Genomic DNA, 135,745 nt, shown 5'->3' with positions numbered 1-135,745 from the left:
CCCCGTACCGGGCAGGCTGAGCAGGGAGCTCAGCTCCAGGCAGGAGGTGACGCCGGTGGCGTCGGCGGCGCAGTCGCGCCACAGCCCGCGGGTGACGGTGACGGTGGCCACGGCGCTGGCCTGGCCCCCCGCCACCCCCCAGGCGTCGTGGGGCAGCGCCGCCGCCAGCAGCCCCCAGCCCAGCGCCCCCAGCGCCAGCCCCAGCCCCCCAGCGCCGCCCCCCCGCGCCCCATGGCCACCGCCCGCGACGGGGGACACCGGGGGACACCGGGGGACACGAGGGGACACGGAGGAGATGGGAGATGCTATATGGGCCGTGGGACACGTGGGGACACGCGTGGGATGGAGACAGGGGACACGGGGGGACACAGGGGGACACGAGGGGACACGGGGGACACGGAGGAGATGGGGGACACAGGAGATGCTATATAGGATGGGGACACAGGGGGACACGAGGGGACACAGGGGACACGGGAGGTGGGGGACACAGGGACAGGGGACACGGGAGATGCTATGTGGGATGGGGACAGGGGACTAGGGACACGGGGGGGAGCTGGGACCCAGGAGGACACCGGGACACAGGAGATGGGGGACACAGGGACACGGGACACGGGGGAGATGCTATATGGGCCGTGGGACACGTGGGGACATGCTATATGGCATGGGGACACAGGACATGGGACACAGGGGGGACAAGGGAGATGCTATATGGGATGGGGGACACGGGATGGGGGACAAGGGACATGGAGGGACATGGGGGGACACGAGAGATGGGGACACAGGGACAAGGGACACAGGGGACAGAGGGGACACGGGGAGATGCTATATGGGACAAGGGACATGTGGGGACATGCTATATGGGATGGGGACACGGGACATGGGGGGGGACACAGGACACGGGATACAGGACCTGGGGGGACACCGGGACACGGGACACGCAGGGGACACGGGAGATGCTATGTGGGACGTGGGACACGGGACATAGGAGACGGCAACACAGGACACAGGACAGGGGACACAGGACATGGGATGGGGGACGGGGGACACGGGGGGGGTGGCAGGGACACGGGGATGGTTATGGGGACCCGGCGGTGGCCGTGGGGACCCGGGACCGGCGGGGGGGGGGGGACACGCGGGGGGACACGCGGGGGCCGTGGCCGGACTCACGGTCGCTCGGTGGCGGCAGCGGTGGCAGCGGTGGCCCCGGTGTGGCCTTAAGGGGCGGGAGGGGCCGGGGGGGGGCGGGGGGGCGGGGCCGGGGGGGTGAATGGGGGGGGTGAGTGGGGGCGGCAGGGTGTGAATGGGTGTGAGGGGGGGTGAATGGGGGGTGACGGGGGGGTGAATGGGGTGGCAGGGGGTGAATGGGGGTGATGGGGGGTGAATGGGGGTAAATGGGCTGAATGGGGGCGAGGGGGGGTGAACGGGGGGGTTACAGGGGGGTGAGTGGGGCGTGAACGGGGGCAGCAAGGTGTGAATGGGGTGACGGGGGGGGTTATGGGGGTGAATAGGGGCAGCAGTGTGTGAATGGGGGTGAGTGGGGGGTGAATGGGGGCGGCAGGATGTGAAAGGGGTGGTGATGGGGGGTGACGGGGGGTGAATGGGGGTAAATGGGGGGGTTACGGGGGTGAATGGGGGGTGAATGGGAGCGGCAGGATGTGAATGGGGGTGAGGGGGGTGAATGGGGATAATGGGGGGGTGACGGAGGGTGAATGGGGGGTGTGAATGGGGGTGGCACGATGTGAATGGGGGGGTGAATGGGGTGAATGGGGGGTTACAGGGGTGAATGGGGGGGTGAATGGGGAGGTGAATGGGGGCAGCAGTGTGTCAATGGGGGTAAATGGGGGGGTGAATGGGGGGTGAATGGGAGGTGACAGAGGGGTGAATGGGGGGTGAGTGAAGTGACGGGGGGTTGAATGGGGGCAGCAGGGTGTGACGGGGGTGAATTGGGGGTGAATGAGGGGGAATGGGGGTGACGGGGGGTACGGGGGTGAATGGGAGGGTGAATGGGGGCAACAGTGTGTGAATGGGGTGGTGATGGGGGTGACGGGGGGTGAATGGGGGTAAATGGGGGATGAAAGGGGGGTGACAGGAGGTGAATGGGGGCAGCAGTGGGAATGGGGGGGTGAATTGGGGGTGAATGAGGAGGGAATGGGGGCAACGGGGTGAATGGGGGGGTGACGGGGGGCTGAAGGGGGGCAGCAGGATGTGAATGGGGGTGGATGGGGTGTGGGAGTGGGAGGTTACAGGGGGGTGAATGGGCAGTGAATGGGGGGGTGAACGGCGGCAGCAGGATGTGAATGGGGGGTGATGGGGGTGAATGGGGGGTGAAAGGAGGGTTATGGGGGGGAATGGTGCGGGGGCAGCAGGGTGTGAATGGGGGGGTGAATGAGGGGGAATGGGGGGGTGAATGGGGGGGTGACGGTGGTGAATGGGGGTAAATGGGGCTGTGAATGGGGATGTCGGGGGGGGTGAATGGGGGTAAATGGGGGCAGCAGGGGGTGAATGGGGGGGTGATGGGGGTTAATGGGAGGTGAATGGGGGTGATTGGGGGGGTGTGAATGGGGGCGATGGGGGGGGTGAATGTGTGGGGGGGCCTGCAGTGCAATGAGGCACTATAGGGGGTAAAGAGGGGGTGTGAATGGGGGCCGGGGGGGGTGAAACAGGGCGTGATGGGTCACCGGGGGGGGGGGGTGAATGGGGGGGGTGCGATGGTTCACGACAGTCTGACAGGGTGACAAGGGGGGGTGTGAATGGGGTGACGGGGGGGTGAATGGGGGTGAGCCTCGGATGTGATGGGGCACTATGGGGGGGGGGCCTGAGGGGGGGTGTGAAATGGAGCGGGGGGGGTGAACACAGCGAGTGGGGGGGGCAAAATGGGGAGCGATGGGTCACTCTGGGGGGCGATGGGGGGGGTGAATGGAGGGGTCACTGGGGTGTGATGGGTCACTCCGGGGTGTGAATGGGGTGTTGGGGGGGTGAATGGGGGGGTGCAATGAGGGTCCAGTGGGGTGTGAATGGGCCGGGGGGGGGTGCTGCTGGGGGGGGGCGCGATTGCACGCGGCGAACCCAGGCGTCCCGGCCCCTCCCCCACCCAGAAGGGGCCCAGGTGTCCGGGCCCACCCCCGTCTCTTCCGTAGCCTCCCCGCCCCCCCCATCCCGGTCCGGGGGCAGCGGGGGGGGGGGGGCCCAGGCGTCCGGGCGGGGGCCCAGGCGTCCGGGCTTCTTCCCCCCACCCCCCCGGCTGGCACTGGCTCCCACTTTCCTGTTGACGCCAACCCGGGCTGGGCCGGGGCCAGCGGGGGCCGCGCCCGGACGCCTGGGCCCCCCACCCCCACCCGAACTCACCCGGACGCCTGGGCCCCACATGGCCTGGATGCCTGGGCCCCTTCCTGAACCCACCCGGACACCTGGGCCCCCCCTGAACTTACCGGACACCTGGGCCCCCCAACATGACACGGACACCTGGGCCCCCCCAAACCCACCTGGACGCCTGGGGCCCCCCCAACATGACCCGGATGCCTGGGCCCTCCTAACCTGACCCGGACGCCTGGGCCCCCCTGAACCTCACCCAGACGCCTGGGCCCTCCTAACCTGACCGGGACACCTGGGCCCCCTCAAACCCACCCGGACGCCTGGGCCCCCCAAACCCACTCGGACGCCTGGGCCCCCCCCGACTCCACCCGGACCCCTGGGCCCCCCACAACACCCCCTCCCCCAACTGCCCCCCCCCCACGGCCAAAGGAGCCCAGGCGTCCGGGCCGCCTCCCCTCCCCCGCCCAGGGGGGCCCAGGCGTCCGGGCCCGGCCCAAGGCCGGCGGCTAACGGGGCTCGGGGGAGCCGTAACGGGGCCCCTCCCCCCCCTTCCCGGCACCGCTCCTTCCCCTCCCCCCCCCCCGAGAGGGGCCCAGGCGTCCGGGAGCCTCTGTTCTTCCCCCCCCCGGCCCCACCCCCAACGCCCGGACGCCTGGGCCCCCCCTGCCCGTCCCTCCCCACCGGGGCAGGAAAGGGCGGCTCCTGCCCGGCACGCGCCCGGACGCCTGGGCCCCTTGGGGGGGGGGGTGTGAACGGAGGGGGGGGCCAGGACGCCTGGGCCCCTTCAGGGAGGGGGAATTGGGGGGATGGGGGCATGCCCGGACGCCTGGGCCCCTTGGGGGGGGGTGAAGGGGGGGGCCCGGACACCTGGGCCCCTTGGGGCAATGGGGGGGTTGAATGGGGGGGGACACCAGGACGCCTGGGCCCCTTGGGGGGGGGCCAGGATGCCTGGGCCCCTTCAGGGAGGGCGATTTGGGGGCCCCCGGATGCCTGGGCCCCCCGAGCTCAACCCCAATACAAGACACTGGAGAACGCCCCCCCCCCCCCCCCCCCCGCTCCATGGGGCCCAGGTGTCTGGGGGGCCCAGGTGTCCGGGAGGGGCCCAGGCGTCCGGGAGGGGCCCAGGCGTCCGGGGGGGGGCCCAGGCGTCCGGGAGGGCCCAGGCATCTGGGAAGGGCCCAGGCGTCCGGGAGGGCCCAGGCATCTGGGAAGGGCCCAGGCGTCCAGGAGGGGCCCAGGCATCTGGGAGGGCCCAGGTGTCCGAGAGGACCCAGGCGTCCAGGAGGGGCCCAGGCGTCCGGGAGGGGCCCCGGCATCCGGGGGGGCCCAGGCGTCCAGGAGGGCCCAGGCGTCCGGGGGGCCCAGGTGTCCGGGGGGGCCCAGGCGTCCGGGAGGGACCCAGGCGTCCGGGAGGGCCCAGGCGTCCGGAGGGGCCCAGGCGTCCGGGCGCCCCCAGCACTCGGAGGCGGCAGCGAACGCAACCGGTTTTATTTACACGCCGGAGGGGGGGGGACGCGGGGGGGGGGGACACGCGTGTCCCCAAGGCACACGGGGGGGGGGGGGGGACACGGGGGCGTCACCCCCCCGGCGTCCCCGGCTGTGGCTGTGACGTCACCGTGGCGTCGCCGTGATGTCACCGGTGTCACCGCGACGTCACCACCGAGGCGCCGCCGCGTCCTGCTTTGGTGTCGCCCTCTCGGCCCCGGTGTCACCATCATGTCACCGTGGCGTCACCGTGGTGTCACCATCATGTCACCATGATGTCACTGTGGCGTCACCATCATGTCATCACGGCGTCACTGTTGTGTCATCGTGGCGTCACCATCATGTCGCCGTCATGTCACCGTGGCGTCACCATCACGTCACCGCCGTGTCACCGTGGCATCGCCGCCGTGTCATCGTGGCGTCACCGTGGCGTCGCCGTCGTGTCACCGGGTCATCGCCGTAAGGGGACATGGAGGGGACATGGGGACGGGGAAGGACGTGGGGACACGGGGACATGGGGGGATGCGGAGGTGACATGGGGGGACACGGGACGGAGGGGACATGGGGGACATGGAGGTGACACGGGGCGGAGGGGACACGGGGGGACATGGTGGGCCGTGCCGGTCATGGGCGGTGGCACCTCAGGGACATGGTGACACGGGGGGGACACACAGGGGTGACACATGGGCGAGATGAGGGGACACGGGGTGACACGGAGTGATGGGGTGACACAGAGCGTCACAGGGTGACAAGGGGGGGTGACATGGGGGGACACAGCGGTCAGGGGACACAGGGCGTCACGGAGTGATGAGGTGACACAGTGTCACAAGGTGACATGGGCTGACACAGAGGGGTGACACACGGGGTGACACCGGGACGGTGACACAGAGGGGTGACACGGGGGTGAGGGGACACAGGGTGACATGGAGTGTCACAGGGCGTCAGAGTGACACCGGGGGGGTGACGGGGTGACACGGGGGGTGACACACGGGGGAGGTGACACACAGGGAGGTGACACAGGGGGGAGGTGACACACGGGGACGACATGGGGTGACATGGGGGGAGGTGACGTAGGGGGTGACACAGAGGTGACACAGGGCAATGGAGCGACACGGGGTGACACGGGGGGGTGACACGGGGGTGACACCGGGAGGTGACACGCCGGGGGGGGTCAGGACTTGGCCTTGGCGATGGCGAGGCCGAGGAGGCCGGCGACACCGAGGGCCAGGCCACCAACCAGGGCCATGCCCAGGAGCCCGTCTGGGGGACAGGGGACATCGGGGACACGGGGGACATGGGGGGGACATGGGGGGACATCGGGGACACGGGGGACATGGGGGACATGGGGGACATGGAGGGACATGGAGGACATGGGGGGACATGGAGGGACATGGAGGGACATGGGGGGACATGGAGGGACATGGGGGACATGGGGGACATGGGGGGACATGGGGGGACATGGAGGGACATGGGGGGACATGGGGGACATGGAGGGACATGGAGGGACATGGGGGACATGGGGGACATGGAGGGACATGGGGGGACATGGGGGACATGGAGGGACATGGAGGGACATGGGGGGACATGGGGGACATGGAGGGACATGGAGGGACATGGGGGACATGGGGGGACATGGAGGGACATGGGGGGACATGGGGGACATGGAGGGACATGGGGGGACATGAGGGACACGGGGGGACATGGAGGGACATGGAGGGACATGGGGGACATGGAGGGACATGGGGGACATGGGGGACATGGGGGGACATGGGGGGACATGGAGGGACATGGGGGACATGGGGGACATGGGGGGACATAGGGGACATGAGGGACATGGAGGGACATGGGGGGACATTGGGGACATGGGGGACATGGGGGGACATAGGGGACATGGGGGACATGGGGGGACATGGAGGGACATGGAGGGACATGGGGGGACATGGGGGGACATAGGGGACATGAGGGACATGGGGGGACATGGGGGGACATGGAGGGACATGGGGGACATGGGGGGACATGGGGGGACATGGAGGGACATGGGGGACATTGGGGACATGGAGGGACATGGGGGACATGGGGGGACACGGGGGACATGGGGGGACATGGGGGACATGGAGGGACATGGGGGACATGGGGGACATGGGGGACATGGAGGGACATGGGGGACATGGGGGACATGGGGGACATGGGGGGACATGGGGGGACATGAGGGACATGGGGGACATGGAGGGACATGGGGGGACATGGAGGGACATGAGAGACATGGGGGGACATGGAGGGACATGGAGGGACATGGGGGACATGGAGGGACATGGGGGACATGGGGGGACATGGGGGGACATGGAGGGACACGGGGGACATGGGGGACATGGGGGGACATGGAGGGACATGGGGGACATGGGGGGACATGGGGGACATGGGGGGACATGGGGGGACATGGAGGGACACGGGGGGACATGGGGGGACACGGAGGGACATGGAGGGACATGGGGGACATGGGGGACATGGGGGACATGGGGGGACATGGGGGGACATGGAGGGACACGGGGGGACATGGGGGGACACGGAGGGACATGGAGGGACATGGGGGACATGGAGGGACATGGGGGACATGGGGGGACATGGGGGGACATGGAGGGACACGGGGGGACATGGGGGGACACGGAGGGACACGGAGGGACATGGGGGACATGGGGGACATGGGGGGACATGGGAGACATGGGGGACATGGGGGGACATGGGGGACATGGGGGACATGGGGGGACATGGAGGGATGGGGGGACATGGAGGGACATGGGGGGACATGGGGACATGGGGGGACATGGGGGGATGGGGGGACATGGGGGGACATGGGGGGACATGGGGACATGGGGGGACATGGGGGGACATGGGGGGACATGGAGGGACATGGGGGGACATGGGGGACATGGGGGGACATGGAGGGATGGGGGGACATGGAGGGACATGGGGGGGACATGGAGGGATGGGGGGACATGGGGGGACATGGGGGGACATGAAGGGACATGGAGGGACATGGGGGACATGGGGGGACACGGGGGACATGGGGGGACATGGGGGACATGGGGGACATGGGGGGAAAGGGAGGGACATGGGGGGAAAGGGAGGGACATGGGGGGACATGGGGGGACATGGGGGGACACGGGGGGACACAGGAGCACAGGAAGGACATGGAGACACAGGTCAGTGCTACCACCCACACGCCAGGACACGCGAGGGGACACGGGGGACACGTGCCAGCGCGTGGAGCCATGGTGAAGCGTGTTCAGGCACGTGGAGCCATGTCGAGGCGTGTTCAAGCGTATGCAAGCGTGTTGAGGCATGTGGAGGCGTGTTAAGCCATGTCGAGCCACATTAAGACATACTCAGGCATGTCAAAGCGTGCGGAGCTGAGTTTTGGCGTGTTGAGGCATGTTGAACCGTGTCGAAAGGGTGTCGACACATATCGAGCCGTGCTGAGGCGTGTTGACGTATGTTAAGACCTGTTGCCCCATGTTGAGGTGGGTAGAGGCGTGTTGAGGTGTGCTGAGGCGTCTTTAGGCGTGTTGAGGCGTGTTGAAAGGGTGTTGGGGCGTGTTGAGGCGTCTTTAGGCGTGTTGAGGCGTGTTGAAAGGGTGTTGAGGCGTGTTGAGGCGTGTTGAAAGGGTGTTGAGGCGTGTTGAGGCATGTTTGGGTGTGTTGAGGCGTGTTGAAAGGGTGTTGAGGCGTGTTGAGGCGTCTTTAGGCGTGTTGAGGCGTGTTGAAAGGGTGTTGAGGCGTGTTTGGGTGTGTTGAGGCGTGTTGAAAGGGTGTTGAGGTGTGCTGAGGCGTCTTTAGGCGTGTTGAGGCGTGTTGAAAGGGTGTTGAGGCGTGTTTGGGTGTGTTGAGGCGTGTTGAAAGGGTGTTGAGGCATGTTGAGGCGTGTTTGGGTGTGTTGAGGCATGTTGAAAGGGTGTTGGGGCGTGTTTGGGTGTGTTGAGGCGTGTTGAGGTGTGTTTGGGTGTGTTGAGGCGTGTTGCAAGGATGTTGGGGCGTGTTGAAGCATGTTGAGGTGCGTCAAGGCATGTTGAGGTGTGTCGAGGTATGTTAAGCCGTGTTGAGGCATGTTAAGGCGTGTCGAGGCATGTTGAGGCGTGTTGACGTGTGCTAAGGTACGCTGAGGCTTATCGAGGCATGCTGAAGCGTGTTGAGGCGTGTTGAGGTGCGTTGAGACATGTTGAAAGGGTGTTGAGGCGTGTTGAAAGGGTGCTAAATCATGTTGAGGCGTGTTGAGGCGTGTTTAGGCGTGTTGAGGCATGCTGAGATGCACTGAGCCATGTTGAGGCGTGTTGAAGCATGTTGAGGTGTGTTTAGGCATGTGGAGGCGTGTTGAAAGCATGTTGAAGCCTGTTGAGCCGTGTTTGGGTGTCCTGAGCCATGTTGACATGTGTTGAAAGCATGTTGAGGCATGTTGAGACCTGCTGAAGTGTGTTAAGGCATGTTGAAGTGTGTTTAGGCGTGTTGAGGCAGGCTGAGGCTTATCGAGGCGTGTTGAGGCGTGTTGAGGTGTGCTGAGCCGTGTCGAGGCATGTTTAGGTGTGTTGAGGCGTCTTTAGGTGTGTTGAGGCATGTTTAGATGCGTGTAAGCATGTTTAAGCACGTCTAAGCATGTCTAAGCGTGTGTAAGCATGTTTTAAGCGTGTCTAAGCCTGTTTAAGCGTGTGGGACCCACCTTTGCACACGCCATCGCGGACACGCTGCCGCCACAGCCCCCGGGGGGGACACGCGGGGGCACCCGCTGCCCGTAGCCGCCCGTAGGCGTGTCTAAACGTGTCTAAGCGTGTTCTAAGCATGTTTTAAGCGTGTCTAAGCGTGTTCAAGCGTGTGGGACCCACCTTTGCACACGCCATCGCGGACACGCTGCCACCACAGCCACCGGGGGGGACACGCGGGGGCACCCGCTGCCCGTAGCCGCCCGTAGCCGTGTCTAAGCGTGTCTAAGCGTGTTCTAAGCGTGTTTTAAGTGTGTCTAAGCGTGTTTAAGCGTGTGGGACCCACCTTTGCACACGCCATCGCAGACACGCTGCCACCACAGCCCCCGGGGGGGACACGCGGGGACACCCGCTGCCCGTAGCCGCCCATAGCCGCCCGTAGGCGTGTCTAAGCGTGTGTAAGCGTGTTCTAAGCGTGTTTTAATCGTGTCTAAGCGTGTTTAAGCGTGTGGGACCCACCTTTGCACACGCCATCGCAGACACGCTGCCACCACAGCTCCCAGGGGACACGCAGGGACACCCGCTGCCCGTAGCCGCCCGTAGGCATGTCTAAGCGTGTCTAAGCATGTGTTAGCGTGTTTTAAGCGTGTCTAAGCGTGTTCAAGCGTGTGGGACCCACCTTTGCGCATGCTGTCGCGGATGCGGCGCCGCAGCCGCAGCCCCTGGGCGTTGTGGGGTTCGGCCCGCAGCAGCCCCTCCACGTACTGCAGCGCCCGCTCGTACTCCTGCGACACGCCAAGGACACGCCAAGGACACGCCAGGACACGCCGGGACACACCGGGACACGTTGGGACAAACCGGGACACGTGGGACACGTCGGGACACACCAGGACACGTGGGACACGTCGGGACATGCCAGGACACACCGGGACACGCAGGACACACCAGGACACATGGGACATGCCAGGAAACGTCGGGACACGCCGGGACACGCCGGGACACGCCAGGACACGCCAGGACACATCGGGACATGCCAGGACACGTTGGGACACGCCGGGACACGCCAGGACACGCCAGGACACATTGGGACACGGCAGGACACGTTGGGACATGCCGGGACACATTGGGACACGTTGGGACACGTCAGGACGCACCGGGACACGTGGGACACGCCAGGACACGTCAGGACACGCCAGGACACGCCGGGACACACCGGGACACGTTGGGACAAACCGGGACACGTGGGACACGTCGGGACACGCCAGGACACATGGGACACGCCAGGACACGTCAGGACACGCCAGGACACGTTGGGACAAACCGGGACACGTGGGACACGTCGGGACATGCCAGGACACACCGGGACACGCAGGACACACCAGGACACATGGGACATGCCAGGAAACGTCGGGACACGCCGGGACACGCCGGGACACGTCAGGACACATTGGGACACGCCAGGACACGTCGGGACACGCCGGGACACGCCAGGACATGCCAGGACACGCCAGGACACATCAGGACATGCCAGGACACGTTGGGACACGCCGGGACACATTGGGACACGTTGAGACACGGCAGGACACACCGGGACACGTGGGACACGCCAGGACAGGGGACGCAGCAGGACGTGAGACATGTCATGACATGACATGGGACACGCAGTGACACGGGACACGCCGTGACATGGGACACAGAAAAGCAAGAAACGTGGGGACGTGGGGACACAAGACACGGAGGACACAGGGACATGGGGACACAGGAGACGTGGTGACACAGGACATGGGGGGACACAGAAGACACAGACACATGGGGACACGTGGACATGGGGACACAAAACAAAGGGAACATAGGGACACGTAGACATGGGGACACAGGGGACATTGGGACACAGGGACATGGGGACACAGACACACGGGGACACATGGACATGGGGACACGGGGACAGGAACATGGCGGGGACACGGGACGGGGCAGAGGGACGACACTGTCAGGGCAGGCGCCACTTTGTCCCCTGGTGCCACCAACCTCCCCCGTGTCCCCAATGTCCCCTCTGGTGCCACCAACCCTCTCCAGGTCCCCCTGGTGCCACCAACCTCCCCCGTGTCCCCAATGTCCCCCCTGGTGCCACCAACCCCCTCCAGGTCCCCCTGGTGCCACCAACCTCCCCCGTGTCCCCAATGTCCCCCCTGGTGCCACCAACCCCCTCCAGGTCCCCCTGGTGCCACCAACCTCCCCTGTGTCCCCAATGTCCCCTCTGGTGTCACCAACCCTCTCCAGGTCCAACTGGTGCCACCAACCTCCTCCATGTCCCCAATGTCCCCCTGGTGCCACCAACCCTCTCCAGGTCCCCAATGTCCCCCCTGGTGCCACCAACCCTCTCCAAGTCACCCTGGTGCCACTAACCTCCCCCGTGTCCCCAATGTCCCCCACCGACATGCCACTGTCCCCAAGCCCCCCATGGACATGTCCTCATCACCCCGTGTCCCCCAGGGACACGTCCCTGTCCCCATGTCCCCCACCGACATGCCACTGTCCCCAAGCCCCCCATGGACATGTCCTCGTCACCCTGTGTCACCCATGGACACGTCCTCGTCCCCGTGTCCCTGAGATGTCACTGTCCCCTGGTCCCCCAACAACATGTCACTGTCCCCATCATCCTGTGTCCCCCATGGACACGTCCTTGTCCCCATGTCCCCCAGGGACACGTCCCCGTCCCCAAGTCCCCCGAGGACACGGCCCTGCCGCCACCGCTCCCGCGGGGACGCGGCCTTGTCACCAGGCCTGTGATTCCCCCAGAGGCGTCCGCTCCGTGTCCCCCCGTGTCCCTCGTGTCCCCACGTGCCCCCCGTGTCCCCCCGTGTCCCCCCGTGTCCCCTGTCCCCACCTTGAGGCGGTAGTTGGCCACGGCCAGGTAGTAGACGTAGTCACGCTGCTCCTCCTTGGTGCCCGTGGGCATGAGCTCTGCGGGGACACGGGGACACGCAGGGGACACAGGGGACATCGGGGGACATCGGGGGACACGTAACATGGAGAAGGCACGAATGCGACAAAAATGACACGAACAAGGGACAAAAAAAAATACAGATTAGTCATGGTTGTTCCAAGGCCACATGGTCCCTCCATGTCCCCATGTCCCCCCGTGTCCCCCCGTGTCCCTCCGTGTCCCCCCATGTCCCTCCATGTCCCCCTGTGTCTCCCCCCATGTCCCTCCATGTCCCCCCATGTCCCCAATGTCCCCCTGTGTCCCTCATGTCCCCTCATGTCCCCCATGTCCCCCCATGTCCCCCATGTCCCTCCATGTCCCCCATGTCCCTCCATGTCCCCCCATGTCCCCCCATGTCCCTCCATGTCCCTCCGTGTCCTCCATGTCCCTCCATGTCCCCCCATGTCCCCAATGTCCCCCCATGTCCCTCCATGTCCTTCCATGTCCCCCCATGTCCCCCATGTCCCTCCATGTCCCTCCATGTCCCCCCATGTCCCCAATGTCCCCCATGTCCCCCCATGTCCCTCCATGTCCCCCATCTCCCTCCGTGTCCCCTCATGTCCCTCCGTGTCCCTCCATGTCCCTCCGTGTCCCCTCATGTCCCCAATGTCCCCCATGTCCCCCCATGTCTCCCCATGTCCCCCCATGTCCCCCATGTGCTCCATCTCCCCCGTGTCCCCCATGTCCCCGTGTCCCCAGTGTCCCCGCGCGTCACCTTCGAGCAGGGCGGCCCCCCGGGCCACGTCCCCCCCGTAGCGGCTCCGCACCAGGGCCCAGGCGTACTCGAACTGCACCTGGGGGGGCACCGGCCCCCCCCCCCGGCGCGCCGCCGCGTACCGCCGCTCCAGCGCCTGGCACCGCGTCACCGTGTCACCGCGTCACCGCGTCACCGCGTCACCGCGCGCCGGGGAGGCGGGGGATGCGGGGGGACATGGGGACGCGGGGGGACGTGGGGATATAGGGACGAGGGACATGGGGACACGGGGACGCGGGGGACATGGGGACATGGGGATGAGGGACATGGGGACTTGGGGACATGGGGGAAATGGGGAACATGGGGGACATGGGGGGACACGGGTACACAGGGACGAGGCACATGGGGACACAGGGGGACATGGGGACACAGGGACGAGGGACATGGCGACTTGGGGACATGGGGGGACATGGGGACACAGGGACGAGGGACGTGGGGACACGGGGACGCGGGGGGACATGGGGGACATGGGGACACGGGGACGAGGGACATGGGGACACGGGGGACACGGGGACACAGGGATGAGGGAGATGGGGACATGGGGTCACAGGGTCACGGGGGGACATGGGGACAGAGGGACAAGGGACATGGGGACATGGGGACATGGGGACATGGGGGGACATGGGGGACATGGGGACACAGGGACGAGGGACATGGGGATATGGGGACACAGGGGCGAGGGACATGGGGACACGTGGGCACGGGGGACATGGGGACACAGGGACAAGGGACATGGGGGACATGGGGCCACGGGGGGACATGGGGGACATGGGGACACAGGGACGAGGGACATGGGGACATGGGGACACGGGGACATGGGGACACGGGGGCAGGGGGACACGGGGACATGGGGACGCAGGGACAGGGCCACCGGCACACGGACGGGGACACAAACATGGGGTCAAGGGCACAGGGACACGGGGAGGTGGCCATGGGGACACGGACATGGGGACGAGGACACGGGGGGGGGGTGGGATGGCCCCCGGGGGGCGGGGCCAGCGTGGCGGGGGCGTGGCAAAAGGGAGGGGGCGTGGCCGGGCAGGGGGCTCCGAAGGGCGTGGCCAAGGAAGGGGCGTGGCCGCTGAGGAGGGGGCGGGGCCTGGATGGAGGCTGCGCGGGGGCGTGGCCAAATCAGGGGCGTGGCCAAGGGGCAGCGCCGCCGCTTGGGGTCCGAGGGGGCGTGGCCAAGGAGGGGGCGGGGCCAGGCGCCGCGCGGGGGGCGGGGCCAAGGGGCTGCGCCGCCGCTTGGGACCGGGAAGGGGGGTGTTGGCCGAGGGGGCGTGGCCGGGTGCCGAGGGGGGCGTGGCCAAGGCGGCGTGACGCAGCGCCGCGCGGGGGGCGTGGCCAAGGGGCTGCGCCGCCGCCTGGGGCCCCGAGGGGGGGGCGTGGCCAAGGAGGGGGCGTGGCCGGCGGCAGCTGCGCCACGGCGGGAAGGGGGGAGGGGGAGCGAGACCCCCCCTCGGTGGGCGGGGCCGAAGGAGGGGCGGGGCCGCGCCTAGGGGGCGGGGCCGGCGTCCGGGGGGGCGGGGCCTCACCATCAGGTCCTCCACGGCCACCACGTCGTCCAGCTCCGACTCCATCGCACCCGGAAGCGCCCGCGCCCCGCCCCCTGCCGGAAGCGGAAGCGGCGTCACGTTGACACCCCGCCCTCCCCGCTCCTCCCTCCTCCCCTCCCCTCCCGCAACGGAGCCGCGCGCATGCGCGCTGCCATGGGGCCGCCTGGCGCCGCCCCCGACGCCTACGTCACAACGAGGTCGGCCGCCGCCGGCTCCCATTGGCTCGGCCGCGGCCGTGGCAACCGCCCGCCCCCAGCGCCGCGCCCTGGCAACGGCCCCCCCCCCGCGCCCGCCCCTGCCAACGGCCCCGCCCCCTGGCAACCGCCGGCCCCGCCCCTAGCAACGGCCCGGCCCCGCCCCCTGGCAACGGCTGGGGGCCCCCCCCTGCTGCCTGGCTGTGGCCGCCCCCTAGCAACGGCTCGCCCCGCCCCCTAGCAACCACCTGGGCCCGCCTCCTGGCAACGGCCCGGTCCCGCCCCCTAGCAACGGTCTTGCCCCGCCCCCTGGCAACAGCAGGCGGGCGCCGGGGTCCCCGCTGGGGGATGCCAGGACGCCTGGGCCCCTTGGAGGGGGGCAGGGAGCCTCCCCCGGACGCCTGGGCCCCTTGGGGGTGTCATAGGGGGCGGGGCCAGGACGCCTGGGCCCTTTGGGGTGCCGTGGGTGGAGCCCGGATGCCTGGGCCCCTTTGGGGCGCCATGGGCGGGGCCAGGACGCCTGGGCCCCTTTGGGGTGTCATGGGGGGATGGAGGCCGGACGCCTGGGCCCCTCGGACGCCTGGGCCCCTTCTCTGACCTGGGAGCCGGGGTCACCGTAGGGGGCTGGGTTTTGGGGTGAATTCCCGGGATTTTGGTCACAGGCTGCGGGAACACGGGGGGGGGGACGGGAGGCGATTTTGGGGTGAATTCCCGGGATTTCGGTCCCAACCTGCAGCAGCCCGGCCCGGGGGGGGGCGGAGGGACCCCTCAGGGGGCTGATTTTTGGGGTGAATTACCGAGATTTCGGCCCCGGCGCCGCCCTGGCGCATCGCGGCCCTCGCCTTCCACTTCCGGGGCGGTGCCGCGCGGGTGACGTCAGCCACGCCCACTTCCGGTCACGCCTTCCTCCGACAACCCCCCCCCCCCCCGCGCGGGACCGGCCGCGGCTTCGCGCCTAAACGCGGCGCAGCCGCCCTGGCCACGCCCCCAGCCACCGCCCTGGCCACGCCCCCCGTCGCCCTGGCCACGCCCCCGGCGCCTTCCCGCGCCGCCCTGGCCACGCCCCCACCCGCCGCCGAAGCCACGCCCCCCAGGGGCCTGCCGCAGCCGCGGCTTGGCCACGCCCCCCGCCGCCCTGGCCACGCCCCTGATTGTCCCGGCTCGGCTGCACCGCCCTGGCCACGCCCCCTCTCGCCGCTGCCGCCCTGGCCACGCCCCGCCGCCCTGGCCACGCCCCCTCTCGCCGCTGCCGCCCTGGCCACGCCCCCCGTGGCTGCTGCTGCCCTGGCCACGCCCCCCGCGGCTGCCACTGCTCTGGCCCCGCCCCTTCACCCAGCCTCGGCCCCGCCCCCCGGGCCGGGCCACGCCCCCCGGCCACGCCCCCTCGGCGGAGCCCCGCCCCCCGGGAGCCGAGGGCATGGGCGCGTGTGGAGGCGTGTTGGAGCGTGTGGAGGCGTGTGGGAGCGTGTTGGAGCGTGTGCAGGCCTGGGGAGGCCTGCGAAGGCGTGTCGAGGCGTGTGAAGCCATGTTGAGGCATGTGGAGGCGTGTGGAAGCGTGTGGAGGCGTGTGAAGCCATGTTGAGGCATGTGGATGCATGTGGCCCACCCCCCACACACATGTTGAGGCGTGTGGAAGCATGCGGAGCTGTGTGGCCTCCCCCGCACACGCGTGCTGAGGGGTGTGGAGGCGTGCGGGAGCGTGCGGAGGCGTGTGGGCCTGCCCTGCCCACGCATGTGGAGGTGTGTGGGGTCACATGGAGGCGCGCGGAGGCGTGTGGGAGCGTGTCAGAGCATGTGGAGGCCTGTGGAGGTGTGCAGACCCCCCGCACATGCGTGTAGAGCCGTGTTGGAGCGTGTAGGGAAGTGTAGACGCGTGTGGAGGCATGTGGGAGCATGCGGAGCCATGTGGCCACCCACACCCCGCCCCGCACACGTGTGTTGAGGCGTGTGAGAGCGTGTTGGAGCATGTGGGGGCCTGCGAAGGCGTGTGGCTTCATGTTGTGAAGTGTGTGGAGGCGTGTTGAGGCATGTTGACACGTGTTGACACACGTTGAGACGTGTGGCCGCCTGCCCCCCACCCCGCACACGCGTGTCGAGGCGTGTTGACGCGTGTCGACGCTGCCCGCCCACCTCCGGGTCCTGGCAGAGCCTGGAGCAAATGGCCGCCGCCTCCCGCTGCTCCAGCACACGCGTGACCGCTGCGTGTTCACCCCCCCGACACGCGTGTGCACGATGCGGGACCCCCAACACACGCGTGTGCATGACACAGGACCCCCCCAACACGCGTGTGCGTGTGACACGGGACCCCCCGACACGCGTGTGCGTGTGACACGGGACCCCCCCAACACGCGTGTGCGCACGACACGGGGCCAGAACACGCGTGTGCGGCTCACATAGAGCCTGGCCCACACGTGTGCTGGTGTCATGGACCCCCCCACACACGCGTGTGCACGAGGGGCCCAGGCGTCCGGGTGTCCAGCCCACTAAAGGGGCCCAGGCGTCCTGGCGGGGGCGGTTCTCAGGGAGGGGCCCGGGCGTCCGGGTGCCCCTGGCGCGAAGGGGCCCAGGCGTCCGGGGGTGTCAGGGTGATGCCAAGGAGGGGCCCAGGCGTCCGGGCACCGCCCCGCGTGAAGGGGCCCAGGCGTCCGGGGATATCGGGGGGCTCTCAGGGAGGGGCCCAGGCGTCCGGGAGCTGCCCCAACGCCCCATTCCGCCTCCCTGGGGGGCCCAGGAGTCCGGGTGGGCCCAGGCGTCCGGGAGCCCTCCAAACACCCCCTTGCAGCTGCCCAGGGGCCCAGGCGTCCGGGTGGGATCTGGGTGTCCGGGAGGGGGCCCAGGTGTCCGGGAGGGGCCCAGGTGTCCGGGTGGGATCCGGGTGTCCGGGAGGGGGCCCAGGCGTCCGGGAGGGGTCCAGGTGTCTGGGAGGGGCCCAGGCATCCGAGGGGCCCAGGCGTCCGGGCACCCACAGCACCCGCTGGGCCGTTACCCCCGGGGAGCCCTGCCCTGCCCCCGCCTGGACCCCGCCGAGGTCCCGGCCATGGGGACACCGCAGCTGTGGGGACAGGGGACACCCCGGCCATGGGGACAAGGGACACCGCGGCCATGGGGACACCTGGGCTCTGGGGACATCCTGGCCATGGGGACGAGGGACGTCCCGGCCATGGGGACACCTGGGCTCTGGGGACATCCTGGCCATGGGGACGAGGGACATCCCGGCCATGGGGACACCCGGGCTCTAGGGACACCCCAGCCATGGGGACGAGGGACATCCCGGCCATGGGGACACCTGGGCTCTAGGGACACCCCAGCCATGGGGACGAGGGACATCGCAGCCATGGGGACACCTGGGCTCTAGGGACACCCCAGCCATGGGGACAAGGGACATCGCGGCCATGGGGACACCTTGGCCCTAGGGACACCCCAGCCATGGGGACGAGGGACACCGCAGCCATGGGGACACCCGGGCTCTAGGGACACCCCAGCCATGGGGACGAGGGACACCGCAGCCATGGGGACACCTGGGCTCTAGGGACACCCCAGCCATGGGGACAAGGGACATCCCAGCCATGGGGACACCCGGGCTCTAGGGACACCCCAGCCATGGGGACAAGGGACATCCCGGCCATGGGGACACCTGGGCTCTGGGGACACCCCAGCCATGGGGACACCTCAGCTCTGTGGGTCTCCAGCCATGGGGACATGGGACATCCCAGCCATGGGACACCTGGGCCATGGGGACACCTGGGCTCTGGGGACATCCTGGCCATGGGGACGAGGGACGTCCCAGCCATGGGGACACCTGGGCTCTGGGGACATCCTGGCCATGGGGACGAGGGACACCTGGGCCATGGGGACACCCGGGCTCTAGGGACACCCCAGCCATGGGGATAAGGGACATCCCAGCCATGGGGATAAGGGACAACCTGGCCATGGGGACACCTGGGCTCTAAGGACACCCCAGCCATGGGGACAAGGGACACCGCGGCCATGGGGACACCTTGGCCCTAGGGACACCCCAGCCATGGGGACGAGGGACATCCCGGCCATGGGACACCTGGGCCATGGGGACACCTGGGCTCTAGGGACATCCTGGCCATGGGGACGAGGGACGTCCCAGCCATGGGGACACCCCAGCCATGGGGACATGGGACATCCTGGCCATGGGGACACCTGGGCTCTAGGGACACCCCAGCCATGGGGACAAGGGACATCCCAGCCATAGGGACACCCGGGCTCTAGGGACACCCCAGCCATGGGGACACCTCAGCTCTGTGGGTCTCCAGCCATGGGGACGTAGGACACCGCGGCCATGGGGACACCTGGGCCATGGGGACACCTGGGCTCTAGGGACATCCCGGCCATGGGGACACACCTGCTCTAGGGACATCCTGGCCATGGGGACGAGGGACACCGTGGCCATGGGGACACCTGGGCCATGGGGACACCTCGGCCCTAGGGACACCCCAGCCATGGGGATAAGGGACAACCTGGCCATGGGGACACCTGGGCTCTGGGGACATCCCGGCCATGGGGACAAGGGACATCGTGGCCATGGGGACACCTTGGCTCTGTGGATGTCCCACCCATGGGGACGAGGGACATCGCAGCCATGGGGACAACGGACACCGCAGCCATGGGGACACCTGGGCTCTGGGGACATCCCGGCCATGGGGACGAGGGACATCGCGGCCGCGGTGACACCCCCCCACGTGGACCAGGGCCCCCGCGGCCGCGCAGACGTCCCCACCGTGGGGCTGCCCCACCCACGAGGACACGGGGGGACAGACCTGGCCCCCCCCCCATGCCACGGCCCCCCCCACGTCACCCCGCGCCGGGGACAGACCCACACACGGAGACGGGGGGTCTGCGGGGCCACGGGGTTTATTCCGAGTGACAACGGTGGCGGGGGGGGACAACGTCACCCGTGAGAACCGGGGGGGGCCGGGAGGACCGAGGAGGCCATGGAGGACCGGGGGGGGGGGCCGGGAGGACCGAGGAGGCAATGGAGGACCGAGGGGGTGGCCGGGAGGACCGAAGGGGGGGCCGGGAGGACCGAGGGGGGCCCGGGAGGACCGAGGAGACCATGGAGGACCGGGGGGGGGGGCCCGGGAGGACCGGGGGGGGGGGCCGGGAGGACCGAGGCGGCCGGGGAGGACCGGGGGGGGGGCCGGGAGGACCGAGGAGGCAATGGAGGACCGAGGGGGTGGCCGGGAGGACCGGGGGGGGCCCGGGAGACCGAGGGGGGCCCGGGAGGACCGGGGGGGGCCGGGAGGACCGAGGAGGCCATGGAGGACGGGGGGGGCCCGGAGGACCGAGGGGGGGCCGGGAGGACCGGGGCGGCCATGGAGGACCAAGGGGGGGCCGGGAGGACCGAAGGGGGGGCCCGGGAGGACCGAGGGGGGGCCCGGGAGGACCGGGGCGGCCATGGAGGACCGGGGGGGGGCCGGGAGGACCGGGGGGGGGCAGAGCGCGGCGGCGGCATCGCCCAGTTCCTACCGGCTCCTACCGGCTCCTACCGGCTCCTACCGGCTCCTACCGGCTCCTACCGGCTCCTACCGGCTGCCGGGCCGGCGCCGCACCGCGCATGCGCATCCCCCCGCGCGCCGCACTGCGCAGGCGCCGCCGGCGCCTCAGCGCACAGTGCGCAGGCGCACAGCGCGGCGGGAAGCCCCGCGGGAGGGACTGCGCATGCGCCGCCGGCGCCTCACAGGTGGGGGGGGCCGCAGGCGCGCAGAGCGGCGGGCTCAGCGCGGGGCGAACTGCGCATGCGCGGCCGGCGCCTCAGGGGAGGGGGCTGAGGCGGGCTCCCCCCCCCCAGGAGGGAGTGCGCATGCGCGGCCGGCGCCTCAGCGAGGGGGGGCTGAGGCGCAGAGCGCGGCGGGCTCGGCGCGGGAGGGACTGCGCATGCGCGGCCGGCGCCTCAGCGAGGGGGGGCTGAGGCGCAGAGCGCGGCGGGCTCGGCGCGGGAGGGACTGCGCATGCGCGGCCGGCGCCTCAGGGGAGGGGGCGCCGAGCGCCGCCGGCTCTTGGCGGGAGGGGAGTGCGCATGCGCCGCGGCGCCTCAGCGGAGGGGGGGCGCCCTGTGCCGCCTCCCCGCGGGAGGGGACTGCGCATGCGCCGCCCGCGCCTCGTTGGGGGGGGCGGGTGAGCCGGCGCGCCGGTAGGGGCGGCGCGCATGCGCAGAGCGCCTTGGCCGCGCTGGGCAGCGGCCGCGCGGCGGCCAATGAGGAGCCGCGGCGCCGGCCCCGCCCCCTGCAGCGCCGCCCGCGCCCCCCCCCCCTTTGGGCTGCGGCTGTGCGTGGCCACGCCCCCCCGGCCACGCCCCCCCGGCCACGCCCCCTCTCGGAGGGGGGTGAAGTCGAGGGGGAAGCAGCCTCACGGGGGGGGAGGGGGGGGGGGCCCGGACGCCTGGGTCCCTTCGGGGGGGGGTTGAGGGCCCGGACGCCTGGGCCCCCTGGGGTGGAAGGTGACCCGGACGCCTGGGCCCCTGGTGGGGCTGAAAGGTGACCCAGACGCCTGGGCCCCCTGGAGGTGGAGGACGCCCGGACGCCTGGGCCCCTTTGAGCTGCATGGAGCCCGGACGCCTGGGCCCCCTTGGGGGGGTGGATGGGCCCGGACACCTGGGCCCCTTGTGGGGGCGGGAGGTGACCCGGACACCTGGGCCCCTCGGGCTGAACATGGCCCGGACACCTGGGCCCTCTCGTGGGTGAAAGGCCCGGACGCCTGGGCCCCTGGTGGGGGTGAAAGGTGACCCGGACGCCTGGGCCCCCTTGGGGGTGGAGGACGCCCGGACGCCTGGGCCCCTTTGAGCTGCATGTGGCCCGGACGCCTGGGCCCCCTGGAGCAGAAGGTGACCCGGACGCCTGGGCCCCTTGGGCTGCACGTGACCCGGACACCTGGGTCCCCTGGGGTGGAAGGTGACCCGGACGCCTGGGCCCCTAGAAGTGGAGGACGCCCGGACGCCTGGGCCCCCTTGAGCTGCATGGAGCCCGGACGCCTGGGCCCCTTGTGGGGGCAGGAGGTGACCCGGACACCTGGGCCCCTGGTGGGGCTGAAAGGTGACCCGGACGCCTGGGCCCCCTGGAGGTGGAGGACGCCCGGACGCCTGGGCCCCCTTGGGGGGGTGGATGGGCCCGGACACCTGGGCCCCCTGGGGTGGAAGGTGACCCGGACGCCTGGGCCCCTTTGAGCTGCATGGAGCCCGGACGCCTGGGCCCCCTTGGGGGTGGAGGACGCCCGGACGCCTGGGCCCCTTTGAGCTGCATGGAGCCCGGACGCCTGGGCCCCTTCGGGGCAGCAGAGCGGCCCGGACGCCTGGGCCCCCTGGGCTGAATGTGGCCTGGACACCTGGGTCCCCTCGTGGGCGGATGGGCCCGGACGCCTGGGCCCGCTAGGTGTGGAGGACACCCGGACACCTGGGCCCCTTCGGAGTAGCAGAGTGACCCGGACGCCTGGGCCCCCTGGGGCGGAAGGTGACCCGGACGCCTGGGTCCCTTGGGGCCACCCGCCCCAGGAGCCGTCCTGCCCCAAGGCCACCTGCCCGCTGATGTCACCCCTGATGTCACCTGTGATGTCACCCGTGACCTTCCCCACCCCTCCCCCGCCCCCTTGGCCCGCGGCCCCCTGCTGCCCCCTCCCCCCCCCCCGGGGTCACAGGGTCCAGCCTGGCCTTGGGGTGGGGGGGGGAACCGCAAAGGCTTCTGGGTAATGAGCCCTTCCCCCACCTATGAGGCAACGGGGTGGGGGGCAGGAGAGGGACCCAGGCGTCCGGGTGGCTCCCCTCCCCCGCCCTGGGGGGCCCAGGCGTCCGGGCACCCCCCCCACCTGCTGGTGGGGGGGGGAGGGGCAGTGATGGCTGGCCATGGTGGGGGGGGGCGCCCGGACGCCTGGGCCCCTTGGGGGGGGGATGGACACACACCCCCCCCCCGGACACCTGGGCCCCTGGGGGGGGGGGATGGGCACCCCGGATGCCTGGGCCCCTGGTGGGTGGGGGGGGGGATGGGCATCACCCGGACGCCTGGGCCCCTGGTGGGGGGGGCACCCGGATGCCTGGGCCCCTAGTGGCGGGGGGGGGGATGGGCACCCCGGATGCCTGGGCCCCTGGGGGGGTGGAGCGGATCCCCCCCCTTCCCCCCCCCGCCCCCCCAGTCCCCGGACGCCTGGGCCCCGCGCGGGGGGGGGGCGGGGCTTCCCGCCGGGGGTGGCATCATCCCGCCCCTCCCCTTGTCGTCGGGCCCGCGCGGCGGCGGCGGGAGACGGCGGCGGCGACGGCGACGGGTACGGGGGGTCCCGTGGTGACGTAGGGGGGGGTCCTGGTGACGTAGGGGGTCCTGGTGACGTAGGGGGGTCCTTGGTGACGTGGAGGCGGGGGTCCCCGCGGTGATGCGCGCGGGGGTTCCCCCCCCAAGGGGCGCACGTGGTCGGGGACCCCTCTGTGACGTGGGACCCCCATTGTGACGTGGGGTCCCCCCCCTCCAGGGGCCCACGTGGTCGGGGACCCCTCTGTGACGTGGGACCCCCATTGTGACGTGGGGTCCCCCCCCTCCAGGGGCCCACGTGGTCGGGGACCCCTCTGTGACGTGGGACCCCCATTGTGACGCAGGGGGGTCCCCCCCCTCCAGGGGCGCACGTGGTCGGGGACCCCTCTGTGACGTGGGACCCCCATTGTGACGTGGGGTCCCCCCCCCCTCCAGGGGCCCACGTGGTCGGGGACCCCTCTGTGACGTGGGACCCCCATTGTGACGCAGGGGGGTCCCCCCCCTTCGGGGCGCTTGGGGGGGGTCCCCGTTAGTGACGCACGTGGAGGGGGGGGTCTCCCTTAGTGACGCAATGGGGGTCCCCGAGTGACGCACGTGGAGGGGGGTCCCCGAGGGGTCCCCGTTGGTGACGTCAGGGCCCCCCCCAGTGACGTAGGGGGTCCGCCCACCCCCGTGGCGGGGTCCCCAAGGGACCTTGGGGGTCCCCGGGGGTCCCCGGGAGGGGCTGGGGGTCCCCAAGGGGTCTCGGTGGGTCCCCGGGGGGTCCCTGGTGTCCCCAAGGGGTCCTGGGGTCCCTGGGGGGGGCTTTGGGGTCCCCAAGGGGTCTCAGTGGGTCTCCGGGGGGGGTTGGGGGTCCCCAAGGGGTCCTGGGGTCCCTGGGGGGGGCTTTGGGGTCCCCAGAGGGTCCCAGTGGGTCCCTGAGGGTCCTGGGGTCCCCAAGGGGTCCCAATCCCCGGGGGGGTCTTGGTGTCCCCAAGGGGTCCGGGAGGGTCCCCGGGGGTCCCCAAAGGGTCCTGGGGGTCCCGGGGGGGGTTTTGGGGTCCCCGAGGGGTCCTGGAGGGTCCCCGAGGGGGTTGGGGTCCCTGGGGGGGTCCCTGGGGTCCCCAAAGGGTCCCGGGTCCCCCTGGGGCTGTCGAGGTCCCTGGGGGTCTTGGTGTCCCCAAGGGGTCCCTGGGGGTCCCCAGGGGGGTTGGGGTCCTGGGGGGGTCCCCAAGGGGTCCCAGGGGGTCCCTAGGGGGGTCCCAAGGGTCCCTGGGGGGGTGTCAGGGTCCCGGGGGGGTCCCAGGAGTCCCCGGGGGATGGGGGGGTCCCCAAGGGGTCCCAGGGGGTCCCGGGGGGGTCCTGGGGGTCCCCGGGGGGTGTCAGGGTCCCAGGGGGTCCCAGGGGTCCCTAGGGGGGTCCCAAGGGTCCTGGGGGGGTCGTGGGTCCCTGGGGGGGTGTCAGGGTCCCGGGGGGGTCCTGGAGGTCCCTGGGGGTCCCGGGGGTCCCTAGGGGGGTCCCAAGGGTCCTGGGGGGGTCGTGGGTCCCTGGGGGGGTGTCAGGGTCCCGGGGGGGTCCTGGGGGTCCCGGGGGTCCCTAGGGGGGTCCCAAGGGTCCTGGGGGGGTCGTGGGTCCCTGGGGGGGTGTCAGGGTCCCGGGGGGTCCTGGAGGTCCCAGGGGGGGCAGGGGGTCCCTAGGGGGGTCCCAAGGGTCCTGGGGGGGTCGTGGGTCCCTGGGGGGGTGTCAGGGTCCTGGGGGGTCCTGGAGGTCCCAGGGGGGGGAGGGGGTCCCTAGGGGGGTCCCAAGGGTCCTGGGGGGGTCATGGGGTCCTGGGGGGTCCTGGAGGTCCCTGGGGGGGGCAGGGGGTCCCAGGGGGTGTTGGGCTCCCTGGGGGGGGGGTTGGGGGTCCCGGGGGGGTCCAGGCCACCCGTCCCCACGCTGTCCCCCCCCCCCCCAGGCATGGCGGTGCTGCATTTCTACGTGCGGCCGGGCCCCCCCGCGGGGACGGTGACGATGACGGAGCCGGGGACGGAGCCGGAGCCGGGGGGGGCCCCGGCCGGGGGGGGCCCCGGGGGGCCAGAGGCGGCGGTGGCCCTGAGAGCGGCCCAGGCCACCGTCACCGGTGTCACCGGTGTCACCTGCGAGCTCTGCTACAACGTCGGCTGGGAGGGTACGGGGGGGACACGGGGGGGGACACGGGGACATGGGGATGTGGAGGGACATGGAGGGACATGGGTGACATGGAGGGACATAGAGGGACATCGGGGGACATGAGGGACATGGGGAGACATGGGGGACATGGAGGGACATGGGGGACATGGAGGGACATAGAGGGACATCGGGGGACATGAGGGACATGGGGGACATGGAGGGACATGGGGGGACATGGAGGGACATGGAGGGACATGGGGGACATGGGGGACATGGACATGGGGACATGGAGGGACTTGGGGGGACATGGAGGGACATGGAGGGACATGGAGGGACATGGGGGACATGGAGGGACATGGGGGGACATGGGGGGACATGGAGGGACATGGGGGGACATGGGGGACATGGGGGGACATGGAGGGACTTGGGGGGACATGGGGGGACATGGAGGGACATGGGGGGACATGGGGGACATGGGGGGACATGGGGGGACATGGAGGGACATGGAGGGACATGGGGGGACATGGAGGGACATGGGGGACATGGGGGGACATGGAGGGACATGGGGGACATGGGGGACATGGGGGACATGGGGGGACATGGAGGGACATGAGGGACATGGGGGGACATGGAGGGACATGGGGGACATGGGGGACATGGAGGGACATGGACATGGGGACATGGAGGGACATGGAGGGACATGGGGGGACATGGAGGGACATGGACATGGGGACATGGAGGGACATGGGGGGACATGGGGGGACATGGAGGGACATGGAGGGACATGGGGGGACATGGGGGGACATGGGGACATGGAGGGACATGGGGGGACATGGAGGGACACGGGGGGACATGGAGGGACATGGGGGGACATGGGACATGGGGGACATGGGGGGACATGGGGGGACATGGAGGGACATGGAGGGACATGGGGGACATGGAGGGACATGGGGGGACATGGGGGACATGGGGGGACATGGAGGGACATGGAGGGACATGGAGGGACATGGAGGGACATGGGACATGGGGGGACATGGAGGGACATGGGGGACATGGGGGACATGAGGGACATGGGGGGACATGGGGGGACATGGAGGGACATGGAGGGACATGGAGGGACATGGGGGGACATGGAGGGACACGAGGGACATGAGGGGACATGGGGGACATGGAGGGACATGGAGGGACATGAGGGACATGGGGGACATGGAGGGACACGAGGGACATGGGGGACATGGGGGAACATGGAGGGACATGGGGGACATGGAGGGACACGAGGGACATGGAGGGACATGGGGGGACACAGGGGGACATGGGGGACATGGAGGGACATGGGGGGACATGGAGGGACATGGGGGACACGGGGGACATGGAGGGACATGGGGGACATGGAGGGACATGAGGGACATGGGGGGACATGGGGGACATGGAGGGACATGTGGGGACATGGAGGGACATGGAGGGACACGGGGGGACATGGAGGGACATGGGGGACATGGAGGGACATGGGGGACATGAGGGACATGGGGGGACATGGAGGGACATGGAGGGACATGGAGGGACATGGGGGGACATGGAGGGACACGAGGGACATGAGGGGACATGGGGGACATGGAGGGACATGGAGGGACATGAGGGACATGGGGGACATGGAGGGACACGAGGGACATGGGGGACATGGGGGAACATGGAGGGACATGGGGGACATGGAGGGACACGAGGGACATGGAGGGACATGGGGGGACACAGGGGGACATGGGGGACATGGAGGGACATGGGGGGACATGGAGGGACATGGGGGACACGGGGGACATGGAGGGACATGGGGGACATGGAGGGACATGAGGGACATGGGGGGACATGGGGGACATGGAGGGACATGTGGGGACATGGAGGGACATGGAGGGACACGGGGGGACATGGAGGGACATGGGGGACATGGAGGGACATGGGGGACATGAGGGACATGGGGGACATGGGGGGACATGGGGGACATGGGGGACATGAGGGACATGGGGGGACATGGAGGGACATGGAGGGACATGGAGGGACATGGGGGACTGGGGGGACATGGAGGGACATGGAGGGACACGAGGGACATGGAGGGACATGGGGGGACATGGAGGGACATGGAGGGACATGGGGGGACATGGAGGGACATGGGGGACACGGGGGACATGGAGGGACATGGGGGACATGGAGGGACATGGGGGGACATGGGGGGACATGGGGGACATGGGGGACATGGAGGGACATGGAGGGACATGGGGGGACATGGAGGGACATGGGGGGACATGGGGGGACATGGGGGACATGGGGGACATTGGGGACATGGAGGGACATGGAGGGACATGGGGGACATGGAGGGACATGGGGGGACACGGGGGGACATGGGGGGACATGGAGGGACATGGAGGGACATGGGGGACATGGAGGTACATGGGGGGACATGGGGGGACATGGGGGACATGGGGGGACATGGAGGGACATGGAGGGACATGTGGGGACATGGGGGACATGGGGGACATTGGGGACATGGAGGGACACGGGGGGACATGGAGGGACACGGGGGGACATGGAGGGACATGGGGGGACATGGGGGACATGGGGGGACATGAGAGGACATGGAGGAACATGGGGGACACGGAGGGACATGGGGGGACATGGAGGGACATGGGGGGACATGGGGGTCACCGTGTCCCCCCCCTGCAGCCGCGGCCCCCCCGGACGCGGAGCAGAGCCACCTGCTGCGGTGGCTTTTTGGGGACCCCTTCGAGGTGGCGGCCGTGGCCCCCCACAGCTTCCTGCGCCCCCGCCCCCACCAGCTGCTCCTGGAGATCGGCCCCCGGTGCGGCCCGGGGCCCAGGCGTCCGGGGTGGGGGGGGCCCAGGCGTCCGGGCGGGGGGGACATGAGGGGCCCAGGCGTCCGGGTGGGGGGGACATGAAGGGCCCAGGCATCCGGGCTGGAGTCGGGGGGGACATGAAGGGCCCAGGCGTCCGGGTGGGGGGTTGGGGGGGGCCCAGGCGTCCGGGCAGGGGGGACATGAGGGGCCCAGGCGTCCGGGCGGGGGGGGTTGGGGGGGGCCCAGGCATCCGGGCAGGGGGGACATGAGGGGCCCAGGCGTCCGGGCGGGGGGGGTTGGGGGGGGCCCAGGCGTCCGGGCGGGGGGGACATGAAGGGCCCAGGCGTCCGGGCGGGGGGGGTTGGGGGGGGGCCCAGGCGTCCGGGGAGGGGGGGCATGAGGGGCCCAGGTGTCCGGGGGGGGGGCTGGGGGGGGCCCAGGCGTCCGGGGGGGGGCATGAGGGGCCCAGGCATCCGGGCGGGGGGGTTGGGGGGGGCCCAGGCGTCCGGGCAGGGGGGACACGAGGGGCCCAGGCGTCCGGGCGGGGGGGTTGGGGGGGGCCCAGGCGTCCGGGTGGGGGGGGGGGATGGACATGAGGGGCCCAGGCGTCCGGGTGGGGGGGTTGGGGGGGGCCCAGGCGTCCGGGCGGGGGGGACATGAGGGGCCCAGGCGTCCGGGCGGGGGGGGGGATATCAGGGGCCCAGGCGTCCGGGTGGGGGAGCAGGGGGAGACATGGGGGGCCCAGGCATCCGGGCAGGGTGGGGGGGGATATGAGGGGCCCAGGCGTCCGGGCTGGGGTAGGTGGGGACATGGGGGGCCCCCGGTGTGGCCCCGGGGCCCAGGTGTCTGGGCGGGGGGGGGGGGGACATGGGGGGCCCAGGCGTCCGGGCGGTGTGTGGGGGGGCCCCGGTGCAGCCTGGGGCCCAGGCATCCGGGCAGGGGGGGACATGAGGGGCCCAGACATCCAGGCTGGGGGGAGGGGGGAGGTTGGGGGTCCTGGGGGTCCCAGGAGGGTCTGGGGGGGGGATTTGGGGGTCTCAGGGGTCCCCGGGGGGGGGAGCTGGGGCCCCTGTTGGGGTCCCTGGGGAGGGTCTGGGGGTCCCAGGAGGGTCCTGGGGGTCTCTGAGGGTCCGGGGGGGCCCTGGAGGTCTCTGGGGGGCCCTGGGGGGGGGATCTAGGGGTCCTGGGGGGGCCGTGGGGGGGATCTGAGGGTCCCTGTTTGGGTCCCTGGGGAGGGTCTGGGGGTCTCTGAGGGTCCTGGGGGGGCCCTGGAGGTCTCAGGGGGTCCCTGGGGGTCCTGGGGGGGCCCTGAGGATCCCTGGGGGGGTCTCAGGGGGGATCTGGGGGTCCCTTTTGGGGTCCCTGGGGGGATCTGGGGGTCCCAGGAGGGTCCTGGGGGGGTCTGAGGGTCCTGGGGGGGCCCTGGAGGGATCTGGGGGTCCCTGTTGGGGTCCCTGGGGGGTCTCAGGAGGGTCCGGGGGGGGTCTGAGGGTCCGGGGGGGGGCCTGGAGGGATCTGGGGGTCCCAGGAGTGTCCTGGGGGGCTCTGAGGGTCCTGGGGGGGCCCTGGAGGGATCTGGGGGTCCCAAGAGGGTCCTGGGTGTCCCTGGGGGTCTCAGGAGGGTCCTGGGGGGCCTCTGGGGGTCCTGGGGGGGGTCTCAGGGGGTCCCAGGGGTCCCTGTTGGGGCCCTTGGGGGCATTTAGGGGTCCTGGGGGGTCTCTGGGGGGCCCTGGGGGTCCCTGGGGGTCTCAGGAGGGTCCTGGGGGTCCCTGTTGGGGTCCCTGGAGGGCTCTGGGGGTCCCTGGAGGTCTCTGAGGGTCCTGGGGGGGGGCCTGGAGGGATCTGGGGGTCCCTACTGGGGTCCCTGGGGGGATCTGGGGGTCCTGGGGGGCTCTGAGGGTCCCGGGAGGGTCCTGGGGGTCCCAGGAGGGTCCTGGGGGCCTCGGGGGGGTCCTGGGGGGGGGTCTCAGGGGTCCCTGTTGGGGCCCTTGGGGGCATTTAGGGGTCCTGGGGGTCTCTGGGGGGCCCTGGGGGTCCCTGGGGGTCCCAGGAGGGTCCTGGGGGTCCCTGGGGGTCTCAGGAGGGTCCTGGGGGGGGTCTCGGGGGTCCCTGTTGGGGCCCTTGGGGGCATTTAGGGGTCCTGGGGGTCTCTGGGGGGCCCTGGGGGTCCCTGGGGGTCCCAGGAGGGTCCTGGAGGCCTCGGGGGGGTCCTGGGGGGGGTCTCGGGGGTCCCTGTTGGGGCCCTTGGGGGCATTTAGGGGTCCTGGGGGTCTCTGGGGGGCCCTGGGGGTCGTGGGGGGTCCCAAGAGGGTCCCGGGGGTCCCTGGGGGTCTCAGGAGGGTCCTGGGGGGCCTCTGGGGGTCCTGGGGGGGGTCTCGGGGGTCCCTGTTGGGGCCCTTGGGGGCATTTAGGGGTCCTGGGGGTCTCTGGGGGGCCCTGGGGGTCGTGGGGGGTCCCAAGAGGGTCCTGGGGGTCCCTGGGGGTCCCAGGAGGGTCCTGGGGGCCTCGGGGGGGTCCTGGGGGGGGGTCCCGGGGGTCCCTGTTGGGGCCCTTGGGGGCATTTAGGGGTCCTGGGGGTCCCGGGGGTCCCCGTTGGGGGGGGTCCTGGGGGACTTAGGGGTCCCTGAGAGGGATGGGAAATTTGGGGGGGGGGGTCCTGACCCCCCCGTCCCCCCCCGTCCCCCCCCCCCAGGCTGAACTTCTCCACGGCGGCGTCGACCAACGCGGTGGCCGTGTGCCAGGCGGCCGGGCTGGCGGCGGTGGCCCGCGTGGAGCGGTCACGGCGCTACCTGCTGCAGGTGACACCTTGGGGACACCTTGGGGACACGGGGACATTGGGGACACCGGGGGCACTGGGGACACGGGGGGACACGGGGGGACACGGGGCCGGGCTGGCGGCGGTGGCCCGCGTGGAGCGATCCCGCCGCTACCTGCTGCAGGTGACACCTTGGGGACGCCTTGGGGACGCGGGGACATTGGGGACACCGGGGGCATTGGGGACATTGGGGACACGGGGGGGACACGGGGCCGGGCTGGCGGCGGTGGCCCGCGTGGAGCGATCCCGCCGCTACCTGCTGCAGGTGACACCTTGGGGACACCTTGGGGACACGGGGACATTGGGGACACCGGGGGCACTGGGGACACGGGGGGACACGGGGGGACACGGGGCCGGGCTGGCGGCGGTGGCCCGCGTGGAGCGATCCCGCCGCTACCTGCTGCAGGTGACACCTTGGGGACACCTTGGGGACGCGGGGACATTGGGGACACCGGGGGCATTGGGGACATTGGGGACACGGGGGGGACACGGGGCCGGGCTGGCGGCGGTGGCCCGCGTGGAGCGATCCCGCCGCTACCTGCTGCAGGTGACACCTTGGGGACACCTTGGGGACACGGGGACATTGGGGACACCGGGGGCACTGGGGACACGGGGGGACACGGGGGGACACGGGGCCGGGCTGGCGGCGGTGGCCCGCGTGGAGCGATCCCGCCGCTACCTGCTGCAGGTGACACCTTGGGGACACGGGGACATTGGGGACACCGGGGGCATCGGGGACATTGGGGACACGGGGGGACACGGGGCCGGGCTGGCGGCGGTGGCCCGCGTGGAGCGATCCCGCCGCTACCTGCTGCAGGTGACACCTTGGGGACACCTTGGGGACGCGGGGACATTGGGGACACCGGGGGCATTGGGGACATTGGGGACACGGGGGGGACACGGGGCCGGGCTGGCGGCGGTGGCCCGCGTGGAGCGATCCCGCCGCTACCTGCTGCAGGTGACACCTTGGGGACACCTTGGGGACACGGGGACATTGGGGACACCGGGGGCATTGGGGACATTGGGGACACGGGGGGGACACGGGGCCGGGCTGGCGGCGGTGGCCCGCGTGGAGCGATCCCGCCGCTACCTGCTGCAGGTGACACCTTGGGGACACCTTGGGGACACGGGGACATTGGGGACACCGGGGGCATTGGGGACATTGGGGACACGGGGGGACACGGGGCCGGGCTGGCGGCGGTGGCCCGCGTGGAGCGATCCCGCCGCTACCTGCTGCAGGTGACACGTTGGGGACACCTTGGGGACACGGGGACATTGGGGACACCGGGGGCATTGGGGACACGGGGGGACATGGGGGGACACGGGGCCGGGCTGGCGGCGGTGGCCCGCGTGGAGCGATCCCGCCGCTACCTGCTGCAGGTGACACCTTGGGGACACCTTGGGGACACGGGGACATTGGGGACACCGGGGGCATCGGGGACACGGGGGGACACGGGGGGACACGGGGCCGGGCTGGCGGCGGTGGCCCGCGTGGAGCGATCCTGCCGCTACCTGCTGCAGGTGACACCTTGGGGACGCCTTGGGGACACGGGGACATTGGGGACACCGGGGGCATTGGGGACATTGGGGACACGGGGGGACACGGGGCCGGGCTGGCGGCGGTGGCCCGCGTGGAGCGATCCCGCCGCTACCTGCTGCAGGTGACACCTTGGGGACACCTTGGGGACACGGGGACATTGGGGACACCGGGGGCATCGGGGACATTGGGGACACGGGGGGACACGGGGCCGGGCTGGCGGCGGTGGCCCGCGTGGAGCGGTCACGGCACTACCTGCTGCAGGTGACACCTTGGGGACACCTTGGGGACACGGGGACATTGGGGACACCGGGGGCATTGGGGACATTGGGGACACGGGGGGACACGGGGCCGGGCTGGCGGCAGTGGCCCGCGTGGAGCGATCCCGCCGCTACCTGCTGCAGGTGACACCTTGGGGACACCTTGGGGACACGGGGACATTGGGGACATTGGGGACACGGGGGGACACGGGGCCGGGCTGGCGGCGGTGGCCCGCGTGGAGCGATCCCGCCGCTACCTGCTGCAGGTGACACCTTGGGGACACCTTGGGGACGCGGGGACATTGGGGACACCGGGGGCATTGGGGACACGGGGGGACACGGGGGGACACGGGGCCGGGCTGGCGGCGGTGGCCCGCGTGGAGCGATCCCGCCGCTACCTGCTGCAGGTGACACCTTGGGGACACCTTGGGGACACGGGGACATTGGGGACATGGGGGGACACAGGGACATGGCGGGTTCCTGCTACCAGTGGGACGCGGTGTCCCCGGTGTCCCTATGCCCCAGGTCCCTCTGTGCCATGTCCCTGTGTCCCCAGCTTGGTGTCCCCATATCTGGGTCCCCATGGGTCTCCATGTCCCTATGCCCGTGTCCCCATGTCCCCAAGGGTCCCTGTGTCCCCAGTTTGGTGTCCCCATGTCTGGGTCCCTGCGGGTCTCCACGTCCCCATGCTGGTGTCCCCATGTCCCCGAGGGTCCCTGTGTCCCCAAGTTGGTGTCCTCATGCCCGTGTCCCCATGGGCCTCCACGTCCCCATGCTGGTGTCCCCATGTCCCCGAGGGTCCCTGTGTCCCCAAGTTGGTGTCCTCATGCCCGTGTCCCCATGGGTCTCCATGTCCCCATGCCAGTGTCCCCATGTCCCCAAGTTGGTGTCCCCATGGGTCTCCATGCCCGGGTCCCCATGGGCCTCCATGTCCTCACGACCGTGTCCCCATGTCCCCAAGTTGGTGTCCCCATGCCCGGGTCCCCATGGGCCTCCATGTCCCCATGACCGTGTCCCCAAGTGGGTGTCCCCAAGGGTCTCCATGCCCGTGTCCCCATGCTCGTGTCCCCATGTCCCCAAGTTGGTGTCCCCAAGGGTCTCCATGCCCATGTCCCCATGCCCGTGTCCCCATGTCCCCAAGTTGGTGTCCCCAAGGGTCTCCATGCCCGTGTCCCCATGCCCGTGTCCCCATGTGCCCAAGTTGGTGTCCCCAAGGGTCTCCATGCCCATGTCCCCATGCTCGTGTCCCCATGTGCCCAAGTTGGTGTCCCCAAGGGTCTCCATGCCCGTGTCCCCATGCCCGTGTCCCCATGTGCCCAAGTTGGTGTCCCCATGGGTCTCCATGCCCATGTCCCCATGCCCGTGTCCCCATGTCCCCAAGTTGGTGTCCCCAAGGGTCTCCATGCCCGTGTCCCCATGCCCGTGTCCCCATGTGCCCAAGTTGGTGTCCCCATGGGTCTCCATGCCCATGTCCCCATGCCCGTGTCCCCATGTCCCCAAGTTGGTGTCCCCAAGGGTCTCCATGCCCGGGTCCCCATGCCCGTGTCCCCATGTCCCCAAGTTGGTGTCCCCAAGGGTCTCCATGCCCATGTCCCCATGCCCGTGTCCCCATGTCCCCAAGTGGGTGTCCCCAAGGGTCTCCATGCCCGTGTCCCCATGCCCGTGTCCCCATGTCCCCAAGCTGGTGTCCCCAAGGGTCTCCATGCCCATGTCCCCATGCCCGTGTCCCCATGTCCCCAAGTGGGTGTCCCCAAGGGTCTCCATGCCCGTGTCCCCATGCCCGTGTCCCCATGTCCCCAAGCTGGTGTCCCCAAGGGTCTCCATGCCCATGTCCCCATGCCTGTGTCCCCATGTCCCCAAGCTGGTGTCCCCATGCGTCTCCATGCCCATGTCCCCAAGCTGATGTCACCCCACCGGGGGGGGGAGGGGACATCCCGCAGCCCGTGTCCCCAGGGACGCCGGTGTCCCCGTCGGGCCGGGCTGACGCGTCCCCGTCCCCGTCCCCGTCCCCGGGGCAGTTCGAGGGGCCACCGCCGGCCGAGGCCACCGAGCGCCTGGTGACAGCGCTGGGCGACCGCATGACGGAGCAGCTCTACCCGCGGCCCGTCACCTCCTTCGCCGTCCCCACCCGCCCCGTCCCCGTCACCACCATCGACGTCCTGGGCGGTGGCCGCCAGGCCCTGGAGCGCGCCGACCGCGAGCTGGGTACGGGGACACGGGGGACACGGGGGGACATCGGGGACATGGAGGGACATGGGGGGACATGGAGGGACATGGGGGGACACAGGGCACAGGGGGACATGGAGGGACATGGAGGAACATGGAGGAACATGGAGAACCATGAGGGACATGGGGGACATGGAGGGACCTAGGGGACATGGAGGGACATGGGGGGACATGGGGGACATGGGAGACATGGGGGGACATGAGGGACATGAGGGACATGGAGGGACATGGAGGGACATGGGGGACACGGGGGGGACATGGAGGGATGTGGGGGGACATGGAGGGACATGGGGGACATGGGGGGACATGGAGGGATGTGGAGGACATGGAGGGACATGGAGGGACATGGGGGGACACGGGGGGACATGGAGGGACATGGAGGGACATGGGGGGACATGGGGGGACATGAAGGGACATGAAGGATCATGGAGAACATGGGGGGCACCCCGGGGGACCTGAGGGACATGGGGGACATGGGGGGACATGGAGGGTTGTGAGAGACATAGAGGATCACGGGGCACATTGGGGGACATGGGGGGCACCCAGGGGGACCTGAGGGACATGGGGGGGTCCTGGAGGGACACGGGGGGGTGAGGACACGGGTGCCACCTCCCGCCGCGTCCCCAGGCCTGGCCTTCGACGCCTGGGACCTCGACTACTACACGCGGCTCTTCCAGCGCGTGGGCCGCAACCCCACCTCCGTCGAGTGCTTCGACCTGGCCCAGTCCAACAGGTCCCTCACCCTGACCCCCACCCACGGCACCCCCCAAACCGGGGCCGGGAGGGGCCCTCCCCCCCCCCGGTGACACCCGCGTCCCCGTGTCCCCAGCGAGCACAGCCGCCACTGGTTCTTCAAGGGGCGCCTGGTGCTGGACGGGCAGGAGCTGCCCCAGTCGCTCTTCGAGAGCATCATGGCCACCCAGAAGAGCAGCAACCCCAACAACGTCATCAAGTTCTCCGACAACAGCAGGTCCGTGGGCACCGTGGGAGTCCCTGTCACCGTGCGGTGGGGGGGGGCCGTGGTGGCCCGTGGCCTGGGGACGCTCGTGGCTGGGTGGCGGGTGGAGCAAGGGTGAAGGTGGCTTGGTTGGTTGAGCGTGGATGGTCCTGGGTCCATGGTGGTGATGGTGGTTGGCTGTGGTTTGGTGTTGGGTGGCCCATGGGTGCTCCCACCTCCATGGTGGTGATGGTGGTTGGCTGTGGTTTGGTGTTGGGTGGCCCATGGGTGCTCCCGGCTTCATGGTGGTGATCGTGGTTGGCCATGGCTGGTGTTGGGTGGCCCAGGGTGCTCATGGCTTGGTGTTGGGTGGCCCATGGGTGCCCGTGGCTCCATGGTGGTGCCCATGGGTGCTCATGGCTTGGTGTTGGGTGGCCCATGGGTGCTCCCGGCTCCATGGTGGTGATCCTGGTTGGCCATGGCTGGTGTTGGGTGGTCCATGGGTGCTCATGGTTTGGTGTTGGGTGGCCCATGGGGGCCCGTGGCTCCATGGTGGTGCCCATGGGTGCTCATGGCTTGGCGTTGGGTGGCCCATGGGTGCTCCCAGCTCCATGGTGGTGATTGTGGTTGGTCATGGCTGGTGTTGGGTGGCCCATGGGTGCCTGTGGTGCCCATGGGTGCTCATGGTTTGGTGCTGGGTGGCCCATGGGTGCCCGTGGCTCCATGGTGGTGATCCTGGTTGGCCGTGGTTTGGTGTTGGGTGTCCCATTGGTGCTCCCGGCTCCATGGTGGTGATCGTGGTTGGCCTTGGTTGGTGTTGGGTGGCCCATGGGTGCTCATGGTTTGGTGTTGGGTGGCCCATGGGTGCTCCTGGCTCCATGGTGGTGATTGTGGTTGGCCTTGGTTGGTGTTGGGTGGCCCATGGGTGCCCGTGGCTCCATGGTGGTGATTCTGGTTGGTGTTGGGTGGCCCATGGGTGCCCGTGGCTCCATGGTGGTGATTGTGGTTGGCATTGGTTGGTGTTGGGTGGCCCATGGGTGCCCGTGGCTCCACGGTGATGCCCATGGCTTGGTGTTGGGTGGCCCATGGGTGCTTGAGGCTCCATGGTGGTGATGCTGGTTGGCCGTGGCTGGTGTTGGGTGGCCCATGGGTGCCCGTGGCTCCATGGTGGTGCCCATGGGTGCTCATGGCTTGGTGTTGGGTGGCCCATGGGTGCTCCCATCTCCATGGTGGTGATCCTGGTTGGCCTTGGTTGGTGTTGGGTGGCCCATGGGTGCCCCTGGCTCCATGGTGGTGATGCTGGTTGGCCTTGGTTGGTGTTGGGTGGCCCATGGGTGCCCGTGGCTCTATGGGGGCTCATGGCTTGATGTTGGGTGGCCCATGGGTGCCCGTGGCTCCATGGTGGTGCCCATGGGTGCTCATGGTTTGGTGTTGCGTGGCCCATGGGTGCTCCCGGTTCCATGGTGGTGATGCTGGTTGGCCATGGTTTGGCGTTGGGTGGCCCATGGGTGCTCCCAGCTCCATGGTGGTGATCATGGTTGGCCATGGCTGGTGTTGGGTGGCCCATGGGTGCTCCCAGCTCCATGGTGGTGATCGTGGTTGGCCATGGCTGGTGTTGGGTGGCCCATGGGTGCCTGTGGTGCCCATGGGTGCTCATGGTTTGGTGTTCGGTGTCCCATGGGTACCCATGGCTCCATGGTGGTGATTCTGGTTGGCCATGGCTGGTGTTGGGTGGCCCAGGGTGCTCATGGCTTGGTGTTGGGTGGCCCATGGGTGCTCCCAGCTCCATGGTGGTGATTGCGGTTGGCCTTGGTTGGTGTTGGGTGGCCCATGGGTGCTCCCAGCTCCATGGTGGTGATCGTGGTTGGCCATGGCTGGTGTTGGGTGGCCCATGGGTGCCCGTGGCTCCACGGTGATGCCCATGGCTCCATGGTGATGCCCATGGCTTGGTGTTGGGTGGCCCATGGGTGCTCATGGCTTGGTGTTGAGTGGCCCATGGGTGCTTGAGGCTCCATGGTGGTGATCGTGGTTGGCCGTGGCTGGTGTTGGGTGGCCCATGGGTGCCCGTGGCTCCACGGTGATGCCCATGGCTCCATGGTGATGCCCATGGCTTGGTGTTGGGTGGCCCATGGGTGCTCATGGCTTGGTGTTGAGTGGCCCATGGGTGCTCCCAGCTCCATGGTGGTGATCGTGGTTGGCCGTGGCTGGTGTTGGGTGGCCCATGGGTGCTCCCGGCCCCATGGTGGTGCCCATGGCTTGGTGTTGGGTGGCCCATGGGTGCTTGAGGCTCCATGGTGGTGATTGTGGTTGGCCGTGGCTGGTGTTGGGTGGCCCATGGGTGCCCGTGGCTCCATGGTGGTGCCCATGGGTGCTCATGGCTTGGCATTGGGTGGCCCATGGGTGCTCCCGGCTCCATGGTGGTGATTGTGGTTGGTCATGGCTGGTGTTGGGTGGCCCATGGGTGCCTGTGGTGCCCATGGGTGCTCATGGTTTGGTGCTGGGTGGCCCATGGGTGCTCCCGGCTCCATGGTGGTGATCGTGGTTGGCCGTGGCTGGTGTTGGGTGGCCCATGGGTGCTCATGGCTTGGCATTGGGTGGCCCATGGGTGCTCCCGGCTCCATGGTGGTGATCCTGGTTGGCCGTGGCTGGTGTTGGGTGGCCCATGGGTGCCCACGGCTCCATGGTGGTGATCGTGGTTGGCTGTGGCTGGTGTTGGGTGGCCCATGGGTGCCCGTGGCTCTATGGGTGTTCATGGCTTGGTGTTGGGTGGCCCATGGGTGCCCGTGGCTCCATGGTGGTGCCCATGGGTGCTCATGGCTGGTGTTGGGTGGCCCATGGGTGCTCCCAGCTCCATGGTGGTGATTGTGGTTGGCCGTGGCTGGTGTTGGGTGGCCCATGGGTGCTCATGGCTTGGTGTTGGGTGGCCCATGGGTGCTCCCGGCTCCATGGTGGGTGCTGGCGGCTCCATGGTGGCTCCCCACGGCTCGGTGGGGGGCACCCATGGGTGACAGCCGCCCGGGGCCCCCCCAGCGCCATCCGGGGGGTGGCGGTGGCCACGCTGTGGCCCCAGGACCCGGCGCGGCCCAGCCCCTTCGAGAAGCGCACCAGCACCCGCCACGTCCTCTTCACCGCCGAGACCCACAACTTCCCCACCGGTGAGGCGGGGGGCCGCCCTGGGGGGCGGGAAATGGGGCTGGGGGGCAGCTATGGGGCTGGGGGGGGCTGCTATGGGGCTGGGGGGGGCGGCTATGGGGCTGGGAGGGCGGATACGGGGCTGGGGGGCAGATACAGGGCGGGGGGGTGGGAAATGGGGCTGGGGGCAAATATGGGGCTGGGGGGCAGATATGGGCTGGGGGGGCAAGTATGGGGCTGGGGGGGTGGATATGGGTCTGGGGGCAGCTATGGGGCTGGGGGGGTAGAAATGGGGCTGGGGGGGCAGATATGGGCCGGGGGGGCAGCTATGGGGCTGGGGGGGCAAATATGGGGCTGGGGGGGGCAAATATGGGGCTGGGGGGGTGGATATGGCTCTGGGGGCAGCTATGGGGCTGGGGGGCAGCTATGGGGCTGGGGGACAAATATGGGGCTGGGGGGCAGCTATGGGGCTGGGGGGGCAGCTATGGGGCTGGGGGACAAATATGGGGCTGGGGGGCAAATATGGGGCTGGGGGGGTAGAAATGGGGCTGGGGGGGCAGCTATGGGGCTGGGGGGGGCAAATATGGGGCTGGGGGGGGGCAAATCCAGGGCCGAGGGGGGCAAATATGGGGCTGGAGGGGGGGGGAGCAGATCCAGCCCCAGGGGGGAGGGGGCGTGGCCAGCAGCAGAGGGGGGCGTGGCCTGGCGGCCCGTGGGCGTGGCCTCAGGCTGGAGGGGGGCGTGGCCTGCACCGGGTGGGGGCGTGGCCTGTGCTCCGCTCCCCTTCCCCCCATGGGAGAGGGGGCGGCGCTGGGCTGCAGCAGGGGGGCGTGGCCTAAGTGGAGGGGGCGTGGCCTAAGGGGTGGGGGCGTGGTCTAAGGGGTGGGGGCGTGGTCTGGGATGTGGGGGCGTGGCCTAAGGGGAGGGGGCGTGGCCAGGCGGGGCGTTCCGCGGCAGGGAGGGGGGGGGGAAAGGGGCAAGGTGCTGCCTTGGGGGGGTGGGGGGCTGAGTGGGCGGGGCGGGGCGGGGCAGGGGCGTGGCCTGACGAGGCCCCGCCCCTTCCGGGGTGGGGGGGGGCGCAGCCGTGGCCCCCTTCAGCGGCGCCGCCACGGGGGCGGGGGGCCGCATCCGGGACGTGCAGTGCACCGGGCGGGGGGCCCACGTCATCGCCGGCACCGCCGGCTACAGCTTCGGCAACCTGCTGCTCCCCGGTGAGAGACCCCCCCACCCCACCCCGAATGGACCCCCCCCCCCGGAGACCCCCCCGAATCCCCAGGGAGACCCCCAAAATATCCCGTCCCCCAAAACCCCCCCGGAGACCCCCAAAGCCCCTGGGAGCCCCCCAAAACCTTCCAGCCCCCAAAACCTCCCCGGAGACCCCCAAAACCCCCCCGGAACCCCCCAAAGCCCCAGGGAGCCCCCCAAAACCTTCCAGACCCCCCCAAACCCTCCTGGGGCCCCCCCGAATCCCTGGGGAGACCCTCAAAATATCCCGTCCCCCAAAACCCCCCCCGGAGACCCCCAAATCCCCAGGGAGACCCCCAAAACCTTCCAGCCCCCAACACCCCCCCCGGAGACCCCCCGATCCCCTGGGAGACCCCCAAAATATCCCGTCCCCCAAAACCCCCCCGGAGACCCCCGAATCGCCAGGGAGACCCCCAAAACCTTCCAGGCCCCAACACCCCCCCCAGAGACCCCCCAAACCCCCCCGGAGACCCCCCGAATCCCTAGGGAGACCCCCAAAATATCCCGTCCCCCAAAACCCCCCCGGAGACCCCCGAATCGCCAGGGAGACCCCCAAAACCTTCCAGGCCCCAAAACCTCCCCGGAGACCCCCAAAACCCCCCCAAAACCCCCCCGGAACTCCCCAAAGCCCCAGGGAGCCCCCCAAAACCTTCCAGGCCCCAAAACCCCCCCCGGAGACCCCCAAAACCCCCCCGGAACCCCCCAAAGCCCCAGGGAGCCCCCCAAAACCTTCCAGGCCCCAAACCCCCCCCGGAGACCCCCAAAACCCCCCCAGAGACCCCCCGAATCCCCGGGGAGACCCCCAAAATATCCCGTCCCCCAAAACCCCCCCGGAGACCCCCAGATCCCCTGGGAGACCCCCAAAACCTTCCAGCCCCCAACACCCCCCCCGGAGACCCCCAAACCCCCCCGGAGACCCCCAAAGCCCCAGGGAGCCCCCCAAAACCTTCCAGACCCCCCCAAACCCTCCTGGACCCCCCCGAATCCCCAGGGAGACCCCCAAAATATCCCGTCCCCCAAAACCCCCCCGGAGACCCCCCGATCCCCAGGGAGACCCCCAAAACCTTCCAGCCCCCAACACCCCCCCCGGAGACCCCCAAAGCCCCAGGGAGACCCCCAAAACCTTCCAGACCCCCCCAAACCCCCCCCGGAGACCCCCCGAATCCCCGGGGAGACCCTCAAAATATCCCGTCCCCCAAAACCCCCCCGGAGACCCCCAAAGCCCCAGGGAGACCCCCAAAACCTTCCAGACCCCCCCAAACCCTCCTGGGACCCCCCGAATCCCCGGGGAGACCCTCAAAATATCCCGTCCCCCAAAACCCCCCCGGAGACCCCCAGATCCCCTGGGAGCCCCCCAAAACCTTCCAGACCCCCCCAAACCCCCCCGGAGACCCCTGAATCGCCAGGGAGACCCCCAAAACCTTCCAGGCCCCAACACCCCCCCCAGAGACCCCCCAAACCCCCCCGGAGACCCCCCGAATCCCTAGGGAGACCCCCAAAATATCCCGTCCCCCAAAACCCCCCCCGGAGACCCCCAAAGCCCCAGGGAGGCCCCCAAAACCTTCCAGACCCCAACACCCCCCCCGGAGACCCCCCGAATCCCCGGGGAGACCCTCAAAATATCCCGTCCCCCAAAACCCCCCCCCAGAGACCCCCAAAGCCCCAGGGAGACCCCCAAAACCTTCCAGCCCCCCCAAAACCCTCCTGGGACCCCCCCGAATCCCCGGGGAGACCCCCAAAATATCCCATCCCCCAAAACCCCCCCGGAGACCCCCAAAGCCCCAGGGAGGCCCCCAAAACCTTCCAGACCCCAACACCCCCCCCGGAGACCCCCCGAATCCCCGGGGAGACCCTCAAAATATCCCGTCCCCCAAAACCCCCCCCCAGAGACCCCCAAAGCCCCAGGGAGCCCCCCAAAACCTTCCAGCCCCCAAAACCCCCCCCAGAGACCCCCAAAACCCCCCCAGAGACCCCTAGATCCCCAGGGAGCCCCCCAAAACCTTCCAGAGCCCCCCAAACCCTCCTGGGACCCCCCCGAATCCCTGGGGAGCCCCCCAAAACCTTCCAGCCCCCAACACCCCCCCCGGAGACCCCCAAATCCCCAGGGAGGCCCCCAAAACCTTCCAGCCCCCCCAAACCCTCCTGGGACCCCCAAAGCCCCAGGGAGCCCCCCAAAACCGTCCAGACCCCCCCCAGACCCTCCTGGACCCCCCCGAATCCCCAGGGAGACCCCTAAAATATCCCATCCCCCAAACCCCCCCCGGAGACCCCCAGATCCCCAGGGAGACCCCCAAAACCGTCCAGCCCCCCCCCAAAGCCCCTGGGACCACTAAACCATTGGGAACCCCCCAAGATCCCCCCCCCAGGAGCCCCCCCAAAACCTTCCAGAGCCCCCCAAACCCTCCTGGGACCCCCCCTGAATCCCCAGGGAGCCCCCCAAACCCCCCAGACCCCCCGAATCCCCGGGGAGACCCTCAAAATATCCCATCCCCCAAAACCCCCCCCGGAGACCCCCGAATCCCCAGGGAGACCCCCAAAACCTTCCAGGCCCCCCCAAGCCCCCCCCCCGGAGACCCCCCGAATCCCTGGGGAGACCCCCAAAACATCCCATCCCCCAAAACCTCCCCGGAGACCCCCAAAGCCCCAGGGAGACCCCCAAAACCTTCCAGGCCCCCCCAAACCCCCCCCGGAGACCCCCCCGAATCCCTGGGGAGACCCTCAAAATATCCCGTCCCCCAAAACCCCCCCCGGAGACCCCCAAAGCCCCAGGGAGACCCCCAAAACCGTCCAGACCCCCCCAAAACCCTCCTGGGACCCCCCCGAATCGCCAGGGAGACCCCCAAAACCCCCCCATCCCCCAACACCCCCCCCGGAGACCCCCAAATCCTCAGGGAGACCCCCAAAACCTTCCAGCCCCCCCAAACCCTCCTGGGACCCCCAAATCCCCAGGGAGCCCCCCAAAACCATCCAGCCCACCCCAAACCCTCCTGGACCCCCCCGAATCCCCGGGGAGACCCCCAAAATATCCCGTCCCCCAAAACCCCCCCGGAGACCCCCAGATCCTCAGGGAGACCCCCAAAACCTTCCAGACCCCCCCCCAAAGCCCCTGGGACCCCTAAACCATTGGGAACCCCCCAAGATCCCACCCCAGGGAGCCCCCCAAAACTGTCCAGACCCCCCCAAACCCTCCTGGGGCCCCCAAATCCCCAGGGAGCCCCCCAAAACCTTCCAGCCCCCCCAAACCCTCCTGGGACCCCTGAATCCCCGGGGAGACCCCCAAAACCTTCCAGACCCCCCCAAACCCTCCTGGGACCCCCCCGAATCCCCAGGGAGACCCCCAAAACCTTCCAGACCCCCCCAAACCTTCCTGGGACCCCCGAATCCCCAGGGAGGCCCCCAACCCCCCCCGGACCCCCCAAAGCCCCTGGGCACCCCCAAACCCTTGGGACCCCCCCAAGATCCCCCCCCAGGAGCCCCCCAAAACCTTCCAGACCCCCCCAAACCCTCCTGGGACCCCCAAATCCCCAGGGAGGCCCCCAACCCCCCCCGGACCCCCCAAAGCCCCTGGGGACCCCCAAACCCTTGGGACCCCCCCAAGATCCCCCCCAGAAGCCCCCCCAAACCCCCCAGGACCCCCCATCACCCCCAACCCCTTGGGCCCCCCCAAAACCCCCCTGGACCCCCCCCCAACCCCCCAAATCCTTGCGACAACCCCCCAAAACCCCATGGACCCCCTGAGCCCCCCCGAGCCCCTGGGGACCCCCAAACCCTTGGGACCCCCCCAAAATCCCCCCCAGAAGCCCCCCCAAACCCCCCAGGACCCCCCCATCACCCCCAACCCCTTGGGCCCCCCCAAAACCCCCCAAATCCTTGTGACAACCCCCCCAAAGCCCCATGGACCCCCCGAGCCCCCCAGAGCCCCTGGGGACCCCCAAACCCTTGGGACCCCCCCAAAATCCCCCCCAGAAGCCCCCCAACCCCCCTCTGTCACCCCCAACCCCTTGGGACCCCCCAAAATCCTCCCCCGCCCCCCAAAACCCCCCTGGACCCCCCCAACCCCCCAAATCTATGCGACACCCCCCCAAAGCCCCATGGACCCCCTGAGCCCCCCAGAACCCCTGGGGACCCCCAAACCCTTGGGACCCCCCCAAAATCCCCCCCAGGAACCCCCCAACCCCCCTCTGTCACCCCCAACCCCTTGGGCCCCCCCAAAATCCCCCTGGACCCCCCCAATCCCCCAAATCCTTGCGACAACCCCCCCAAAACCCCATGGACCCCCTGAGCCCCCCAGAGCCCCTGGGGACCCCCAACTCCTTGGGACCCCCCCAAAATCCCCCCCAGAAGCCCCCCCAAACCCCCCCAGGACCCCCCCATCACCCCCAACCCCTTGGGCCCCCCCAAAACCCCCCTGGACCCCCCCAATCCCCCAAATCCTTGCGACAACCCCCCCAAAGCCCCATGGACCCCCTGAGCCCCCCCAAAGCCCCTGGGGACCCCCAAACCCCCCCAGAGCCCCCCAAAATCCCCCCCAGAAGCCCCCCCAAACCCCCCAGGACCCCCCCATCACCCCCAACCCCTTGGGACCCCCCCAAAATCCCCCCCAGCCCCCCAAAACCCCCCTGGACCCCCCCAACCCCCCAAATCCTTGCGACAACCCTCCAAACCCTCCTGGGACCCCCTGAGCCCCCCAAAGCCCCTGGGGACCCCCAAACCCTTGCGACCCCCCCAAACCCCCCCCCAGGAACCCCCCAACCCCCCTCTGTCACCCCCAACCCCTTGGGACCCCCCCAAAATCCCCCCCAGCCCCCCAAAATCCCCCTGGACCCCCCCAACCCCCCAAATCCTTGTGACAACCCCCCAAAACCCCCATGGACCCCCTGAGCCCCCCAGAGCCCCTGGGGACCCCCAAACCCTTGCGACCCCCCCAAAATCCCCCCCAGAAGCCCCCCCAAACCCCCCAGGACCCCCCCATCACCCCCAACCCCTTGGGCCCCCCCAAAACCCCCCTGGACCCCCCCAACCCCCCAAATCCTTGTGACAACCCCCCAAAACCCCATGGACCCCCTGAGCCCCCCCAAAGCGCCTGGGGACCCCCAAACCCTTGGGACCCCCCCAAAATCCCCCCCAGAAGCCCCCCAACCCCCCTCTGTCACCCCCAACCCCTTGGGCCCCCCCAAAATCCCCCCCAGCCCCCCAAAACCCCCCTGGATCCCCCCCAACCCCCCAAATCCTTGCGACAACCCCCCCAAAACCCCCATGGACCCCCTGAGCCCCCCAGAGCCCCTGCGGACCCCCAAACCCTTGCGACCCCCCCCAAAATCCCCCCCAGAAGCCCCCCCAACCCCCCCAGGACCCCCCCATCACCCCCAACCCCTTGGGCCCCCCCAAAACCCCCCCGGACCCCCCCCAAAACCCCCCAAATCCTTGCGACAACCCCCCGAAAACCCCCATGGGCCCCCCGAACCCCCCCAAACCCCGGGGACACCCCCCATCCCCGGCGGGGGGGGGGGGCCCAGGCGTCCTGACCCCCCCCCCCGCAACGTCCCCCCCCCCCCCCAGGCTACGAGCTGCCGTGGGAGGACGGGGGGCAGCCGTACCCCGAGACCTTCGCCCGCCCCCTCGACGTCGCCCTCGGGGCCAGCGACGGCGCCAGCGACTACGGCAACAAGTTCGGGGAGCCCCTGGTGGCCGGTGAGGGGGGACCCCTGACTTGGGGGGGGGCCTCGGGGACCCCCGGGGACGCTGGGGGGCACCCATGAGCCTGGGGACCCCCGGGGACACCTGGGACCCCCCATGAGCTTGGGGAACCTCGTGGGTGCCCACACGTGATGTTGGGGGCCTCAGGGACACTTGGGGACCCCCAGGGACATGGGGAGACCCCCCATGAGCTTGGGGACCCTCGTGGGTGCCCACATATGAGGTTGGGGACCTCAGGGACACTTGGGGACCCCCAGGGACACTTGGGGAGACCCATGAGCTTGGGGACCCTCATGGGTGCCCACACGTGACGTTGGGGACCTCAGGGACACTTGGGGACCCCCAGGGACACTTGGGGACACCCATGAGCTTGGGGACCCTCATGGGTTCCCCCACGTGATGTTGGGGAGCTCAGGGACGCTTGGGGACCCCCAGGGACACTTGGGGACCACCATGAGCCTGGAGAACCTCATGGGTACCCATGCATGACCTTGGGGACACCTAGGGACACTTGGGGACCACCATGAGCTTGGGGACCCTCATGGGTGCCCACATGTGACGTTGGGGAGCTCAGGGACACTTGGGGACCCTCAGGGACATGGGGAGACCCCAGGAACACTTGGGGACACCCATGAGCTTGGGGACCCCCGGGGACACCTGGGACCCCCCATGAGCTTGGGGACCCTCGTGGGTGCCCACATGTGAGGTTGGGGACCTCAGGGACATTTGGGGACCCCCAGGGACACTTGGGGACACCCATGAGCTTGGGGACCCCCGGGGACACCTGGGACCCCCCATGAGCTTGGGGACCCTCGTGGGTGCCCACACGTGATGTTGGGGACCTCAGGGACGCTTGGGGACCCTCAGGGACATGGGGAGACCCCAGGAACACTTGGGGACACCCATGAGCTTGGGGACCCTCGTGGGTGCCCACACGTGATGTTGGGGGCCTCAGGGACACTTGGGGACCCCCAGGGACATGGGGAGACCCCAGGAACACTTGGGGACACCCATGAGCTTGGGGACCCCCGGGGACACCTGGGACCCCCCATGAGCTTGGGGACCCTCGTGGGTGCCCACATGTGAGGTTGGGGACCTCAGGGACATTTGGGGACCCCCAGGGACACTTGGGGACACCCATGAGCTTGGGGACCCCCGGGGACACCTGGGACCCCCCATGAGCTTGGGGACCCTCATGGGTGCCCACACGTGATGTTGGGGACCTCAGGGACACTTGGGGACTGCAGGGACACTTGGGGACCACCATGAGGTTGGGGACCCCCGGGGACACCTGGGACCCCCCATGAGCTTGGGGACCCTCGTGGGTGCCCACACGTGATGTTGGGGACCTCAGGGACGCTTGGGGACCCTCAGGGACATGGGGAGACCCCATGAGCTTGGGGACCCTCATGGGTTCCCCCACGTGATGTTGGGGAGCTCAGGGACACTTAGGGACCCCCGGGGACACCTGGGACCCCCCATGAGCTTGGGGACCCTCATGGGTGCCCACATGTGAGGTTGGGGACCTCAGGGACACTTGGGGACCCCCGGGGACACCTGGGACCCCCCATGAGCGTGGGGACCCTCGTGGGTGCCCACACGTGATGTTGGGGACCTCAGGGACACTTGGGGACCCCCAGGGACATGGGGAGACCCCACGGACACTTGGGGACACCCATGAGCTTGGGGACCCCTGGGGACACCTGGGACCCCCCATGAGCTTGGGGACCCTCATGGGTGCCCACATGTGACGTTGGGGAGCTCAGGGACACTTGGGGACCCCCAGGTACACTTGGGGACCACCGTGAGCTTGGGGACCCTCATGGGTGCCCACACGTGACATTGGGGACTTCAGGGACACTTGGGGACCACCGTGAGCTTGGGGACCCTCATGGGTGCCCACACGTGACGTTGAGGACCTCAGGGACACTTGGGGACCCCCAGGGACACTTGGGGACCACCGTGAGCTTGGGGACCCTCATGGGTGCCCACATGTGACGTTGGGGACCTCAGGGACACTTGGGGACCACCATGAGCTTGGGGACCCTCATGGGTGCCCACACGTGACATTGGGGACTTCAGGGACACTTGGGGACCCCCAGGTACACTTGGGGACCACCGTGAGCTTGGGGACCCTCATGGGTGCCCACACGTGACATTGGGGACCCCCAGGGACACTTGGGGACCACCAAGGACATGGGGAAATCCCAGGGACACTTGGGGACCACCATGAGCTTGGGGACCCTCCCAGGGTGCCCAGGGACCTTCATGGCCTTGGGGACCCCAGGGACACTTGAGGACCCCAGGGACACTCGGGGGTCTCCCCAGGGACACTTGGGGACCTCCATGAGCTTGGGGACCTGCCCAGGGTGCTCAGGGACCCCCGTGGCCTTGGGGACCCCCGGGTGATCTTGTGGGTGCCACCATGGATGAGGTCACAGGCGGTGGTGCCACCATGGCTGGTGGCCCCCCATGACCTCGTGGGCTCCTCGGGGTGGGTTCTCCTGCCTGGGGGGTGGATTTGGGGGTACAGGGGGTGCCAGGAAGGGGACATGGGTGCTGCGGGTGCCACCGTGGGTGACATCTTGTTGGTGCCACCATGGATGATCTCACGGGCGGTGGTGCCACCATGGCTGGTGGCCCTCCATGACCTCGTGGGCTCCTCGGGGTGGGTTCTCCTGCCCGGGGGGTGGATTTGGGGGTACGTGGGGTGCCGGGGGGGGGTGGACACGGCGGGGACACGGCGGGTGACACGGCGGGTGACGTCCCCAGGCTTCGCCCGCTCCTTCGGGCAGCTGCTGCCGGGGGCCGAGCGCCGCGAGTGGATCAAGCCCATCATGTTCAGCGGGGGCCTCGGCGCCATCGAGGACGCCCACGTGCGCAAGGAGCCCCCCCAGCCCGGTGAGACCCCCCCCAAACCCCCCCCAGCACCCCCAGAACCCCCCCCGGCGCCCCCAAAACCCCCCGGTGCACCCAAAGCCCCCCCGGTGCCCCCAAATCCCCCCCAGTGCACCCATGTCCCCCCCAGCACCCCCAACCCCCCCCGGTGCACCCAAAGCCCCCCGGGGCCCCCATGTCCCCCCCTGGCACCCCCAAATCCCCCCCAGTGCCATCAAAGCCCCCCCGGTGCCCCCAACCCCCCCCCCAGCACCCCCATGTCCCCCCCCAGCACCCCCAAACCCCCCCGGTGCACCCAACCCCCCCCGGTGCCCCTAAACCCCCCCGGTGCCCCCAAATCCCCCTGGCACCCCTGTGTCCCCCCCCCGCACCCCTAAATCCCCCCCAGTGCCCCCATGTCCCCCCCAGCACCCCCAAATCCCCCTGGTGCCCCCCAAACCCCCCGGGGCCCCTAAACCCCCCCCGGTGCCCCCAACCCCCCCCAGCACCCCAACCCCCCCCTCCCGGTGCCCCTAAACCCCCTCCCGGGGCCCCCATGTCCCCCCTGGCACCCTGTGTCCCCCCCCGCACCCCCAAAACCCCCCCAGTGCCCCCATGTCCCCCCCCGGCACCCCCAAATCCCCCCCGGTGCCATCAAAGCCCCCCCGGTGCCCCCAAACCCCCCCCAGCACCCCCATGTCCCCCCCCAGCACCCCCAAAACCCCCCTGGCACCCCCAACCCCCCCTGGCACCCCTAAACCCCCCGGTGCCCCCAACCCCCCCCGGTGCCCCCAAAACCCCCCTGGTGCCCCCAAATCCCTCCGGCACCCCCAAAACCCCCCCCCGGTGCCCCCAACCAGCCCCAGCACCCCAAGCCCCCCCTCCCGGTGCCCCTAAACCCCCCCCCGGGGCCCCCATGTCCCCCCTGGCACCCTGTGTCCCCCCCCGCACCCCCAAAACCCCCCCAGTGCCCCCATGTCCCCCCCCAGCACCCCCAAAACCCCCCGGCCCCCCCAACCCCCCAAGACCCCCCCAAATCCCCCTGGGGATCCCCCAAACCCACCAGGACCCCCCCAAAATCCCCCTGGGGCCCCCTGAATCCCCCCCAGAGCACCCCCCAAATCCCCATGGGGACCCCAACATCCCCCCGAGGCCCCCCTGAACCCCCCCAGCACCCCCCCAAAATCCTCCCGGGGACCCCAGGGCCCCCCAAAATACCCATGGGGACCCCAGCGCCCCCCAGGACCCCCCCCAAATCCCCATGGGGACCCCTGAACCCCCCCAGGACCCCCCAAATCCCCATGGGGAACCCCAACGCCCCCCCAGGCCCCCCCAACCCCCCCAGGATTCCCCCCAAATCCCTCTGGGGACCCCCAACCCCCCAGGAGCCCCCCCAAATCCCCCTGGGGATCCCCCAAACCCACCAGGACCCCCAACCCCTCCCAAGACCCCCCCCAAATCCCCATGGGGACCCCAAACCCCCCCCAGGACCCCCAACCCCTCCCAAGACCCCCCCCAAATCCCCATGGGGACCCCAACATCCCCCAGGACCCCCCCAAATCCCCATGGGGCCCCCAACCCCCCCAGGGCCCCCCCAAATTGCTATGGGGACCCCCCAAATCCCCATGGGGCCCCCAAACCCCCCCAGGACCCCCAACCCCTCCCAAGACCCCCCCCCAAATCCCCATGGGGACCCCAACATCCCCCAGGACCCCCCCCAAATCCCCATGGGGCCCCCAACCCCCCCAGGGCCCCCCCAAATTGCTATGGGGACCCCCCAAATCCCCATGGGGCCCCCAAACCCCCCCAGGACCCCGAACCCCTCCCAAGACCCCCCCCCAAATCCCCATGGGGACCCCCAACACCCCCCCCAGGCCCCCCCGAGCCCCCCCAGGACCCCCAACCCCCCCAAGCCCCCCCCCAAATCCCCATGGGGACCCCAGGGACCCCCCCCAGGGACCCCCAAATCCTCCTGGGGACCTCGGGGACCCCCCCCAAGTCCCCGGGGCCCCCCCCGAACCGTGTCCCCCCCCCCCCCCAGGGATGCTGGTGGTGAAGGTGGGGGGTCCCGTGTACCGCATCGGCGTCGGGGGGGGCGCCGCCTCCTCCGTGCAGGTAACGGGGGGGGGGGTGGCACCTTGGGGACACCCGGGGACCCCCCTGTCCCCTGTCCCCCCCCCTCCAGAGCGGCAGGGTGGGAGGGGGAAAGGAGGGGGGGCATTGGGGTGCTGGGGGGGGGCACCCTGGGGTGCTGGGGGGGGCACTGTCCCCCTAATGTCCCCTCGCAGGGTGTCACTGGCCCCAGGGTGTCACTGTCACCACAGTGTCCCCTGCCCAGGGTGACCGTGTCCCCAGGGTGTCCCCATCCCCCAGGTGTCCCCTAGCCAGGGTGGCCTTGTCCCCAGAGTGTCCCCTCCCCGTGATGTCACTGTCTCCAGGGTGTCCCCTCCCTGGGTGTCCCCTCCCCAAGATGTCTCTTAGCCAGGGTGTCCCTGTCCCCAAGGTGTCCCCTCTCCAAGGTGTCCCTTAGCCAGGGTGTCCCTCTCCCGAGGGTGTCCCTGTCCCCAGTGTCCCCACCCCACGGTGTCCCATGGTGTCCCCAGGTGCAGGGTGACACCGCAGCGGAGCAGGACACGGGGGCGGTGCGGGGGGGGACCGGGAGCGATGTCCCCATGGCGTCCCCACCCCACGGTGGCCCCATCCCCACGGTGTCCCCCGGTGTCCCCAGGTGCAGGGTGACACCGCAGCGGAGCGGGACGCGGGGGCAGTGCGGGGGGGGGCACCGGCGGACGATGTCCCCATGGCGTCCCCACCCCGCGGTGGCCCCGTCCCCACGGTGTCCCCCGGTGTCCCCAGGTGCAGGGTGACACCGCGGCAGAGCAGGACGCGGGGGCGGTGCGGGGGGGGCACCGGGGGACGATGTCCCCATGGCGTCCCCACCCCGCGGTGGCCCCGTCCCCACGGTGTCCCCACGGTGTCCCCAGGTGCAGGGTGACAACGCGGCGGAGCGGGACGCGGGGGCAGTGTGGGGGGGGACCAGAAGCGATGTCCCCATGGCGTCCCCACCCCGCGGTGGCCCCGTCCCCACGGTGTCCCCACGGTGTCCCCCCGGTGTCCCCAGGTGCAGGGTGACAACGCGGCGGAGCGGGACGCGGGGGCGGTGCAGCGGGGGGACCCCGAGATGGAGCAGAAGATGAACCGGGTGCTGCGGGGCTGCGTGGAGAGCGAGGACAACCCCGTGTGCAGCATCCACGACCAGGGCGCCGGCGGCAACGGTAGGGGACACTTGGGGACACCTGGGGACACCCTGAGGTCATGGGGGACATGGGGACACCAGGGGATGTAGGACATGGGGGGACACGGGGGGACACGGGGCCGGGCGGCGAGGACAACCCCGTGTGCAGCATCCACGACCAGGGCGCCGGCGGCAACGGTAGGGGACACTTGGGGACACCTGGGGACACCTGGGGACGTTGGACATGTGGGGACACCAAGGGATGTGGGACACGGGGGGACACGGGGCCGGGGGGCGAGGACAACCCTGTGTGCAGCATCCACGACCAGGGCGCTGGTGGCAATGGTAGGGGACACTTGGGGACACCTTGGAGACATGGGGACATGGGGACACCTGGGGACGTTGGACATGTGGGGACACCAAGGGACATGGGACACGGGGGGACACAGGGGGACACGGGGCCGGGCGGCGAGGACAACCCCGTGTGCAGCATCCACGACCAGGGCGCCGGCGGCAACGGTAGGGGACACTTGGGGACACCTGGGGACACCCTGAGGATGTTGGACATGTGGGGACACCAGGGGATGTAGGACATGGTGGGACACGGGGGGACACGGGCCGGGGGGCGAGGACAACCCCGTGTGCAGCATCCACGACCAGGGCGCCGGCGGCAACGGTAGGGGACACTTGGGGACACCTTGGAGACACCCTGAGGTCATGGGGGACATGGGGACACCAGGGGATGTAGGACACGGGGGGACACAGGGGGACACGGGGCCGGGCGGCGAGGACAACCCCGTGTGCAGCATCCACGACCAGGGCGCCGGCGGCAACGGTAGGGGACACTTGGGGACACCTGGGGACACCCTGAGGATGTTGGACATGTGGGGACACCAGGGGATGTAGGACATGGTGGGACACGGGGGACACGGGGCCGGGGGCGAGGACAACCCCGTGTGCAGCATCCACGACCAGGGCGCCGGCGGCAACGGTAGGGGACACTTGGGGACACCTTGGAGACACCCTGAGGTCATGGGGGACATGGGGACACCAGGGGATGTAGGACACGGTGGGACACGGGGGGACACGGGGCCGGGCGGCGAGGACAACCCCGTGTGCAGCATCCACGACCAGGGCGCCGGCGGCAATGGTAGGGGACACTTGGGGACACCTGGGACACCTGGGGACGTTGGACATGTGGGGACACCAAGGGATGTAGGGCATGGGGGGACACGGGGGGGACACGGGGCCGGGCGGCGAGGACAACCCCGTGTGCAGCATCCACGACCAGGGCGCTGGTGGCAATGGTAGGGGACACTTGGGGACACCTTGGGGACATGGGGACACCTGGGGACATGGGGACACCAGGGGATGTGGGACACAGTGGGACGCGGGGGGACACGGGGCCGGGCGGTGAGGACAACCCCGTGTGCAGCGTCCACAACCAGGGCGCCGGCGGCAACGGTAGGGGACACTTGGGGACACCTTGGGGACGTGGGGACACCAGGGGATGTGGGACACGGGGGGACACGGGGGGACACGGGGCCGGGCAGCGAGGACAACCCCGTGTGCAGCATCCACGACCAGGGCGCCGGCGGCAACGGTAGGGGACACTTGGGGACACCTGGGGACACCTGGGGACGTTGGACATGTGGGGACACCAAGGGACATGGGACACGGGGGGACACGGGGGGACACGGGGCCGGGCAGCGAGGACAACCCCGTGTGCAGCATCCACGACCAGGGCGCCGGCGGCAACGGTAGGGGCACTTGGGGACACCTGGGGACACCTGAGGACGTTGGACATGTGGGGACACCAGGGGATGTAGGGCATGGGGGGACACGGGGGGACACGGGGCCGGGGGGCGAGGACAACCCCGTGTGCAGCATCCACGACCAGGGCGCCGGCGGCAACGGTAGGGGACACTTGGGGACACCTGGGGACACCTGGGGACATGGGGGACATGGGGACACCAAGGGATCTGGGACACAGGGGGACACGGGGCTGGGCGGCGAGGACAACCCCGCGTGCAGCATCCACGACCAGGGCGCCAGCGGCAACGGTAGGGGACACTTGGGGACACCTGGGGACACCTGGGGACGTGGGGGACATGGGACACCAGGGGATGTGGGACATGGTGGGACACGGGGGGACACGGGGCCGGGGGGCGAGGACAACCCCGTGTGCAGCATCCACGACCAGGGCGCCGGCGGCAACGGTAGGGGACACTTGGGGACACCTGGGGACACCTGGGGACGTTGGACATGTGGGGACACCAGGGGACATGGGACACGGTGGGACACGGGGGGACACAGGGCCGGGCGGCGAGGACAACCCCGTGTGCAGCATCCACGACCAGGGCGCTGGCGGCAACGGTAGGGGACACTTGGGGACACCTGGGGACACCCTGAGGACGTGGGGGACATGGGGACACCAAGGGACATGGGACACGGGGGGACACGGGGGGACACGGGGCCGGGCAGCGAGGACAACCCCGTGTGCAGCATCCACGACCAGGGCGCCGGCGGCAACGGTAGGGGACACTTGGGGACACCTTGGGGACATGGGGACACCTGGGGACATGGGGACACCAGGGGATGTGGGACACAGTGGGACGCGGGGGGACACGGGGCCGGGCGGTGAGGACAACCCCGTGTGCAGCGTCCACAACCAGGGCACTGGTGGCAATGGTAGGGGACACTTGGGGACACCTTGGGGACGTGGGGACACCAGGGGATGTGGGACACGGGGGGACACGGGGGGACACGGGGCCGGGCGGCGAGGACAACCCCGTGTGCAGCATCCACGACCAGGGCGCCGGTGGCAACGGTAGGGGACACTTGGGGACACCTTGGGGACACCTGGGGACGTTGGACATGTGGGGACACCAGGGGACATGGGGACACCAGGGGACACCCAGGGGACCCGGTCACTGAGGGTGGCAGTGGAGAGCTCGGGGTGCCACCGCGAGCGCGGGGGGGGGGGGACCCCGGGGCGTCCCCAGGGTGTCCCCAAGGTCCCCGCGTCCCCAGGCAACGTCCTGAAGGAGCTCAGCGACCCGGCCGGGGCCGTCATCTACGCCAGCCGCTTCCAGGTACCCCCCACCCATGGGTGCCCCCCCGGGTGCCCCCCCCCAGCCTTGGGTGCCCCCCCGGCCCATGGCATCGTCACCCTTGGGTGGCCCTGACCCTTGGTGGCTCCTTGACCCTGGGGCACCCATGGGTGTCCATGACCCCAGGTGGTCTTGACCCTGGAGCACCCATGGGTGCCCCGACCCCAGGACCCCCCCCATGCCCATCCCTGGAGCACCCACGGGTGCCCTGACCCCACTCCCCGGCCCCCCGGAGCACCCATGGGTGCCCTGACCCCATCCCACATGTCCCCATGGCCCTCCACCCCCCCGGAGCACCCATGGGTGCCCTTGACCCCAGGTGGCCCCTTGACCCTCAAGCACCCTTGGGTGCCCCAACCCTGATCCCCCATCGCGCCCATCCCCAGAGCACCCATGGGTGCCCTGACCCCATATCTCCCATCCCCATGACCCTCCCGGACCCTCCACCGCCCCGGAGCACCCATGGGTGCCCTTGACCCCAGGTGGCCCCTTGACCCTCAAGCACCCTTGGGTGCCCCAGGCCCAGTCACCACCATACCCATCCCCGGAGCACCCATGGGTGCCCTGACCCCATATCTCCCATCCCCATGACCCTCCCGGACCCTCCACCGCCCCGGAGCACCCATGGGTGCCCTTGACCCCAGGTGGCCCCTCGACCCTCAAGCACCCTTGGGCCCCCCAACCCTGATCCCCCACTGTGCCCATCCCCGGAGCACCCATGGGTGCCCTGACCCCACCCCACCTGCCCCCCGGCCCCCCAGAGCACCCATGGGTGCCCTGACCCCATATCTCCCATCCTCATGACCCTCCCGGACCCTCCACCGCCCCGGAGCACCCATGGGTGCCCTTGACCCCAGGTGGCCCCTTGACTCTCAAGCACCCTTGGGCCCCCCAACCCCTGTCCCCACCATACCCATCCCCAGAGCACCCATGGGTGCCCTGACCCCACCCCACCTGCCCCCCGGCCCCCCAGAGCACCCATGGGTGCCCTGACCCCATATCTCCCATCCCCATGCCCCTCCCGGACCCTCCACCCCCCTGGAGCACCCATGGGTGCCCTTGACCCCAGGTGGCCCCTTGACCCTCAAGCACCCTTGGGCCCCCCAACCCCTGTCCCCACCATACCCATCCCCAGAGCACCCATGGGTGCCCTGACCCCACCCCACCTGCCCCCCGGCCCCCCGGAGCACCCATGGGTGCCCTGACCCCATCCCACATGTCCCCATGGCCCTCCACCCCCCCGGAGCACCCATGGGTGCCCTTGACCCCAGGTGGCCCCTTGACCCTCAAGCACCCTTGGGCCCCCCAACCCCTGTCCCCACCATACCCATCCCCAGAGCACCCATGGGTGCCCTGACCCCACCCCACCTGCCCCCCGGCCCCCCGGAGCACCCATGGGTGCTGACGGGGGGGGGACGCAGCTGGGCGACCCCACCCTGAGCCTGCTGGAGATCTGGGGGGCCGAGTACCAGGAGTCCAACGCGCTGCTGGTGCGGCCCCCCCGGGTGCCCTGGCTGCGGCGCCTGGCGCGGCGCGAGCGCTGTCCCCTGCACGTCGTGGGCACCGTCACCGGCGACGGGCGGGTAGGGGACACGGGGACATGGGGACGCGGGGGGACGCGGGGGGACGTGGGGGACGTTGGAGGACATGGACGTGGGGAGATGGGATGGAGAGACAGGGACATGGGGGGACATGGAGGGACGTGGGGAGATGGGGACATGGGGGACATGGGGGGACATGGGGGGACATGAGGGACATGGAGGGACATGGGGGGACATGGGGGGACATGAGGGACATGGGGGGACATGGAGGGACATTGGGGACATGGAGGGACATGGGGGGACATGGGGGACATGAGGGGACATGGGGGGACATGGGGAGATGGGGGACATGGGGGGACGTGGAGGGACATGGAGGGACATGAGGGACATGGGCACATAGGGGGACATGAGGGACATGGAGGGACATGGAGGGACATGGAGGGACCTGGGGGACATGGAGGGACATGGGGGACATGGAGGGACATGGGGGGACATGAGGGACATGGGGGACATGGAGGGACATGAGGGACATGGAGGGACATGGAGGGACATGGAGGGACCTGGGGGACATGGAGGGACATGGGGGACATGGAGGGACATGGGGGGACATGAGGGACATGGGGGACATGGAGGGACATGGGGGGACATGGAGGGACCTGGGGGACATGGAGGGACATGGAGGGACCTGGGGGACATGGAGGGACATGGGGGACATGGAGGGACATGGGGGGACATGAGGGACATGGAGGGACATGGAGGGACATGGAGGGACCTGGGGGACATGGAGGGACATGGGGGACATGGAGGGACATGGGGGGACATGAGGGACATGGGGGACATGGAGGGACATGGGGGGACATGAGGGACATGGAGGGACCTGGGGGACATGGAGGGACATGGGGGACATGAGGGACATGGGGACATAGGGAGACATGAGGAACATGGAGGGACATGGGGGACATGAGGGACATGGGGGGACATGAGGAACATGAGGGACATGGGGGGACATGGGGGACATGGAGGGACATGGGGGGACATGAGGGACATGGAGGGACATGGGGGACATGGGGGACATGAGGGACATGGGGGGACATGAGGAACATGAGGGACATGGGGGGACATGGAGGACATGGAGGGACATGGGGGGACATGGGGGGACACAGAGGGACACGGGGGGTTTTGGGGTCCCCCTGAAGTGACAGAGATGGCACCCATCCCCGCTGACCCCCCCCCACCGTGTCCCCCCCCACCCCAGATCGTGCTGGTGGACGACCTGGCGTCCCCCGTGCCCGAGGGGGGGTCCCACGAGGGGCTCCCCACCCCCGTCAACCTGGAGCTCGAGTGGGTGCTGGGCAAGATGCCCCGCAAGGTGAGGGGGCACCCATGGGTGCTGCTGGGGACAGGGGACCCCCATAGGGGCTGGGGACCCCCCAGTGGGCTTGGGGACCCCCCAAGGGGGTTGGGGACACTCCAAGGGGTACGGGGACACCCCAGAGGGGGTGGGGACCCCCCAGTGGGGCTGGGGACCCCCCAATGGGCTTGGGGACAGCCCAGAGGGGTTGGGGACCCCCCAAGGGGCACAGGGACACCCCAGAGGGGGTGGGGACCCCCCTGGGTGATATCAAGGGACCCCCAGATTTGGGGACCCCCAGGTTTGGGGGTCACCCTTGGGTGACATCAGGGGACCCCCAGATTTGGGGACCCCCAGGTTTGGGGGTCACCCCTGGGTGATATCAAGGGACCCCCAGCTTTGGGGACCCCCAGGTTTGGGTGTCACCGGTGGGTGACATCAAGGGACCCCCAGCTTTGGGGACCCCCAGGTTGGCATCACCCTTGGGTGACATCAAGGGACCCCCAGGTTTGGGGACCCCCAGGTTTGGGGGTCACCCTTGGGTGATGTCAGGGGACCCTCAGCTTTGGGGACCCCCAGATTTGGGGACCCCCAGGTTTGGGTGTCACCCTTGGGTGACATCAAGGGACCCCCAGATTTGGGGACCCCCAGGTTTGGGGACCCCCAGGTTTGGGGGTCACCCTTGGGTGATGTCAGGGGACCCTCAGCTTTGGGGACCCCCAGCTTTGGGGACCCCCAGGTTTGGGTGTCACCCTTGGGTGACATCAAGGGACCCCCAACTTTGGGGACCCCCAGGGACCCTCGGCACTGGCGACCCCCAAAACCGGGACCTCCATAATCCCAGAACTCCCCATTTTGGGGTCACACCCCCACTGGGGACCCCTAAATTTGAGGACCCCCCCCCAAATCAGGGGTGCCCCCGTGGTCGGGTGTCCTCGTGGCCTGGGGACCCCCAGATTCGGGGACACCTTTGGGTGGGGACCCATCCCGCTCCACAGCACCCCAATTTTTGGGCCCCGCCGGGGCGTGGGGGACCCCGATGCGTGGCCGGGCCCCCCCCCCCCCGACACCCATGGGTGCCCCCCAGGTGTTCACCCTTCACCGGGAGCCCCCCGCGCTGCGCCCGCTGAGCCTGCCGCCGGGGCTGACGGTGCGCGGGGCGCTGGAGCGGGTGCTGCGGCTGCCGGCCGTGGCCAGCAAGCGCTACCTCACCAACAAGGTACCCCCCCGCGCCCCCCGCCCCGGCCGTGGCACCCTTGGGTGCCCCCCGGTCACCCCCGCGCGGTCTCGGTCCCCTCCCGTGGCCTGGAGCTTCTCCTGCGGCTTCAGTGCCCTCCCGTGGCCTCGGTCTTCTCCCCTGGTCTCCATCTCCAACGTGGCCTCCATCTCCAGCGTGGCCTCGTTCCCCTCCCATGGCCTCCATCTCCACCATGGCCTCCATCTCCAACGTGGCCTCCGTCACCAATGTGGCCTCCATCTTCTCTGTGGTCTCGTTCCCCTCCCATGGCCTCCATCTCCAACGTGGCCTCCATCTTCTCCATGACCTCGTTCCCCTCCCATGGCCTCCATCTCCAGCATGGCCTCCGTCACTAACGTGGCCACCATCTTCTCCATGGCCTTGTTCCCCTCCCATGGCCTCCATCTTCACCATGGCCTCCATCTCCAACGTGGCCTCCATCTCCAACGTGGCCTCGTTCCCCTCCCATGGCCTCCATCTCCACCATGGCCTCCATCTCTACCATGGCCTCCATCTCCAACGTGGCCTCCATCTCCAACGTGGCCTCCGTCACCAACGTGGCCTCCATCTTCTTTGTGGCCTCATTCCCCTCCCCTGGCCTCCATCTCCAACGTGGCCTCCATCTTCTCGGTGGCCTCATTCCCCTCCCCTGGCCTCCATCTCCAACGTGGCCTCCATCTTCTCGGTGGCCTCGTTCCCCTCCCATGGCCTCCATCTCCAACGTGGCCACCATCTTCTCCATGGCCTCATTCCCCTTCCTGGCCTTGATGTCCTCCATGACCTTGATCTTCTCTGTGGTCCTCGTTCCCCTCCCATGGCCTCCATCTCCACCATGGCCTCCATCTTCTCTGTGGCCTCGCTCCTCTTCCTGGCCTTGATGTCCTCCATGGCCTCATTTCCCTCCCCTGGCCTCCATCTCCACCATGGCCTCCATCTCCACCATGGCCTTGATCTTCTTCGTGGCCTGGTTCCCCTCCCCTGGCCTCCATCTCCTCCATGGCCTCTGTCTGCTCTGTGGTCTCACTCCCCTTCCTGGCCTTGATGACCTCCATGGCCTTGATCCCCTTGATGGCCCCGTTTCCCTCCTGTGTCCTCCATCTCCTCCGTGGCCACCATCTTCTCCGTGTTCTTGTTGCCCTCCCTGGCCTCGTTCCCATCTCATGATCTCCATCTGCTCTGTGGTCACCGTCTTCTCCGTGGCCTCATTCCCCTTCCTGGTCTTTATCATCTCCACGGTCTTGATCCTCTCTGTGGCCTCAGTTCTCCTCTTCTGGCCTCCATCTGCTCTGTGGCCTTGATCCCATCCGTGGCGTCATCCCCCCATGTGGCCTTGATCCTCTCCATGGCCTCGTTCCTCCTCGTGGCCTTGATCCCTTTCATGGCCTCCATCCCCTTCCACAGCCTCGATCTCCTCCCTGGCCTCCATCTCCTCCACGGCCTCCATCTCCTCCACGGCCTCCATCTCCTCCATGGCCTCCATCTCCTCCCGTGGCCCCAATCCTTTGGCTCCTGCTCCGTGTCCTCCACATGCCCTGGCCCATGTCCCCCCGACGTGTCCCAGCCGGTGTCCCCCGTGTCTCCCAACTGTGTCCCCCACGGCATGTCCCCCATGTGTCCCACGCGTGCCCCACCTTGTGTCCCTTGCAACGTGTCCCAGCCCATGTCCTCCATGGCGTGTCCCAGCCCGTGTCCTCCGCAACATGTCCCAGCCCGTGTCCTCCGTGACGTGTCCCAGCCCATGTCCCCCACGTGTCCCAGCCCGTGTCCCCCATGACGTGTCCCAGCCCGTGTCCTCCACATGTCCCAGCCCGTGTCCTCCACGTGTCCCTGCCCATGTCCCCCACGTGTCCCAGCCCGTGTCATCCACGTGTCCCTGCCCATGTCCCCCACGTGTCCCAGCCCGTGTCATCCACGACGTGTCCCAGCCCATGTCCTCTGCAACGTGTCCCAGCCCATGTCCCCCATGACGTGTCCCAGCCCGTGTCCTCCGCGACATGTCCCAGCCCGTGTCCCCCATGACGTGTCCCAGCCCGTGTCCTCCGCGACATGTCCCAGCCCGTGTCCTCCACGTGTCCCATCCCGCGTCCCCCCCTAACGCCGCTCTCCGGGGGCAGGTGGACCGCTCGGTGACGGGGCTGGTGGCCCAGCAGCAGTGCGTGGGCCCCCTGCACACGCCGCTGGCCGACGTGGCCGTGGTGGCCCTGTCCCACTTCGACACGGTGGGGGCGGCCACCGCGCTGGGCGAGCAGCCCATCAAGGGCCTCCTGGACCCGGCCGCCGGCGCCCGCCTCGCCCTCACCGAGGCCCTCACCAACCTGGTCTTCGCCCGCGTCACCGACCTCCGCGTGAGTCCCGCTGCCGCGGCCGTGGCCACCGCGGGGGCCGTGATGTGGCTGCAGGACAGCTACGGGGGGGCACGGCCATGGGGGGGGCGGGCGTGGTTGTGGGGTGGCCGTGGAGGTCATGGCGTGGTCATGGCGTGGTCATGAGGGTCATGGCATGGTCATGGCATGGCCATGGGGGGTCAGACGTGGTTGTGGGGTGGCCATGGAGGTCATGGCGTGGTCATGAGGGTCATGGCATGGTCGTGGCATGGCCGTGGAGGGGGGCGGGCGTGGTTGTGGGGTGGCCATGGAGGTCATGGCATGGTCATGGCGTGGTCATGAGGGTCAGGGCATGGTTGTGGGGTGGCTCTGAAGGTCATGGCATGGCCATGGGAGGTCAGATGTGGTTGTGGGGTGGCCATGAAGCTCATGGCCTGGTCATGGCGTGGTCATGAGGGTCATGGCATGGTCATGGCATGGCCATGGGGTGTCAGATGTGGTTGTGGGGTGGCCGTGGAGGTCATGGCATGGTCATGGCGTGGTCATGAGGGTCATGGCATGGTCATGGCATGGCCATGGGGGGTCAGATGTGGTTGTGGGGTGGCCATGGAGGTCAGGGCGTGGTCATGGCGTGGTCATGAGGATCATGGCATGGTCATGGCGTGGCCATGGGGGGTCAGACGTGGTTGTGGGGTGGCCATGGAGGTCATGGCGTGGTCATGGCATGGTCATGAGGGTCATGGCGTGGCCATGGCGTGGTCATGGCATGGTCATGGCATGGCCATGGGGGGTCAGACGTGGTTGTGGGGTGGCCATGGAGGTCATGGCGTGGTCATGGCGTGGTCATGAGGGTCATGGCGTGGTCATGAGGGTCATGGCATGGTCATGGCATGGCCATGGGAGGTCAGATGCGGTTGTGGGGTGGCCATGGAGGTCAGGGCATGGTCATGGCGTGGTCATGAGGGTCATGGCGTGGTCATGAGGGTCATGGCATGGTCATGGCATGGCCATGGGAGGTCAGATGTGGTTGTGGGGTGGCCATGAAGCTCATGGCATGGTCATGGCGTGGTCATGAGGGTCATGGCGTGGTCATGGCGTGGCCATGGGGGGTCAGATGTGGTTGTGGGGTGGCCATGGAGGTCAGGGCATGGTCATGGTGTGGCTCTGAAGGTCATGGCATGGTCATGACATGGCCATGGGAGGTCAGATGTGGTTGTGGGGTGGCCATGGAGGTCAGGGCATGGTCATGGCGTGGTCATGAGGGTCATGGTGTGGTCATGAGGGTCATGGCGTGGTCATGGCATGGCCATGGGAGGTCAGATGTGGTTGTGGGGTGGCCATGGAGGTCAGGGCGTGGTCATGGCGTGGTCATGAGGGTCATGGCGTGGTCATGACATGGCCATGGGAGGTCAGATGTGGTTGTGGGGTGGCCATGGAGGTCAGGGCATGGTCATGGCGTGGTCATGAGGGTCATGGCATGGTCATGGCATGGCCATGGGGGGTCAGATGTGGTTGTGGGGTGGCCATGGAGGTCAGGGCATGGTCATGGCGTGGTCATGAGGGTCATGGCATGGTCATGGCATGGCCATGGGGGGTCAGATGTGGTTGTGGGGTGGCCATGGAGGTCAGGGCACGGTCATGGTGTGGCTCTGAAGGTCATGGCATGGTCACGGCGTGGCCACGGGAGCCACGGCATGGCCACAGGACCACGGCGTGGTCAGGAGGGTCATGGCATGGCCATGGCGTGGCCACAGGCACCACCGCATGGCCCTGAAGGTCATGGCTTGGCTCCGGCATGGCCACAAAGGTCACGGCATGGCCACGGGGGTCATGGCATGGCCGCAAAGGTCACGGCATGGCCATGGGGGTCATTCCATGACTGTGACATGGCTGTAGGTGTCATGACATGGTTTCAGCATGACCGTGAAGGTCATGGCATGACTCCGACGTGTCCACCAAGGTCATGGCGTGGCTCTGGTGTGACCATGAAGGTCATGGCATGACTGACGTGGCCACCAAGGTCATCGCATGGCTCTGGCATGACCGTGAAGGTCATGGCATGACTGATGTGGCCACCAAGGTCATGGCGTGGCTCTGGCATGACCATGAAGGTCATGGCATGACTCTGACGTGGCCACCAAGGTCATGGCGTGGCTCTGGTGTGACCATGAAGGTCATGGCATGACTCCAACGTGGCCACCAAGGTCATGGCGTGGCTCTGGTGTGACCATGAAGGTCATGGCATGACTGACGTGGCCACCAAGGTCATCGCATGGCTCTGGCATGACCGTGAAGGTCATGGCATGACCGAAGTGGCCACCAAGGTCACGGCGTGGCTACAACATGGCCACCAGGGTCATCGCGTGGCCACAGGGGTCACGGCATGGTGGTGGCACCTGGCAGGACCACGCCACCACCACGCCATGGCCATGGGAGTCACGCCGTGGCCATGGGGACACACCATGGCCGTGGGGACACAATGTGGCCATGGGGACACGCCATGACCGTGCCCTGGGGCAGTTTGGGGGTAAAAAGGGGAATTTGGAGGGAGGTTTTGGGGGTAAAAGGGGGAATTTGGGGACATTTGGGGACAGGGGGGGCCGGGTCAGTGTGTCTGACTCTGTCCCCTCTGTCCCCCCATTTTCTTTTGTGTCCCCATGTCCCCATGTCTGGTGTCCCCGTGTCCCTCTGTCTCTATGCCCATGTGTCCCCATGTCCATGTGTCTTATGTCCCCCATGTCCCCACGTCCCCATGTCTTGTGTCCCCGTGTCCTCTGTCCATGTGTCCCATGTACCCCATGTCCCCATGTCCTGTGTCCCATGTCCCCATGTCCATGTGACCTGTGTCCACGTCCATGTGTCCGTATGTCCCCGTGTCCCCACATCCGTGTCTCCCATGTCCATGTGTCCCATGTCCCTGTGTCTGTGTGTCCCCGTGTCCCTGTGTCCCCATGTCCCCACATCCGTGTCCCATGTCCCCCTGTCCATGTGTCCCATGTCCCCGTGTCCATGTGTCCCATGTCCTTGTGTCTGTGTGTCCCGTGTCCCCGTCCACATGTCCGTATGTCCCATGTCCCCATGTCCATGTGTCCCCTGTCCCCGTGTCCCCACATCCACGTGTCCATGTGTCCCCTGTCCCTGTGTCCCCACATTCGTGTGTCCCATGTCCCCATGTCCCAATGCCCCCATGTCCGTGTGTCCCCATGTCTGCATGTCCCCATGTCTCCGTGTCCCACATCCCCGTGTCCCCATGTCCCGCTGTCCCCATGTCCCCGTGTCCCCATGTCCCCATGTCCCCATCCATGTGTCCCATGTCCCCGTGTCCCCATGTCCCCCATCCATGTGTCCCATGTCCCCGTGTCCCCATGTCCCAATGTCCCCGTGTCTGTGTGTCCCCATGTCCCCATGTCCCCCATCCATGTGTCCCATGTCCCTGTGTCCCCATGTCCCAATGTCCCCGTGTCTGTGTGTCCCCATGTCCCCATGTCCCCCATCCATGTGTCCCATGTCCCCGTGTCCCCATGTCCCAATGTACCCGTGTCCGTGTGTCCCCATGTCCCCCTGTCCCCATGTCCCCATGTCCCCCCGTGTCCCCATGTCCCCCCCCCCCCCCGCAGGACGTCAAGTGCTCGGGCAACTGGATGTGGGGGGGGAAGGGGGGGGCGGCGGGGGGGGCGCTGGCGGGGGCCTGCGGGGGCCTCTGCCACCTCCTGAGCCGCCTCGGCGTCGCCCTGGACGGCGGCAAGGACTCGCTGAGCATGGCCGCCCGCGTGGGTGACAGCACCGTCATGGCGCCCGGTGAGCACCCAAGGGTGGGGGGCACCCATGGGGGGGTCCCATGGGTGGGGGGGGCAGCACCCATGGAGGGGGGGACTATGGGGGGGGAAACACCGGGGGGGGGGGACTCGCTGAGCATGGCCGCCCGCGTGGGTGACAGCACCGTCATGGCGCCCGGTGAGCACCCAAGGGTGGGGGGCACCCATGGGTGGGGGGTCCCTGGGGGGGACTATGGGGGGGGAAACACCGGGGGGGGGGGACTCGCTGAGCATGGCCGCCCGCGTGGGTGACAGCACCGTCATGGCGCCCGGTGAGCACCCAAGGGTGGGGGGCACCCATGGGTGGGGGGTCCCTGGGGGGGACTATGGGGGGGACAACCATGGGGGGGGGGGACTCGCTGAGCATGGCCGCCCGCGTGGGTGACAGCACCGTCATGGCGCCCGGTGAGCACCCAAGGGTGGGGGGCACCCATGGGTGGGGGGTCCCATGGGGGGGACTATGGGGGGGGGAACACCGGGGAAGGGGGGGGACTCGCTGAGCATGGCCGCCCGCGTGGGTGACAGCACCGTCATGGCGCCCGGTGAGCACCCAAGGGTGGGGGGCACCCATGGGTGGGGGGTCCCATGGGGGGGACCATGGGGGGGGACTATGGGGGGGGACAACCAAGGGGGGGGGACTCGCTGAGCATGGCCGCCCGCGTGGGTGACGCCACCGTCATGGCGCCCGGTGAGCACCCAAGGGTGGGGGGCACCCAAGGGTGGGGGGGTCCCATGGGTGGGTGGGGAGAGACAGCACCCATGGAGGGGGGGACTATGGGAGGGGGACTATGGGGGGGGACTCGGTGAGCATGGCCGCCCGCATGGGTGACAGCACCGTCATGGCGCCTGGTGAGCACCCAAGGGTGGGGGGTCCCGTGGGGGGGGGACTATGGGGGGGGGAAACCGGGGATTGGGGGGACTCCAGGTGGGTGGGTGTCCCCAGCGTGGAGGTGGCACCCATGGGTGCTGTGGCCACAAAGGGGGGTGGCGGGTGTCCCCAGGTGTCCCCAGCATGGAGGTGGCACCCTTGGGTGCTGTGGCCACAAAGGGGGGTGGCGGGTGTCCCCAGCGTGGAGGTGGCACCCATGGGTGCTATGGCCACAAAGGGGGGTGGCGGGTGTCCCCAGCATGGAGGTGGCACCCATGGGTGCTACTGGAGCGGAAGGGGGCGGCGGGCGTCCCCAGCGTCACCATCCCAGTGGCAGCCCCACCGTTGGTGACAGCAGCACCCGGGGTGTCACCACGCCAGCGGTGGCCCCGGGGGTGGCGGTGGCAGCACCCATGGGTGCTCCCGCGGCGCTGACCCCCCCACCCCATCCCAGGCGCCCTGGTGGTCTCCGCCTACGCCGTCTGCCCCGACATCACGGCCACCGTCACCCCCGACCTCAAGTGTCCTGATGGCCAAGGTGAGTGGGGCGGGCAGCACCCATGGGTGCTGGCACCCCCGGGGGGGTCTGGGGTCCTGTCGGGGGCCCCCCCGATGGCGCCATGGGTGCAGGGGTGGTCCCATGGGTGCAGGGGGGTCCCAGGGGTGCCGGTCCCCCCTGATGTCCCTATGGGTGCAGGGATGGTTGCATGGGTGCAGGGGGGTCCCACAGGTGCCGTGCCCCCCCGACGTCCCCACGGGCGCAGGGATGGTGCAATGGGTGCAGGGGGGTCCCATGGGTGCAGGGGTGGTGCAATGGGTCCGTGGGGGTCCCATGGGTGCTCTACCCCCCCGTCGACCCCCCCGGGTGCAGGGGTGGTGCTATGGGTGCAGGGACGGTGCAATGGGTGCAGGGGGGTCCCATGGGTGCCGGGCCCCCCCGACGTCCCCACGGGTGCAGGGATGGTGCTGTGGGTGCAGGGGGGTCCCATGGGTGCTCCACCCCCCTGACGTCCCCATGGGTGGAGGGATGGTGCAATGGGTGCAGGGGGGTCCCATGGGTCCCATCTCCCCCCTGATGTCACCATGGGTGCAGGGGTGGTGCTATGGGTGCAGGGGGGTCCCACAGGTGCTGTGCCCCCCCTGACGTCCCCATGGGCGCAGGGGTGGTCCCATGGGTGCACGGGGGTCCCATGGGTGCCGGGTCCCCCCTGACGACCCTGTGGGTGCAGGGATGGTGCAATGGGTGCAGGGGGGTCCCATGGGTGCTGTGCCCCCCCGATGTCCCCCTGGGCGCAGGGGTGGTCCCATGGGTGCAGGGGGCTCCCATGGGTCCCATCTCCCCCCTGATGCCCCTATGGGTGGAGGGATGGTGCAATGGGTGCAGGGATGGTGCAATGGGTGCAGGGGGGTCCCATGGGCGCAGGGGGGGTCCCATGGGTGTAGGGGGGGTTCCATGGGCGCAGGGGGGTCCCACGGGTGCCGGGCCCCCCCCGACGTCCCCACGGGTGCAGGGATGGTTCTATGGGTGCAGGGGCGATGCAATGGGCGCAGGGGGGTCCCATGGGCGCAGGGGGGTCCCACGGGTGCCGGGCCCCCCCTGACGACCCCCCCGGGCGCAGGGGCGGTGCTGTGGGTGCCCCTGAACCCCGGGCGGCACCGCTTGGGGGGCAGCGCCCTGGCCCAGGTCTTCTCCCAGCTGGGCGACGCCTGCCCCGACCTGGAGGACCCCGAGGTGCTGGCGGCCGCCTTCCGCGTCACCCAGGAGCTGCTGGGCGGTGGGTGCCCCCCCGGGGGGGCCGGGGTCCTGGGGGGGGTGGGGGTGTCGTTGCATGGGGTCATTGGGTGCTGTGGGGGGGGATTTGGGTGCTATGGGGTGATTTGGGGTGTCGTTGGATGGGGTAATTGGGTGCTATGGGGGGTCACTGGGTGCTATAGGGGGGTAATTGGGTGCTATGGGGGGGTGACGTTGCATGGGGTAATTGGGTGCTATGAGGGGGATTTGGGTGCTATAGGGGGGATTTGGGTGCTATGGGGGGTAATTGGGTGCTATGGGGGTAATTGGGTGCTATGGGGTGATTTGGGGTGTCATTGGATGGGGTAATTGGGTGCTATGGGGGGTAATTGGGTGCTATAAGGGGATTGGGGGTGTCATTGCGTGGGGTAATTGGGTGCTATGGGGAGTAACTGGGTGCTATGGGGGGGTGGGGGTGTCATTGCATGGGGTAATTGGGTGCTATGGGGGGTTGGGGTGTCGTTGGCTGCTATGGGGGGTAATTGGGTGCTATGGGGGGATTGGGGGTGTCATTGTGTGGGGTAATTGGGTGCTATGGGGTGTCATTGGGTGCTACAGGGGGTAATTGGGTGCTATGGGGTGATTTGGGGTGTCATTGGATGGGGTAACTGGGTGCCATGGGGGGTCATTGGGTGCCATGGGGGGATTGGGGGTGTCATTGCATGGGGTAATTGGGTGCTATGGGGGGTAATTGGGTGCTATGGGGGGATTGGGGGTGTCATTGCATGGGGTAATTGGGTGCTATGGGGGGTAATTGGGTGCTATGGGGAGTAACTGGGTGCTATGGGGGTGGGGGTGTCATTGCATAGGGTAATTGGGTGCTATGGGGGGATTTGGGTGCTATAGGGGGTAATTGGGTGGTATAGGGGGGTTGGGGGTGTCATTGGATGGGGCAATTGGGTGCTATGGGGAGTAATTGGGTGCTATGGGGGGGTAATTGGGTGCTATGGGGAGTAACTGGGTGCTATGGGGGGTTGGGGTGTCATTGCGTGGGGTAATTGGGTGCTATGGGGAGTTGGGGGTGTCATTGCATGGGGTAATTGGGTGCTATGAGGGGGATTTGGGTGCTATGGGGGGATTTGGGTGCTATGGGGGGGTAATTGGGTGCTATGGGGGTAATTGGGTGCTATGGGGTGATTTGGGGTGTCATTGGATGGGGTAATTGGGTGCTATGGGGGGTAATTGGGTGCTATAGGGGGATTGGGGGTGTCATTGCGTGGGGTAATTGGGTGCTATGGGGAGTAACTAAGTGCTATGGGGGGGTGGGGGTGTCATTGCATGGGGTAATTGGGTGCTATGGGGGGTTGGGGTGTCGTTGGCTGCTATGGGGGTAATTGGGTGCTATGGGGTGATTTGGGGTGTCATTGGATGGGGTAACTGGGTGCCATGGGGGGTCATTGGGTGCCATGGGGGGATTGGGGGTGTCATTGCATGGGGTAATTGGGTGCTATGGGGGGTCATTGGGTGCCATGGGGGGATTGGGGGTGTCATTGCATGGGGTAATTGGGTGCTATGGGGGGTAATTGGGTGCTATGGGGAGTAACTGGGTGCTATGGGGGTGGGGGTGTCATTGCATAGGGTAATTGGGTGCTATGGGGTGATTTGGGTGCTATAGGGGGTAATTGGGTGGTATAGGGGGGTTGGGGGTGTCATTGGATGGGGCAATTGGGTGCTATGGGGAGTAATTGGGTGCTATGGGGGGGTAATTGGGTGCTATGGGGAGTAACTGGGTGCTATGGGGGGGTGGGGGTGTCATTGCGTGGGGTAATTGGGTGCTATGGGGTGTCATTGGGTGCTACAGGGGGGTAATTGGGTGCTATGGGGTGATTTGGGGTGTCATTGGATGGGGTTATTGGGTGCTGGGGGGTTATTGGGTGCTATGGGGGGGTGGGGGTGTCATTGGGGGTTTTGGGGGGTAATTGGGTGCTATAGATGCATTGGGGGTGTCATTGGATGGGGTAATTGGGTGCTTTGGGGTGTCATTGGGTGCTGGGGGGGTAATTGGGTGCTATAGGGGGATTGGGGTGTCATTGGATGGGGTAACTGGGTGCCATGGGGGGTCATTGGGTGCCATGGGGGGTCATTGGGTGCTATGGGGGGGCGCTGGGTGCTGTGGGGGGGTGGGGGTGTCGTTGGATGGGGTCATTGGGTGCTATGGGGTGTCATTGGGTGCTGTGGGGGCAATTGGGTGCTATGGGGGGTATTTGGGTGCTATGGGGGGTAATTGGGTGCTATGGGGGGGATTGGGGGTGTCATTAGGGGTTTTAGGGTGTCACTGGGTGCTCTGGGGTGACCGGGGGTGTCACTGGGTGCCCCCCCCCCCGCAGAGCGGGTGCTGCGGGCGGGCCACGACGTCAGCGACGGGGGGCTGCTGGGTGCCATGGGGCGTCACCGGGTGCCATGGGGTGACAGTGGGTGCCATGGGGTGACACCGGGTGCCCTGCGGTGACACTGGGTGCCCCCCCCGCAGAGCGGGTGCTGCGGGCGGGCCATGACGTCAGCGACGGGGGGCTGCTGGGCTGCGCCCTGGAAATGGCCTTCGCCGGCAACTGCGGGCTGCGCCTCGACGTCCCCCCCGGGCCACCCGGCGTCACCCGTGAGTGCCACCGCCACCGCCACCCCCCCCCGGGGACACCCCCAGCCTGGGGACACCCCCGCCTTGGGGACAGCCTGCCCTGGGGACAGCCTGCCCTGGGGACATCCCGACCTGGGGACATCCCGCCCTGGGGACAGCCACCCTGGGGACATCCCGCCCTGGGGACAGCCACCATGGGGACATCTCCATTTTGGGGACATCCAACCTGGGGACATCGCCACCATGGGGACACCCTGACCCTGGGGACACCCAACCTGGGGACACCTCCACCATGGGGACATCCAGCCTGGGGACATCCCACCCTGGGGACAGCCATCATGGGGACATCCCACCCTGGGGACATCCCACCATGGGGACATCTCCATCTTGGGGACACCCTGGCCCTAGGGACACCCACCCTGGGGACATCCCACCTTGGCGACACCCCACCCTGGGGACATCCAACCTGGGGGCATCTCCACCCTGGGGACAACCACCCTGGGGACATCCCACCCTGGGGACGGCCACCCCGGGGACCTCTCCACCCTGGGGACAGCTCCACCCTGGGGACATCCCACCTTGGGGACATCCAACCTGAGGACAGCCACCATGGGGACACCACCACCCTGGGGACATCCCACCATGGGGACATCCCACCCTGGGGACACATCTACCCTGGGGACAGCTCCACCCTGGGGACATCCAACCTGGGAACATCCCACCATGGGGACCTCCCACCCTGGGGACATCTCCACCATGGGGACACCCAACTTGGGGACACCCAACCTGGGGACAACCCGCTCTCCATGTCCTCATGTCCCCGCTCCCTCCCCACGTCCCATGTCCCCCGTGTCCCCGTGACCCCACGCCGTGTCCCCACATCCCCGTGTCCCTGTGTGACCCCGTGCCGTGTCCCCACGTCCCCGTGTGTCCCCGTGTCCCCGCAGCGCTGGCCGTGCTCTTCGCCGAGGAGCCGGGGCTGCTGCTGGAGGTGGCCGCGGGGGACGCGGTGGCCGTGAGCCGGCGCTACCAGGCCAGCGGCGTCCAGTGCCTGTCCCTGGGCCACAGCGGTCCCCAAGGTCCCCAGGCCATGGTGAGCCACCGCGGGGACACGGGGACATGGGGGACGTGGGGACATGGGGGGACATGGAGGGACACGGGGGGACACGGGGACACGGGCCAGTGGCGTCCAGTGCCTGTCCCTGGGCCACAGCGGTCCCCAAGGTCCCCAGGCCATGGTGAGCCACCGCGGGGACACGGGGGGACACGGGGGGGACACGGGGACACAGAGACATGGGGGGACATGGGGGGACACGGAGGGACATGGGGGGACATGGGGACATGGGCCAGCGGCGTCCAGTGCCTGTCCCTGGGCCACAGCGGTCCCCAAGGTCCCCAGGCCATGGTGAGCCACCGCGGGGACACGGGGGGACATGGGGGACATGGGGACATGGGGGGACATGGGGACACGGGGACATGGGGGACATGGGGACACGGGGGGACATGGGGGGACATCATGGGGACCAGGGTGGCCTTCGGGGGTGCCATGATGCTCCCAGAGCCCATAGGTGCCTCCTGGAGCCCCCAGGAGCCGGTTCGTCACGCGTGTGCTTAGTGTGTGCTTAGCGTGTGCGTGATGCCGAGCGATCCGGGCAGGTCTGGGTGGCCGTGGGGGGCTCGGAGGTGCTGCGAGACCCCATAACCGCCTCCTGGTGCCCCCCTGGGCCCATACGGGCCTATTCGGCACACATGTGCTTAGCATGTGCTTAGCGTGTGCGTGACGGCGAGCGATCCTGGCAGGTCCGGGTGGCCGTGGGGGGCGCCATGATGCTCCCAGAGCCCAAAGTCGCCTCCTGGAGCCCCCAGGAGCCGGTTCGTCACGCGTGTGCTTAGCGTGTGCTTAGCGTGTGCGTGACGCCGAGCGGTCCTGGCAGGTCTGGGTGGCCGTGGGGGGCTCGGAGGTGCTGCGAGACCCCATAACCGCCTCCTGGTGCCCCCCTGGGCCCATACGGGCCTATTCGGCACACATGTGCTTAGCATGTGCTTAGCGTGTGCGTGACGGCGAGCGATCCTGGCAGGTCCGGGTGGCCGTGGGGGGCGCCATGATGCTCCCAGAGCCCAAAGTCGCCTCCTGGAGCCCCCAGGAGCCGGTTCGTCACGCGTGTGCTTAGCGTGTGCTTAGCGTGTGCGTGACGCCGAGCGGTCCTGGCAGGTCCGGGTGGCCGTGGGGGGCTCCGAGGTGCTGGGGGAGGCCATAACCGCCTCCTGGTGCCCCCCTGGGCCCATACGGGCCTATTTGGCACACATGTGCTTAGCATGTGCTTAGCGTGTGCGTGATGCCGAGCGATCCTGGTAGCTCCAGGTGGCCATGGGGGGCGCCAAGGTGCTCCCAGAGCCCATAGGTGCCCCCTGAGCCCCCAGGGGCCGGTTCGTCACGCGTGTGCTTAGCGTGTGCTTAGCATGTGCGTGATGCCGAGCAATCCTGGTAGGTCCAGGTGGCCATGGGGGGGCGCCAAGATGCTCCCAGAGCCCATAGGTGCCTCCTGGAGCCCCCAGGAGCCGGTTCATCACGCGTGTGCTTAGCGTGTGCTTAGCGTGTGCGTGACACCCGGCGCCTGCGGCAGGTCTGGGTGGCCATGGGGGGCTCCGAGGTGCTCCCAGAGCCCATAACCGCCTCCTGGAGCCCCCAGGAGCCGGTTCGTCACGCGTGTGCTTAGCGTGTGCTTAGCGTGTGCGTGACGCCGAGCGGTCCGGGCAGGTCCGGGTGGCCGTGGGGGGCTCGGAGGTGCTGGCGGAGGCCGTGGCCGGGCTGCGGGCGCTGTGGGAGGCCACGAGCTTCGCGCTGGAGCGGCGGCAGGCGGCACCGGGCTGCGTGGCCCAGGAGGAGGCGGGGCTGGGCCGGCGCCGGGGACCCACCTACCGCCTGGCCTTCGACCCCCCCCACACCCCCCCGCTGCTGCGTGGCGTTGGTGGGTGCTGGGACCCCCCCCCCGGGGTGGGGGGGGCACCCTGGGGTGGGGGGAGATGGGGGGGTCCCTTGGGTGGGGGGGGGGAATGGGGTGGGGGGGACCCTGGGAGAGGGGTGGTTCTGGGGTGGGGGGTCCTGGGGGTCCCTGGGGGGGCTGAACCTGGCCGGGGGGGGTCTTGGGGGGGGTCCTGGGGGTCCCTGGGGTGGGGGGGGTCATTGGGGGGGTCCTGAGGGCCCTGGGGGGGATGTCATGGGGGTCCCTGGGGTGGGGTGAGGACCCTGGAGGGGGGGTCCTGGGGTGGGGGGGGGTCATTGGGGGGGTCTTGAGGGTCCGGGGGGGGTCATGGGGGTCCCTAGGGTGGGGGGGAACCTGGGAGGGGTCATGGGGGGGGGCCTCGGGGTGGGTGGGTGACCTGGGGGGGGTCATGTGGGGTCTCTGGAGTGTGGGGGGACCCTGGGGGGGTCATGGGGGTCCCTGGGCTGGGGGGGGACGTGGGGGGGGTCTTGGGGGTCCCTGGGGTGGGGGGGGTCATTGGGGGGGTCCTGAGGGCCCTGGGGGGGATGTCATGGGGGTCCCTGGGGTGGGGTGAGGACCCTGGGGGGGGGGGTCCTGGGGTGGGGGGGGTCATTGGGGGGGTCTTGAGGGTCCGGGGGGGGTCATGGGGGTCCCTGGGGTGGGGGGGAACCTGGGAGGGGTCATGGGGGGGGGGCCTCGGGGTGGGTGGGTGACCTGGGGGGGGTCATGTGGGGTCTCTGGAGTGGGGGGGGGCCCTGGGGGGGTCATGGGGGTCCCTGGGCTGGGGGGGGGACGTGGGGGGGGTCTTGGGGGTCCCTGGGGGGTTTCTGGGGGTCCCTGGGGTAGGGGGGACCCTGGGGGGGGGTCCTGGGTCTGGTTTTGGGGGGGGGGATATGGGGGTGTGGGGGCCCCCCAGGATGGGGGTCTTGGGGTGACGGTGCCCCCCCCGTCCCCCCCCCAGAGCTGCCGGGGCCCCGCGTGGCCGTGGTGCGGGAGGAGGGCAGCAACGGCGACCGGGAGATGGCGGCCGCCTTCGTCATGGCCGGCTTCCAGGTGAGGGGCCCAGGCGTCCGGGGGGGGCTCCCATCCCCCCCCCCCAAGGGGCCCAGGCGTCCAGGGGCTCCCCTCATCCCCCCTCCCCCGCTCCCTAGGGACCCAGGCGTCCGGGGGGGGCTCCCATTCCCCCCCCCCAAGGGGCCCAGGCGTCCGGGCCAGCAGGGGCCCAGGTGGGAGGGGCCCAGGCGTCCGGGTCAGGAGGGACCCAGGCATCCGGGCCATGGGTGACCCAGTCCCAAGGGACCCAGGTGGGAGGGGCCCAGGCGTCCAGGCCGGAGGGTCCCAGGCAGGAGGGACCCAGGCGTCCGGGCCAGGAGGGACCCAGGCGGGAGGGACCCAGGCGTCCGGGCGGGCCAGAGGGACCCAGGTGTCCGGGTCAGGAGGGGCCCTGGCGTCCGGGCGGGAGGGACCCAGGCGTCCGGGCGGGAGGGACCCAGGTGGGAGGGACCCGGGTGTCCAGGCGGGCTGGTCCCAGGCGGGAGGGGCCCAGGCGTCCGGGGCCAGGAGGGACCCAGGTGTCCAGGGCAGAGGGACCCAGGCGTCCGGGCCAGGAGGGACCCAGGCAGGAGGGACCCAGGCGTCCGGGCGGGCCAGAGGGACCCCGGCATCTGGGTGGGAGGGACCCAGGTGTCCGGGTGGGCCGGAGGGGCCCAGGTGTCCGGGCGGGAGGGACCCAGATGGGAGGGACCCCGGCATCCGGGCGGGAGGGGCCCAGGTGTCCAGGCCAGGAGGGACCCAGGTGTCCAGGCGGGAGGGACCCAGGCATCCGGGCGGGCCAGAGGGACCCAGGCGTCCGGGCCGGAGGGGCCCCGGCGTCCGGGCGGGAGGGACCCAGGCGTCCGGGCGCCCAGGTGTGGGACGTCACCACGGAGGACCTGTGCTCGGGCACCGCCACCCTCGACGCCTTCCGCGGCCTCGTCTTCGTCGGCGGCTTCAGCTACGGCGACGTCCTCGGCTCCGCCAAGGGTGCGCGGGGGGGGGCGGCGGGTTTTGGGGTGAATTCTGGCGGTTTTGGGGCAGCCAGGGTGGTTTTTGGGGTGAATCGTGGCGGTTTGGGGTCTATGGGGGCAGCGGGGGGGGGGACTGGATTTTGGGGTGAATCGCAGCAGTTTTAGGGCAGTGGGAGGGGTGGATTTTGGGGTGAATCGTGGCAGTTCTGGGGCGGCCGGGGTGGATTTTGGGGTGAATCGCGGCGGTTTTGGGTCCGTGGGGTCCGTGGGGGGGTGGCGGGTTTTAGGGTGAAACCCGGCAGTTTTGGGGCTGCAGGGGCGGATTTTGGGGTGAATCATGGCAGTTTTGGGTCTGTTGGGGCGGATTTTGGGGTGAATTGTGGCGGTTTTGAGGCAGCCAGGGCAGATTTTGGGGTGAATCCAGGCAGTTTCGGGTCCACGGAGGCCATGGGGGGGAACCAGATTTTGGGGTGAATCCCCGTGGTTTTGGGTCTGCGGGGGCAGATTTTGGGGTGAATCCCAGCAGTTTTGGGTCTGTTGGGGCGGATTTTGGGGTGAATCGTGGTGGTTTCGGGTCCATGGAGCAGTGGGGGGGCTGAATTTTTGGGGCAAATCACGGTGGTTTCGGGTGTGCGGGGGCGGCAGGAGGGAGTGGATTTTGGGGTGAAACCTGGTGGTTTCGGGGCCATGGGGGGGCAGATTTTGGGGTGAATCCCAGCAGTTTTGGGGCCGCAGGGGCCGCGGGGGGGGGAGCGGATTTTGGGGTGAATCGCGGCAGTTTGGGAGCTGCTGGGGCAGATTTTGGGGTGAATCTCAGCAGTTTTGGGTCTGTAGGGGCCTGGGGGGGGACCAGATTTTGGGGTGAATCCCTGTGGTTTTGGGCCAAGCTGGGGAGCGGTGGGGGGGCAGGTTTTGGGGCGAATCCCAGCAGTTTCAGGTCCACGGGGGCCATGGGGGGGGGAACCAGATTTTGGGGTGAATCCCAGCAGTTTCACGGGCCACCAGGGCAGATTTTTGGGGCGAATCCTGCCAGTTTTGGGTCCATGGAGGGGGACCAGATTTTGGGGTGAAACTCGGCAGTTTCAGGGCAGCTGGGGGTGGATTTTTGGGGTGAATCCCAGCAGTTTCGGGGCCACTGAGGTGGATTTGGGGGTGAATAATGGCGTTTTGGGGGCCACAGAGGCGGATTTTGGGGCGAATCGCAGCGGTTTCGGGTCCGCGGGAGCCATGGGGGGGGCACCACATTTTGGGGTGAATTCCTGCGGTTTTGGGGCAGGTTGGGCGGCCGCTGTCACCTTCCACGCGGGGGCCCGGGAGGCCCTGGAGACCTTCCGGCGTCGCCCCGACACCTTCAGCCTCGGCGTCTGCAACGGCTGCCAGCTGCTGGCCCTGCTGGGCTGGGTGGGCACTGGTGCGTACTGGGAGCACTGGGAGGCACTGGGGGGCACTGGGAGGCACTGGGGGGCACTGGGAGCTGCTGGCCCTGCTGGGCTGGGTGGGCACTGGTGCGTACTGGGAGCACTGGGAGCACTGGGAGGCACTGGGAGGCACTGGGGGGCACTGGGAGCTGCTGGCCCTGCTGGGCTGGGTGGGCACTGGTGCGTACTGGGAGCACTGGGGGGCACTGGGAGGCACTGGGGGGCACTGGGAGCTGCTGGCCCTGCTGGGCTGGGTGGGCACTGGTGCGTACTGGGAGCACTGGGGGGCACTGGGAGGCACTGGGGGGCACTGGGAGGCACTGGGGGGCACTGGGAGCTGCTGGCCCTGCTGGGCTGGGTGGGCACTGGTGCGTACTGGGAGCACTGGGAGGCACTGGGAGGCACTGGGGGGCACTGGGAGCTGCTGGCCCTGCTGGGCTGGGTGGGCACTGGTGCGTACTGGGAGCACTGGGAGGCACTGGGGGGCACTGAGAGGCACTGGGGGGCACTGGGAGCTGCTGGCCCTGCTGGGCTGGGTGGGCACTGGTGCGTACTGGGAGCACTGGGAGGCACTGGGGGGCACTGGGAGGCACTGGGGGGCACTGGGAGCTGCTGGCCCTGCTGGGCTGGGTGGGCACTGGTGCATACTGGGAGCACTGGGAGGCACTGGGGGACACTGAGAGGCACTGGGGGGCACTGGGAGCTGCTGGCCCTGCTGGGCTGGGTGGGCACTGGTGCGTACTGGGAGCACTGGGAGCACTGGGGGGCACTGGGAGGCACTGGGGGGCCCTGGGAGCTGCTGGCCCTGCTGGGCTGGGTGGGCACTGGTGCGTACTGGGAGCACTGGGAGGCACTGGGGGGCACTGGGAGGCACTGGGGGGCACTGGGAGCTGCTGGCCCTGCTGGGCTGGGTGGGCACTGGTGCGTACTGGGAGCACTGGGAGGCACTGGGGGGCACTGGGAGGCACTGGGAGCTGCTGGCCCTGCTGGGCTGGGTGGGCACTGGTGCATACTGGGAGCACTGGGAGGCACTGGGGGGCACTGAGAGGCACTGGGGGGCACTGGGAGCTGCTGGCCCTGCTGGGCTGGGTGGGCACTGGTGCGTACTGGGAGCACTGGGAGGCACTGGGGGACACTGGGAGGCACTGGGAGGCACTGGGAGCTGCTGGCCCTGCTGGGCTGGGTGGGCACTGGTGCGTACTGGGAGCACTGGGGGGCACTGGGGGGCCCTGGGAGCTGCTGGCCCTGCTGGGCTGGGTGGGCACTGGTGCGTACTGGGAGCACTGGGGGGCACTGGGGGGCACTGGGCTGAGGGGGGAGGTCTCCCATGGGTGGGGGGTCCCCAATAATGGGGTCACCCATGGGTGGGGGGTCCCCAATAATGGAGTCACCCATGGGTGGGGGGGTCCCATGGGTGGGGGGTCCCCAATAATGGGGTGTCCCATGGGTGGGGGGGTCCCATGGGTGGGGGAGCCCCAATGATGGTGTCACCCATGGGTGGGGGGGTCCCATGGGTGGGGGGTCCCCAATAATGGAGTCACCCATGGGTGGGGGGGTCCCATGGGTGGGGGGTCCCCAATAATGGGGTGTCCCATGGGTGGGGGGGTCCCATGGGTGGGGGAGCCCCAATGATGGTGTCACCCATGGGTGGGGGGGTCCCATGGGTGGGGGGTCCCCAATAATGGGGTCACCCATGGGTGGGGGGGGTCCCATGGGTGGGGGTTCCCCAATAATGGGGTCACCCATGGGTGGGGGGTCCCCAATAATGGGGTGTCCCATGGGTGGGGGGGTCCCATGGGTGGGGGGGCCCCAATGATGGTGTCACCCATGGGTGGGGGGGTCCCATGGGTGGGGGGTCCCATGGGTGGGGGGGTCCCCAACGATGCTGCCTCCCACGACGGTGATGAGACGCCCCACGGCCTTGGTCTGCGCGTGGGGGGGTCTCCCACGGTTTGGGGGTCCCCCGTCACCCACGGGTGCCACCCATGGGTGCCCCCCCAGGCGCCCCCCCCCACCCCGGGGTGCTGCTGGCCCCCAACACCTCGGGGCGCTTCGAGTCCCGCTTCGCCACCGTCCGCGTGGAGCCGGGGCCGGCGCGGCTGCTGCGCGGGATGGCGGGGTCCGTGCTGGGCATCTGGGTGGCCCACGCCGAAGGTACTGGGAGCACTGGGAGGCACTGGGAGGCACTGGGAGTGGGTGCTGGGTGGCCCATAGTGAAGGTCCTGGGGTCCTGAGGTGGCCTTTGGGTGCCACCTGGGTCACTTTGGGGTCCAGAGATGGGTTTTGGGGTCCTGAGACAGGACTTTGGGTGCCACCTACTCAACTTTGGGGTCCCGAGATAGGTTTGGGGGTCCTGAGATAGGACTTAGGTGCCACCTGGGTCACTTTGGGGTCCCAAGATGGGTTTTGGGTGGCCTTTAGGTGCCACCTAGTCAACTTTGGGGTCCCCAGATGGGTTTTGGGGTCCTGAGGTGGGACTTAGGTGCCACCTGGGTCACTTTGGGGTCCCCAGATGGGTTTTGAGTGGCCTTTAGGTGCCACTTAGTCAACTTTGGGGTCACAGGATGGGTTTTGGGGTCCTGAGGTGGGACTTAGGTGCCACCTGGGTCACTTTGGGGTCCAGAGATGGGTTTTGGGTGGCCTTTAGGTGCCACTTAGTCAACTTTGGGGTCACAGGATGGGTTTTGGGGTCCTGAGGTGGGACTTAGGTGCCACCTGGGTCACTTTGGGGTCCCAAGATGGGTTTTGGGGTGCTGGGGTGGGACTTTGGGTGCCACCTGGGTCACTTTGGGGTCCAGAGATGGGTTTTGGGGTCCTGAGACAGGACTTTGGGTGCCACCTAGTCAACTTTGGGGTCCCACGATGGGTTTTGGGTGGCCTTTAGGTGCCACCAAGCTCACTTTGGGGTCCCAATATGGGTTTTGGGGTCCCAAGGTGGCCTTTGGGTGCCACCTGGGTCACTTTGGGGTCCCAAGATGGGTTTTGGGGTCCTGAGGTGGGACTTAGGTGCCACCTAGGTCACATTGGGGTCCAGAGATGGGTTTTGGGTGGCCTTTAGGTGCCACTTAGTCAACTTTGGGGTCACAGGATGGGTTTTGGGGTCCTGAGATGGGACTTAGGTGCCACCTGGGTCACTTTGGGGTCCCCAGATGGGTTTTGGGTGGCCTTTAGGTGCCACCAAGCTCACTTTGGGGTCCCAATATGGGTTTTGGGGTCCTGGGGTGGGACTTAGGTGCCACCTGGGTCACTTTGGGGTCCAGAGATGGGTTTTGGGGTCCTGAGACAGGACTTAGGTGCCACCTAGTCAACTTTGGGGTCCCACGATGGGTTTTGGGTGGCCTTTAGGTGCCACCTGGCCTCACTTTGGGGTCCAGAGATGGGTTTTGGGGTCCCACAATGGGTTTTCGGGTCCCACGATGGGTTTTGGGTGCCACCAAGCTCACTTTGGGGTACCACGATGGGTTTTGGGGTCCTGAGATAGGACTTAGGTGCCACCTAGTCAACTTTGGGGTCCCACGATGGGTTTTGGGGTCCTGAGGTGGCCTTTAGGTGCCATGTGGCTTCACTTCGGGGTCCCCAGATGGGTTTTGGGGTCCCACGATGGGTTTTGGGGTCCCAAGATGGGTTTTGGGTGCCACCAAGCTCACTTTGGGGTCCCACGATGGGTTTTGGGTGCCACCTAGTCAACTTTGGGGTCCCACGATGGGTTTTGGGGCAGCAGCACGCGCTCCGGCCGCCCCACGGCCGCTGCCCCACGGCGGTCGCCCCGCTTTGGGGTCCCTCCCCCCACCTCGTGTGTGTGTCCCCCCCCCTCCCCGCTTCCCCCCAGGCCGTTTCCAGTTCCGGGAGGAGGCGGCGCTGGAGGCGGCGCTGGCCGGGGGGCTGGTGGCCCTGCGCTACGTGGACGACGTGGGGCGCCCCACGGCCGAGTACCCGCTGAACCCCAGCGGGGCGGCGGGGGCGGTGGCGGGGCTCTGCTCGCCCTGCGGCCGTCACCTGGGCCTCATGCCCCACCCCGAGCGCGCCGTGCGGCCCTGGCAGTGGCCCTGGTGGCCCCCCGAGTGGCCCCGGCGCCCCACGGCGCCCTGGCTGCGCCTCTTCCAGAACGCCCGCGAGTGGTGCCTGCGCTTCCCCCACGGCGAGCCGTGACCCACGGACGGACCCACGGATGGACCTGACCCACGGATGGACCTACGGAGAGAGCCTTGACCCACGGATGGACCTCAACCATGGAGAGATCCATGGAGAGACCCACGGACTGACCCACGGATGGACCTACGGAGAGCCTTGACCCACGGATGGACCCACGGATGGACCTGACCCACGGATGGACCTACAGAGAGCCTTGACCCACGGATGGACCTCAATCATGGAGAGATCCATGGAGAGACCCACGGATGGACCCACGGATGGACCTACGGAGAGCCTTGACCCATGGATGGACCCACGGATGGACCCACAGAGAGCCTTGACCCACGGATGGACCTCAACCATGGAGAGATCCATGGAGAGACCCACGGACTGACCCACGGATGGACCTGACCCACGGATGGACCTCAACCATGGACAGATCCATGGAGAGACCCACGGACTGACCCACGGATGGACCCATGGATGGACCTGACCCACAGACGGACCTCAACCATGGAGAGACCCATGGAGAGACCTGAACCTTGGACAGACCCATAGACAGACCCATGGAGAGCCTTGACCCACTGATGGACCCATGGATGGACCTACGGAGAGCCTTGACCCATGGATGGACCCACGGGACCTACGGAGAGCCTTGACCCATGGATGGACCCACGGATGGACCCACAGAGAGCCTTGACCCACGAATGGACCTCAACCATGGAGAGACCCATGGACGGACCAAAAGACAGACCCACAGAGTGCCTTGACCCACAGCCTGGAGAGACCCATGGACAAACCCACAGACAGACCCACGGAGAGCCCTGACCCACAGACAGACGTGAACCATGGAGAGACCCATGGAGAGACCCACGGACAGGACAACGGACTGCCCCATGGACAGACCCATGGAGTGCCTTGACCCACGGACAGAGCTGAACCACGGAGAGACCCATGGAGAGACCCACAGATGGACCCATGGACTGACCCACGGAGAGCCCTGACCCACGGATGGACCTGAACCATGGAGAGACCCATGGACTGACCCACAGACAGCCTTGACCCATGGACAGACCTGAACCATGGAGAGACCCATGGAGAGACCCATGGATGGACCCACGGACAGCCTTGACCCATGGACAGACCTGAACCATGGAGAGATCCATGGAGAGACCCATGGACGGACCAACGGACAGACCCACAGAGAGACCAATGGACAGTCTTGACCCACAGACAGAGGTGAACCATGGACAGACCCATGGACGGACCCACGGACTGACCCACGGAGAGCCCTGACCCACGGACGGACCTGAACCATGAAGAGATCCATGGAGAGACCAACGGACAGACCCATAGACAGACCCACGGAGTGCCTTGACCCACGGACGGACCTCAACCATGGAGAGATCCATGGAGAGACCCACGGACGGACCCATGGAGAGCCTTGACCCACGGATGGACCTGAACCATGAAGAGACCCATGGAGAGACCCATGGATGGACCTACAGAGTGCCTTGACCCACGGACAGCCCTGACCCACAGCCAGACCCACGGACAGCCCTGACCCACAGCCAGCCCTGACCCATAGACAGACCCAGGGACAGACCCACGGCCAGCCCCGACCCACAGCCACCTGCCCCCTCCCCTGTCCCCCATCCCCCCCCAGCACCCCACAGAGGCTCCACCCCCCCAGACACCCCCTGACCAATGAGAGCTGAGCCATGCCTCCCCCCCAGCCAATGAGGAACCAGGACATGGCGGGGGGGCGGGGCCTTTAATAAACAGCTATAAAGTGCCACGTGGGGGGCAGGAGTCGCTGGGGGGCCCGGACGCCTGGGCCCCTGGGGGGGAGGGTGTCACGCGGGGACAGGGACACGGGTGGGACACGGGAGGACACGTGTGGGGACACGGGACATGGAGGGACATGGGGGGGACGTAGGGGGACACGGGAGGACACGCATGGGGACACGTGGGGACATAGGGGGACATGTGGGGGGACACGGGAGGACACACATGACATGGGACACGTGTGGAGATGGGACACGGGGACACACGTGTGGGGACATGGGGGGACACAGGAGGGGACCCACGGGGACATCCATGGGGACATCCATGGGGCCACGGGCCGGCGGTGGCAGTGGCGTCCCCGTCACACCGTCCACTTGAGGCACCTGCGGGGACAGGACGGGGGTGAGGACGAGTCCCCGAGGCCACCACCCGGCCACCAACCCCGTGTCCCCGTGCTGTGCTGTGTCCCTGGGCTGGTGGCCCTGTCCCACGTGTCCCCGGGCTGGTGGCCCTGTCCCACGTGTCCCCATATCCCCTTCCTGCACGTCCTAGGACATCCCCAGCCCCACATCCCCACGGGTCCCTGGGCTGGTGGCCCCATGTCCCACATGTCCCCATGTCCCCCAATGTCCCCATGTCCCCATCCTACATCTCCTGGTGTCATCCCCAGCCCCACGTCCCCGCAGGTTCCTGGGCTGGTGACCCTGTCCTATATGTCCCCGTGTCCCCCCATGTCCCTTGGTGTCCCCATCCTGCACCTCCTGGCACATCCCCAGCCCCACGTCCCCATAGGGCCCTGTCCCCTGTGTCCCTGGGCTGGTGGCCCCATCCCACGTGTCTGCATGTCCCTCAATGTCCCCATGTCCCCTGTGGGATGGGGACACCATCTCCTGGTGTCATCCCCAGCCCCACGTCCCCACATGTCCCTGGGCTGGTGGCACCATGTCCCCCTGTGTCCCCATGTCCCCCCATGTCCCCTCATGTCCCCATCCTACATTTCCTGGTGCATCCCCAGCCCCACGTCCCCACGTGTCCCTGGGCTGGTGGCCCCATGTCCCCCCATGTCCCCATGTCCCCCCAGGTCCCCCCATGTCCCTTGGTGTCCCCATCCTGCATCTCCTGGTGCATCCCCAGCCCCACGTCCCCATGGGTCCCTGGGCTGGTGGCACCATGTCCCATGTGTCCCCATGTCCCCCAATGTCCCCTCATGTCCCCATCCTACATGTCCTGGGACATCCACAGCCCCACGTCCCCACGTGTCCCTGGGCTGGTGTCCCCATGTCCCCCCATGTCCCCATGTCCCTTGTGGGATTGGGACACCATCTCCTGGTGTCATCCCCAGCCCCACGTCCCCACATGTCCCTGGGCTGGTGGCCCTGTCCTGTATGTCCCCATGTCCCCCCATGTCCCCAGGTCCCCCCAGGTCCCCCCATGTCCCTTGGTGTCCCCATCCTGCATCTCCTGGTGCATCCCCAGCCCCACGTCCCCACGTGTCCCTGGGCTGGTGGCCCCATGTCCCCCCATGTCCCCATGTCCCCCCAGGTCCCCCCATGTCCCTTGGTGTCCCCATCCTGCATCTCCTGGTGCATCCCCAGCCCCACGTCCCCGTGGGTCCCTGGGCTGGTGGCACCATGTCCCCCCATGTCCCCATGTCCCCCCAGGTCCCCCCACGTCCCTTGGTGTCCCCATCCTGCATCTCCTGGTGCATCCCCAGCCCCACGTCCCCACGTGTCCCTGGGCTGGTGGCCCCATGTCCCCCCATGTCCCCATGTCCCCCCAGGTCCCCCCATGTCCCTTGGTGTCCCCATCCTGCATCTCCTGGTGCATCCCCAGCCCCACGTCCCCATGGGTCCCTGGGCTGGTGGCACCATGTCCCATGTGTCCCCATGTCCCCCAATGTCCCCTCATGTCCCCATCCTACATCTCCTGGTGTCATCCCCAGCCCCACGTCCCCGCAGGTTCCTGGGCTGGTGGCCCTGTCCTATATGTCCCCGTGTCCCCCCATGTCCCTTGGTGTCCCCATCCTGCACCTCCTGGCACATCCCCAGCCCCACGTCCCCATAGGGCCCTGTCCCCTGTGTCCCTGGGCTGGTGGCACCATCCCACATGTCCCCATGTCCCCCTGTGTCCCCATGTCCCTTGTAGGATGGGGACACCATCTCCTGGTGTCATCCCCAGCCCCACGTCCCCATGGGTCCCTGGGCTGGTGGCACCATGTCCCCCCGTGTCCCCATGTCCCCCCATGTCCCCTCATGTCCCCATCCTACATTTCCTGGTGCATCCCCAGCCCCACGTCCCCACGTGTCCCTGGGCTGGTGGCCCCATGTCCCCCCATGTCCCCATGTCCCCCCAGGTCCCCCCATGTCCCTTGGTGTCCCCATCCTGCATCTCCTGGTGCATCCCCAGCCCCACGTCCCCATGGGTCCCTGGGCTGGTGGCACCATGTCCCATGTGTCCCCATGTCCCCCAATGTCCCCTCATGTCCCCATCCTACATGTCCTGGGACATCCACAGCCCCACGTCCGCACGTGTCCCTGGGCTGGTGTCCCCATGTCCCCCCATGTCCCCATGTCCCTTGTGGGATTGGGACACCATCTCCTGGTGTCATCCCCAGCCCCACGTCCCCACATGTCCCTGGGCTGGTGGCCCTGTCCTGTATGTCCCCATGTCCCCCCATGTCCCCAGGTCCCCCCATGTCCCTTGGTGTCCCCATCCTGCATCTCCTGGTGCATCCCCAGCCCCACGTCCCCACGTGTCCCTGGGCTGGTGGCCCCATGTCCCCCCATGTCCCCATGTCCCCCCATGTCCCCATGTCCCTTGGTGTCCCCATCCTGCATCTCCTGGTGCATCCCCAGCCCCACGTCCCCATGGGTCCCTGGGCTGGTGGCACCATGTCCCACGTGTCCCCATGTCCCCCCATGTCCCCCCATGTCCCCATCCTACATTTCCTGGTGCATCCCCAGCCCCACGTCCCCACGTGTCCCTGGGCTGGTGGCCCCATGTCCCCATGTCCCCCCAGGTCCCCCCATGTCCCTTGGTGTCCCCATCCTGCATCTCCTGGTGCATCCCCAGCCCCACGTCCCCATGGGTCCCTGGGCTGGTGGCACCATGTCCCATGTGTCCCCATGTCCCCCAATGTCCCCTCATGTCCCCATCCTACATGTCCTGGGACATCCACAGCCCCACGTCCCCACGTGTCCCTGGGCTGGTGGCCCCATGTCCCCCCATGTCCCCATGTCCCCTGTGGGATTGGGACACCATCTCCTGGTGTCATCCCCAGCCCCACGTCCCCACATGTCCCTGGGCTGGTGGCCCCATGTCCCCATGTCCCCCCATGTCCCCCCAGGTCCCCCCATGTCCCTTGGTGTCCCCATCCTGCATCTCCTGGTGCATCCCCAGCCCCACGTCCCCATGGGTCCCTGGGCTGGTGGCCCCATCCCACATGTCCCCATGTCCCCCAATGTCCCCTCATGTCCCCATCCTACATGTCCTGGGACATCCACAGCCCCACGTCCGCACGTGTCCCTGGGCTGGTGGCCCCATGTCCCCCCATGTCCCCATGTCCCCTGTGGGATTGGGACACCATCTCCTGGTGTCATCCCCAGCCCCACGTCCCCATGGGTCCCTGGGCTGGTGGCCCTGTCCTGTATGTCCCCATGTCCCCCCATGTCCCCATGTCCCCCCATGTCCCCACGTCCCTTGGTGTCCCCATCCTGCATCTCCTGGTGCATCCCCAGCCCCACGTCCCCATGGGTCCCTGGGCTGGTGGCCCCATCCCACGTGTCCCCATGTCCCCCCATGTCCCCATCCTACATCTCCTGGGACATCCCCAGCCCCACGTCCCCACGTGTCCCTGGGCTGGTGGCCCCATGTCCCCCCATGTCCCCATGTCCCCCCATGTCCCCACGTCCCCGTGGTACCTACCAGGTGTCCCTGGGGATGCTCAGCCCTGTCATCCCCCCCCCCACGTCCCCGTGGGCACCCCGGGACGTCCCCACGTGGCTGCCCCCCACCCGTGGGCGCCCCAGGACGTCCCCACGGGTGCCCCCCACCCCCGGGTGCCCCCCACGCCGTACCGGGTGTCCTGGTGGGTGCCGAGGCAGCGGCTGGAGCAGTACCGGGCGCCGCAGCAGACGCAGGTGTAGGCGGCCGGGAAGCCGCAGACGGCGCAGAAGGGTCGCTGGGGCCGGCGCGAGGGGCCGGCGCAGGCCGACACGTAGTTGGGGCCCTCGGCGGCGCTCAGGTTCTGCGGGGGGGGGAGCCGGGGGGGTCAGCGCAGGTCCCCGCGGGTGCCCCCGTCCCTAGGTGCGACGCTGGTGCCCGAAACTGCGGCGGGAGCGCCCGAAACGGCGGCGGCGGCGCCCAAAATGGCGGCGTCGGCGCCCAAAATGGCACCAGGAGCACCTCAAACGTCATGAGCGTCCAAAGTTGCATCAACAGCACCCAAAACTGCACCATCAGCACCCAAAATGGCACCAGGAGCACCTCAAACGTCATGAGCGTCCAAAGTTGCATCAATAGTAGCCAAAACTGCACCATCAGCACCCAAAATGGCACCAGGAGCACCTCAAACTTCATGAGCGTCCAAAGTTGCATCAACAGCACCCAAAACTGCACCATCGGCACCCAAAACGGCACCAGGAGCACCTCAAACGTCATGAGCGTCCAGAGTTGCATCAACAGCACCCAAAACTGCACCATAGACACCCAAAACGGTGTTGCCAGCACCCAAAATGGCGTCGTCGGCGCCCAAAATGGCACCAGGAGCACCTCAAACGTCATGAGCGTCCAAAGTTGCATCAACAGCACCCAAAACTGCACCATCGGCACCCAAAACGGCACCAGGAGCACCTCAAACTTCATGAGCGTCCAAAGTTGCATCAACAGCACCCAAAACTACACCAGGAGCACCCAAAACGGCACCAGGAGCACCTCAAACTTCATGAGCATCCAGAGTTGCGTCGCCAGCACCCAAAACGGCACCAGGAGCACCCAAAACGGCACCAGGAGCACCTCAAACTTCATGAGCATCCAAAGTTGCATCAACAGCACCCAAAACTGCGCCATAGACACCCAAAACGGCACCAGGAGCACCTCAAACTTCATGAGCGTCCAAAGTTGCATCGCCAGCACCCAAAACTGCACCATCAGCACCCAAAATGACACCAGGAGCACCTCAACCTTCATGAACATCCAAAGTTGCATCACCAGCACCCAAAACTGCGCCATCAGCACCCAAAATGGCACCAGGAGCACCTCAAACTTCATGAGCGTCCAGAGTTGCATCACCAGCACCCAAAACGGCACCATCAGCACCCAAAATGGCATTGCCAGCACCCAAAACGGCACCATCGGCACCCAAAACGGCACCAGGAGCACCTCAAACTTCATGAACACCCAAAACTGCACCATGAACACCTGAAACGGCATCACCAGCACCCAGAGCTGCACCATCAGCACCCAAAGTGGCACCAGGAGCACCTGAAACTTCAGGAACATCTAAAGTTGCATCACCAGCACCCAAAGCTGCACCATGAGCACCCAAAATGGCATCGTCGGCACCCAAAATGGTGGTGTCAGAGCCCAAAATGGCACCAGGAGCACCTCAAACTTCATGAACACCCAGAGTTGCATCACCAGCACCCAAAACTGCACCATCAGCACCCAAAACGGCACCATCGGCACCCAAAATGGCACCAGGAGCACCTCAAACTTCAGGAACATCCAAAGTTGCATCACCAGCACCCAAAACTGCGCAAGGAGCACCCAAAACTGCGCCAGGAGCACCCAAAACGGTGTCGCCAGCACCCGAAATGGCGTCGTCAGCGCTCAAAACGGCACCAGGAGCACCTAAAGCTTCATGAGCACCCAAAACTGCGCCATGAGCGCCCAAAACGGCACCAGGAGCGCCCAAAACGGCACCAGGAGCGCCCAAAATGGCGTTACCAGCACCCAAAACACCACCAGGAGCACCCAAAACTGCACCAGAAGCACCTCAAACTTCATGAACAACCAAAATTGCATCATGAACACCCAAAACAGTGTCGCCAGCACCCAAAACGGCACCATGAGCACCCAAAGCTTCATGAACACCCAAAGCTGCACCACCAGGACCCAAAACTGCACCATGAGCACCCAAAACTGCACCGCCAGCACCCAAAACTGCAAAGCCAGCACCCAAAACCTGCCCCACCAGCACCTAAATCTGCACCATAAACACCCAAAGCTGCACCCAGAGCACCCAAAACGGTGTCACCAGCACCCAAAACTGCACGATGAGCACCCAAAATGGTGTCACCAGCACCCAAAGCTGCACCACCAGCACCCAAACCCTCATGAGCACCCAAAATGGTGTCACCAGCACCCAAACCTGCCCAGGACACCCCCAAAGCCGCCCCGCCAGCCCCCACGTCCCCCCCCCCAATATCCCCAGCTGCCCCATGGGGACCCCAGTGTCCCCCATGTCCCCCCCCATATCGCCCCCAGCCCCCAGCTGCCCCATGGGGACCCCAGTGTCCCCCCCGACCCCAATGTCCCCCCACGTCCCCATAGGGACACCAGTGTCCCCTCCATGTCCCCATGGGGACCTCCGTGTCTCCCCCAGACCCCTATGTGCCCCCATGTCCCCCCACATGTCCCCCATGACCCCCCCCACCCCCAGCTGCCCCATGGGGACCCCAGTGTCCCCCCCCAGACCCCCATGTGCCCCCATGTCCCCATGGGGACCCCAGTGTCCCCACATGTCCCCCTGGGGACCCTCATGTCCCCCCGTGTCCCCCCATGTCCCCATGGGGACCCCTGTGTCCCCCCCCGTGTCCCCCCATGTCCCCAGCTGCCCCATGGGGACCTCAGTGTCCCCCCCAGACCCCAATGTCCCCCCACGTCCCCATAGGGACCTCAGTGTCCCCTTCATGTCCCCCCATGTCCCCCCCAATGTCCCCCACATGACCCTGGTGTCTCCCATGCCCCCCCCAATGTCCCCCTCCAGGTCCCCATGTGCCCCCATGTCCCTCTGGGGACCCTCATGTCCCCCCGTGTCCCCCCATGTCCCCATGGGGACCCCAGCATCACCCCATGTCCCCAATGTCCCCTGTGTCCCCCCGTGTCCCAAGCTGCCCCATGGGGACCCCCGTGTCCCCCCATGTCCCCAATGTCCCCCCATGTCCCAAGCTGCCCCATGGGGACCCCAGCATCCCCCCATGTCCCCAATGTCCCCCCGTGTCCCCCCCATATCCCAAGCTGCCCCATGGGGACCCCCGTGTCCCCCCATGTCCCCAATGTCCCCCCGTGTCCCAAGCTGCCCCATGGGGACCCCCGTGTCCCCCCATGTCCCCAATGTCCCCCCATGTCCCAAGCTGCCCCATGGGGACCCCCGTGTCCCCCCATGTCCCCAATGTCCCCCCGTGTCCCAAGCTGCCCCATGGGGACCCCCGTGTCCCCCCATGTCCCCAATGTTCCCCCATGTCCCAAGCTGCCCCATGGGGACCCCAATGTCCCCAATGTCCCCATGGGGACCCCAGCATCCCCCCATGTCCCCAATGTCCCCCGTGTCCCCCCGTGTCCCAAGCTGCCCCATGCGGACCCCGGTGTCCCCCCATGTCCCCAATGTCCCCCTGTGTCCCCCCATGTCCCAAGCTGCCCCATGGGGACCCCAATGTCCCCAATGTCCCCATGGGGACCCCAGCATCCCCCCATGTCCCCAATGTCCCCCGTGTCCCCCCATGTCCCCAATGTCCCCCCGTGTCCCAAGCTGCCCCATGGGGACCCCCGTGTCCCCCCATGTCCCCAATGTCCCCCCATGTCCCAAGCTGCCCCATGGGGACCCCCGTGTCCCCCCATGTCCCCAATGTCCCCCCATGTCCCAAGCTGCCCCATGGGGACCCCCGTGTCCCCCCATGCCCCCAATGTCCCCAATGTCCCCCCGTGTCCCAAGCTGCCCCATGGGGACCCCCGTGTCCCCCCATGTCCCCAATGTCCCCAACGTCCCCCCCCGTGTCCCAAGCTGCCCCATGGGGACCCCCGTGTCCCCCCATGTCCCCAATGTCCCCCCATGTCCCAAGCTGCCCCATGGGGACCCCAGCATCCCCCCATGTCCCCAACGTCCCCCCCGTGTCCCCCCATGTCCCCAATGTCCCCCGTGTCCCAAGCTGCCCCATGGGGACTCCCGTGTCCCCCCATGTCCCCAATGTCCCCCCATGTCCCAAGCTGCCCCATGGGGACCCCAATGTCCCCAATGTCCCCATGGCGACCCCAGCATCCCCCCACGTCCCCAATGTCCCCCGTGTCCCCCCATGTCCCCAATGTCCCCAACGTCCCCCCCGTGTCCCCCCATATCCCCAATGTCCCCAACGTCCCCCCCGTGTCCCCAGTGTCCCCAATGTCCCCCCCGCGTCCCCACCTGCTCCTCCAGCAGCGCCTGGAAGTTCTTGCGGAAGCGCAGCTTGAAGTGGTCGCCCCGCGTCTTCTTCTTCTTCTTCCCTGCCGCGAGACCCCCCCCCGCGTGGGGCCCAGGCGTCCGGGGGGCCCAGGTGTCCGGGGGGCCGGGTGCTCCCCCCCCCACTCCCCCCACCCAGGTGGCACCCAAACCCTCCCCCCCCCCCCCCCGCCTGGGGATCCAGGGATGCGGGTGCTGTCGCTACCCGCGGTGGGGCCCAGGCGTCCGGGGGCCCAGGCGTCCGGGAGGCTCCTGAACCCCCCAACTAGGGGCCCAGGCGTCCGGGGGGGCCCCAACGCCCCCGAACTGGGGGCCCAGGCATCCGGGGACCCCCAACACCCCCAAACTGGGGGCCCAGGTGTCCGGGGGGGCACCTGAACCCCCCCAACTAGGGGCCCAGGTGTCCGGGGGGGCCCCAACACCCCCAAACTTGGGGCCCAGGTGTCCGGGGGGGCCCAAACGCCCCCAAACTGGGGGCCCAGGCGTCCGGGGGGGCCCAAACGCCCCCAAACTGGGGGCCCAGGAGTCCGGGGGGGCCCCTGAACCCCCCCCACTAGGGGCCCAGGCGTCCGGGGACCCCCAACACCCCCAAACTGGGGGCCCAGGTGTCCGGGGGGGCCCCAACACCCCCAAACTGGGGGCCCAGGTGTCCGGGGGGGCACCTGAACCCCCCCAACTAGGGGCCCAGGTGTCCGGGGGGGCCCCAACACCCCCAAACTGGGGGCCCAGGTGTCCGGGGGTCCCTGAACCCCCCCACCAGGGGCCCAGGCATCCGGGGGGGCCCAAACGCCCCCAAACTGGGGGCCCAGGTGTCCGGGGGGCCCTGAACACCCCCCAAACTGGGGGCCCAGGCGTCCGGGGGGGCCCGGACACCCTCCCACTAGCAGCCCAGGCGTCCGGGGGGGCCCCAACGCCCCCAAACTGGGGGCCCAGGCATCCGGGGGGGCCCGGACACCCCCCCACTAGGGGCCCAGGCGTCCGGGGGGTCCCCAAACCCCCCCCACTAGGGGCCCAGGCGTCCGGGGCTCCCCCCAGGGGCCCAGGCATCCCTGGCAGGGGCCCAGGCGTCCCCCTCCCCACCCCCAGGGGCCCAGGCGTCCCCGAGGGGCCCAGGCGTCCCCTTCCCCGCACCCAGGGGCCCAGGCGTCCCCCCCCCACCACCCAAGGGCCCAGGCGTCCCCGAGGGGCCCAGGCATCCCCCAGGGGCCCAGGCGTCCCCCCGAGGGGCCCAGGCGTCCCCACCTGTCTCGGCGGTGTCGGCCAAGCGGGGCAGGCGCTTGCCGGGCCGCGGGGGCCCAGGCGTCCCCTTCCCCGCACCCAGGGGCCCAGGCGTCCCCCCACCACCACCCAAGGGCCCAGGCGTCCCCGAGGGGCCCAGGCGTCCCCCCGAGGGGCCCAGGCATCCCCACCTGTCTCGGCGGTGTCGGCGAAGTGGGGCAGGCGCTTGCCGGGCCGCGGGGGCCCAGGCATCCCCTTCCCCGCACCCAGGGGCCCAGGCGTCCCCCCACCACCACCCAAGGGCCCAGGCGTCCCCGAGGGGCCCAGGCATCCCCCAGGGGCCCAGGCGTCCCCCCGAGGGGCCCAGGCGTCCCCATCTGTCTCGGCGGTGTCGGCCAAGCGAGGCAGGTGCTTGCCGGGCCGCGGGGGCCCAGGCGTCCCCCCCTGCACCCAGGGGCCCAGGCGTCCCCCCACCACCACCCAAGGGCCCAGGCGTCCCCCCGAGGGGCCCAGGCGTCCCCACCTGTCTCGGCGGTGTCGGCGAAGTGGGGCAGGCGCTTGCCGGGCCGCGGCAGCCCGGCCTGGGGGTCGTCGCCGAAGTTGTCGTTCTCCAGCGCCTCGAGCTGCCGGTTGAGGCGACGCTGGCGGGTGGCGCGGTCGAGCACCCGGCGCTGCGCCGCCTCCGGGCCGCGGCCTGGGCGAGGGCACCCCGGGGTGGGCACCCTAGCGTGGGCACCCCCGAACCGGCACCCCAAAACCCGGCACCCAAAACCCGGCACCCAAAACCGGGACCCAAAAACCGGGACCCCAAAAACCGGGACCCAAAAGCGGGACCCCAAAAACCAGCACCCAAAACACGGACCCCAAAAACCGGCACCCAAAAACCGGGACCCCAAAACCAGCACCCAAAACCAGGAGCCCAAAAACTGGGACTCCAAAAACCAGCACCCAAAAACTGGGACCCCAAAAACCAGCACCCAAAAACTGGGACCCCAAAAACCGGCACCCAAAAACCGGGACCCCAAAAACCAGCACCCAAAACACGGACCCCAAAAACCGGCACCCCAAAACCAGCACCCAAAACCAGGAGCCCAAAAACTGGGACTCCAAAAACCAGCACCCAAAAACTGGGACCCCAAAAACCAGCACCCAAAAACCAGCACCCATAACTGGAACCCCAAAACCCGGCACCCAAAACCAGAACCCAAAAACCGGGACCCCAAAAACCGGGACCCCAAAAACCGGGACCCATAACTGTAACCCCAAAAACAGCACCCAAAACCAGCACCCCCAAACTGGCACCCATAACTAGGACCCCAAAGATCAGCACCCAAAACCGGCACCCGAAAGCCAGGACCCCAAAAACCAGCACCCAAAACCAGGAGCCCAAAAACTGGGACTCCAAAAACTGGCACCCAAAAACTGGGACCCCAAAAACCAGCACCCAAAACACGGACCCCAAAAACCGGCACCCAAAAACCGGGACCCCAAAAACCGGCACCCAAAACCGGGACCCCAAAACTGGCACCCATAACTGGGACCCCAAAACCAGCACCCAAAACCAGCACCCCCCAAACTGGCACCCATAACTAGGACCCCAAAGATCAGCACCCAAAACCGGCACCCAAAAGCCAGGACCCCAAAAACCAGCACCCAAAACCGGCACCCCAAAACCGGGACCCCGAGCGGTCGAGGTGCCACTGCGGCGCCCGGTCGAGCACCCGGCGCTGCGCCGCCTCCAGGCCGCGGCCTGGGCGAGGGCACCCCGGGGTGGGCACCCTAGTGTGGGCACCCCCGAACCGGCACCCCAAAAACCGGCACCCAAAACCCGGCACCCCAAAACCAGGACCCAAAAACTGGGACCCCAAAATCCGGGACCCAAAAACCGGGACCCCAAAAACCAGCACCCAAAAACCGGGACCCCAAAAACCAGCACCCAAAAACTGGGACCCCAAAAACCGGCACCCAAAAACCGGGACCCCAAAAACCAGCACCCAAAACCGGGACCCCAAAAACCGGCACCCAAAACCGGGACCCCAAAACTGGCACCCATAACTGGGACCCCAAAAACCAGCACCCAAAACCAGCACCCCCCAAACTGGCACCCATAACTAGGACCCCAAAGATCAGCACCCAAAACCGGCACCCAAAAGCCAGGACCCCAAAAACGAGCACCCAAAACCAGGAGCCCAAAAACTGGGACTCCAAAAACTGGCACCCAAAAACTGGGACCCCAAAAACCAGCACCCAAAACACGGACCCCAAAAACCGGCACCCAAAAACCGGGACCCCAAAAACCGGCACCCAAAACCGGCACCCAAAAACCGGCACCCAAAAACCGGCACCCATAACTGGGACCCCAAAAACCAGCACCCAAAACCAGCACCCCCCAAACTGGCACCCATAACTAGGACCCCAAAGATCAGCACCCAAAACCAGCACCCGAAAGCCAGGACCCCAAAAACCAGCACCCAAAACCGGCACCCCAAAACCGGGACCCCGAGCGGTCGAGGTGCCACTGCGGCGCCCGGTCGAGCACCCGGCGCTGCGCCGCCTCCGGGCCGCGGCCTGGGCGAGGGCACCCCGGGGTGGGCACCCTAGTGTGGGCACCCCCGAACCGGCACCCCAAAAACCGGCACCCAAAACCCGGACCCCAAAAACCAGCACCCAAAACCCGGGACCCCAAAAAACAGCACCCAAAACCGGGACCCCAAAAACTGGGACTCCAAAAACTGGCACCCAAAAACCGGGACCCCAAAAAACAGCACCCAAAACCGGCACCCCAAAAACTGGGACTCCAAAAACTGGCACCCAAAAACCGGGACCCCAAAAACCAGCACCCAAAACCCGGACCCCAAAAACTGGCACCCAAAAACCGGGACCCCAAAACCAGCACCCAAAACCAGGAGCCCAAAAACTGGGACTCCAAAAACCAGCACCCAAAACCGGGACCCCAAAACTGGCACCCCAAAAACTGGCACCCATAACTGGGACCCCAAAGATCAGCACCCATAACTGGCACCCCAAAAACCAGGACCCCCAAACTGGCACCCCAAAAACCGGCATCCATAACTGGGACCCCAAAACCCGGCACCCATAACTGGGACCCCAAAAACCTGGCACCCAAAACCGGGACCCCAAAAATCAGCACCCCAAAACCGGGACCCCAAAAATCGGAACCCCAAAACCAAGAACCAAAACCGGCACCCCAAAGCCGGGACCCCACAAATGGGCACCCATAACTGGGACCCCAAAAACCAGCACCCAAAACCAGCACCCATAACTGGAACCCCAAAGATCGGCACCCAAAACCGGCACCCAAAATCCTGGCACCCTAAAAATTGGGATCCCAAAATCGGCACCCATAACTGGAACCCCAAAGATTGGCACCCAAAACCGGCACCCAAAATCCTGGCACCCTAAAAATTGGGATCCCAAAATCGGCACCCATAACTGGAACCCCAAAGATTGGCACCCAAAACCGGCACCCCAAAAAAGAGCATCCCAAAAACCAGCACCCATAACTGGGGCCCCAAAAAACAGCACCCCAAAAAACAGCACCCATAACTGTAACCCCAAAAACCAGCACCCCCGAAACTGACACCTATAACTAGGACCCCAAAGATCAGCACCCAAAACCGGCACCCGAAAGCCAGGACCCCAAAAACCAGCACCCAAAACCGGCACCCCAAAACCGGGACCCCGAGCGGTCGAGGTGCCGCTGCGGCGCCCGGTCGAGCACCCGGCGCTGCGCTGCCTCCGGGCCGCGGCCTGGGCGAGGGCACCCCGGGGTGGGCACCCAGCGGGGCCACCCCCAAACCAGCACCCCAAAAACCAGCACCCAAAACCCGGAGCCCAAAAACCGGCACCCCAAAATTGGGACTCTAAAATTCAGCACCCAAAACCGGCACCCCAAAAAATCAGCACCCGTAACTGGGACCCCCAAGCTGGCACCCATAAGTGGGAGCCCAAAAATCGGCACCCATAACCGGGACCCCAAAAACCGGGACCCCAAAAACCAGCACCCAAAAACCGGGACCCCAAAAACCAGCACCCAAAACCGGGACCCAAAACCGGGACCCCAAAAACCAGCACCCAAAAACCGGGACCCCGAAACCGGCACCCCAAAAAGCAGCACCCATAGCCGGCACCCAAAAACTGGCACCCGAAAACCAGCACCCCAAAAACCAGCACCCAAAACTGGGACCCCAAAACCAGGACCACAAAAACTGGCACCCAAAACCGGCACGCCAAAATAGGGTCGCAGTTATGGGTGCCAGTTTGGGGTGCCCCAAAGATCAGCACCCATAGCTGGCACCCCAAAACCGGACCCCCCGAACCAGCACCCCAAAAAACGGCACCCATAACTGGCACCCCAAAAAATGGGACCCCAAAAACCTGGACCCAAAACCGGGACCCCAAAAACCAGGACCCCCAAAACCGGGACCCCCAAAAAGCAGCACCCATAACTGGGACCCCAAATTGGGACCCCAAAGATCAGCACCCATAACGGGCACCCCAAAACCGAGACCCCGAAACCGGCACCCCAAAAACCGGCACCCATAACTGGGACCCCAAAATCCGGCACCCCAAAACCGGACCCCCAAACTGGTACCCCAAAAACCAGCACCCATAATTGGCACCCCAAAAATCGGCACCCTAAACCGGCACCCCAAAAACCAGGACCCAAAATCAGCACCCGTAACTGGCACCCCAAAAATTGGGATCCCAGAACTGGCACCTATAAGTGGGACCCCCAGAACCAGCACCCAAAGACCGGGACCCCAAAAACTAGGACCCCAAAACCAGCACCCCCCCAAACTGGCACCCATAATCGGGACCCCAAAAACGAGCACCCAAAGCTGGCACCCCAAATACCGGGACCCCAAAAACCCAGCACCCAAAACCGGGACCCCAAAACCCAGCACCCATAACTGGGACCCCAAAACCGAGACCCCCCAAACCGGCACCCACAACCGGCCCCCCAAACCCAGAACCCCCAAAACCGGCACCCAAAACAGCACCCCAAAAACCGGCCCCCCCAAATCGGCACCCAAACCCGGGACCCCCCAACCCGGGACCCCCCAAACCGGGACCCCCCAAACCCGGGACCCCCAAAATGGCCCCCCCAAACCCCGCACCCATAACTGGGACCCCCAAACCCGCCCCGGGCCCGGCGCTGCCGGTACCTGACACCTTCTTCTCCACCATGTTGCCCCGCCGCGCTCAGGCCCCGCCTCCGAGCGGGCGACGCCGCTTCCGCCGTCGCTTCCGCCCTCGCCTGCCGTCACTTCCGCCCTCGCCTGCCGTCACTTCCGCCCTCTCCTGCCGTCACTTCCGCCCTCGCCCGTCGCCGCTTCCGCCCTCACCCGAAGCCGCCGCTTCAGCCCTTGCCCGCGGCCACTTCCGCCCTCGACGACGGCCACTTCCGCCTTTGACTGCCGCCGCTTCCGCCCTCACCCGCCGCCGCTTCCGCCCTCACCCGCCGCCGCTTCCGCCCTCACCCGCCGCCGCCATCTCGCGCGCCTGCGCCGCCACTTCCGCCATTTCGGGTGCCGCCCCCTCCTCCGGCCCCGCAGCCCCGCCCCTGGGCGGATCGCCCCGCCCTCTCCCTCCGGCCCCGCCCCCCGCGGCCCCGCCCCCGCGGCCCGGGCAACGTGGCAGCGGCGGGCGCGGAGCCCCGCCCCGTCGGCGCGGATTGGCCGCGCGGCGGCGGAGGGGGCGGGGCGGCGGGCGCGGATTGGGCGGCGCCGCGGGGGGGGGGGGCGCCGCGCTGCCGCCATGGCGCCGCTCGCTGCCCTGCTGCCGCCGCTGCTCCTCGGCCTCCTGCTGCCGCCGCCGCCGCCGGCCGCCGCCGAGTCCGCCCCGCTCAGCGCCGGTGAGAGCGGGGGGGCCGGGGGGGGGCCGGGGAGTCACGTGGGAGGGATCAGGGGGCACCGGGAGGGGCTGGGGGGGTCACGGAGGGGGGGTCAGGGGTCACCGGGAGGATCAGGGGTCATGGGGAGGGGTCAGGGGTCACCGGGAGGGGCTGGGGGGGTCACGGAGGGGGGGACAGGGGTCACCGGGAGGGTCAGGGGTCACGGGGAAGGATCAGGGGTCACCGGGAGGGGGCGGGGGGTTATGGAGGGGGGGACTGAGAGTCCCCGGGAGGGTCAGAGGTCACGGGGGAGGGGCCAGGGGGTCACCGGGAGGGGCTGGGTGGGGTCACGGGGGGGTCGGGGGTCACCGAGAGGGTCAGATGTCATGGGGGTGGGTCAAGGGGCACCGGGGGGGGGGTTATGGGTCATGGGGGAGGGGCCCGGGGGCACCGGGAGGGGCTGGGGGGGGATCACAGAGCTGGGTCGGGGGGTCACCAGCAGGGTCAGGGGTCACTGAGAGGGTCAGGGGTCACCGGCAGGAGCCGGGGGGTCACGGAGGGGGGGTCAGGGGTCACCGGGAGGGTCAGGGGTCACTGGAGGGGGTGGGGAGGTCATGGTGGGGGGGGTTAGGGGGCACCAGGAGGGGTCAGAGGTCACCAGGAGGGGCTGGGGGGGTCACTGAGAGGGTCAGGGGTCACCGGCAGGAGCCGGGGCGTCACGGGGGGGTCAGGGGTCACCGGGGGGTCAGGGGCCACCGGGGGGGGGTCAGGGGTCACCCTGCAACAGCCCCCCCCCCCGGGCTGCTCCTTGGAGGGGGGGGCCCAGGCATCCAGACACCCCTTCGCCCCCCCCCAAGCAGGGCCCAGGCGTCCGGGCTCCCCTCCCCCACCCCCCACGGGGGGGCCCAGGCGTCCGGGTGCTCACGGCCCCCCCCGTCCCCCCGTCCCCCCCCCGCAGAGCAGCTGCTGGTGGTGACGGTGGCCACGGAGGCCACCGAGGGCTACGAGCGCTTCCTGCGCTCCGCCCGGCACTTCAACTACTCCCTGCAGGTGGGGACCCCCCCGTGCCCCCCCCCGGGTCCCCTCGGGTCCCCTCAGGTCCCTTTGTGTCCCCTCATGTCCCTCCGACTCCCCTCACGTCCCCTTCCACCCCCCCGGGTCCTCCCATATCCCCCTGGGTCCCCCTATGTCCCTCCGTGTCCCCCCCCCATGTTCTCCCGGGTCTCCATGTGTCCCCTCATGTCCCCTCAGGTCCCTTTGTGTCCCCTTGGGTCCCCCTAGGTCCCCCCCCCGGGTCCCCTCATGTTCCCTTGTGTCCCACAAAGTCCCCCCACATCCCCCTGTGTCCCCCCCGGGGCCCCCTGTGTCCCCTTGTGTCCCCCCCAAGTCCCCTTGTGTCCCCCTAAGTCCCCTCAGGTCCCCCCCCATGTCCCCTTGTGTCCCTTTGCATCCCCTTGTGTCCCCCCCCGGGTCCCCTCACATCCCCCCAGGTCCCTTTGTGTCCCCCTAGGTCCCCTCAGGTCCCCCCACATCCCCCCAGGTCCCCTAATGTCCCCCCCCAGGTCCCTTTGTGTCTTCCTGCGTCCCCTCCATGTCCCCTCATGTCCCTTCACACCCCCTATGTTCCCTCTATGTCCCCCTGTGTCCCCTCGGGGTCCCCCCAGGTCCCCTCAGGGCCCCCATGTCCCCCCCCATGTCCCTTTGTGCCCCCCCCACATCCCCCCTGGGTCCCCTCACGTCCCCCTATGTCCCCCTGCGTCCCCCTGTGTCCCTTCGGGTCTCCCCAGGTCCCCTTGTGTCCCCCCGGCGTCCTCTCGTGTCCCCCCCCGGGTCCCTTCCCATCCCCTCGTGTCCCCCCCTTGTCCCCCCTCCATCCCCTCGTGTCCCCTTGCATCCCCCCATGTCCCCGCCATGTCCCCCCCGTGTCCCCTCGTGTCCCCGCAGCCCCCGGGGCTGGGCCTGGCCACGCAGGGGACATGGCCATGGCGTGGGGTGGCCACATTCCCCTGTGTCCCCTCTTGTCCCTTTGTGTCCCCTTGTGTCCCCCCCATGTCCTTGGGGACCCTGGGGGTGGTCTGGCCACGGGGGGGGACGTGGCCATGGCGTGGGGTGGCCACGACGTCCCCCCGTGTCCCCTCATGTCCCCACGTGTCCTCGGAGACCATGGCCTGGCTACGGGGGTGGCATGTCCCCATGTCCCCACGGTGTCCCCAGGGCTGGACCAGACATGGCGGGGGGGGACGTGGCCATGGGGGTGGCGTGTCCCCATGTCCCCACAGTGTCCCCGGCGCTGGGCCAGGCGTGGCGGGGGGGGACGTGGCCATGGGGGTGGCGTGTCCCCATGTCCCCACGGTGTCCCCGGGGCTGGACCAGACGTGGCGGGGGGGGGACGTGGCCATGGGGGTGGCGTGTCCCCATGTCCCCACGGTGTCCCCGGGGCTGGACCAGACGTGGCGGGGGGGGGACGTGGCCATGGGGGTGGCGTGTCCCCATGTCCCCACAGTGTCCCCGGCGCTGGGCCAGGCGTGGCGGGGGGGGACGTGGCCATGGGGGTGGTGTGTCCCCATGTCCCCACGGTGTCCCCAGGGCTGGACCAGGCGTGGCGGGGGGGGACGTGGCCATGGGGGTGGTGTGTCCCCATGTCCCCATGTCCCCACGGTGTCCCCGGGGCTGGGCCAGGCGTGGCGGAGCGGGGAGGTGACACGTGGCCGCGGGGGTGACGCGTCCCCCCCCGTGTCCCCGCAGACGCTGGGCCTGGGCCAGGCGTGGCGGGGGGGGGACGTGGCCCACACCGTGGGCGGGGGGCAGAAGGTGCGGTGGCTCAAGGCCGCCATGGCCCCCCTGGGCGCCCGCGAGGACCTCGTGGTGCTCTTCGTGGACAGGTGGGTGTTGGGGACATGGGACGTGGGGGACACAGGAGCCTGGGGGCACCCTTGGGTGCTCTGGGGGGGACGGGAGACCCTGGGGTGGGTGGAGGGTCCCTGGGGTGGTCGGGGGCCCCTTGGGTGCTCTGGGGGGGACGGGAGACCCTAGGGTGGGTGGAGGGTCCCTGGGGTGGTTGGGGACCCTTGGGTGCTCTGGGGGAGACGGGAGACCCTGGGGTGGGTGGAGGGTCCCTGGGGTGGTTGGGGGCCCCTTGGGTGCTCTTGGGTGGGACGGGAGACCCTGGGGTGGGTGGAGGGTCCCTGGGGTGGTCGGGGCCCCTTGGGTGCTCTTGGTTGGGACAGGAGACCCTGGGGATGGTGGAGGGTCCTGGTGGGTGGTGGGGGCCCCTTGGGTGCTCTTGGGTGGGACAGGAGACCCTGGGGTGGGTAAAGGGTCCTGGTGGGTGATGGGGGACCCTTGGGTGCTCTTGGGTGGGACAGGAGACCCTGGGGATGGTGGAGGATCCCTGGGGTGTTTGGGGGCCCCTTGGGTGCTCTTGGGTGGGACAGGAGACCCTGGGGATGGTGGAGGGTCCCTGGGGTGGTGGGGGCCCCTTGGGTGCTCTTGGGTGGGACAGGAGACCCTGGGGATGGTGGAGGGTCCTGGTGGGTGGTGGGGGACCCTTGGGTGCTCTTGGGTGGGACAGGAGACCCTGGGGATGGTGGAGGGTCCTGGTGGGTGTTTGGGGCCCCTTGGGTGCTCTTGGTTGGGACAGGAGACCCTGGGGTGGGTGGAGGGTCCCTGGGGTGGTGGGGGCCCCTTGGGTGCTCTTGGGTGGGACAGGAGACCCAGGGGTGGGTGGAGGGTCCTGGTGGGTGGTGGGGGACCCTTGGGTGCTCTTGGGTGGGACAGGAGACCCTGGGGTGGGTGGAGGGTCCCTGGGGTGGTGGGGGCCCCTTGGGTGCTCTTGGGTGGGACAGGAGACCCTGGGGTGGGTGGAGGGTCCCTGGGGTGGTGGGGGCCCCTTGGGTGCTCTTGGGTGGGACAGGAGACCCTGGAGTGGGTGGAGGGTCCCTGGGGTGGTGGGGGCCCCTTGGGTGCTCTTGGGTGGGACAGGAGACCCTGGGGTGGGTGGAGGGTCCCTGGGGTGGTGGGGGCCCCTTGGGTGCTCTTGGGTGGGACAGGAGACCCTGGGGTGGGTGGAGGGTCCCTGGGGTGTTTGGGGGACCCTTGGGTGCTCTTGGGTGGGACAGGAGACCCTGGGGTGGGTGGAGGGTCCCTGGGGTGGTGGGGGACCCTTGGGTGCTCTTGGGTGGGACAGGAGACCCTGGGGTGGGTGGAGGGTCCCTGGGGTGGTGGGGGCCCCTTGGGTGCTCTTGGGTGGGACAGGAGACCCAGGGGTGGGTGGAGGGTCCTGGTGGGTGGTGGGGGACCCTTGGGTGCTCTTGGGTGGGACAGGAGACCCTGGGGTGGGTGGAGGGTCCCTGGGGTGGTTGGGGCCCCTTGGGTGCTCTTGGGTGGGACAGGAGACCCTGGGGTGGGTGGAGGGTCCCGGGGTGTTTGGGGGCCCCTTGGGTGCTCTTGGGTGGGACAGGAGACCCTGGGGTGGGTGGAGGGTCCCTGGGGTGGTGGGGGACCCTTGGGTGCTCTTGGGTGGGACAGGAGACCCTGGGGTAGGTGGAGTGTCCTGGTGGGTGATGGGGGCCCCTTGGGTGCTCTTGGGTGGGACAGGAGACCCTGGGGTGGGTGGGGGGTCCCTGGGGTGGTGGGGGCCCCTTGGGTGCTCTTGGGTGGGACAGGAGACCCTGGGGATGGTGGAGGGTCCTGGTGGGTGTTTGGGGACCCTTGGGTGCTCTTGGGTGGGACAGGAGACCCTGGGGTGGGTGGAGGGTCCCTGGGGTGGTGGGGGGCCCCTTGGGTGCTCTTGGGTGGGACAGAAGACCTTGGGTTTGGTGGAGGATCCTGAGGATGGGTGGAGAACCCTTGGGTGCCCTTGGGTTCCTAAGGCTTTGGGGGGGTGATGGGTGCTCGGGGCACCCTTGGGTGCTCTGGGGGTCCCGCTGGAGCCCCCCCGGGGGTGACGGGGCCCCGTTTCGGGGTGTCCCCGCAGCTACGACGTGGTCTTCGCCGGGGGCCCCCGCGAGCTGCTGGCCAAGTTCCGGGCCTCGGGCCACCGGGTGCTCTTCTCGGCCGAGGCGTTCTGCTGGCCCGAGTGGGGCCTGGCCGAGGCCTACCCCCCCGCCGGCGCCGGCAAGCGCTACCTCAACTCCGGGGGTGCGTCCGGGGGGGTCCCGGGGGGGCAGCCTGCCCGGGGGGGCACCCAGGGGCGAGGGGAACCTGGGACGGGGGGGTTCGGGGTGGGAGAACCTGGTTTTGGGGGGCTTCCAGGTGGGAGAACCTGGTTTTGGGGTAGTCCAGGATTGAGGAACCTGGTTTTGGGGGGCTTCTGGGTGGGAGAACCTGGTTTTGGGGTAGTTGAGGGTTGAGGAACCTGGTTTTGGGGGGCTTCTGGGTGGGAGACCTTGGTTTTGGGGTCGCTGAAGGTTGAAGAACTTGGTTTTGGGGGGCTTCCAAGTGGGAGAACCTGGTTTTTGGGTAGTTGAGGGCTGAAGAACCTGGTTTTGGGGGGCTTCTGGGTGGGAGAACTTGGTTTTGGGGGGCTTCCAGGTGGGAGAACCTGGTTTTGGGGTAGTCCAGGATTGAGGAACCTGGTTTTGGGGGGCTTCTGGGTGGGAGAACCTGGTTTTGGGGGGCTTCTGGGTGGGAGAACCTAGTTTTGGGGTAGTCCAGGATTGAAGAACCTGTTTTTGGGAGGCTTCCGGGTGGAAGGCCTTGGTTTTGGGTTAGTTGAGGGTTGAAGAAGCTGGTTTTGGGGGGCTTCTGGGTGGGAGAACCTGGTTTTTGGGTAGTTGAGGGCTGAGGAACCTGGTTTTGGGGGGCTTCTGGGTGGGAGAACCTGGTTTTGGGTTAGTTGAGGGTTGAAGAACCTGGTTTTGGGGGGCTTCTGAGTGGGAGAACCTGGTTTTGGGGTGCTTCTGGGTGGGAAAACCTGCTTTTGGGGTAGTTGAGGGTTGGAGAACTTGGTTTTGGGGGGCTTCTGAGTGGGAGACCTTGGTTTTGGGTGGGACTCAGTGGTTTTGGGGTGTCTTAGTTGGAGGGAGCCTCGTTTTTGGGGTGCCCCTGAGCGGGAGACCTTGGTTTTAGGGTGCTCCTGGGTTGGAGAAGCAGGTTTGGGGTGCTCTTGGGTGGGACATGCCAGTTTTGGGGTGTGCCAGTTGGAGACACCCCAGTTTTGGGGTGTTCTTGGGTGGGAGAACCTGCTTTGGGGTGCTCTGGTGTCGGTGACCACTTTTGGGTGTCACAGTTGGAGAAGTCCCTAGTTTTGGGGTGTCCTATCGCGGTTGTCTCTGGTTTTGGGGTGCTCAGGGTGGGTGTCTGGGTCCGGGGGCTGCCCCTAGGGTGGGTGCCCGGTTTCGGGGTGCCCCCAGGTTGGGTGCCCGGTTTCGGGGTGCCCCTGACGCCCCGCCGCAGGCTTCATCGGCTTCGCCCCGGCCGTGGCCCAGCTCGTCGAGCTCTGGAAGTACCGGGACGACGACGACGACCAGCTCTTCTACACCCACCTCTACCTCGACCCCCAGCTCCGGGTGAGGGGGGCACCCTGGGGACCCCCCCCAAATCTCCCTGACCCCTACGGGCACCCCAAAACCCCTGGACCCCCCCCAAATGCCCATGGTGGCCCCCCAAGTGCTCATGGTGGTCCCCCAAGTGCTCATGGTGGCCCCCCAAACCTTCTTCTGGTCACCCAACTCCCTGGAGACCCCCCAAATTCCCCCCATACTGTGGCTCCCTTGACCTCCGGGTGAGGGGGGGGACCCTGGGGACCCCCCCCAAATCTCCCTGACCCCCCCCAGGCACCCCAAAACCCCTGACCCCCCCCAAATGCCCATGGTGGCCCCCCAAATGCCCGTGGTGGCCCCCCAAACCTTCTTTTGGTGGTCTAAGTCTCTGGAGACCCCCCAAATCCCCCCATACTGTGGCTCCCTTGACCTCCGGGTGAGGGGGGGGACCCTGGGGACCCCCCCCAAATCTCCCTGACCCCCCCCAGGCACCCCAAAACCCCTGACCCCCCCCCAAATGCCCATGGTGGCCCCCCAAATGCCCGTGGTGGCCCCCCAAACCTTCTTTTGGTGGCCCAAGTCCCTGGAGACCCCCCAAATTCCCCCCTACTGTGGCTCCCTTGACCTCTGGGTGAAGGGGGGGACCCTGGGGACCCCCCCAAATCTCCCTGACCCCCCCAGGGTGCCCCAACCCCCCCTGGGGCCCCCCAAACTGTCAAGGCCCCCAAAACCTTCCCATGGTCTCCTCAGTCTCCTGTGGAGCCTCCAGGACCCCCCCCGACACCCTCGGGTGCCTCCAGGCCCCCCCCCAGCACACTGGGAACCCCCCCAGGCCCCTTGGGGACCCCCCCAGGGTGCCCCGAGGAACCTTGGGGACCCCCCCAACACCCTGGGGACTACCAGGACCCCTCCAGACCCCCTTGGGACCCCCCCAGCACCCTCCCAGGGTGCCCCAGGCCCCCTCTGCCCCCCCAGCACCCTGGGGACCCTTGGGGCCCCCCCAACACCTTGGGGACCCTCCAGTCCCCCTTGGGACCCCCCAGCACCTTCCCAGGGTGCCCTGGGCCCCCTTTTGCCCCCCCCCAGCACCTTGGGGAACCCCCTAGCACCCTGGGGGCACCCTGGGCCCCCCCCCGGGCACCCATGGGTGCCCCCCCTGACGGGTGCCCCCGCAGGCGGAGCTGGGGCTGGCGCTGGACCATCGCTCCCAGATCTTCCAGAACCTCAACGGGGCCATCGGTGAGGGGGGGGACGGGGGGGGGGACAGAGGGGTCCCTAAGGGTGGGGGGACATCAGAGGGACCCGGGCTGGGGAGGGGGAGGTCATCGGAGGGGGGACATGGGGGGGACCCTAAAATAGGGGTTACTTTGGGGGGGGACATGGGGGGAGTCTCGGTGCTGGGGGGGTCCCTGAAATGGGGGGGCCCTGGGGGTGTCTTGATGCTGGGGGGGACATTGGGGGGGGCCGAAAAGGGGGGACATGGGGGGGTCTCAGTGTCGGGGGGGACCCTGAAGTGGGGGGGACATTGGGGTCCATCCTTGGGGGGGGGCAGTGGGGGGGGCCTGAAATTGGGGGGGCCCCCATGGCAGGGGGAAGTGGGGGGGCCCTGAAATGGGGTGAATTTGGGGGGGGCCTGAAATGGGGGGGACATGGGGGGGGTCTCAGTGTCAGGGGGGACCCTGAAGCAGGGGGACATTGGGGTCCATCCTGGGGGGGCCCCCAAAATGGGGGGGGACTTTGGAGGGGGCTGAAATGAGGGGACATTTGGGGGGGACCCTGAAGTGGGGGGGGACATTGGGGAGGTATCGGTACTGGGGACGGTCCCTGAAATGGGGGGGACGGGGGGGGACATGTGAGGACGCCTGGGGGCCTATGGGGCCCCCCCAAACTCGCCTGTCCCCCCCCCCCAGATGAGGTGGTCCTGAAGTTCGAGCCGGGCCGGGTGCGGGCGCGCAACGTGGCCTACGACACCCTGCCCGTGGTCATCCACGGCAACGGGCCCACCAAGGTATCGGGGCCCCCCCGCACCCCAAAACCCCCCCTGGCACCCCAAAACCTGCCCCGGGACCCCGAAAACCCATAACACCTCCCAGCACCCACGGGACCCCCCCAGCACCCATGGGATGCCCCTGACACCCTGCCCGTGGTCATCCACGGCAACGGGCCCACCAAGGTATCGGGGCCCCCCCGCACCCCAAAACCCCCCCTGGCACCCCAAAACCTGCCCCGGGACCCTGAAAACCCATAACACCTCCCAGCACCCACGGGACCCCCCCAGCACCCATGGGATGCCCCTGACACCCTGCCTGTGGTCATCCACAGCAATGGGCCCACCAAGGTATCGGGGCCCCCCCACACCGCAAAACCCCCCCCAGCACCCCAAAAGCTGCCCCGGGACCCCGAAAACCCATAACAGCTCCTGGCACCCATGGGACCCCCCCAGCACCCATGGGATCCCCGCAGGAACCCCCAACACCCTGCCCGTGGTCATCCACGGCAAGGGGCCCACCAAGGTATCGGGGCCCCCCCGCACCCCAAACCCCCCCCCAGCACCCCAAAACCTGCCCCGGGACCCCGAAAACCCATAACACCTCCCGGCACCCGTGGGACCCCCCAGCACCCATGGGATCCCCCCAGCACCCACAGGGACCCCCCAACACCCTGGGGTGCTCGGGGGGGTGTAAGGGGTCCCTGGGGTGCCCAGAGGGTGCAGGGGGGTCCCCAAAAACGTGGGGTGCTGGGGGGGGTGTAAGGGGTCCCTGGGGTGCCCAAGGGTTGTGGGGTGCCCAGGGGAATCTAGGGGGGTCCCTGAAAAAGTGGGGTGCTGGGGGGGGCTGTAAGGGGTCCCTGGGGTGCCCAGAGGGTGCTGGGGGTCCCTGGGAGAAGTGGGGTGCTCGGGGGGGTGTAAGGGGTCCCTGGGGTGCCCAGAGGGTGCAGGGGGGTCCTTGGAAGATGTGGGGTGCCCAGGGCAGTCTGGGGAGGTCCCCAAAAAAGTGGGGTGCTGAGGGGGGGTGTAAGGGGTCTTTGGGGACCCTATAGGGTGCCGGGGGTTCCTGGAAGAAGTGGGGTGCCCTGGGGGGGGATACGTGGGTGCCTCGGTCACCCAGGCATTGCGGGAGGCTCGGGGGGGTGTTGGGGTGCCTCTGGGGCACCCCGCTATGTGTGGGTGCCCCCCGCTATGGGTGGGGGCCCCCCGTTTCCTCACCCCCCCCCCGCCACCCCCCCAGCTGCAGCTCAACTACTTGGGCAACTACATCCCGGCGGCCTGGACCTATGAGGGCGGCTGTGGGGACTGCGACCGCGACCCCCTGCCCCTGGAGGGGCTGCCGGTACGGGGCTATGGGGTGCCCCACGGCGGCCCGGGGAGGCTGTGGGGTGCCCCACGGCATCATGGGTGGGATATGGGGGCTGTTTGGGGGGTTACGGGACACCCCACGGCGGCCTGGGTGGGATATGGGGGCTGTTTGGGGGGTTATGGGGCACCCCACGGCATCATGGGTGGGATATGGGGGCTGTTTGGGGGGCTATGGGGCACCCCACGGCATCATGGGTGGGATATGGGTGCTGTTTGGGGGGCTATGGGGCGCCCCACGGCATCATGGGTGGGATATGGGGGCTGTTTGGGGGGTTACGGGACACCCCACGGCGGCCTGGGTGGGCTGTGCGTGCTGCCTGGGGGGCTGTGGGTGCTGCTTGGGGGGCTATGGGGTGCCCCACGGCATCATGGGTGGGATATGGGGGCTGTTTGGGGGGCTATGGGGCACCCCACGGCATCATGGGTGGGATATGGGGGCTGTTTGGGGGGTTATGGGGCACCCCACGGTGTCCTCGGTGGGCTGTGCGTGCTGCCTGGGGGGCTGTGGGTGCTGTTTGGGGGGTTATGGGTCACCCCACGGCATCATGGTTGGATATGGGGGCTGTTTGGGGGGCTATGGGGTGCCCCATGGCATCATGGGTGGGATATGGGGGCTGTTTGGGGGGCTATGGGGCACCCCACGGTGTCCTCGGTGGGCTGTGCGTGCTGCCTGGGGGGCTGTGGGTGCTGCCTGGGGGGTTATGGGGCACCCCACGGCATCATGGTTGGATATGGGGGCTGTTTGGGGGGCTATGGGGTGCCCCATGGCGTCCTGGGTGGGCTGTGGGTGCTGCCTGGGGGGCTATGGGGTGCCCCATGGCGTCCTGGGTGGGCTGTGGGTGCTGCCTGGGGGATATGGGTGCTGCCTGGGGTGCTATGGGGCACCCCACGGCATCATGGGTGGGATATGGGGGCTGTTTGGGGGGTTATGGGTCACCCCACGGCATCATGGGTGGGATATGGGGGCTGTTTGGGGGGTTATGGGGCACCCCACGGCATCATGGGTGGGATATGGGGGCTGTTTGGGGGGCTATGGGGCACCCCACGGCATCATGGGTGGGATATGGGGGCTGTTTGGGGGGCTATGGGGCACCCCACGGTGTCCTCGGTGGGCTGTGAGTGCTGCCTGGGGGGCTGTGGGTGCTGTTTGGGGGGCTATGGGTCACCCCACGGCATCATGGGTGGGATATGGGGGCTGTTTGGGGGGGTTATGGGGCACCCCACGGTGTCCTTGGTGGGCTGTGAGTGCTGCCTGGGGGGCTGTGGGTGCTGTTTGGGGGGCTATGGGTCACCCCATGGCATCATGGTTGGATATGGGGGCTGTTTGGGGGGCTATGGGGTGCCCCATGGCGTCCTGGGTGGGCTGTGGGTGCTGCCTGGGGGGCTATGGGGTGCCCCATGGCGTCCTGGGTGGGCTGTGGGTGCTGCCTGGGGGATATGGGTGCTGCCTGGGGTGCTATGGGGCACCCCACGGCAACATGGGTGGGATATGGGTGCTGTTTGGGGGGCTATGGGGTGCCCCATGGCATCCTGGGTGGGCTGTAGGTGCTGCCTGGGGGGCTGTGGGGCGCCCCACGGCGTCCTGGGTGGGATACGGGTGCTGTTCGGCTGGTTATGGGGTGCCCCACAGGCCTCAGAGCACCCCATGGGTGCTGACCGGGTCCCACCAGAGTAGGGTCTCCCATGGGTGCTGGTGGGCTGTGGTGGTCTTTGATGGTCCATGAGAATTTGAGGTTCTCCAGAAGGTCTTAGGAGCCCCCATGGAGTTCTGGGGTGCCCTGGGGGGATGTGGGGCACCCCATGGCGATGTGGGGTGCCCCATGGGGACGTGGGGTGCCCCACGGGTGCTGACGGGGTGCCGCAGAACGAGGAGCTCCCATGGGTGCTGGTGGGCTGTGGTGGTCCCTGATGGTCCATGAGAGCTTGAGGTTCTCCAGAAGGTTTTAGGAGCCCCCATGGGGATCTGGGGTGCCCTGAGGGGATCTGGGGCACCCCATGGGGGTCTGGGGTGCCCCATGGGGATGTGGGGTGCCCCACGGGTGCTGACGGGGTGCCGCAAGATGAGGAGCTCCCATGGGTGCTGGTGGGCTGTGGTGGTCCTTGGTGCTCCATGAGAGCTTGAGGTTCTCCAGAAGGTCTTAGGAGCCCCCATGGAGTTCTGGGGTGCTCTGGGGAGATGTGGGGCACCCCATGGAGATCTGGGGTGCCCCATGGGGAGCCGGGGAGCCCCATGGGTGCTGACGGGGTGCCGCAGAACGAGGAGCTCCCATGGGTGCAGGTGGGCTGTGGTGGTCCTTGATGGTCCATGAGAGCTTGAGGTTCTCCAGAAGGTCTTAGGAGCCCCCATGGACTTCTGGGGGGATGTGGGGCACCCCATGGGGATGTGGGGTGCCCCATGGGGATGTGGGGTGCCCCACGGGTGCTGACGGGGTGCCGCAGAACAAGGAGCTCCCATGGGTGCAGGTGGGCTGTGGTGGTCTTTGATGGTCCATGAGAACTTGAGGTTCTCCAGAAGGTCTTAGGAGCCCCCATGGACTTCTGGGGTGCCCTGGGGGGATGTGGGGCACCCCATGGGGATGTGGGGTGCCCCATGGGGATGTGGGGTGCCCCACGGGTGCTGACGGGGTGCCGCAGGACGAGGAGCTCCCGTGGGTGCTGGTGGGGGTCTTCGTGGAGCAGCCCACCCCCTTCCTGCCCCAGTTCCTGGAGCGGCTGCTGCACTGGGACTATCCCCGCTCCCGCCTGCACCTCTTCCTGCACAACGCTGTGAGTGGGGGGGGGCACCCTGGGGACCCCCCCTGCACCCCGACCCCCACCCAGGGTCCCCCCAGACCCCACCTGGGTCCTCAACTACCCCCCAGTGTCCCCCAGTTCCCCCTGGGACCCCCAAAATGGCACCCTGGGGACCTCTGGGACCCCCAGTCCCCCCTGGGACACCCAATCACCCCCAGGACCCCCAAACCGGCACCCTGGGGACCCCCCCTGCACCCCGACCCCCACCCAGGGTCCCCCCAGACCCCACCTGGGTCCCCAGCTGCCCCCCAGCGTCCCCCAGTTCCCCCTGGGACCCCCAAAATGGCACCCTGGGGACCCCTGAGACCCCCAATCCCCCCTGGGACCCCCAACCCAGCACCCTGGGGACCCCCCCTGCACCCCGACCCCCACCCAGGGTCCCCCCAGACCCCACCTGGGTCCCCAGTGTCCCCCAGCTCCCCCCTGGGACCCCAAAACCCAGCACCCTGGGGACCCCCCCTGCACCCCGACCCCCACCCAGGGTCCCCCCAGACCCCACCTGGGTCCCCGGCTGCCCCCCAGCGTCCCCCAGTTCCCCCTGGGACCCCCAAAATGGCGCCCTGGGGACCCCTGGGACCCCCCAACACAGCACCCTGACCCCCACCCAGGGTCTCCCAATCCCCCCCCGGGACCCCCAATGCCGCTGGGTCCCCTAGACCCCCCCATCGCCCCCAAACCAGCACCCTTGGGACCCCCTGGGACCCCCAGTCCCCCCCGGGACCCCGAAAATGGCACCTTGGGGACCCCAATCCCCCCTGGGACCCCCAACCCAGCACCCCGGGGTCCCCCTGCACCCCCAACCCCCTCCCAGGGTCCCCCTATCCCCCCCGGGACCCCCCCGTCGCCCCCAAACCAGCACCCATGGGACCCCCGGGACCCCCAGTCCTGCTCTGGGACCCCCAAACCAGCACCCTGGGGACCCCCAGTTCCCCCTGGGTCCCCCAGTCCCCCTGACCCTTGACCCCCAGGGGCTGGGTGCCCCCCTGACCCCCAGGGCGTGGGTGCCCCCTGACCCCCTGGACCCCACCCCTGACCCTTGACCCCCGCCCTTGCCCCCGCAGGAGGTGGGTGCCCCCTGGCCCCTCCCCTTGCCCCCCCCCGGAGGTGGGTGTCCCCTTGACCCCTGATCCCTCCCCTTGACCCCTGACCCCCACCCCTTGCCCCCGCAGGAGACGGGTGACCCCTGACCCTTCCCCTTGCCCCCCCCCAGGAGGTGGGTGCTCCCTGATCCTGACCCCTGACCTTTGCCCCCCCAGGGGGTGGGTGCTCCCTGAGCCCTGCCCCTTGCCCCTGTGGGAGGTGGGTGACCCCCAACCCCCGCCCCCTGCCCCCCTGTGAGGTGGGTGCCCCCTGCCCCCTCCCCTTGCCCCCTGCCCCCTCCCCCTTGCCCCCTGACCCCTGACCTTTGCCCCCTGCCCGCAGGAGGTGGGTGCCCCCTGACCCCTGCCCTTGACCCCTGACCCCTCCCCTTGCCCCTGACCCCTTCTCATGACCCCTGACCCCTCCCCCTGCCCCCCAACCACTGCCCCTTGCCCCTTGCCACCCGCGGGAGGTGGGTGACCCCTGACCCCTCCCCTTGACCCCCTGACCCCTGACCTTTGCCCCTCCCCCCCCGCAGGAGGTGGGTGCCCCCTGACCCCCAACCCCTGCCCCTTGCCCCCCCCGCAGGAGGTGGGTGCTCCCTGACCCCCAACCCCTGACCCCTCCCCTTGACCCCTGACCCCTGACCTTTGGCCCCCGCCCCCTCCCCCGCAGGAGGTGGGTGCTCCCCGACCCCTGCCCCTTGCCCCCGTGGGAGGGGGGTGCCCCCTGCCCCCAACCCCTGACCCGACCCCTCCCCTTGCCCCCTGACCCCTCCCCTTGACCCCTGACCCCTGACCTTTGCCCCCCGCAGGAGGTGGGTGCCCCCTGACCCCTCCCCTTGCCCCCATGGGAGGGGGGTGCCCCCTGCCCCCAACCCCTGACCCGACCCCTCCCCTTGCCCCCGACCCCTCCCCTTGCCCCCTGACCCCTCCCCTTGCCCCCTGACCCCTCCCCTTGACCCTTGACCCCTGACCTTTGCCCCCCCCCCCGCAGGAGGTGCACCACGAGGGTCACGTGGCGGCCGCCTGGCCCCGGCTGCGGGCGGCCTTCTCCTCCCTGCGCCTGGTGGGGCCCGAGGAGGCGCTGGGCCGCGGCGAGGCCCGCGACATGGCCCTGTGCGTGGGGACACCGCGGGGACACCCTGGGGACATGGGGACACCCTGGGGACCCCCCCGGGGGGAGGGACACGGGGCCACGCGGCGCCTGGTGGGGCCCGAGGAGGCGCTGGGCCGCGGCGAGGCCCGTGACATGGCCCTGTGCGTGGGGACACCGCGGGGACACCCTGGGGACATGGGGACACCCTGGGGACCCCCCCGGGGGGAGGGACACGGGGCCACGCGGCGCCTGGGGGGGCCCGAGGAGGCGCTGGGCAGCGGCGAGGCCTGTGACATGGCCCTGTGCGTGGGGACACCCTGGGGACACGCCCTGGGGACACCCTGGGGACACGGGGACACCCTGGGGACCCCCCCGGGGGGAGGGACACGGGGCCGCGCGGCGCCTGGGGGGGGACACGGGTGTCACCATGGGGGGGACACAGGGATATGGCCACGTGCAAGGGGACAGGAGTGTCACCATGGGGGACACAGGTGTCACCACAGGGGGGGACATGGGGACATGGTCACATGGGGGACACAGGTGTCACCGTGGGGGGGACGCGGGTGTCACCATGGGGGGGGATGCGGTGGCACCACTGTCCCTGGTGTCCCTGGGCCGTGGGGCTGGGGGAGGGTGGCACGGTGGGTGACACGGGTGACAGTGACTCCAGGTGACATGGGTGACTCGGGGGAGGGTGCCGCAGTGGGTGACATGGGTGACTCTGGGTGACAGCAGGTGACACAGGTGTCCCCATGGGGCCAGGGGACGCGGTGGCACCGCTGTCCCCGATGTTGCAGGGCTGGGGAGGGTGGCGTGGTGGGTGACACTGGGTGACAGTGATTCCAGGTGACAATGGGTGACTCCAGATGTCCCCATGGGGCAGCGGGACATGGTGGCACTGTTGTCCCTGGTGTCCCTTGGCCGTGGGGCTGGGGGAGGGCAGCACAGCAGGTGACTCTGGGTGACAGTGACTCTGGGTGACAGTGGCTGACACGGGTGACTCCAGGTGACTCTGGGTGACAATGGGTGACTCCAGGTGTCCCCATGGGGCAGGGGGATGCAGTGGCACCACTGTCCCCAGCATCCCTGGGCCACAGGGCTGGGGGAGGGTGGCGCAGCGGGTGACTCTGGGTGACTCCAGGTGACAGTGGGTACCTCCAGGTGACACTGGGTGACGCGGGTGACAGTGACCCTGGGTGTCCCCATGGGGCGGGGGGATGCGGTGGCACCGCTGTCCCTCGTGTCCCTGGGCCGCGGGGCTGGGGGAGGGCGGGGCGGCGGGTGACTCCAGGTGACAGTGACTCTGGGTGACACCAGGTGACAGTGGGTGACTCCGGGTGACATGGGTGTCCCCATGGGGCAGGGGGAGGCGGTGGCACCGCTGTCCCCAGCATCCCTGGGCCACGGGGCTGGGGGGGGGGGGCGGCGCGGTGGGTGGTTCCGGGTGACACGGGTGATTCCGGGTGACCCAGGTGACACCGGGTGACACGGGTGACACCGGGTGACGCGTGTCCCCCCCCGCAGGGACGTGTGCCGCCGGGAGCCCCGCTGCCAGCACTACCTGTCCCTGGACGGCGACGTGGCCCTGCGGCACCCGCGGGCGCTGAGGGTGCTGCTGCGCCAGAACCGGTCAGCGGGGGGGGGGCACCTGCCGCGACCCCCACCCTGACCCCCACCCTGACCCCCAGACCCCAGACTGGACCCCCACCCTGACCCTCACCCTGACCCCCACCCAGATCCCCAGACCCCAGACTGGACCCCCACCCTGACCCCCACCCTGACCCCCACCCAGATCCCCAGACCCCAAACTGGACCCCCACCCTGCCCCTCACCCTGACCCCCACCCAGATCCCCAGACCCCAGACTGGACCCCCACCCTGACCCTCACCCTGCCCCCCACCCAGATCCCCAGACCCCAAACTGGACCCCCACCCTGACCCCCACCCAGATCCCCAGACCCCAAACCGGACCCCCACCCTGACCCTCACCCTGACCCCCACCCAGATCCCCAGACCCCAAACTGGACCCCCACCCTGACCCCCACCCTGACCCCCAGCCCCAAACCAGACCCCCACCCTCACCCTGACCCCCACCCAGATCCCCAGACCCCAGACTGGACCCCCACCCTGACCCCCACCCCTGAAACCGGACCCCCACCCTGACCCCCACCTCCCAAACCGAACCCCCACCCCGACCCCCACCTGGACCCCGACACCCACCCTGACCCCTGACCCCCAAACCGGACCCCCACCCTCACCCCCACCCTCACCCCCGCCCCCCCAAAGCGGATCCCCACCCTGACCCCCACCCTGACCCCCAGACCTCAAACCTGACCCCCACCCTGACCCCCACCCCGACCCCCACCCCCCAACCTGGACCCTGACCCCCACCCCCACCACCCAAACTGGACCCCCACCTTGATCCCCCCCCGCTCTGACCCCCACCCAGACCCCCACCCTCCAAACCAGACCTCCACCCCCACCCTGATCCCTACCCTGACCCCAGCCCCGAAACCTGACCCCCACCCCCCAAACTGGACCCTGACCCTCACCCCCACCCAGACCCCCACCCCCCAAACCTGCCCCCCACCCCAGCCCCAGCCCCGAAACTGGACCCCCGCACGCGAGCCGTGTCCTGGCGTGTGCGAGCCGTGTCCTGGTGTGTGCGAGCCGTGTCCTGCCATGTCGCGGCATGTGGCAGCACCCATAAGCCATGTTGGGGCGTGTGTGAGCCGCGTCTTGGCGTGTGAGCCGCATCTTGGCATGTCACAAGCCGTGTCATGGTGTGTGCTGGCATGTCGTGGCGTGTCTTGGCGTGTCACAAGCTGTGTCATGGCGTGTGCTGGCGTGTCATGGTGTGTGCTGGCGTGTCATGGTGTGTGCTGGCATGTTGTGGCGTGTCCTAGCCGTGTCATGGCGTGTTTTGGCATGTCCTAGCCATGTCATGGCATGTTTTGGCGTGTCCTAGCCGTGTCATGGCGTGTTTTGGTGTGTCCTAGCCGTGTCATGGCGTGTTTTGGCGTGTCCTAGCCATGTCATGGCGTGTTTTGGCATGTCCTAGCCATGTCATGGTGTGTTTTGGCGTGTCCTAGCCGTGTCATGGTGTGTTTTGGCATGTCCTAGCCGTGTTGTGGCGTGTTTTGGCGTGTCCTAGCCGTGTCATGGCGTGTTTTGGCGTGTCCTAGCTGTGTCATGGTGTGTTTTGGCATGTCTTAGCCGTGTCATGGCGTGTTTTGGCGTGTCCTAGCTGTGTCATGGCGTGTTTTGGCATGTCCTAGCCATGTCATGGTGTGTTTTGGCGTGTCCTAGCCATGTCATGGTGTGTTTTGGCATGTCCTAGCCATGTCATGGTGTGTTTTGGCGTGTCCTAGCCGTGTCATGGTGTGTTTTGGCGTGTCTTAGCCATGTCATGGTGTGTTTTGGCATGTCCTAGCCATGTCATGGCGTGTTTTGGCGTGGCCTAGCCGTGTCATGGTGCGTTTTGGCATGTTCTAGCCGTGTCATGGCGTGTTTTGGCGTGTCCTAGCCGTGTCATGGCGTGTTTTGGCATGTTCTAGCCGTGTCCTGGCGTGTTTTGGCGTGTCCTAGCCGTGTCGTGCTGCGTGTCCCCGCAGGAAGGTGCTGGCACCGCTGCTGTCGCGCCAGGGCAAGCTGTGGTCCAACTTCTGGGGCGCCCTGAGCCCCGAGGGCTACTACGCCCGCTCCGAGGACTACGTCGACATCGTGCAGGGCAAGCGCCGGTGAGGCCCCGCCCCCCGCCCCAAGCCACGCCCCCCGCCCAAAGCCACGCCCCCTGCCCCAAAGCCACGCCCCCTATTCAAAGCCACACCCCCCCGGAGTCATCATCACACCCCCCCCCCCCCCACCCAGCAGCTGCTTCCCCTCCCTGGAGCTGCAGTGGCTTGGGCAGCCCCGCCCCCTGCCTTAGGCCACGCCCCCTGACCAAAGCCACGCCCCCTCCCAAAGCCACGCCCCCCCGGGAGTCGTCATCATGCGGGGGGGGCCCCCCCCCGGAAGCGGCTTCCCCCTCTCCGAACGGCAATGGCTTGGGGAGCCCCGCCCCCTGCCCTAGGCCACGCCCCCTGCCCCAAGCCACGCCCTCTGAGCAAAGCCACGCCCCCTGCCCCCAAGCCACGCCCCCAGGGGAGTCATCCTCCCCCCCCTCCAGGGCAGTTGCTTCCCCTCCCTGCAGCTGCAGTGCTTTGGGGAGCCCCGCCCCCTGCCCTAGGCCACGCCCTGCTGCCCTAGGCCACGCCCCCTCCCGGGGCTCCGCCCCCCCAGGCCCCACCCACGTGGGAGTCCTCACCCCCCTCCCTCCTGCAGGGCAGTTGCTTCCCCGCCCAGGAGCTGCAGGGGCTTGGGCAGCCCCGCCCCCTCCTGAGGCCCCGCCCCCTGCCCTAGGCCACGCCCCCTCCCCAAAGCCACGCCCCCGGGGGAGTCGTTCCCCCCCCCTCCCTCCTGCAGGGCAGTTGCTTCCCCGCCCAGGAGCTGCAGGGGCTTGGGCAGCCCCGCCCCCTCCTGAGGCCACGCCCCCTGATCGATGCCCCGCCCCCTGGCGGGCGTGGCCAGGCGGCAGGGGCGTGGCCAGGCAGGCACTTGCATTGCCCACCCCTCTGGGGGGGGGGAAACCACATGGCTTTGTGGGTGGGGGCGTGGCTTGGCAGGAGGGGGCGTGGCCTGGCGGGAGGGGCGTGGCCAGGCAGGAGGGGGCGTGGCCAGGCAGGAGGGGGTGTGGCCAGGCAGTGTGCACTGCTCCATGGCCGCGGGGTGGTGGTGGTGGGTCCTTGGCATGTGGGGGCGTGGCCAGGCGGGCTGTGGGGGCGTGGCCTGGTTGGAGGGGGCGTGGTCAGCCAGGAGGGGGGCGTGGCCAGGCAGTGTGCCCTGCTCCATGGCCAGGACCAGGCCTGATGGGGGGGTGGGGGGGGGCTTGAGCCTGCAGGGAGGGGGGCGTGGCCAGGCGGGCTGTGGGGACGTGTCCCCCGTCGCCCCGCCCCCTTGGGGGCGTGGCCTGACAGGAGGGGGCGTGGCCAGGCAGTGAGTATGCCCTGCTCCATGGCCAGGAGCGGGCTGGGGGGACCTTGGTGTGCGGCGGGGGGGGGCGTGGCCAGGTGGGCTGGGGGCGTGTCCGCCATCGCCCCGCCCCCTTGGGGGCGTGGCCTGACGGCGGGGGGGCGGGGCGTGTCGCGGCAGGGGGGTGTGGAACGTGCCCTACGTGAGCCAGGCCTACCTGGTGCGGGGGGAGACGCTGCGGCGGGAGCTGAGCGCCCGGCGCCTCTTCGCCCTCGAGGACACCGACCCCGACATGGCCTTCTGCCGCGGCGCCCGCGAGCGGGTGGGTGCCACCCTGGGGTGCCCCCCTGCACCCCCCTGGGTGCCCCTGAACCCCCTGGGGGGCTCTAATCCCCCCCCAGGGCACCTTGGTATCACCCAGGGTGCCCCCAAACCCCCTGGGGGGCTCTAACCCCCCCCCCCAGGGCACCTTGGTATCACCCAGGGTGCCCCAATACCCCCCCTGGGTGCCCCCAAACCCCCTGGGGGGCTCTAACCCCCCCCAGGGCACCTTGGTATCACCCAGGGTGCCCCAAAACCCCCTGGGGGGCTCTAACCCCCCCCACCAGGGCACCTTGGTATCACCCAGGGTGCCCCAAAACCCCCTGGGGGGCTCTAACCCCCCCCAGGGCACCTTGGTATCACCCAGGGTGCCCCAATACCCCCCCTGGGTGCCCCCAATACCCCCTGGGGGGCTCTAACCCCCCCCAGGGCACCTTGGTATCACCCAGGGTGCCCCCAAACCCCCTGGGGGGCTCTAACCCCCCCCCCCAGGGCACCTTGGTATCACCCAGGGTGCCCCAATACCCCCTGGGAGGCTCGACCCCCCCCCCCCCAGATCACCTTGGTATCACCCAGGGTGCCCCAAAACCCCCTGGGGGGCTCTAACCCCCCCCCCCAGGGCACCTTGGTATCACCCAGGGTGCCCCCAAACCCCCTGGGGGGCTCTAACCCCCCCCCCAGGACACCTTGGTATCACCCAGGGTGCCCCAAACCCCCTGGGGGACTTGAACCACCCCCCTGGGCACCTTGGTATCACCCAGGGTGCCCTACAACCCCCTGGGGGGCTCGACCCCCCCCCCCAGGGCACCTTGGTATCACCCAGGGTGCCCCAAAACTCCCTGGGGGGCTCTAACCCCCCCCCAGGGCACCTTGGTATCACCCAGGGTGCCCCAAAACTCCCTGGGGGGCTCAAACCCCCCCCCAGGGCACCTTGGTATCACCCAGGGTGCCCCCAAACCCCCTGGGGGGCTCTAACCCCCCGCCCAGGACACCTTGGTATCACCCAGGGTGCCCCAAAACCCCCTGGGGGGCTCTAACCCCCCCCCAGGGCACCTTGGTATCACCCAGGGTGCCCCCAATACCCCCTGGGGGGCTCGACCCCCCTCCCCAGAGCACCCTGACCCCCACCCAGGGTGCCCCAATACCCCCTGGGGGGCTCAACCCCCCCCCAGGGCACCCTGACCCCCACCCTGGGGTGCCCCAATACCCCCCCAGGGCACCCTGGTACCCCATTGGTGCCCCAGTACCCCCTTGGGTGCCCCAATACCCCCCCCAAGAGTGCTCTTCCCCCCCCCCAGGGTGCCCCAATACCCCCCCCAGGCACCCTGACCCCCACCCTGGGGTGCCTCCACCCCCCCCAACCACCCAATGACCCCCCCAGGGCACCCAAACGGGGTGGAGGGGGAGCAAGGGGGGAACCCTGCTGGGGGAGGGACCCATGTTGGGGGAGGGGGCACCCAAGGGTGCCCCCCACCCACGCTGAACCCCCCCCACCCAAGGGTGTCTTCCTGCACGTCACTAACCGGGAGGAGTTCGGGCATCTGCTGGCGACGGCCCAGTACAACACGTCGCGGCTGCACCCCGACCTCTGGCAGCTCCTCGACAACCCCCTGGTGAGTCCCAGTAAGGACCAGTAACCACCAGTAATCCCCAGTGACCTCCCAGGAGCCCCCCAGGGCCCCCCGTAATGCCTCAGGTGGCTGCGGTGCCTCCCAGTGCCCCCAGTAACACCAGTGCCCCCTGCACCCGACCTTTGGCAGCTCCTCAACAACCCCCTGGTGAGTCCCAGTAAGAACCAGTAACCACCAGTAACTCCCAGTGACCCCCCAGGAGCCCCCCAGGGTCCCCCGCAATGCCTGGGGCAGCTGCGGTGCCTCCCAGTGCCCCCCAGTGCCCCCTGCACCCGACTTCTGGCAGCTCCTCAATGACCTTCTGGTGAGTCCCAGTAAAAACCAGTAACGACCAGTAATCCCCAGTGACCCCCCAGAGCCCCCCAGGACCTCCCGTAATGCCTTGGGCAGCTGCGGTGCTTCCCAGTGCCCCCAGTAACACCAGTACCCCCCAGTTCCCCCTGCGCCTGATTTCTGGTACCTTCTCAATGACCTTCTGGTGAGTCCCAGTGCCTCCCAGTGCCTCCCAGTAATCTCCCAGTGCCCCCCCAGTAGCCCCGCAGGCTCCTGCAGTGCCTCCCAGTGCCCCCCCAGTCCTCCCAGCCCTCCCAGTAACGGCTTCTCCCCGCAGGACTGGGAGGAGAAGTACCTGCACGAGAACTACAGCCGCATCTTCGACGAGGACCTCTACGAGGAGGTACCGGGACCCACCAGGACCCCCCCGAGATGGGGCGGCACCCTGGGGACCCCCCCGGGCCTTGGGGACCCCCCCCGGACCTCAGGGGACCCCTCCAGACCTCTGGGGACCCCCCCGGGTGCCCCCAAACCTGCTGGGAGCCCTGGGGACACCCCCGGTGGCTGGGGTGGACCCATGGGACCCCCCAGACCCAGGGATGGACTTTGGGGACCCCCAGGGACCCCCCCAGAACCAGGGATGGACACAAGGGACCCCGCCAGACCCAGGGATGGACCTTGGGGACCTTCTAGGGACCCCCAAGACCCAGGGATGGACTTTGGGGACCTCAGGGACCCCCCCAGATCCAGGGATGGACTTTGGGGACCTCCCAGATGCAGGGATGGACCTTGGGGACCCTCTGGGGATCCCCAAGACCCAGGGATGGACTTTGGGGACCTCAGGGACCCCCCCAGATGCAGGGATGGACTTTGGGGACCTCCCAGATGCAGGGATGGACCTTGGGGACCCTCTGGGGATCCCCAGACCCAGGGACGGACCTTGGGGACCCCCCAGACTCAAGGATGGACCTTGGGGACCTTCTGGGGTCCCCCCCCAAACCCAGAGATGGATCTTGGGGACCCTCAGGACCCCCCCAAACCCAGAGGTGGCTCATGGGGGCCTCCTGGGACCTTCTCCAGACCCAAGGATGGATCTTGGGGACCCTCAGGACCCCCCCAAACCCAGAGGTGGCTCATGGGGGCCTCCTGGGACCCTCTCCAGACCCAAGGATGGATCTTGGGGACCCTCAGGACCCCCCCAAAACCCAGAGATGACCTTTGAGGACCTCTTGGGGTCCTCCAGATGCAGGGATGGGCCCTGAGGACCCTCCCCCAGAGGGGTGGCACTTGGGGGGCTCCCCAGGACCGTGTCACCCTGGGGGGGGACAGTCGGGGTCCCCAGGGGGTTTGGGGTCCCCTCAACCCCCGTCCTGTCCCCCCCCCACCCCAGCCGTGCCCAGATGTCTACTGGTTCCCCCTCTTCTCGGAGCAGCTGTGTAAGGAGGTGGTGGCCGAGGCGGAGCATTATGGGAAGTGGAGCACGGGCGACGAGGTGAGACCACCCGGGGGTGACCCCCCACCCCACCCCAGCACCCCAAAATGTCCTGGGGCCCCCAGCCCAGGGCAGACACGGTGGTGGCCCAAGGGTGGAGGTGGTGGTGGCCCCGGGAGGGACACAGTGGTGGCCCAAGGGTGGAGGTGGTGGTGGCCCCGGGAGGGACACAGTGGTGGTCCAAGGGTGGACATGGTGGTGGCTCTGGGGTGGACGTGGTGGTGGCTCTGGGAGGGACATTGTGGTGGCCCTGGGGTGGAGGTGGTGGTGGCCCTAGGCTGGATGTGGTGGTGGCCTTGGGAGGGACATTGTGGTGGCCCTGGGGTGGAGGTGGTGGTGGCTCTGGGAGGGACGTGGTGGTGGCCCTGGGAGGGGACATGGTGGTGGCCCTAGGCTGGATGTGGTGGTGGCCTTGGGAGGGACATTGTGGTGGCCCTGGGGTGGAGGTGGTGGTGGCTCTGGGAGGGACGTGGTGGTGGCCCTGGGAGGGGACATGGTGGTGGCTCTAGGCTGGATGTGGTGGTGGCTCTGGGAGGGACATGGTGGTGGCTCTGGGAGGGTCGTGGTGGTGGCTCTGGGGTGGACATTGTGGTGGCCTTGGGGTGGACATGGTGGTGGCCCTGGGGTGGATGTGGTGGTGGCCCTGGGAGGGACATGGTGGTGGCTCTGGGAGGGACATGGTGGTGGCTCTGGGAGGGACATGGTGGTGGCCCTGGGAGGGACATGGTGGTGGCCCTGGGGTGGACATGGTGGTGGTCCTGGAAGGGGACATGGTGGTGGCTCTGGGAGGGACATTGTGGTGGCTCTGGGGTGGACATGGTGGTGGCCCTGGAAGGGGACATGGTGGTGGCTCTGGGAGGGACATGGTGGTGGCTCTGGGGTGGATGTGGTGGTGGCCCTGGGGTGGACATGATGGTGGCTCTGGGAGGGACATGGTGGTGGCTCTGGGGTGGACATGGTGGTGGCTCTGGGAGGGACATGGTGGTGGCTCTGGGGTGGACGTGGTGGTGGCTCTGGGAGGGACATTGTGGTGGCTCTGGGAGGGACATGGTGGTGGCCCTAGGCTGGATGTGGTGGTGGCCTTGGGAGGGACATGGTGGTGGCCTTGGGGTGGAGGTGGTGGTGGCCTTGGGGTGGACATTGTGGTGGCTCTGGGGTGGACATTGTGGTGGCCCTGGGGTGGATGTGGTGGTGGCTCTGGGAGGGACGTGGTGGTGGCTCTGGGGTGGACATGGTGGTGGCCCTGGGCTGGATGTGGTGGTGGCCCTGAGCTGGATGTGGTGGTGGCCCTGGGAGGGACATGGTGGTGACTCTGGGGTGGATGTGGTGGTGGCCCTGGGAGGGATGTTGTGGTGGCTCTGGGGTGGACATGGTGGTGGCCCTGGGGTGGATGTGGTGGTGGCCCTGGGAGGGACATGGTGGTGGCCCTGGGGTGGACGTAGTGGTGGCTCTGGGAGGGACATTGTGGTGGCTCTGGGGTGGACATGGTGGTGGCCCTGGGGTGGATGTGGTGGTGGCCCTGGGAGGGACATGGTGGTGGCCCTGGGGTGGACATTGTGGTGGCTCTGGGGTGGATGTGGTGGTGGCTCTGGGATGGAGGTGGTGGCCCCAGGCTGGATGTGGTGGTGGCCCTGAGCTGGATGTGGTGGTGGCCCTGGGAGGGACATGGTGGTGACTCTGGGATGGATGTGGTGGTGGCCCTGGGAGGAATGTTGTGGTGGCTCTGGGGTGGACATGGTGGTGGCCCTGGGGTGGATGTGGTGGTGGCCCTGGGGTGGACATGGTGGTGGCTCTGGGGTGGATGTGGTGGTGGCTCTGGGGTGGACATGGTGGTGGCTCTGGGTTGGACGTGGTGGTGGCTCTGGGGTGGACATGGTGGTGGCCCTGGGGTGGACATGGTGGTGGCTCTGGGGTGGAGGTGGTGGTGGCCCCAGGCTGGATGTGGTGGCCCCAGGCTGGATGTGGTGGCGGTCCCAGGGTAGACATGGTGGTGGCCCTAGGATGGCGGCGGTGGTGGTGGTGGCCCCAGGGTGGCCATGGTGGTGGTGGCCCCAGGGTGGACACGGTGGTGGCCCCAGGGTTGTCATGGTGGTGGTGGCCCTGGGATGGACCTGGTGGCCCCAGGATGGGTGTCGTGGTGGCCCCAGGGTGGCTGTGGCACCGCTGCCCCCTGCGTGGTGGGTGCCGGGCAGTGGGGTGTGACACAGGGGTGACACCTCGGTGACACGGTGGTGACACTGTGGTGACACAGGGGTCCCCGGCGGGGGAGGCGGTGGCCCTGGAGCGCCTGGGCCTGGAGGGGCCCTGGCTGAGGGCCCTGCGCCGCCATGTCGCCCCCGTCGCCCACAAGCTCTTCCCGGGCTACCACACCAAGGTGGGCGGGGCCGGGGGCAGGGGGCGGGGCCGGGGGGTGGGACCGAGGGGAAGGGGCGGGGCCGAGGTGTGGGGGCGGGGCCGAGGCGCCGGGGGGCGGGGCCAAGGCGCAGGGTGGGGGGGGTGAGGTGCCTGGGGCAGAGGCACCAGGGGGCGGGGCCGCAGCGTGGGGGCGGGGTCAAGGCGCTGGGGGGCGGGGCCGAGGTGCAGGGGCGGGGCCGAGGCACAGGGTGGGGGGGGCCGAGGTGCCTGGGGGCGGGGCCGAGGCGCCGGGGGGCGGGGCCGAGGTGAAGGGGGTGGGGCCGAGGTGCAGGGTGGGGGGGTGAGGTGCCTGGGGGCGGGGCCGAGGCGCCGGGGGGCGGGGCCAAGGCGCGGGGTGGGGGGGGCGAGGTGCCTGGGGGCGGGGGCGAGGCGCCGGGGGGCGGGGCCGAGGTGAAGGGGGCGGGGCCGAGGTGCAGGGTGGGGGGGCGAGGTGCCTGGGGGCGGGGCCAGGGCGCCGGGGGGCGGGGACGAGGCGCGGGCGGGGGGCGAGGTGCCTGGGGGCGGGGCCAAGGCGCCGGGGGGCAGGGCCGAGGTGAAGGGGGCGGGGCCGAGGTGCAGGGTGGGGGGGGCGAGGTGCCTGGGGGCGGGGCCGAGGCACGGGGTGTGGGGGGGGTGAGGTGCCGGGGGGCGGGGCCGAGGCACCGGGGGGCGGGGCCGCATCGCGGGGGCGGGGCCGCGGTGAAGGGGGGCAGGGCCGCGGGGCAGGGGAGCAGGATGCAGGGGGGCGGGGCCGGGGGGGCGGGGCCAAGGTGGGAGCGTGGACGCAGTGCAGGGGAGTGGGGCCGAGGGGGCGGGGCCAAGGCGCTGGGGGGCGGGGCCGAGGCAAAGGGGGCGGGGCCAAGGCGCGGGTGGGGGGTGCTGTGAGGGACTGAGGGGGTGGGGCCTAGGGGAGGGAGGCGGGGCCAAGGTGCCAGGGGGCGGGGCCAAGGCAGGGGCGTGGACACAGCACAGGGGAATGGGACTGAGGGGGGGCCCGGCTGCGCCGGGGGGCGGGGCCGAGGCGCCGGGGGGCGGGGCAAGGGCTTGGGGGCGGGGCTTGAGCTCTGGACGGAGCGGGACCAAGGGGGGTGGGGCCGCAGCGAGTGGGGGTGGTGAGGCGCCTGGGGGCGGGGCCGAGGCACCAGGGGGCGGGGACACAGTGCAGGGGGCGGGGCCAAGGTGCACAGGACCAAGGGGGGAGGGGGGCTCCGGGAAAGGGGGTGGCACCAGGGAAAGGGGCGGGGTTTCAGGGAAGGGGGTGGAGCTACGGGAGAGGCGGGGCTACGGGAAGGGGCGGGGCTAAGTGAAAGGGGGCGTGTCTAAGGGGAAAGGGGCGGGGCTAAGGAGACATCAGGAAAGGGGGAGCACCAGGAAAAGGGGTGGGGTTACGGGGAGGGGGTGGGGCTAGTGGTGAGGGGGCGTGGCTAATGAGAAGGGGGCGGGGCTACATGGAAGGGTGGTGCTAGGAGAAGGGGCGGGGCTAAGGGGAAAGGGGCGGGGCTAAGGGGGCTCCAGGAAAGGGGGGGGCACCAGGGAGGGGGGCAGGGTTACAGGGAAGGGGGCGGGGCTAGGAGGATGGAGGTGTGGCTAAGGGGGAAGGGGCGGGGCTAAGATGAAGAGGCAGGGCTAAGGGGAGGGGCTAAGGGGATGGGGCGGGGCCAAGGGGAAGGGGCGGGGCTAAGGGGGTGGGTGCTTCAGGGGGCCATGGGGCAAGAGCAGGGTGGAGGGGAGGGGCTGTGGGAGAGGGGGCGGGGCCACGGGCCGGGGGGCGGGTCTTGGCGTGTCCTTAGCGTGTTCTTGGCATGTTCTTGGCGTGTGCAGGCCCGGGTGGTGCTCAGCGCCGTGGTGCGGTACCGGCCCGACATGGCGGCCGCCCCCCAGGCCCCCCCGGCCGCCACCATCGCCCTCAGCCTGGCCCTCAACGGCCACTTCCAGGTACTGGGAGCACTGGGAGGCACTGGGAGAGGCACTGGGAGGGCCTGGGGGGGGACTGGGAGGTACTGGGGGTGACTGGGAGGCACTGGGAGGGACTGGGAGGAACTGGGGGGACTGGGAGCACTGGGAGGGACTGGGAGCGACTGGGGGGTACTGGGAGGCACTGGGAGGGAATGGGGAGCACTGGGAGCGACCTGGGGAGGACTGGGAGAGAACTGGGAGGAACTGGGAGCACTGGGGGGACTGGGAGGGACTGAAGGGACAGGGGGGACTGGAGGGACTGGGAGGCACTGGGAGGAACTTGGAGCACTGGGAGGGACTGGGGAAACTGGGAGGCACTGGGGGGACTGGAAGGGACTGGAGGGACTGGGAGCACTGGGGGGATTGGGGGCACTGGGAGGCACTGGGAGCACTGGGAGGGACTTGGGTAACTGGGAGGAACTGGGAGGAACTCAAGGGACCTGGGAGGAACTGGCAGGAACTGGGAGGAACTGGGAGGAACTGGAGGGAACTGGGAGAAACTGGGTGACCTGGGGACATACTGGGTGGCCCTGGGGGGCACTGGGAGGCACTGGGAGGATACTGGGGGGACTAGAGGGAACTGGGGTGAACTGGGGGCGTACTGGGAGAGCTGGAGGGAAGTGGGAGGAACTGGGAGAACTAGGAGGAACTGGAGGGACTGGAGGGAACTCGAGGGAACTGGGGGGAAGTGGGGGGACTGGGAGGGACTGGGAGGATACTGGGGGGCACTGGGGGCCCGGCGCGCCCTGACGGGGGCCCAGGGCGGGGGGAGCCTCTTCCCGCGCTCCGGCTGCCGGGTGCCGGCGGCCCGTCCCGGCTGGGCCCTGCTGCACCCCGGGCGCCTCACCCACCACCCGCGGGTGCTGCCGCCCGCCGCCGGCACCCGCTATGCCCTGCTGGCCCTGCTCGACCCCTGAGCGGACCCGGACCGCGACCGCGACCGGCACCCATGGGTGCTGCGTGGGATGGAGCCATCATCTATGGGTGCTATGACCCATGGACCCATCACCTATGGGTGCTGCAAGCCATGGACCCATCACCTATGGGTGCTACATGGGATGGACCCACCATCTACGGGTGCTATGACCCATGGAGCCACCACCTATGGGTGCTAGAACCTATGGACCCACCACCTATGGGTGGTATGACCCATGGACCCATCACCTATGGGTGCTACGTGGGGTGGAGCCACCATCTGTGGGTGCTTGAACGCATGGGCTCACCACCTATGGGTGCTGCAAGCCATGGACCCATCACCCATGGGTGCTACGTGGGGTGGAGCCACCACCTATGGGTGCTATGACCCATGGACCCATCACCCATGGGTGCTACGTGGGGTGGAGCCACCATCTACGGGTGCTATGACCCATGGAGCCACCACCTATGGGTGCTACAAGCTATGGACCCACCACCTATGGGTGTTACGTGGGGTGGAGCCACCACCCATGGGTGCTACATGGGATGGAGCCATCAGCCATGGGTGCTACATGGGAAGAACCCACCACCTATGGGTGCTACAAGCTGTGGACCCATCACCTATCAGTGCTAGAACCCACGGATCCATCACCCATGGGTGCTACGTGGGATGGACCCACCACCTATGGGTGCTACAGGCCGTGGACGCACCATCTATGGGTGCTAGAACCCATGGACCCACCACCCACGGGTGCTATGTGGGATGGACCCACCACCTATGGGTGTGCCATGACCCATGGACCCATCACCTATGGGTGCTAGAACCCATGGACCCACCACCCGTGGGTGCTACGTGGGATGGACCCACCACCCGTGGGTGCTACAAGCCACGGACCCACCGCCCACCAGTGCTGCACGGGATGAACCCACCACCCATGGGTGCTGCATCGACATGAGAGCCCCCCACCCATGGGGGTTGCACCCAATAGACCCCCACCCCTGGAGGCTGCATGGATGGGACTCCCCCACCCATGGGTCCTGCACCTAGTGGGACCCCCACCCATGGGTGCTACATGGATGGGACCCCCCCCACCCATGGGGGCTGCACCCAACGGGCCCCTCCAGCCATGGGGGCTGCACCCAATGGACCCCCACCCATGGGACCTGCACCCAGTGGGACCCCCAACCATGGGGGCTGAGCCCAATGGACCCCCACCCATGGGGGCTGCACCCAATGAACCCCCACCCATGGGTGCTACATGGATGGGACCCCCACCACCACCCATGGGCCCTGCACCCAATGAACCCCCACCCATGGGTGCTACATGGATGGGACCCCCCCACCCATGGGTGCTGCCGGTCACCTGTTTCAAGTGCATTAAATTATTGGAGCCCCCCCGGGGCCCCCGGTTTGTACCCAGGACTGGCTCATTCCGGGGGGGGGGGGGAGGGGGGGGTCCCGGACGCCTGGGCCCCTCTGGGGTCTGGGGGGGATGGGGGGGGCTCCCGGACGCCTGGGCCCCTCCCGTTTCTTTCCCCCGGGGGGGGGGGTCGGAGCCCTATGACGTTCCTTCATTACGTCGGCAGCGGCGCTGACGTCACGGCGCCCCGCCCCCCCCCGCGGCTGAGCCCTGATTGGCGGAGCCCCATTGCGTCATCGGCCCCGCCCCTCGCGCCACGAGCCCCTCGTTTGGGGCCGTTTCCCCCTGTTTTGGGTCTCCCCATTTTGGGTCGATTCCCTCCCATTTCCCTCCCCCCACCCCGGGCCCCGTTTTGGGGCCATTTCCCCCCATTTTGGGTCTCCCCATTTTCCCAATCCCCTCCCCATTTTGGGGCCATTTCCTCCACTTTTGGGTCACCCCATTTCCCCCCACCCCCCTCCCCATTTTGGGGCCATTTACCCCCATTTTGGGTCTCCTCATTTTCCCAATCCCCTCCCCATTTTGGGGCCATTTCCCCCCATTTTGGGTCTCCCCATTTTCCCAATCGCCTCCCCATTTTGGGGCCATTTCCGCCTGTTTTGGGTCTCCCCATTTTGGGTCGATTCCCTCCCATTTCCCTCCTCCCACCCCGGGCCCCGTTTTGGGGCCATTTCCCCCCATTTTGGGTCTCCCCGTTTCCCCAGTCCCCTCCCCATTTTGGGGCCATTTCCTCCACTTTTGGGTCACCCCATTTCCCCCCACCCCCCTCCCCATTTTGGGGCCATTTCCCCCACTTTTGGGTCACCCCATTTTCCCCATCCCCCCCCCTCTCCATTTTGGGGTCATTTCCCCCAGTTTTGGGTCTCCCCGTTTCCCCAGTCCCCTCCCCATTTTGGGGCCATTTCCTCCACTTTTGGGTCACCCCATTTCCCCCCACTCCCCTCCCCATTTTGGGGCCATTTCCTCATGTTTTGGCTCTCCCAATTTTCCCATGTCCCCTTCCCATTTTGGGGCTCTTTCCCCCACTTTTGGATCTCCCCATTTTCCCACCTCCCCTCCCCATTTTGGGGCCAATTCCCCCGGTTTTGGGTCTCCCAATTTTCCCCACTCCCCCTCCCAATTTTTGGGGCGATTCCCCGCCATTTCTGCCCAGGGCCCCGTTTTGGGGCCGTTTCCCCCGATTTTGGGTCTCCCCATCCCCCCCCTCCGCCCTGGGCCCCGTTTTGGGGCCGTTTCCGCCCGTTTCGGGTCCGGCCGGCTCACGGGACACGGCGGTTTTTTTATTCTACACGTTTCACACCAGGACTCGGGGCCCCCCCCCGGGGCCCCCCCAAATTTGGGGACCCCCCCAACCCCCCCCCCAGGGTGAGGGGGGGGGGAGCCCCCGCAAAATCCCCCAGTTTTGGGGACTCCGCCCCAAAATCTGCCCCCCAAAAGTAACATTTTTGATAAGGGGGCCCCCAAAAAAGCTCCCCAAAATGCGGCGGTTTTTGGGGTGAAACCCCCCAGTTTTGGCTCCAGCGACGTCTTCGCCCCCCCCCAGGGGGGTCTCGGTCCACTCCGGCTGGGAATTTTGGGGGAAAAAAGGGGGGAAATGGGGGTTTTCCCGTGCCCCCCCCCGAAACAGGCACACGCACACACACGGCTCCAGGCAGGGGCCCCCCAAAACTGACCCCCCCCCAAAAAGGGGGAAATTTGGGGGGGTCCCCTTCATTTTGGGGTGATTTCCCTCTTTTTTGGGATCTCCCCCCTCATTTTGGGGTGATTTCCCTCTTTTTCAGCGTCTCTCTACCTCGTTTTGGGGCGAATCACCCTTTTTTGGGGTCCCCCCCTCATTTTGGGTGATTCTCCTTTTTCAGCGTCTCTCTACCTCGTTTTGGGGGAAAATCACCCTTTTTGGGGTCCCCCCTCATTTGGGGTGATTCTCCTCTTTTTTGGTGCCTCTCTAGCTCGTTTTTGGGTGAAATCACCCTTTTTTGGGGTTCCCCCTCATTTTGGGTTGATTTCCCTCATTTTGGGGTGATTTCCCTCTTTTTCGGCGTCTCTCTACCTCGTTCTTGGGTGAAATCACCTTTTTCTGGGGTCCTCCGCATTTTGGGGTGATTCCCCTCATTTTGGGTGATTTCCCTCTTTTTCAGTGTCTCTCTACCTCGTTTTGGGGCAAAATCACCCTTTTTGGGTCCCCCCCTCATTTTGGGGTGATTCTCCTCTTTTTTGGTGCCTCTCTAGCTCGTTTTCGGGTGAAATCTACCCTTTTTTGGCGGGTCCCCCCTCATTTTGGGGTGTTCCCCTCTTTTCCAGCGTCTCTCTACCTCATCTTGGGGCAAAATCACCCTTTTCTGGGGTCTGCCTCCTTTTGGGGTGATTTCCCTCATTTTAGGGTCTTCCCTTCCTTTTGGGATGATTTCCCTCATTTTGGGGTGATTCCCTCTTTTTCAGTGTCTCTCTACCTCGTTTCGGGGAAAAAATCACCCATTTTGGGGGGGTCCCCCTCATTTTGGGGCAAAATCACCCTTTTCTGGGGGTCCCCCCACATTTTGGGGTGATTTCCCTCATTTTGGGGTGATTTCGCTCTTTTTCAGCATCTCTCTACCTCGTTTTGGGCAAAATCACCCATTTTGGGGGTTCCCCTCATTTTGGGGTGAAATCACCCTTTTTTGGAGGGGTCTCCTTTTGGGGTGATTCCCCTCATTTTGGGGTGATTTCCCTCTTTTTCAGCGTCTCTCTACCTCGTTTCGGGGGAAATCACCCTTTTTGGGGTCCCCCTCATTTTGGGGCAAAATCACCCTTTTTTGGGATCCCTCCTCATTTGGGGGTGATTCCCCTCATTTTGGGGTGATTTCCCTCTTTCTCAGCATCTCTCTACCTCGTTCGGGGCAAATCACCCATTTTGGGGGGTCCCTCCTCATTTTGGGGGAAAATCACCCTTTTTTGGGGGTCCCCCCACATTTTGGGTGATTTCCCTCATTTTGGGGTGATTTCGCTCTTTTTCAGCATCTCTCTACCTCGTTTTGGGGCAAAATCACCCATCTTTAGGGTCCCCCTCATTTTGGGGGTGAAATCACCCTTTTTTGGAGGGGCTCCTTTTGGGGTGATTCCCCTCATTTGGGGGTGATTTCCCTCTTTTGGGGGGTTCTCCCCTCATTTGGGATGATTTCCCTCTTTTTCAGCGTCTCTCTACCTCGTTTCGGGGGAAATCACCCTTTTTGGGGTCCCCCCTCATTTTGGGGCAAAAATCACCCTTTTTTGGGATCCCTCCTCATTTGGGGGTGATTCCCCTCATTTTGGGGTGATTTCCCTTTTTCTCAGCATCTCTCTACCTCGTTTTGGGGCAAAATCCACCCATTTTGGGGGGTCCCTCCTCATTTTGGGGGAAAATCACCCTTTTTGGGGGTCCCCCTCATTTTGGGGTGATTTCCCTCATTTTGAGGTCTTCCCTTCTTTTGGGGGTGATTCCCCTCTTTTTGGGGTGATTCCCCTCTTTTTCAGCATCGCTCTACCTCGTTTCGGGGGAAAATCACCCTTTTTTGGGAGTTCCCTCTCCTTTTGGGGCTGATTCCCCTTTTTTGGGGCTCCCTACCTCTTTTTTTGGGGGGAAATAACCTTTTGGGGGCGTCCACCTCTTTTTGGGCGGTCCTCCATTTTAGGGCCATTTCCCTCTTTTTGGGACTCCCCCTCTCTTTTTGGCATCCCCCCCATTTTTGGGGTGATTCCCCACATTTTTGGGGCTCCCTACCTCTTTTTTTTGGGGGGGGAAACACCCTTTTGGGGATTCCTCCTCTTTTTGGGCCCCCCTCTTTTGGGGTGATTCCCCTCGGTTTTGGGGCACCCCCCAGAGAAATTGGGGTCCCCCCTCTTTTGGGGTGATTCCTCTCGTTTTTGGGGTTCCCCCTCCTTTTGGGGGCCCCCCTCACTTTGGAGACCCCCCCCCTTAAGGGAATCCCCCATAAACCCCCCAAATTTGGGGGTCCCCCCCAAAAAACCTTTCAATGCCTCGTCCAAAAAAAAATCTATTTCGGGGCCCCCCAATTTCCCAAATTCCTCCGTTTTTACCAGATTTCCCCCCACTTTTACCAGATTTCCCCCATTTTTACCTAATTCCCCACATTTTTTAATCAATCCCCATTTTTTTAGGTGGGGGCACCTCATTTTGGGGTCCCCCCCAGCATTTGGACCCCCTCACCCCCAAAATTTAGGAGTTTTGCCCAAATATCAGGTTTTCCTCCCCAAATTTCTGCCTTTTTTTTTCCCCCCATTTTTTGTTCTTGGGGGGCACCTCAAATTGGGGGATTTCGGGTTCCTTCATATTTCAGGGGGCCCTTTTTGGGGGGGCTTTGCCCAGAATTTCAGGGTTTTCCCTCAAATTGCAGCTTCTCCCCCCAATTTGGCGTGCCCCCCCCAACCCCCCTAAATCCCAAATTTGGGGTTTTTGGACCCAAATTTTGGGGTCCCCCCCACTTTTTTGGGAGCCCCCCAAATTTCCGCCTCCTCCAATACTTCTGCCCCCCCCATTTGGGGGCCCCCCCAAAATATCGGGGTCCCCCCAAAATCGACTTCTGAATCTTGGGGTTCCCCAAAATCCTGCGATTTTCCCCCAAAATGAGGGTTCCCCCAAAATCTTCAACCCCCCCCCCAAAAAATCTAGGGTCCCCCCTTATTTTCCTGATTCCTCCCCAATTTGGGGTCCCCCCCCAGGGGCCCCTCTCCTGTGCTGCCCCCCCCGGGGGGGCACCCCAAAAAAAAAGGGGGGGCTGGAATGTCTCGGGGGGCGAAATTGGGGTGTTTTCCCCAAAAATGGGGGGTTTGGGGGGGCCCCTGGAAGCAATGGGGGGGTGGAGGATTTTGGGGACCCCCCCAAATTTGGGGGTGCCCGGGTTAAATCCGGGGGGGGCCAAAAATGGGGGGGGGGTGGCTCCTTTTGGGGACCCGGTTTTGGGGGAGAAACCCCGCTTTTGGGGCCCCCCCTGTTTTGGGGGACCCCCCCAATTTGGGGGACCCCCCTTGTGCTCAGCTCGGGGGTGGAACCCCAAAAGGCTCCAAAACCCGGGGGGGGGACCCCAAAAATGACCCTGGGGGGTGGCAGTGGCGGCTGGGGCTGCAGGGGGATTTTGGGGGTGCAGGGGAGGATTTTGGGGTGCGGGGGCATTTTGGGGTGCAATGGGGATTTTTGGGGTGCAACAAGGATATTTGGGGGTGCAGGAGGGATATTTTGGGGTGCAGGGGGCATTTTGGGGTGCAATTAGGATTTTCTGGGTGCAGCTGGGATTTTTGGGGTGCAGGGAGGGATTTTGGGGTGCAATGGGGATATTTGGGGGTTGAGGGGGATATTGGGGTGGAGAGAAGGAATTTGGGGGTGCAACTGGGATATTTGGGGTGCAGGAGGGATATTGGGGTGCAACTGGGATTTTTGGGGTGCAACAGGGATATTTGGGAGTGCAGGGAAGGCTTTTGGGTGCAGGAGGATTTTTGGGGTGCAATGGGGATATTTGGGGGTTGAGGGGGATATTTGGGGGTGCAGCTGGGACTTTTGGGGTGCAACAGGGATATTTGGGGGTTGAAGGGGGATATGGGGTGCAGGGAGGATTTTTGGGGTGCAGGGAGGCATTTTGGGGTGCAGGGGGCATTTGGGGTCCAGGTTGGGATTTTGGGGTGCAGGGGGGGGTCAGGGCGATTTGAGGGTGCAGGTTGGTCTTCTGGGGTGCAGGAGGCGATTTGGGGGTGCGGGGTGGGATTTCAGGGTGCAGGCTGGGATTTCGAGGTGCAGGGTGAGATTTTGGGGTGCAGGGTGCCCTTTCGGGGTGCAAGGTGGGATATTGGGGTGCAGGGTGTCCTTTTAGGGTACAGGGCTGGATTTCAGGGTGCAGGTCGGGATTTCGGGGTGCAGGGTGGGATATGGGGTGCAGCTGGGATTTTTGGGGTGCAATGGGGCTCTTTGGGGTGCAGGGTGCCATTTTGGGGTGCAGGGTGTCATTCGGGGTGCAGAGCAGGATATGGGGGTGCAGGGTGGGATTTTGGGGTGCAGGGTGCCATTTTGAGGTGGGGGAGCTGCAGCGCGGGCCATTTTTGGGGTGCAGGGCGGCTTTTTTGGGGGTGCAGGTGGGGGGCCGTTCTGGGGGGGGGGCCTGGGGGTGGGGGCACCCCAAAACCCCGGGGATAAATCGCCGAACCCACAAAATTGGGGGGGGGGTATTTACAGCCAGGCACAGCCACACACGCACGACGGCCAGGGAGGGGGCACCCAGGGGTGCTGGGGGGGGGAATATAGGTGCTGCATGGGTGCTGGGGGGCAGCAATGGGTGCTGGGGGGCACCGTGGGGCTGGGGGGGGGCACCCTTGGGTGCTGAGGGGCAGCAATGGGTGCTGGGGGGCACCACGGGTCCTGGGGGCACCCTTGGCTGCTGGGGGGCAGCGACAGGTGCTGGGGGCACCGCGGGTCCTGGGGGCACCCTTGGGTGCTGGGGGGCAGCGATGGGTGCTGGGGGCACTGTGGGGCTGGGGGGCACCCTTGGGTGCTGGGGGGCAGCGGATGGGTGCTGGGGGGGCTCCACGGGTCCTGGGGGCACCCTTGGGGTGCTGGGGGCAGCGATGGGTGCTGGGGGGCACTGTGGGGCTGGGGGGCACCCTTGGGTGCTGGGGGGCAGCAATGGGTGCTGGGGGGGCTCCACGGGTCCTGGGGGCACCCTGGGTGCTGGGGGGGCCCCTGGGGGTGAGGGGGACACGGCGGGGGGGGGGGGTCCCATGGGTGACAGCGGCGGGGGGGGGGGCGCTCGGCTCTGCAGCCCCCGTTAGGTGCTGAAGTACACTGGGGAGAGAGGGGGCGGGGTCAGCGGAGGGGGCGGGGCCTCGGCAGGCCACGCCCCCTCCCGAGGGGAGGCCACGCCCCCCCAAAGCAGATCCCACCCCGCC

General features: G+C 68.1%; 4 protein-coding genes across 10 annotated transcripts; 2 read left to right on the top strand and 2 right to left on the bottom strand.

The window, feature by feature from the left end:
- Positions 1-4,785: 4,785 nt before the first annotated feature.
- On the bottom strand, positions 4,786-14,862 carry LOC135325762 (mitochondrial fission 1 protein-like). Its single transcript, XM_064503763.1, has 5 exons — positions 14,761-14,862; positions 13,187-13,322; positions 12,373-12,449; positions 10,165-10,270; positions 4,786-6,057 (listed from the first exon to the last, which is right to left on the bottom strand). Exons 1-5 carry the CDS (start codon positions 14,803-14,805, stop codon positions 5,969-5,971), a joined length of 453 nt encoding a protein of 150 aa, XP_064359833.1. The 5' UTR covers positions 14,806-14,862; the 3' UTR covers positions 4,786-5,968.
- Positions 14,863-23,144: 8,282 nt separating this feature from the next.
- On the top strand, positions 23,145-83,120 carry LOC112980861 (phosphoribosylformylglycinamidine synthase). 7 transcript variants are annotated; one of them, XR_010386546.1, is made up of 31 exons: positions 23,145-23,252; positions 25,170-25,382; positions 28,076-28,211; positions 30,899-31,004; positions 34,837-35,023; positions 35,672-35,777; positions 35,874-36,014; positions 39,012-39,136; positions 40,196-40,324; positions 45,918-46,049; positions 48,828-48,956; positions 50,974-51,047; positions 52,054-52,207; positions 55,201-55,262; positions 56,702-56,863; positions 58,077-58,190; positions 59,260-59,391; positions 61,524-61,754; positions 65,351-65,531; positions 66,871-66,954; positions 68,036-68,191; positions 70,679-70,804; positions 71,731-71,876; positions 73,542-73,752; positions 74,729-74,820; positions 75,675-75,789; positions 77,050-77,184; positions 79,193-79,345; positions 81,021-81,382; positions 81,496-81,524; positions 81,677-83,120. XR_010386546.1 is itself a non-coding variant. In XM_064503766.1 (30 exons), the coding sequence occupies exons 2-29, from the start codon at positions 25,172-25,174 to the stop codon at positions 81,338-81,340; spliced, it is 4,050 nt and encodes a 1,349-aa protein (XP_064359836.1). In that variant the 5' UTR covers positions 23,145-23,252; positions 25,170-25,171; the 3' UTR covers positions 81,341-81,382; positions 81,496-83,120. The 7 variants fall into 7 exon arrangements, 3 of the variants coding, with proteins under 3 accessions (XP_064359836.1, XP_064359835.1, XP_064359834.1); XR_010386545.1 differs by having other exon boundaries at positions 81,595-83,120; XR_010386544.1 differs by lacking the exon at positions 81,496-81,524 and having other exon boundaries at positions 81,021-81,413; positions 81,636-83,120.
- Positions 83,078-98,066, bottom strand: LOC135325763 (zinc finger HIT domain-containing protein 1-like). The gene is made up of 5 exons (XM_064503768.1): positions 97,952-98,066; positions 93,286-93,456; positions 91,509-91,588; positions 87,187-87,356; positions 83,078-83,493 (listed from the first exon to the last, which is right to left on the bottom strand). Exons 1-5 carry the CDS (start codon positions 97,971-97,973, stop codon positions 83,472-83,474), a joined length of 465 nt encoding a protein of 154 aa, XP_064359838.1. The 5' UTR covers positions 97,974-98,066; the 3' UTR covers positions 83,078-83,471.
- A 428-nt stretch (positions 98,067-98,494) lies between these two features.
- Positions 98,495-128,834, top strand: LOC135325761 (multifunctional procollagen lysine hydroxylase and glycosyltransferase LH3-like). Its single transcript, XM_064503762.1, has 19 exons — positions 98,495-98,640; positions 99,578-99,669; positions 101,365-101,501; positions 103,595-103,758; positions 105,016-105,128; positions 106,277-106,340; positions 107,012-107,109; positions 108,329-108,430; positions 111,091-111,222; positions 113,326-113,447; positions 114,952-115,056; positions 117,041-117,166; positions 118,617-118,758; positions 120,257-120,370; positions 120,999-121,064; positions 122,052-122,153; positions 124,405-124,527; positions 126,369-126,482; positions 127,265-128,834. Exons 1-19 carry the CDS (start codon positions 98,544-98,546, stop codon positions 127,418-127,420), a joined length of 2,169 nt encoding a protein of 722 aa, XP_064359832.1. The 5' UTR covers positions 98,495-98,543; the 3' UTR covers positions 127,421-128,834.
- Positions 128,835-135,745: the final 6,911 nt, after the last annotated feature.

The sequence above is a fragment of the Dromaius novaehollandiae genome, unplaced genomic scaffold (assembly GCF_036370855.1).
Source record: "Dromaius novaehollandiae isolate bDroNov1 unplaced genomic scaffold, bDroNov1.hap1 HAP1_SCAFFOLD_117, whole genome shotgun sequence".
Taxonomy (NCBI): Eukaryota; Metazoa; Chordata; class Aves; order Casuariiformes; family Dromaiidae; genus Dromaius; species Dromaius novaehollandiae.
The sequence above is the reverse complement of the archived record's forward strand: the minus strand, read 5'-3'. Positions and strand labels throughout refer to the sequence as shown.

What these genes read in the sequence shown, in the direction of transcription:
- LOC112980861 (XM_064503766.1), top strand. Translation starts at nt 25,172, where the DNA reads ATGGCGGTGCTGCATTTCTACGTGCGGCCGGGCCCCCCCGCGGGGACG. An exon ending in CCCAAGGTCCCCAGGCCATG is followed by an intron (nt 71,877 to 73,541) that starts GTGAGCCACCGC and finishes CGGTCCGGGCAG; the next exon opens with GTCCGGGTGGCCGTGGGGGG. An exon ending in CCCGCTGCTGCGTGGCGTTG is followed by an intron (nt 73,753 to 74,728) that starts GTGGGTGCTGGG and finishes TCCCCCCCCCAG; the next exon opens with AGCTGCCGGGGCCCCGCGTG.
- LOC135325761 (XM_064503762.1), top strand. Translation starts at nt 98,544, where the DNA reads ATGGCGCCGCTCGCTGCCCTGCTGCCGCCGCTGCTCCTCGGCCTCCTG. An exon ending in ACCTCGACCCCCAGCTCCGG is followed by an intron (nt 105,129 to 106,276) that starts GTGAGGGGGGCA and finishes GTGCCCCCGCAG; the next exon opens with GCGGAGCTGGGGCTGGCGCT. An exon ending in CCCTCAACGGCCACTTCCAG is followed by an intron (nt 126,483 to 127,264) that starts GTACTGGGAGCA and finishes ACGGGGGCCCAG; the next exon opens with GGCGGGGGGAGCCTCTTCCC.
- LOC135325762 (XM_064503763.1), bottom strand. Translation starts at nt 14,805, where the DNA reads ATGGAGTCGGAGCTGGACGACGTGGTGGCCGTGGAGGACCTGATG. An exon ending in TGGCCGTGGAGGACCTGATG is followed by an intron (nt 13,323 to 14,760) that starts GTGAGGCCCCGC and finishes ACGCGGTGCCAG; the next exon opens with GCGCTGGAGCGGCGGTACGC. An exon ending in TGGCCAACTACCGCCTCAAG is followed by an intron (nt 10,271 to 12,372) that starts GTGGGGACAGGG and finishes GGCGTGTCGCAG; the next exon opens with GAGTACGAGCGGGCGCTGCA.
- LOC135325763 (XM_064503768.1), bottom strand. Translation starts at nt 97,973, where the DNA reads ATGGTGGAGAAGAAGGTGTCAG. An exon ending in GGTGGAGAAGAAGGTGTCAG is followed by an intron (nt 93,457 to 97,951) that starts GTACCGGCAGCG and finishes GCCCTCGCCCAG; the next exon opens with GCCGCGGCCCGGAGGCGGCG. An exon ending in CGCCGACACCGCCGAGACAG is followed by an intron (nt 91,589 to 93,285) that starts GTGGGGACGCCT and finishes GTCTCGCGGCAG; the next exon opens with GGAAGAAGAAGAAGAAGACG.